At 41.1% G+C, this 144,179-nt stretch overlaps 1 protein-coding gene, 1 non-coding gene and 1 pseudogene across 6 annotated transcripts; 1 reads left to right on the forward strand and 2 right to left on the reverse strand.

Annotated features, from left to right (window-relative positions):
- Nucleotides 1–20,131: 20,131 nt before the first annotated feature.
- Nucleotides 20,132–116,851, forward strand: CCDC93 (coiled-coil domain containing 93). Of its 5 annotated transcripts, none has more exons than XM_045825988.1 (25): nt 20,132–20,311; nt 26,619–26,732; nt 28,231–28,325; nt 35,565–35,676; nt 41,474–41,572; nt 42,344–42,400; nt 52,707–52,807; nt 53,424–53,441; nt 64,057–64,093; nt 66,585–66,677; nt 66,949–66,999; nt 67,892–67,978; nt 79,970–80,086; nt 85,696–85,758; nt 90,286–90,359; nt 94,427–94,508; nt 95,370–95,441; nt 96,734–96,787; nt 98,284–98,346; nt 101,241–101,349; nt 105,145–105,227; nt 108,066–108,103; nt 109,508–109,592; nt 111,435–111,548; nt 116,444–116,851. In XM_045825988.1, the coding sequence occupies exons 1-25, from the start codon at nt 20,270–20,272 to the stop codon at nt 116,495–116,497; spliced, it is 1,914 nt and encodes a 637-aa protein (XP_045681944.1). In that variant the 5' UTR covers nt 20,132–20,269; the 3' UTR covers nt 116,498–116,851. The 5 variants fall into 5 exon arrangements, with proteins under 5 accessions (XP_045681944.1, XP_045681945.1, XP_045681948.1 ...); XM_045825989.1 differs by having other exon boundaries at nt 66,952–66,999; XM_045825992.1 differs by lacking the exon at nt 96,734–96,787.
- Nucleotides 116,852–134,668: 17,817 nt separating this feature from the next.
- On the reverse strand, nt 134,669–141,012 carry LOC123810421 (annotated as a pseudogene).
- A 2,070-nt stretch (nt 141,013–143,082) lies between these two features.
- LOC123810529 lies at nt 143,083–143,189 on the reverse strand. Its single transcript, XR_006784257.1, has one exon. It is a non-coding gene; the product is annotated as a U6 spliceosomal RNA (small nuclear RNA).
- Between the last annotated feature and the right edge of the window lie 990 nt (nt 143,190–144,179).

Consider the following 144,179-nt stretch of genomic DNA (forward strand, 5'->3'; position numbering starts at 1 on the left):
ATTTTTATTGTAAATAATAGCTGTTCCATACAACTGTAAATACTATAGAACACCTCTCCGAAGTCTTAGCCCACTTCATAGTTTCCTGAACTCTATTATGGTAGTGATTAACTCTATTCCCTCACACACTACACCTATTTACTATCCTTTACTCTCACCTTACCTCAGAATCTGACCTCCCACAAACTCACTGCCTTCTAGATCCAACTCACAACACTTCCCTCCCCAACAATAGTCTTATCGTCTTTCCATCCTTTCTAAAAAGTGGCTAGTTGGGTGAAAGATTATGGTTAACATGATACATAACTAAAGGATCTCCTATCTCTTCTCTACTGGCTGCTACTGTAAATATCATAGAATACTCTGTTTCTGTCTTAAACCATTTTGCCTTCTCTCCCCAACTTATCACAAAAAAGAGTAGGTGGAAGCTGTGAACACCAGGATACCCACTGGAAGAGGAAACCCAACAACAAATGAACCACCAACAGAGAACATCAGAAGATGGTGAAGGAGGGAGTGGAAGCCACACTGACCTCAATCCAGGAAACACAAGTAAATAGTGGAGAAATTACCAAGAACAAACAATTGAACAAGAGCATGAGAGACTCTTCAAAACTTGTACACATGGAAGAACCAGCTTCAACACAACCTGCCCTCACCAACAAAACAAAATACAAGAGGTGGTGGACAGAGTGACCCTCAGTTAAGCAGCTGGTGGGAAGGACCCACCAAAGAAAGACCCAACAACAATCAAAACCCAAAGACAAACACACAGCCAACTTAAATGACAACCGAAGACCAGAGAGCTCGGGAGATCAAGGAGATTGCACCACTGAATCTCACAGGTATTCTACCACAGAAGTTCACACCATAAACCCAGGGAGCCAGAACAGATCAATTTAAGAAGCTAAAGCTAAGAAGAAGAGTCTCACAAGCAATGGGAAGACAAAGAAACAATCCCAAAATGAAAGGAGAGGAAGAAGGCTCAGAAAAAATGCTAAATGAAATAGAGGCAACTCAATTATCAGATATAGAGTTCAAAGCAATGGTTATCAGGAAGCTCAATGAGCTCACAATGAGCTACCAGAAACTACAGGGAAACTACAATGAACTCACTGCAAACTATATCAACATGAAAAAGGAAGTAGAAACTATCAACAAGGGCCACAAGGAAATGAAGAATACTATTTCTGAACTGAAGGACACAGTAGAAGGAATCAAAAGCAGGATCGATGAAGCAGAAGATCAGATCAGTGAGCTGGAGGACAAAGTAGAAAAAAACACCCAGAAAGAGCAAGAAAAAGAAAAGAGGCTCAGAAGAAATGAAGAGGGATTAAGAGAAATGCAAGATGATATAAAATGTAATAATATCCATATAATTGGGATACCAGAAACAAATAAGGAGCTTCCCAAACAAAAGAAGTCTAAAAGAATACATTTCCACCAAACCAGCTCTGTTGCAAGATGTTAAAGGGACTGCTTTAAGGAAAGGAAGGAAAAGAGAGAAAGAGAAAGGAACATGGGCATGAAAAGAGCAATGAGTAAGTACTTATCAATAATAACCTTAAATGTAAATGGATTAAATGCTCTGATCAAAAGACATAGAATAGCTGAATGGATAAGAAAGCATGACCCACACATATGCTGCCTACAAAGGCCCACCTCATGACAAAAGACCTACACATTCTGAAAGTGAAGGGCTGGAAACAAATTTTCCAAGCCAAAAAAAAAAAAAGCAGGAAAAAAAAAGCCGAGGTAGCAATACTCATATCAGACAAAATAAACTTCAAAAGAAGGTCCATAAAGAGAGACCCAGAAGGTCACTACATAATACTCAAGGGAAGAATCCACCAAGAACCTAAACATTGCAAATATATATGCACCCAACATAGGAGCACCCAAATACGTAAAGAAAATCTTAGAGGACTTCAAAAAAGATATTGAAGCAACACAATTATAGTAGGGGATTTTAACACCCCACTGTCAAAAATGGACAGATCTTCCAAACAAAATATCAACAAAGATATTGTGGCATTGAACAATGCCCTAGATGAAATGGACTTAACTGATATGTATGGAGCCCTTCATCCCAAAGAAGCTAAATACACATTCTTTTCAAATGCACATGGAACATATTCAAAGATAGACCACATGATAGGACACAAAACAAGCCTCAACAAATTCAAGAACATTGAAAGCGTATCAAGCATGTTTTCTCTGATCACAAGGGACTGAAACTAGAAACGAACCCCAAGGAAAAAACCCCAAAACATTCAAAATCATGGAGATTGAATAGCATGCTATTAAACAATGAATGGATCAAGAATGAAATTAGGGAAGAAATAAAAAAGTTTCTGTAAACAAATGAAAATGAACTCATAATAACCCAAAACTTATGGGACACAGCGAAGGCAGTTCTGAGAGAGAAGTTCATAGCGATACAGGCCTACCTAAAAGAGATAGAAACATTTCAAACAAACAGCCTAACCCTGTGTCTGCAAGAACTCAAGGAACAACAACAAAGACAGCCCAGAGCAAGTAGAAGAAAGGAAATAACCAAGATCACAGCAGAATTAAATGACATAGAGACTGAAAGCACAGTTCTAAGGATCAACGAATCCAGGAGCTGGTTCTTTGAAAAGACAAACAAAATTGACAAGGCTTTAAGCAGGCTCATCAAGAAAAAAAGAGAGAGCACCCAAATAAACACAATCAGAAATGAAAGAGGAGAGATTACAACTGACACCACAGAAATACAAAGGATTGTTAAGAAATTACTACAGAGAACTGTATGCCAAGAAATTTGAAAACCTAGGTGAAATGAACAAATTTCTAGAACAATATAATCTTCCAAAACTCAATGAAGAAGAAGCAGAAAGCCTGAACAGACCAATAACAGCAGATGAAATTGAAGCAGTAATAAAAAAACTCCCAACACACAAAAGTCCTGGACCAGATGGTTCACAGAAGAATTCTACAAAGCATTTAAGGCAGACCTAACCCCTATCCTTCACAGACTATTCCAAAAAATCCCAAATGATGGAAGACTCCCAAACTCTTTTTTTGAAGCCAACATCATCCTAATCCCAAAACCAGATAAAAACACAACAAAGAAAGAAAACTTCAGGCCAATATCAATGATGAACATAGAGCGCTAAAATCCTCAACAAGATATTGGCAAACCACATCCAACAATACATTAAAAAGATCATACACTATGACCAAGTGGGATTCATCCCAGGGATGCAAGGATGGTTCAGTATTTACAAATCAGTAAATGTAATACACCACATAAACAAAAGCAAAGACAAAAATCACATGATCATATCAGTAGATGCGGAAAAAGCGTTTGATAAGGTACAGCACCCATTTATGATAAAAACACTCAGCAAAGTGGGAATAGAGGGAGCATTCCTCAACATAATAAAGGCCATATATGAGAGACCTACAGCCAACATCATACTCAATGGGAAAAAACTAAAATCTTTTCTACTAAGATCAAGAACAAGACAAAGTTGTCCACTTTTACCACTTCTATTCAACATAGCATTGAAAGCCACAGTGATCAGACAAGAAAAAGAAATAAAAGGCACCCAAATTGGAAAGGACAATACAAAACTGTCACTCTTTGCATATGACATGATAGAGTACATAGAAAATCCTATAGACTCCACCAAAAAAACTGCTTAACCTAATAAATGATTTGGCAAAACAGCAGGATACAAAGTCAATATCCAGAAATCAAAGGCATTTTTGTATACCAACAATGAAACAACACAGGCAGAAATCAGGAAAAGGATTCCATTTGTTATAGCAAAAAGAAAAATAGAATACCTAGGAATAAACCTAACCAAGGAGGTAAAAGACCTGTATGCAGAAAACTACACAACACTGAAGAAAGAAATCAAGGAAGACACAAACAAATGAAAACATATACTGTGTTCATGGATTGGAAGAATTAACATCACCAAAATTTCCATACTACCCAAAGCAATTTACAAATTCAATGCAATACCTATTGAAGTAGCAATGGCATATTTCACAGACATAGAACAAACACTTCAAAAATTTATATGGAACTATAAATGATCCTGAATAGCTGCAGCAATTTTGAAAAAGACACGTTGAGAAAGAAGAGCAAAGTAGGAGGGATCAGAATACCTGATGCCAAACTGTATTACAAGGCCATTGTAATTAAAACAGCCTGATACTGGCATCAAAATGGGCACATGGAGCAATGGAACAGAACAGAGAGCCCAGAAATAAACCCAAGTCTCTATGGTCAATTAATATTTGACAAAGGGAGCAGCAATATAAAATGGAATAAAAATTCCTTCTTCAACAAATGGTGTTGGGAGAATTGGACAGCTACATGCAAAAAAATGAAACTCAATCACCAACTTACACCACACAGAAAAATAAATTCAAGGTGGATAAAAGATTTAAATATAAGCCGTGACACCATAAAAGTCCTAAAGGGAAACATTGGCAGAAAAATATCAGATACTCTATACAGCAACATTTTTACTGATATGTCCCCTAGAGCGAGGGACATAAAGGAAAGAATAAACAAATGGGATCTCATCAAAATAAAAAGCTTCTGCACAGCTACAGAAAACAGTATTAAAATAAAAAGAGAACCAACCATATGGGAAAACATATTTGCCAATGATGCCTCAGACAAGGGTTTAATCTCCAGAATATATGAAGAATTTACACAATTCCAATCTAAGAAGACAAGCAACCCAATTGAAAAAATGGGCAAAGGACTTGAACAGACACTTCTCTAAGCAGGACATACAGAGAATCCAGAGACACATGAAAAAAAGCTCAGTATTGCTATCAGAGGGATGCAGATTAAAACCACAATGAGATACTACTTCACACTGGTCAGAATGGACATCATAAAGAAAGCAACAAACAACAAGTGTTAGAGAGGTTGTGGAGAAAAGGGAACCCTAATGCACTGTTGGTGGGATTGCAGACTGGTACAACCACTATGGAAAACAGAATGGAACTTCCTCAGAAAACTAAAAATGGATCTGCATTTTGACCCAGCAATTCCACTGCTGGGTTTATATCCTAAGAACCCTGAAACTCCAATCCAAAAGAACCTATGCACTCCAATGTTCATAGCAGCACAATTTACAATAGCCAAGTGTTGGAAGAAACCTGGGTGCTCATCAGTAAATGAGTGGATCAAAAACTATGGTACATATATACAATGGAATTCTATGCAGCAGAAAGAAAGGAGGAGCTCCTACCCTTTGCAACAGCATGGATGGGACTGGAAAGCATTATGCTAAGCAAAATAAGCCAGGTGGTGAAAGACATATACCATATGATCTCACCTTTAACAGGAACCTAAACAACAAAACAAAGAAACAAGCAAAATAGAATCAAAGACACTGAAATAGAGGACACACGGACAGTGACCAGAGGGGAGAGGGGAGGGAATTTCAGGGGAAAAGGGGAAAGTTTGACAGGAACAAGTAAAAAGGACACATGGACAAAAACTGGGGATGGTGGAAATGGGAGGGAGGTAGGGAGGGCTGGGTGGGTGGGCTGGGATGGGAGTAAAAGACAGAAAACTGTACTTGAACAGTAATAAAATAAAATAATAAAATAAAATAAAATAAAATTGTACTAAATTATAGAATTCTAGGTTTAAAATACTTTTTATTTACAATTTTGAATGCATTGATTCATTTTGTTTTGGCTTCTGGCATGACTCTTAAGAAATGCGATTCTGATTCTCATTTTTTTAATATGTGACGAGGTCTTTTAAATCTTAGCAACTTCTCTTTTTCTCTAGTGTTCTAAAATATTAATATAATATGCTTTAGTGTGGATCATTTTCCCATTCATTATGCATAATATTTGGAGGGTCTTTTCAATTTGGACATGTCTGTATTATTTCTTTGAAAATCCCCTCCCCTGTTGTTTTCTATTGGATGTCTGACCGCCTGGATGTTGGGTTGGCTCTATCTTCCAATTCTTCTGTTGAATTTTTTATTTTAGCTGTTGTTCTTTAATTTTCAAAAACTCCATTTTTTATATTTTAATTATTATTAATTATAATCAGTAATTATCCATAATTATAATTATGTAATTATAGTATGCAAAGCTGTTAATTCAGGTTTTAAAAAATAAATTTGGTGTTTTGGCTGAGGCTCAAAGCCCAGAATGTAATGTAGCTCCATATTCCAAAGGAAGGTGCTAGACCATTCATAGAGGACTCACTATGAGACAGTAAGACAAGTCCTGTGTCCTTAGCCCACCTCCCATCTCTAGCTCATATATAAAAATAAGTAAATATACAAATAAACAAATAAATAAAAAGGCTACAGAGTCTTCAGAGTCTGCATTTTTTTTGAAGAGTTACATATGAAAATATGAACATTTAAAGTGAAGGTTTCTCTCCACCACTTGAGCCAAGCAAGGGGAGGCTTCATGACACACACTGAAGACCCTGGATTCACTGTCATGTGGAGAGAACATCTCAAGGCCCCGTCTTCTTGTGCTGAGCTGCAGAAGCCTATGGGCTTGATCTATGCTACAACCTGGGTAAAGGGTAGAGTGTCAAAGAGATTAGAGCCTTTTAATCACCTTGGGACTGTCTGGAGAGGCCTGTGTAGAACAAAGAAGGGACTACAGCAGAAACGGTCTAAATTTCCATAGTTGTATTGCAGAGATTCATGAGTTTTTTCAAGAACTAAGAGGAAAACTAGTGAAGTAACAAGCTCATTACCAGAATGAGCTTGTGTCAGGAGTAGGTAGAAGGAGAATTAAGGGGACATTATCAGACATCAGCTTCGTGGTGCTCCTTGCAGTTAAGTGTAGGGAACAGTGCAAGTTCAAAGTCCCACAAGACAGTACACACATAAAATCCTTCAAAAGCACCACCACCAAAAGGGTCGGCTTTGGCACATCTGCCACACAGAGGAATCAATGGTAGTTTCAACAGCTCAATCAAATATGATTTCCTTCTCTTCTAATTCCAGTTTCCCTTAGCATGACACTGGGAGTGGGGTAAAACAATCAGTTGGTAAATAGGGGAAGAAGTGGAGTGAGAAAGAAGAAAAACCACCGTAAATCCTCACTTTCATTTTGAAAATTCAAGGTCAGACCTAAGTGAGGAAGAGGAGAAAGTGTGAATTGGATGAGAGATGAAAGACTACATTAGACTGGACCTTTAAACATCTGAAAATGAGATTATTCTAGTCTACAAAAGTGCCCTGAAGAGCCTTAGAATCTACACAAGATACCATCCAGGTGGGGAAGAAAGAAAATCCAACAAAACAACTTTAAAGAAGTTGGATAGGAAGAAAACCAGGTGGCTTCCTGCTTGCACTTTGACAGGTATGACCAATTTAATAAACTGGTTATAATAGCATTGTTGTTTTTCCATTCTCTTTGTTCTTGTAGAGTTACACCTTTTCCATCATTTTATTTGGATTCCAGGATGGGAACAAGTATTCAGTTAATGAAATTGTACTTTTTCTTTTTGTACCAAGAGCTCCTTTTCAGAAAAAAACTAAGTTGACCTAGAGATATTCAAAATGACAAATCAATAGATGACAGAATGGTCACAATTTCCACTTAAGAGAGAAATTCTAACTTGTAACTACCATTTGAACTTCTCTGAAGATAATTATTGACTGTCACATATGCCATCTTGTGGCCACTCTGAGGCACACAAGTAGGAGAATTTTACCATACTACACTTTTCACCCCTTCACTCATCCATCCACCCACCCACCCATCCATCCATCCATCCACCCACCCAACCATCCAAGGCACAGTTGTTCAAGGCAGACTTTGAGCATGCAGGTAAAACACACAGCCCTTATCCTTTCTTGAAAAGCTGACAATCAATGGGGAGAAAACATGTTTTGTTTTGCTTTTTGAGGGGCATTTGTAAGAGCTATGCCTCTAAGGTTCTATTTTATATTTTCAACCTTTTTATTTTTTTCTCCCTTAATTGGCTTCTTCCCTATAATTTAACTAAAAAATTTTAAGTCTTTTCCATCTTAAAAAAAGCCAAAGAAATAAAAGTCTCTATCAATCACAATGCCCCTAACTAAATCACCAAATAATTTTTCTTTCTTTCAATTCATAGTCAAATTTCTCCACAGGGGAGTTTACACCCATGGTTCCTTCTTTCTTGCCTCTAATTCATTTTAGTGGTTGTTTTTCTTTATTTCATTTTCAACATATCTTTATTATAAAATAATTAAAATATGTAGAAAATAACAATATTATAATTACTTATCTACTTGTCACCCAACTTTATCAAATATTGATATTATATCATAATTGCCTTAGATCACCTTTACCCAGGAAATAAAACATTACAGATAGAGTTGACACTCTTTGGTCCTCCTTCCTGCTCCATCCCCAGCAAAAACCAGAATTATGAGCATAATTCTCAGGCATGCTTTCACACTTTTACTACACATATGTATTCACAAGGATTGAATGTAAACTTAGAAAAGTCATTATGAATGTTGCTTTTCTTAAAAACTCTACATTTTTAATATCTATCCATATTCAAACATGTAACTTTAGTTCATTTTCACCACAGCAATATTCTCTGTATAAAGAGATAAAACATTATATATCTATTCTTTTAATGACTATTTAGGTCATACTTAGTATTTTTCTATCTCAAACAATGCTTGCCATGAACAATCTCATGCATACTTCCTTGTCCACACGTGTGTTCTTGAAAAGAGGACTTTCTGTCCTTCTTCCCATCATGCAAAGTGAGGAAGAAACTCCCCAGGAGTGCTTTCCACGGAAAGTCTTGGCTAGCCCATCATATCTTCCACTGGCAGCAAGAAATGTTTCTACACCAAGCACTGGATTCAGTCCTCTGTCCACACAACCTAAAAACAGTGATTCAACTTCCAAGTTGATCCTACCTTGTAACGAGTCCATGTCTGAAGATCCAGAACTGCAACAGGGTAGTATTTTTCTTTCTCTACGATGTAATTATGGTTATCTTCCTCTTACTTTTACTGCTCTTAAGAGATGATATAATAGTTCAAATAAATAGTTTTAGGATTGTGATTTTTAGAATGTTTTATTTTTTATGACTTTAGATTATTTAAATGCCAGTCTTATAAATCAATAACTTCCAGAGTATTCTACTGGGTTGGTCAAAAAAGTTCATTTGGCTTTTTCCATAAGATGGCTCTAGTAGCACTTAGTTGTCTTTAACTTCATTTGAAATAGTTTTGTTAGATTGTATTGTGACATCTGTCATATCAGTGTGCATTTAAAAAAATCTTATCAAAGTTGGTAAATTTGCGTTGCCATTTTAATATGGAAGATGGAAGAAAATAAGCAACACTTTCATTATATTAGGCTTTATTATTTCAAGAAAAGTAAAAACTCAACTGAAACACACGTACACAAAAACAGATTTGTGCAGTGTATGGAGAAGGTGCTGTGACTGATGGAAAGTGTCAAAAGGGTTTGTGAGTTTTGTGCTGGAGATTTCTTGCTAGATGATCCTCCACGGTTGAGTAGACCAGTTGAAGTTGATAGCAATCAAATTGAGACATTAATTGAAAACAATCAATGTTATACCATGTGGGAGTTAGCCAACATACTCAAAATACCCAAATCAATAAAGTTATTGGTGAAAATGAAAAATATGTCTTTTATTTTACAGAAAAAAGCACACAAACTTCTTGGCCAACCTTATATTTGTAGGTAGAGGGATTAGAGTGTTTGTGTTGATGTTAACATGTCTGAAAAAATAATCCATAAACTTGGCAGTAATGTTTGTCTTTACCAAGAACATTTAGGGAAAAAGATTCTACAACATAGGTATGGATCTTATTTGAAAATTATTTCCATCATTTAATTTCAAACTGAAAGTATAATGTGTTATACTTTATTGCTATTTAAGAAGTCTTTCTTGTTGATCAAAAAAACACATAATTTTTAGTTTCTCTTCTAAAATAATTTTGGATTTTCTCTCATTTAGCTTCACATAGACACTTGACAAAACTGTAATTCCTAGGATAACGTTACATGAATTTAGATTATGTCAAAGTACATTCCCTAAGTCACTGTTCCCTTTCCTTCTGTAGCCAGACAGTATAAGGGTTGGATTCCAATTTTTGCTATTTACCAAGTCCCTGTAATATGAATGGCAGTTTCACATGAGCAATCTTGTCACTAGGGACATTTGGAACTCAAAGTTCATTTCAAGACACGAGTGGCTGAATTGACTCCAGTGATAGGACTAACATGTTTACCCAATAATTTTTCTTTAAGCCTTCAGATTGCTCTCGCTGTGCTTAGGTGAAATTCAAGCCCCGTTCTCTGGTGCCTATGGTCCTGCCTGAGCCAGGCCCCTCTGCCTCAGGCTTCCAGTGCTCCAGGCCCGGGGCCAACCCCGCTCTTCCTGCTCTACCCACACAGGTCCTTCAACCTGAAACACTTCCCCCTACTCTGAGTCTCACTCTTACTCGACCCCAGGCCTTAAATATTATTTCCTTGGAGAAACTCTCACTGACTTCCTATTTGAAGTCATTGCTCCTGCTACTCTTTCTCATCCCACCTTTAAACTTGCCATTAAGGACACTTATTTCAACATACAATCATACAATTTTTATTATGATTATTTGTTGACTGTACACATTCATTAGGAAGCTCCACTTTGTTCCTTTTCTGTAGCCAATGTTTTTCAGGCAGAGAATTAAGGCATCTGGAGGGACAATTCTTTCTTGTTTGGTGTATTAGTTAAGTTATGCCGCGATGAGAGAGCTTAGTATAAACACTCCAAGTCTCAATGCTCACAACAAATACTGATATCCTACTCATGGGTCTGGCTTGGCTGGATTTGGCTGGGTTTGGGTCTGTGATCTGCTGCCTTTTCTCTTATCTGGTTCCCATTCAAGGGCTTAGGTGAGGGTATGGTGGCTACCTGGGTATGTTCCTATGATGGATGGAAGGAGCAAAAGAGAATAAAGGAAACACAGAGTAAAAGGTTCTTAATAACTCTGCCCCAAAACTAGCAGTCCCATATCTTCCCACATTCCTCTGGGCAAAACAATTCTTATGACTCAAAGTTAAAGCAGGACACTTGATATCCATAACATCTGGGTGCTAAATGTTGGTAATACCTTCCAGTCACTGAAAACTTTAAGTGCCCCTTGGGTGCTGAGTCACCCACAATGAGAACTCTTCTCAATGCCTGACCACAATGGGCACTCAATGAGTATTTGCTGAAAAATTAATTTTGCCAATTTGTCCTTCAGAACCCTTGTAAAAACTTACTCAATGACTAGGGAGTGCTATGGCATTAGTTTAATATTCTTAAAACATTACTTTTTCCATGCAAAAAAGGTAGCTAATTTTAACTTTTTAATGTAAGGCTGATAATTTTTTATATTTAGTGAGAATTTCTTTAGCAGTTCTTTATTCAAGTCTTTTGCCCATTTTTCTATTAAATTTTCCCCTCATTTGTAATACCTCTTGTCACAAGTAGTGAATATTTTTCCAGTTTGTCTGTTAAATGTTTTAATGATTTTTTAAACAGGCAGACATTGCTAATACTCAGACAGCTTCATGTCTCATCCTTTTCTTTTGTGGACTGCTGCACTCAATGTTTTTAGTATCAACATGATGTTTTATCAAATAGACATATTATAATCTATTTAACCTTTACCTTTTTATGGGCTATTTACATAGTTTCCAGGTTTTTCTCTCATAAATAACGTTGTGATGAAGATATTTGTACATAAATCCTAAAAGTGGAATTATCATATCCAGGGATAGTTTTTTAAGTTCTTGATACATTTTGCCAAATTACTATTGAGAGTCTACTCTCCAGGCACCATAACCTATATCCTCCCCACCTCTCAGAATCCATACCCCAGATCTTCACACCCTAGGTGCCCACACTCCAGGCCCCGTTGAAGGAGCCCTTACTGGCCAGCCTTGTATTGCAGCAAATGAGGCAAGAGGGGTGAGAGTGAACCTGGAGGGGCAGAGGGAAGATGTCCAGATTACCCTAGATGGTCCTTCTGCCTGAAGTGCTTTTCCCTGAAGTGGTCCCATGGCACCTTCTTGGGATTTAGGTCTCCCCTCAAATGTGAGAGCCCTTCATCTAAAAGAGCCTCCATTTATGCCCTATGATACTACACTGGATTGCTTCCCCACACCCCCTGCAGAGCACTTATTTCTACACTATGTTATTTTACTAATTTACATGTTTAATTTCTATCAGCATCTGGTGTGCTGCCTACAGTATCTCCAGTGCCTGGAACTATTCTCTGGCATGGAGAAGAGTGGTTCGCAAATTGGCTGCTCAGTGAAATCAACTGAAGTTTTAGAAATTCACTGATCCCAGTAAGAAGTGTGTTGTAAAATTTTACTGTTTGAGAATTGATTGGCATACAATTAAGAATTTTCAGAAAGACCTCATTTAATTTAAGGACTTTCAGTTTATGAATTTCAAACTTTGTGTGCCACTGTGCTCTATAAAGAAATATTATAATAATGAGGTCACTGTTCACTACTGTGTTACTCAGAGTATAAGAGTTCTGTCCAGAAGGTATCCAGCCATGAAGTATGAAAATCAGAGACATTTATTGAAAAAGATACAAGATATAAGAACTGTACATGAGACAATGCCACCTCAGTCCTCTTCAAAGTAGGTAACTTGGACCTCACACAATTCTCCCAGTTGCTGTCAGCTGTCCTGTCTTATTTTCCTGAACCTAACTGATGGTTTAAAATCTCATGGTTTTAGTTTTTGGAAAAGCCAGAAGTCATAGGGTGCCAAATCTGAGCTGTAGGGAATCTGAGTCACCTGGGTGATTTGATGTTGTGTCAAAAATCTTTGTACAACAGGTTCTGGCCAAGATGGAGCATAGGTAGAAATGCTTTGCTTCCTCACACAACTGAAAGAAGGAAAACAACCAATTAAAAAAAAGGAACAGCCAGAAGTGCCAGAAAATCAAACTCCATAGAATTCCAACAACCAAGGAGTTAAAGAAACATTCACCTAGATAGGTAGGAAGGGCAGAGAGGTAGACAGGCCGCTGAGCAGAAAAGATACTTGACAAGATGGCTGATGGGGTGGGTGAGGTGGGGCTGGCTGAACAGGAAACTAAAGACTCAAAGCTAGCTGTAAAATACTGCATGGGTTGCAACAGCGGGAGACACTCCCAGTCTCACAGGAGAGTTCACTGGAAAGTGGGGTTAGAACAGCGCAAGCAAGTCACATTTTTCCCTCTCTGAACCCTCCCTCACATACAGTGCCACAATGCAGCAAGAAGGGTTGCTCTGAGCTGGTGAATACCTAAGGCTCTGCCCCTTAACATAACAGGTGCACAAATACAAAGAAATATGGCCCAAATGAAAGAACGGGTCTAAACTCCAGAAAAAGAACTAAGTGACGAGAAGATAGACAACCTATCTGACACAGAGTTCAAAACACTGGATGCTCACAGAATTGGTTGAGCTCAGTTGCAAAATAAAGGAAGAAGTGAAGGCTACTCAAAGTGAAATAAAGCAAAATATTCAGGGAACCAACAGTGAAGGGAAGGAAATAGGGACTCAGGTCAATGATTTGGAACAAAAGGAATAAATAAACATCCAACCAGAACAAAATGGAAAAACAAGAATCAAAAAAATGAGGAGAGGCTTAGGAACCTATGGGACAACTTTAAGCACTCTGACATCTAAGTCCTAGGGGTGCCAGAAGGAGAATTGGAAGAGCAAGAAATTGAAAACTTATTTGAACAAATAATGAAGGAAAACTTCCCCAATCTGGCAAAGGAAATAGACTTCCAGGAAGTCCAGGAACCTCAGAGAGTCCCAAAGTAGTTGGACCCTAGGAGGAACAAACCAAGGCACATCACCATTAAATTAACCAAGATTAAAATGAAGGAGAGAATCCTAGAAGAAGCAAGAGATAAGGAGACAGTTACCTACAAAGGAGGTTCCCATCAGACTGTCAGCTGATTTCTCAAAAGAGACTTCACAGGCAAGAAGGGGCTGGAAAGAAGTATTCCAAGTCATGAAAGGCAAGGACCTAGATCCAAGATTACACAACCCAGCAAAGATATCATTTAGAATGGAAGGGCAGATAAAGTGCTTCTCAGATAAGGTCAAGTTAAAGGAGTTCATCATCACTAAGCCCTTATGATATGAAATGTTAAAGGGACTTATCTAAGAAATGGAAGAAAATAAAAACTATGAACAGTAAAATGACAACAAACTCATAACTATCAATAACTAAAAATTAAAACAAAAAACTAAGCAAACAAGTAGAACAGGAACAGAACCAGAGAAATGGACATCATATGGAGAGTTTTTAGTGGGGAGGGGAATAAGAGGGGGGAGGTACAGGGAATAAGAAGCATAACTGGTGGGCATAAAATAGATGGGGAGAGATTAAGAATACTATAGGAAACAGAGAAGCCAAAGAATTTATATGTACAACCCATGGGCATCAGCTAAGAGGGGGGATGCTGGAGGGTGGAGGGTTGCAAGGCAGAGGGGGGATAAAGGGGATTAAAAATTTGGGAAAACTGTAATAGCATACTCAATAAAATATACTTTTAAAAAAAGAAAGAAAAATCTTCACAAGATGTGCTGCATGAGTGGGCACATTGTCATGCTGAAGGTGTCAATTACCAGTTGCCCATTGCTGTGGCCTTCTAAATCATCCAAACAGTTTCCCTGGAGGAATGTTCAAGCTTAATACAAAATTTGATGCACATTCATTTCTCTGCTCACTCACTCATTTTAAATTTGGTGGTCACACAGTACACATGCTTATTCAATGGCATCTACCACCCCCACTGACTAGTACAGTGAAGTCATCATTGTTCACACATGCAAATTCCAGTCCATTCTTCATGGCTGCCAGGTTACATTGATGTCACGCAAATCACTCTTATTATATTAACAATGGTTGGACTGTTTCTGGACAGACCTTGTATGTCCCCTGTATTGGTTTATATATAAACAGTATATATTGTCTTATGTATAAAACAATATATTTCAAAAAAAAATAAATATTTATGTTTCTCCCCAGACCAATTAAATCTGAATCTCTGGGGGTGAAACTCAGTCAGGCATTGGTAGCTTTTAAAGCTCCCCTTGTGATTCTAACATGCAGCCAAGTTTGAGAGCCAATGACATAGAATGAACTCAGAACATTGGTTGGATGGATGGATGAATGGATGATGGATGAATAAAAAGATATTGTAAATAAAAAATTTGGAGCTCTAGTCCCAGCACTGCCACTAACATGATATGTAACCTAAACAGTGTCACACTACTTTCTAAACACCCATAGTTGCACTAGGTGCCTCCTAAGATCTCTTCCTGCTTCAAGACTTCATGATTTCCCTTCTTAGTGACAGCAAGAGCTCAGAAGGAAAGGATCAGGAGAAACATGAGGACAGAATGATTGAGGCTTTATAGAAAACTTTATCCAGGATAAAGGTGATCCTAATGGGAAGCTCAGTATTATGATACTCTTTTACCCAGGGAAGAAAGTATTTGTGAGGGCCTTGAGAATCTTGCACTTAGAAGAACATCACATATCTCTGTATTGGAGGTGGAGAGGAGACAAAATAATCCCTTAATATGTTATATTATTAATATAACTCTCAATATCCCACTAGGAAGACAAAGTATGTGTGTGGATACTCTGAACCAGAGTAGCGGGAGAGAGATACATTCATCTAAGACAGTCCTCACAAAGCTGCCTTGTCTCCAAGGCTGTGCAGCGTTCCTCTCTCAAAAATGGGCTACTCAAACATTCTTAAGCTGTTTTGCTGAGATCTTAAACAAACAAACCCATGCTGTCAACTCAACTCTACTACTGTCACCTTACACAGTTAAAACAGGACAGTTTCTCTTTTTTTAATTATTATTATATTTTTCCATTACCATTTAGTCCCCTTATACCCTCTTCCCCCCAGCTATCATCATACTGTTGTCTATGCCCATGAGTCCTTTTTCCTTTTTGCCCCATTGCTTTACCTTCTAACCTCCCCTTACCCTTAATACTGTCTTCTCTCTATCTATGAATCTGTCCCCATTTTCCTTGTTAGTACAGTTTGTTCATTAGATTCTATATATGAATGAAATCATATGGTATTTGTCTTTCTCTGACTGGCTTATTTCATTTAGCATAATGTTCTCCAGATCCTTCCATACTGCTGCAAAGGGTAAAATTTTCTTCTTTTTTTACAGCATAGTAATATTACATTGTATAAATGTTCCATTGTTATAAACAGGACACTTTCTTACTGGGAAAGATAGACACTCATATTTATTAAAAACATTACAAAGGTTTTTATAAGAGAGGACTTCTGTATAGCCTACCCCAGCAATTTTCAACTGGTGTTCAATAAGGGGCACATTGATGTGCTGCAAGAATTTTTAAAATATGTATTACCTGAATATTTACTCAGGGGCACTAACCTCTTCTTCCTTAGACTCTCAAATTTAAAAAAATGACAATAGCCAACACAGCAAAAGCTCTCCAGTGTGAATGAGTCAAAATTATTCCTGTTTTTGTCATATTGGCAAAAAATATATTTTTTGGCATGCTGCAAAATTTTAGTAGTTTAAGTGTGCCATGAGATGAAAAAAAGTTGAAAATTGCTGGCCTACCTGAGTTCTATTATTCTTCAGGTTCTATTCCCTGGGTTGCTTTAAATACAGCTACTGTGGCTCACCTGCTAAATGAGATTTTGCTTCCTGTCCCAAAGCATCAGTACCTGCCTGGTCACCCAACAGTGGCTACAGATAGCACTCTATTTTCCTTCATTCTATACTATTTCAGAGAAGGACAATTTTAAGATAACAAAAATAACACATTTGGGAAATTATGAGTGTGGGCACCTTAAAAATTGAGTTTCTGATTCCCAGCCAAGATGGAGGCATAGATAGATACACTGTGCCTCCTCACACAACCAAAAGAAGGACAACAAATTAAAAAAAAAAACAACAGTACTGCCAGAAATTTTAATTGTATGGAAATCTGACAGCCAAGGAGTTAAAGAAGAAACACTCATCCACACTGGTAGGAGGGGTGGAGACAGGCAGCCAGGGGTGGAGAGGACTCATGGAAAGGTGGCAGCTAGAGGACTGGGGCAGGCAAGGTGGCAGCTTGCAGAGCATGTGGTCCCACACCTGTGTGTGGGTAAACCAGGAGGAACAACTGGGGAGCGGGACAGACCACTGTGCTGGAGAGCACAGGGAAATAAAACCTTGAAACTTCTGACTAAAAAAATCTGTGGGGGTTCAGGCAGCAGGAGAAATTCCCACCCTCACAGGAGAGTTCATTGGAGAGACCCAGAGGGTCTTAGAATGTACACAAAAACACCCTCCTGAGAATCAGCACCTGAAGGGCCCAATTTGCCTGTGGGTAGTAGAGGAAGTGATTGAAAGCTGGCAGAGAGCTAACAAGCTGCATCATTCCCTCTTGGACTCCTCCCTCACATACAGCGCCACAAGAGAGCAAAGTGGGTTTCCACACCATGGCAAATACTTAAGGCTCTGCCCCTTACTATGTAACAGGCTCACCCAGACCGCCCCCTGCAGAAAAAAAAAAAAGCCCCAAATGAAAGAACAGATCGAAACTCCAAAAAAATACAACTAAGCAACGAAGAGATAGCCAACCTATCATGTGCACAGTTCAAAACACTGGTAATCAGGATGCTGACAGAAATGGTTGAGTATGGTCACAAAATAGAGGAAAAAGTGAAGGCCATGCAAAGTGAAATAAAGGAAAATGTACAGGGAACCAACAATGAAGGGAAGGAAATCAGGACTAAAATCAACAGTTTGGGGAAAGAAGAAATAAACATTCAACTGGCACAGAATGAAGAAACAAGAATTCAAAAACATCAGGAGAGGCTTAGAAAACTCCAGGACAACTTTAAACATTCCAATATCTGAATCACAGAGGTGCCAGAAGAAAAAGAGGAAGAGCAAGAAATTTAAAACTTATTTGAAAACATAATGAAGGAGAACTTCCCCAATCTGGCAAAGGAAATAGACTTCCAGAATGTCCAGGAAGCTCAGAGTCACAAAGAAGCTGGACCCAAGGAAGCACACACCAAGACACATCATAATTACATTACCCAAGACTAAAAAGGAGAGAATCTTAAAAGCAGCAAGAGAAAAGGAGACAGTCACCTACAAAGGAGTTCCCATAAGAAGATCAGCTGATTTCTTAAAAGAAACCTTACAGGCAAGAAGGGGCTGGGAAATAGTATTCAAAGTCATGAATGAGTAGTCATGAATGAGTAGCATAAATGGCAGGTAGAAAATAGATAAGGGGAGGTTAACAATAGTATAGGAGAGGTAGAAACCAAATAACTTATATGTATCACCCATGGACATGAACTAAAGGGGTGGGAATGCAGGTGAGAGGGGATGTGCAGGGCATAGGGGAATAAAGGGGAGAAAAAATGGGACAACTCTAATAGAATAATCAATAAAATATATTAAAAATAAAGATATGCCAGGAAAAAAAAGAAATTGGGTTTCTTTGGCTTCACTATGTGGGCTATTTCTACTTCATATTTTAATACACATAAAACTAACAGTTCCCATCTTAAAACTTTAACTTGCATATTCAAATTTTTTAAATTATTGAGGACTGGAGGGTGGTCCATGCGGTTTTATCAGTACACCTGCATTTAACAAGGAAATGGCAGTGCATAAGGCCTTTCTAATCATATGTGTACTTGGGTTCCAGAGACACCTGACACCTCTTTTGTCAGGATAAACTCCAGAAATGTGGGGTACAAAAGGCGGGAAGAATTTCTTCAAGGACAGACATTTACGGAATACCCATTTTTTACGATTCTAGGGCAGCAGAGAGGAAACACACAAAACCTATTTGATCACAAGGAGCTCATAGCCTCAAACTGCTGTCCCTCCGCCAACACACACAGAGAGGGAAGAATCAAAAGTTTTCACAAGTCATCTCTTCCTTCATCACTTAAATATGTAACCGGAAAAGACACCTGCGTTCGGGCTGCCTGTCACTACCAAATCCAATAAGCAATGACAGTGATTGAATCTTTTATAGGCGCTTTATTCAGATGGCCGGCGATCCAAGAAGATGGCAGGTTCATACCCTAACAAACCATCTTACTCTTTCTTTCCTGGCCAGATCTTTTATAAGGGGGTTAGGGGAGGGCAAACAAGGTGTCAGCGAAAGCCTTTGAAATTCAACAGTTGCCTCCAAGGGGGAAGGGTAGTCGCTTGCTTCTTCCTAGTACAGACGTCTCCAAGAGGTCATCTGCTTATTCTTAGGTGCCAAGATAGGCCTTATCTGTAGTTACTGAAACAAAAACTTAACATACACATTATTTGCTAGATTTATGACTATTTACCTTAAGCTAAATTTTCCCAAGTCTTAAGCCCCTATCAAAAATAAGAAAATGCTGGAAAAGTGATTATGGAGTAGGTACAGTGGCTTGTGGCCAGGAAGACAAGTCTTTTAAGTAACTGCCATCCTCTGGGATAGATAACGGGTGCATCATGTAAGCGATGTGGCAGCTAAAAAAATAACCGCATTCTCTGAGACCTTCCCTAAAGGAAGACCAGAAACTGGGTAGGGGAACATTATCCCAGACGAGTTTTCCTTGGGAACAAGATGTACTGGCTCAGAAATTAGCGAGGCTTGCATGCGCGAAGAATCCTTTTCCAGGGTATCGGTCCCCGGTCCATATAAAAAGTTTCCGAATTAATCAGGGGACACCCGATTCTGAGCTAGCACCAGGCCTGAATTCGGAATCCCCAAGCTCATCAGTGCTGGAACTCTGACCACGGAGCTAGGAGGCTTCTTAAGTCCTGGTGAGGGAGAACCGAACCCACTTGAGTTATGAGACTGAGAAGCAGAGAGGGGAACCGGAATGCAAAATTCCCCAAGACACAGGAGTAGTCCCTTTAACAAAGCACCTTGGAGGAAATGCCCAGCCCCAGTGCAAAGATTCCGCAGAACGACGGCCTCCAAAGCAAGACCCAAGTTCTCAGGTCACCTCGTCCCGCAGCGAGCAGGCCACCCCGGCGCTGACGCAGGCGCGCCTCATTCCGGCCTCAGCACGCATGCTCCGTAGGGCAAAGGCGCTCTCGGCTCCGGCGGGGGCGGAGGAAGTACCAGCTTTGCACTTCACCCCGGTAGCAGCTTCGCGGCGGGGGATAGCTTTCTCTGGGGGCCCCACGGACTTGGGTGCTACCCGCACGTCTGTCCAGCCGGATCATGGGGTTACCTAAGGGGCCAGAGAGCCAAGGTGTCCCAGAGGTGAGGAACCCCCTCTTCTTGACATGTCAGGCTCCTGAGAGAGGGCTGAGTAAGCCAGGTGGCGGGCATGGAGGACCCCGGCTGCGTTTGGGGCACCCCGTCCCCTCCCTCAGGTGTGTTCAGAGGCTGGGTCCGCTGGGCCTGAGCAAGTCCTCCTGTGTGGGCGGGGACTAACTTGAGCAGTCTCGGGTCTGCTAGGACTGAGGTGGCCTTCCCAGCCCAATAACTGCCCCAGCGCAGCCCTAAGTGCCGCGGACCCAGGGTCCCACCACTCTCGTGCTCCGGGGCAGTTTACCCGGACCCTGGGCGCCGCGAGGCTCGGCCCGGAGGGCAAGGGTGTTACACCAGGAGTCACGAGACTTGCTTTGGGATGGTCTGGGCTCGGGTTGTGCAACAGCGGGTGGCCTCGCGCCTGCAGTTGCCTCACTAGACCCGCGGGGTTCTGGCGGCCAGCCCCACCCGCCTTGGTCCCTGGAGGGAACACCCCCCTACAGTAACCCCTATGCTGGGACCCGGTGGCATTAGGACGCTTGGGGACCGTGCTCGGCTGGGTCAGCTTGCCGCGCTTCCTGTGGTGCTGCGTGGCAGAGGGACGCAGCAGTGGGCAGAAACGTTGCTGCTTATCTGGAAGATAACTGGTGCCTTTTCTTCCAGAGGTGTTTATTATTAAGTACTCACTCGGTCCTAAGGAATGGGATAATCAGTTGTTTCCGGTTCTCCAGTTGCCTCGGAATAAAGGGAAAGTGCGTTTCCTTCTGGATGCAAGTATCACTTAACTAGGTGGTTTACAGCCTTCTCTTGTGCATTCACTTGAAAGCTAGTCTAGTTTTTTACATTCTTGCAAGAAATGGAATCCACGCTGCATCTCTTTCTCTGCCTAAGGTTCTGAAGCAGGCCTTGGCAGGGGACTGATTTCTGGACATGATGAGTGGTCCCTTTCCTCTTAGCTGTCTGTGGCCAGTCTTGCTTCTCTGTCCTCCTCCCGCTCAGTTCTTTCATCTCACTAGTACCCACTAATTGAGAGGTCACTGTTTTGTGCATAAAAGCTGGGATGTGGTGATGGAAAGATAGACTTACCTATCAGTCAGTGTGTGTTCTGTCCCTAGAATGCAAGTCCATTTGTTATCTTAGGAATCCTAACAAGGGTAAGGTTGTCAGAGCCTTTGTATTAGGTAAAACCTTACACTCAAGATGCTTTGATGATGCCAGGAATTGTGAATACTGGGATCTGTACTGTGATATTTTATTTAACATTTTTTTTGCCATTTCTTTATTCTAGGCTCTTAGGAAGTTTTTTCCCTAGTCTTTGGCTGTAGACTTCTGTCTTCCTGGTTCTACTTTAGATACATTGGATTCAATGTCCCTCTACCAAAGGAGATCTTTATAAAATAACAAGCAACCTGCTTCTGTGTGTACTTTGTTTAACCCTTCTCTTACTGCTAGGAGGCTAGGTCTTGCTTTTCACTTTTCCAAGAGCCTGGGACAGTTCTTGCCAATCAGGAGGCAGACAAGGTGACTATATAATCAAGTTATATCATTTAGTTAAAAAACCAGTATGTATAGGCTGTGTCATTAAGCTGTTACTAGTCCTGTTAATTTGTTAACTTCAGTTTTTTAAACCCTTAATGGCATGCAAGTGGAGGATAGAAAGATAGCTTAGGACTTGGCCCTGCTCTCCAGCTTACGTGGATATACAGTAGAAGGCAATTGAAAATTTAGTGTGCCTGGTTAAGGAGCTCACAGTCATTCATCTTCACCACAATTTTGTTTTTTTAACAATTGTATGTATTACCCAGCCTGGCTTTTTATGACTTTAAGGAGACATTCTTTCATGCTCTTTTTCATTTTGTTTCAGTGTTAATCTGTGAAACGAATTTGGAGTCTTATTAGCATTATCCATATCTTGTGCCCAAAAGTTATTTCACAGTTTATGTTGCCATGGCATACTTCTCCAGTCTGGGGGTGAATGGTTGAGAAGCATGGGCCATGCATCTTCCATGGGGTGCTCCTTAGGTAGAAGTTGAGGCAGGCATGATCATCCCATGATATGCTCTACTCTTCTTAGAAGTGTTTTTATGATAAATGATGATTAAACAAATGAAAGCTTTCTGTTTTATATTCCAGGAGTTTTAAGAAAGTACTTCTATCATCCCATTTTTCTTTTCTATCTTTGTGAACCATAACTGTTTCATGCCTTCTCTTTCATTTGAATTTCTCTACTTGTAGCTGTTTTTCACCCATCATATGTCTTTTGCCAAGGAAGAGAAGGTGTGAATAATTAATACTACATTATTTTTGCATGTCCAGTAGTAATTAGTGAGTGGTATGCTTTAGAATTTTGATAGGCTGGACCAAGGCCATTTGGGAGTTAAGTTAAATGAGTAAGTGGTGCATGGTTGTCATCTCCACCCCTGCCATTGGATTAACAGTCACTTTAATTCCTTGTTCAACTATATGTTCATATGTATGCTCCCTCTCCTGGCAGTTTGTCCTTCAGAATAAACTTGAATTCCCATTATCAGTGTCATTACTACAAAAACATTTTGCTAATATGTGACTGGTGTAGGTCATGCACTTTATGTAATGACTGATCATGTCATTTCTATAACAAGTGTGTCTTTGAAGCCTAGCTGTTTCAGAACAGAGGGATGAACATGGATGAATAATGTATGGGTCCTCTCCTGAACCAGCTAATATAATAGTCTATTTGGGACAACAGGCATGTTCATTAACACCAGACATGCCACTCAAAGGAGGTTGTTACTTAATTGTGTGAATAACATGAATTATAAATAAAATAGAAATGCAGAGAAATGATCATTTCAGGCTCTATTTGTAGGGTTTGGCTTCAAATAGGAGCTAGAATTTGAAGATAATTTCTGGATGTTCAGAGAATGTTAGAAGGGGACTGGTGTGAACACTGGTTGTCTGTGTTGGCCATAGCCATGTCTGGATTGTTTTGAGGGGAGGTGAAGGATGAAGCTGAAAATATAGGTTGCCACTGAAGATCTGGATGCCAAACTAAGACATTTGGAGTTTATCTTATAGGTATTGTCTATAAGTGATGCAGTAATGATGAAGAAGGCCAGGGGATGAGCTAAAAAGATAATGATGTGAAAGCTGTAATTCAGAAACAAATGAGCAAGACAAATTAACAAAGAAGAAAGATTGAGAGGCAGTTGCAATAGTCCTGGCATGAAGTGTAAATAAAAGGGAAGGGAGGATTAATGTGAGGTGCATAATAAAGGAAGATTTTAAAGTCATTGTTGAGTAAGGGAGTAGTCAGAAGTGGGTACAAGGATTTGAACCAGGATACTTTGGTGGTGGTTTATATAGATAAATTTTCAAAAAAATTTTCTGCAGTGATGCAAGAGAGGAAAGGCACAGCTCATGAACGTGAATGGAAGCAAAAGTACTAGAAAATTTAGATATATTTGACTTGTAAAGAAACACCTGGGAGTAAGTGAAGGTAGAATATTAATTAAAATGGTTAAATCAAATCTCTATATATTACATAAATTTATTGTTTTATTGATTATGCTTTTACAGTTGTCCTGAATTTTTCCCCTTTTACCTCCCTCTACCTAGCACACCCCAGTCTCTCAGGCAATACCCCCACCATTGTTCATGTCCATGGGTTTCATATAAGTTCTTTGGCTACTCTATTTCCTATACTGTACTTTACATCCCCATGGCTATTCTGTAAATACCTATTTTTACTTCTTTTTAAAAATTTTAAACTATTTTTTATTGATTGTGCTATTACAGTTTTCCCAATTTTTCTCCCTTTATACCCCCTCCAACCTGCCCCCTAACCCTCTAGCATTCCCCACCCTTTAGTTCATGCCCATGGGTTGTACGTATAAGTTCATTGAGTCCTCTGTTTCCATTTTTTATCTTTCCCCATCTATTTTATGCTTACTAATTATGCTTCTTCCCTGTACCTTTCCCGCCCATTCCTCCTTTACCCCTTCCCGCTGAACTCCCTCTGTGTGATGTCCATTTCTCTGATTCTGTTCCTGTTCTGGCTGTTTGCTTAGTTTTGGTTTTCGTTGTTTTTCTTTTCTTTTAGTTTCATTTGTTGATACTTATGAGCTTGTTGTCATTTTACTGTTCATGTTTTTTTATCTTTTTTCTTAGATAAGTCCCTTTAACATTTCATATAGTAAGGGCTTGGTGATGATGAACTCCTTTAATTTGACCTGATCTGAGAAGCACTTTATCTGCCCTTCCATTCTAAATGAAAGCTTTGCTGGATAGAGTAATCTTGGATCTAGGTCCTTGCCTTTCATGACTTGGAATACTTCTTTCCAGCCCCTTCTTGCCTGTAAGGTTTCTTTTGAGAAGTCAGCTGATAGCCTTATGTGAACTCCTTTGTAGATAACTGTCTTCTTATCTCTTGCTGCTCTTAGGATTTTCTGTTTGTCTTTAATCTTGGTGAATTTAATGATGATGTGCCTTGGTGTGTTCCTCCTTGGATCCAACTTCTTTGGGACTCTCTGGGCTTCCTGGGCTTCCTAGAAGTCTATTTCCTTTGCCAGATTGGGGAAGTTTTCCTTCATTATTTGTTCAAATAAGTTTTCAATTTCTTGCTCTTGTTCTTCTCCTTCTGGCACCCCTAGGACTTAGATGTCAGAGTGCTTAAAGTTGTCCCAGAGAATATTCAGCCTCTCTTCATTTTTTTTAATTCTTGTTTTTTCATTCTGTTCTGGTTGGATGTTTATTTCTTCCTTTTGTTCCAAATCATTGCTCTGAATCCTGGTTTCCTTCTTGTCACTGTTGGGTCCCTGAATATTTTGCTTTATTTCATTTTGGGTATGTTTCATTTGTTCTTTCATTTTGTGACCAAGCTCAATCAGTTCTGTGAGCATTTTGATTACCAGGGCTTTAAATTCTCCATCAGTTAGGCTGGCAATGTCCTTACCACTTAGTTCTGAGGTTTTGCTCTGTTCTTTCATTAGGGCCATATTTCTTTGTCTTGACACACCGGTCTGGTTGTTCTGGTTGATTTTTTCTTTAATTCCTTGGTTGTCTGAGTTCCATGCAGTTTGATTTTCTGGTGCTTCTGGTTGTTTTTTTGATTTTAGATTGGTTGTCATCCTCCTTTTGGTTGTGAGAGGAAGTGAAGGGTTTCTACCTACACCTCCATCTTGGCTGGAACTCCCCGCTATTTTTACTTCTTAATCTCCTCACCTCGTCACCCATTCTCCCCCACCCCTCTCCCATCTGGCAACCATCAAAACATTCTCCATATCCATGATTCTGTCTCTGTTCTTCTTGTTTGTTTAGTTTGTTTTTCAGATTCAATTGTTGATAGATATGTATTTATTGCCATCTTATTATTTATAGTTTTGATCTTTTTCTAAAATAAGTCCCTTTAACATTTCATATAATAAGGATTTGGTGATGATGAACAACTTTAGTTTTTTCTTATCTTGGAAACGCCTTATCTTCTCTTTGATTATAAATTCTAGCTTTGCTGGGTAGAACAATCTTGGCTGTAGGTCCCTGCTTTTCATGACTTTGGATAACTTTAACCTTTGGCATTTTAATTATGATGTGTCTTGTAGTGGGCCTCTTTGCATCCATCTCATTTGGGACTCTCTGTGCTTCCTGGACTTGCATGTCTATTTCCTTCACCAAGTTAGGGAAGTTTTGTTTCACTACTTTTTCAAGTAGATTTCCAATTTCGTGCTTTCTCTTCTCCTTGTGGCACCCATATACCCATATGATATGAATGTTAGACCTCTTGAAGTTGTCCCAGAGGCTGCTTATACTATCCTCATTTTTTTTTTGGATTATTTTTTCTTTTTATTGTTGTGGTTGGTTGGTTTTTGCTTCCTTATATTCCAAATCATTGATTTGATTCTCAGCTTCATCCATTCTTCTGTTGTTTCCCTGTAAATTGTTCTTTATTTCAATTAGTCTATCCTTACACTTTGGGAAGTCCAAATTTATTATTTTTAAGGGAGTTCTGTTATATGGCAATAAGGCCCTTTAATATCTCTGGGTTAAAAGCCTTCTTTATATTTGCGTTAAAGATCAAAATTAGTAGTGTAGAGAGGCGTACATATTTGAATTAATTTTTCTTGCACCTTTTTAAAACAATTGGGACCAAAATGAGTATGAAGTTAAAAATGAAAAATAAAAACCACCTTGTTCCTGTCTGTAAGGAATTTATAAACTATTTGAGAGCCTGTCAGGTAAACTGTGTGTAAGAGAACAGGGAGGTAATGTGCCTTAATCTCCCTTTCTCTGGTTCCTTTATTCAAGGTAGCATTTATAAGCCCTTTACATTTTGTTTTAGGTAGAAACAAGAGAAGATGAAGAACAAAATGTCAAATTGACTGAAATTCTGGAGCTCTTGGTTGCAGCTGGGTATTTTAGGGCAAGAATTAAAGGCTTGTCACCTTTTGATAAGGTAAGAGGAAATGTTTCTAAACCAGTATGCTTTTTCTTTTTTTTTTTTTTTGGTTAGGATAGCATAGTTAATTAACCATGGAAGGGAGAAGAGATTGTGTTTTTACTTCTCCGTGTCCATGTTTCCCTTTCTACCTTATTCAAGTTCATTATGGAAATGTTCAAATTTCTTATTAAAAGAAAATAATATGTCAATAGATATACTTTGAATTCCTTTTCTATGCACGAAGCTTTGGGGAATGCAAATAAGCAATCGAAATTCCTCATTTTGAGGAACTTACATTTGGGGTGGGAAGATAAAACTTATGTAAAATAAAATAATCTGAGTTAATGAGCTATCCCAAGTCAGTGTGCTCACAGACAATTACCAGATTTTCTTTGGATGAATGGTAAATGCTTCATTGGGAGGAGGGAGAAGTCACTATGGGGTGAAGTTTAATTCAGCAGAACCTGAAACAATTATTATTCACAAGGCTTAGTAATAGGTGTTGAGGGCACAGAGATAAGACAGACACCCTGTAATCAAAGGATCTGACCTCTATAGCATAGGAAAGAGAGACAGAAAAAGCAACATGCATAGAATAAAGAGCATGATGCAGTAAATACTACTGCAGTGAACTATACACAGAAATGAAGCATCCTGGTCAGACAGGGCAGGCTGAGAAAGCTTCCAATGGTGGAAGAAAGTGCTGAGTGCTCCGGTGGGCCACAGCCCTGGCTGCCTGTTACAGAATCATTGTGGATTGTTTTAGAATATAGATGTCTAGGCCTCACCATTGAAATTCTGGTCAATTAGATCTGGACTGGGACCTGGAATGTATATGTTATTAGGTATCTCAGTTCACAGCACAGCTAGAAGTAAGATTCACTGGTTTTTGGGGTTTTTTACGTCAAGTTGTGTTCAAAAAGGGTTTTGTTTCAAAATGGATTTTTAGCTTTCATGTCATTTGCATCTCAGAGAAACCCAGTGAAAAAAATAGAGCAGGGATTCACGTTTCCTTTTGGTAGCTGAAAAAAACATAAGATGTATGGAAATTAAGTAATGAGCCATAAAATCTCAGTTTTGCTACTAATGTGTCTGGTCCATAAAACACATGGAAGCCTGAAACTGGGTGGTTAAGGCTTCTCTCATTTGAACATTAATGTCTGTCTCCTTCAGTATAAAGAAAGTCAAGTGTGATATGTCCATTTAGTAATAAAAATCAGTTTCTTAGTCACACTAGCCACATTTTGGGGGCTCAGTAACTACATGTGGCTAGTAGCTGCTCTGTTGGACAGTGAAGATACAGAACTTTTCTATCACTGCAGAAAGTTTTATTCAACAGTGCTATTTTAGATGAATTGTAGTTGATAAAGTCAGGACATATATATCCTCTCTAACAATAGATAATTTTGTATGTTGAGACTGTAAAAAATATTTATTTATATTTTTAACTACTTTTCACTTCTTCCCCTCTCTCCAAGCTAGAAAGAGAAAACATATTTTCTTTGTCTTGCAGGTGGTAGGAGGAATGACATGGTGCATTACCACTTGCAACTTTGACATAGATGTTGATTTGCTCTTTCAAGAAAACTCTACAATAGGTCAAAAAATGTAAGTTGTTAGGGTTTGCCTAAAGGGAAAAGGAGAGTAGCATTTGAGTGTCTACTATATGCCAGAGGATGTGCTAGACATTTTTACATATTTTATTTTAATTTTCATTATAACAGGTATTATCACAGTTTTATAGATTACAAATCTGAGGCTGAAAGAAGCCATGGTCACACAGGTAGCATATAAGAGTCATTTTAATGTTTAGGCTCTGCCTAACACTTTTTTAAACTTTTTTCCAGTTTTTTTGAGATGTAATTGATATATAATGTCATATTAGTTTAAGGTGTACAACGTAATGATTTGATGTATATACATATAGTGAAATGATTACCACAGTAAGTTTAGTGAACATCTATCCTCTCACACAGGTATACATTTTTTCCCTTATGATGAGAACTTTTAACATATATTCTCTTAGCAACTTTCAGATATATAATGTAGTATTGATAAAAATAGTCAGCATGCTATACATTAAATCCCCAGAACTTATTTACCTTATAATGGAACTTTGTACCTTTTGACCACCTTTGCCCATTTTGCCCACCCCCACCTCTGCCAACCACCAATCTGTTCTCTGTTTCTATGAGTTCGGTTAAGTAAGATCATACATATTGTCTTTCTCTGTCTGACTTATTTCATTTAGCACAGTGCCCTCAAGGTCTATCCATTTTGTTGCAAATAGCAGGATTTCCCTCTTTTTTATAGATTCATAATATTCCATGGTATATACACTAAATTTCTTTCTTCATTCATCTGTTGATGAACACTTAGGTTGTTCCCATGTCTTGGACATTGTAAATAATGCAGTGAATATGGGAATGCAGGTAACTCTTTTAGATAGTGATTTTGGTTCCTTCTAATATATGCCCAGAAATGGAATTTCTGGATCATCTGGTAGATCTACTTTTAATTTTTTGAGAAACCTCCAAACTGGTTTCCACAGCAGCTAGACCAATTTACAGTCCCTCCAACAGTACACAGGAAAAGAAAAAAGGTTTCTTTTCTCTAGCACTTGTTATCTCTTGTCTTCTGGATGACACGTATTCAAACAGGTGTGAGGTGATGTCTCATTGTGGTTTTGATTTACTGTACATTTCCCTGATGAGTAATGCTGGTCAACAACTCTAATACTTTTTCTTGATGAAAGTTTCTATAAACTGCTTAGTGTATCTCTTTCTAATGGCAGCTAATTTCAATGGAAGTTGAATAGGGTGAGAAAAAGAGAATCTTTCCCTCCCTGTTGCCTTTGTGAAAGACAGAGCTTCACTTTAGAGAAGGCATGGGCTCCTTGCTAGAGATTTCACCTGGGGGCCCCCTGGCTGGTCTTCCATAGCTCACCAGGAGCTTGATGATTTAGTTAGACCTTTTGGTATCCCCAGTTCTGCTCCCAGCCTTGGCATTGTGTATGTGTTACCTTAGGCAAGCCTCAGCTCCCTTATCTGTGAGAAGAGAGATTTGTGACCTCAGATCTGAATGATTCTGTGACTCACTTACTATTTTTTTTTGAAGTCTTATTCTCCCTCAGGAAAAAAAAACACTACCCAATGAATTAAAGATGGTTTACAAATATGCATATGAAGCAGTAATCACTGAAAGTTGAGGCAAAGATAAAGAGAAGGGAAAGGGAAAAACAATGGAGACAAAAGGCAGAGTTGGGAATAAGGCTAACACATCTTCGATGGGCCACAAAATGCCTTGTTTTCTTAAGGGTGGGCTACAGATTTAATTCTGAGCTTCTGGCAGACAACAAAAAGAAAAACAATAAATGACCCAGTTCACAGTTTCTATATAGTAAAAGAAAAATCAGTCCCTCAGAATCACCAAAATTCTTAATACTAGGACCATTTCTCCAGATACCTGTTATTTAACACAGTGACACTGTTCTCATCAGTGCCCAGGCCATGAAGAATGGGACTCTGCATCCCTAAAACCTGCTGCTGTGAGACTGTGGGATCATATCCTGCCAGCAGTACTGACAAGTCCTGCACTGGGAGGCAGTGCAGTGGAGTCCAGGTGTCTGGATTTGCTCTCTGCTGGTCAGGCTAAATCAAGAGATAACTTTTTATTACTGTCTTTTTGTTTGTTTTTATTATGTAGGTGTTGTATCCACGAAGTTAAAAAAATTCAGATACTACCAAAGGGAACAAAATATACAGCTGTCTCCCCCACCCTCCCCATTCTATATACCAGTTTAATTTCCTGGAAAGAATCATCTTTGACTATTTAGGTTTTAGATTGTTCGGAGTGGTAACTTCTGCATCTCCCAACTATGTATACACTCTGTTTCATTTGTGTCTGATGAGAAGAGGAAATTAGCTCCCCTATACTGCTCAGTACATCCATCTTCCATCTTCCAGTCTTTTATTACCTGCTTTTCTGTGATCACTTGTATAATTTTAATCTATTTAACCCTCTATTTCTTGGCCTACAAATATAAGATAGTCTCTCCTGGCTCCTACATACATAAGGTAAACATTTTAGTATCTCTGTTTTTCCTTTTACTTTTCAGCCTCCATCTACCATTATAACATTACTTTTATAATCTTTGGGGCATAATATTTAGAGTCTCTTAATAATGGGAATTAAATTGTCCATGCTTTATCTACAGGTAGATTCTAAAAGTAAATCTATAAACAGTGTTTACAATAAGAACTAAGACTTGTGATGGGAGCAGAGAAGAGGAAATATTATCTTTTGGACCATAATGATATTGTTTAAAAGAGAATATTTAAAATAGCATAATCAAAAGGAATCTCTTCACTTATTCATTGACTCATCAATATTTATTGAGCTCCTACTATGGGTCAGGCATGTTCTGGGTAGTTTTGATATATTAAGAATTTCATGACAGATTAGATCTCAGGGTATGAGTTAAGAGGGAAATCAAGGATTATTCTGAGGTGTTTGGCCAGAGCAAGGTGGCCAGTATGAGTCACTGAAAATCCCACACATCGTATGCATTTTCAGTCGAATTTAGGAAGCCACAGATGCAGAGGGTTAACTAGTTATATTTGAATTTTCAACTGTGTGGGGTCAGTGCCCCAAACCCCTATGTTGTTCAAGGGTCAACTGTAAATCACTTTATGGCTTTTTTTTTTAAATTTCTAATTGCCTTTTTTCTTGTTAACAAAGAAGCACATACCTTTACCTGTAGGAAAGATCACCCAGCTTCTTAGTCTATATACTATCATGAATTCACTGTCTTTTTGAGGACACTCTTGATTGAAGCCTTTTTCTGTTAGAGTTTGAGCTGATTGCTTTTTACATTTGTGGCACCATGACATACTGGGATTTCTTTCCGTTGCATTTTTTTCTGGTCTAGTCTCACCATTTCTTACATTCTATGTATCTTTTCTCCATAAATTATTTTGACATTTTACAGTGGTCCTTAGTTTATTTTCACCTTGGTGTTCTTGGGGGTTATGATACATTTCCATCAGTGATAGTACTATTAATAGATATTGGAATATAGTGTTTTTTATACAGGTTCTCAGTCCTTTATCCATATTTCTGAACTCTAAAACACACTGAAAATTTTTTTTTTCTTTTTAAGCGTGGGTTCAAAACTCATGGAAGCAAAATATAGCCTGAACTAACTTAAAGCTATTTGTTGTCCTTACTGATCCCACTTATGTGAATATTCATAAGTTTTGCTGTATAAATATTATTTGATTTTAGGGTGTGCTCTAGATTTTGCTGGGGTCCTACATAATATATAGTATATGCATGCCTCTTAGGTGCACTAAGGTACAAACATCTGAAAAAGTCTGAATTCTAAAACACATTTGGCCCCAAAGAGTTTGGTTAAGGGATTGAAGATGTATTATGTTCTCTGGTACGTACTTGATGTGTAGCCTTTAAGTTTATAGCTAGAATAGTAATTGTGGGCAAAGCTGGGGACAGAGATTTGCACGACTTAAAGTTATCTGTCAGACTCCTAGCAGTTCTTCAGGCAGTTGGGTCTTTATTATCTGTAGGAGAAATGACATAGCCATAGGACACTGAATTATCCAAAAGTCTTCTCTGTTTGGTTTTGGAATATGTTTTGTGTTTGGGGGTTGCTTCTTACAAAATTTCTGGTTAGGTGCAATTTAGCCTAATACTACCTGTTTACAGCACCTCACCATATCCCAGCTGATGTGATGGGTGGCCAGGTAGCACTGTCTGAAGAGTGCATTTATCTACTGAGCATGATTATCTTTCAGGGTCTTCTTTGCGTGCCAACTGGGGCCTTATTCTCCTTGATCCTTCTTTCTTGAGGGTTCCATGAGCTTCTGCCCTCCATCCCAGCCTGTCCTAAAGCCTATTACTATAGGGTCTTATGCTCAGAGATCCATTGATGGGATTTTAGACTTATAACTGTGTTCATTTTAACAACATTACTAGGCATCTATGTGCAGAGCACTTGGGCATGCTTTTTGTTATTTAACCTTCAAAACAGTCTTTGAATAGGCAGGATAGGGGTTATCCTTCATTTTATGATAGGAATATTGGACCAGAGCCATCTGTGTGACTTGGCAAAAATCCCAGAGTAGGTGATGGAACTGGAATCCAGATCCAGATTTAATGCACCCTCTTTTAAACTCTTTGCAGTGGAGGAAGAAACAGTGCACTGAACACTCTTAAAAACTAAAGAATCAAACTAATCACCTATAGTGACATGTGGGCATCATAAAATCTTAGATTAGGAAACCTGCCTGGTGACCTCTGCAGTTGTCATTTTCCCTTAGTTTTAGAAAGTCAGAGGATTCACCCTGAGCTCCAGGGAGAAGCCAGTTGACACTGGTGGGTTTCTCTAAGAAATCCTCGCTTTCGTCCCCTGGAAGTGTTAGTGCCTCAGGTGCTTCTATATGCTGCCAACAAGGAGGTAGGTTTAAGAGGGTTGTAAATCCTGAGCTGACCTGCAGCATCCTCTCTCAGGGCCTTTATGAACTGAGATAACTGTCTGTTAGGACTGGCCAAGGAGAACTTTGTCTAAAGGTAGAGGGTTGTGATGGTTGTTGGGTGTTCCAGCTTCATTTTTAAGCTACTGAATGATTGTAGGTAATCATTACCCTATGCAAACCCATAGACCTATAGCCACTAGAGGGAGCTTTCCTCCTACTGAACTAAAATATAGTGGAGAGGAAAGGTGGCCCCTCCTCTACCATAAATACTTAAGACCTGCCTGGAGCAAGGACACAAACCTTGAAGTTTGGGGAGTAGGGCCAATTAACCACCCACTTCTTCCCCTCAGAAGTTTCAAGGCATAAGTCTGGTAAAGATGAAAATAAAATTCATCAGAGAGAGAGTGCCTTAGATATTGCCAAATGGGTTTGCTAATATATTCCTACCAAATATTCCAGTTTTAGCCCCAGGAAGAGCTGGACAACCACAGGCTTCCCTACTGAGGCAGGGCACACATCTCATGGCAGAAAAGACGTATGGACAGGCTTCTCAGAAAGGAGGGACTACAGGAATGGCTGAGAGCCACATGACAATTTTCTTTCATATCTTGGACCTTTTGGATAAATCACACATCCTGTAGGCTTCCCTCCTGAGAAGTGGATATTCCTATCTTCTGTGAATGTGTACAGTAGGGTATCAGTCTTCCACTCTCCGAGTTTTTTATTTTTAACATATTAGACTGGACACCGATACTACAGATAAGTGAAGCTGGGGGTGTGGCTATTTCCCTCAACAGTTTTAACCTTGGTCCCACCTTGTATAGCTAGCTATTTTCTGTATATAATGTTTTCGTTATGTGTTCTCCAGGGACCATTCCCTGGGTACCCATTTAGCTTTTGTCCCTAGGTTACTTAGTTCCTACCAAGACTGAGGAGATGAAACCTACTAAAGGAACATAGATAAGATAATCTCTCTCATCTAGACGAGTTAGATGTTGGTGTTAAGGGTGTGTCTCCTGGGAAGGATTATGGAACTGCAGAAAGATGAAAAGGTACAAGATTTCTCTGAACAAGGACTACTTCTGGTAGACCCAAAACTTACTGAATTTGAAGCATCTAATAAGACCTGGTAACACCAGGGCCTTCATTTATTAGCAAATTCTCCTCCACTTATAAACAAAGCCACAGTATTTGCTGTAACTGGGTAAGATTTTTTTTTTTTAAATAAGGGTCTTATATGGGGATATAACCTAACCTATCCCTGTAGGCTGAGCCAGAAGTTCCGATTTCTCCATATGGCCCTGTAGGGCCTTACCTTGTAACTTTAATGTTCCTGGTCTGTGTGCCATGGCTTTGGGGTTTAGCAGAACCACTATATAATCTTTATTCACTCCTCTTGAATTGGATTTAGTTCAGACATGAGAAGACTGTTGGAGATCAAATATCAGCTGATTAGAAAAGGAGGCTTAAATCTTTGGTAAAATGGACTTGCACACAAGTCCCTCTATCACTCCTACAATAAAACTGTCCCACCCAGGCCCAGGTTGAGCTGAAAAACTTTAACAGCAGCAGAGAGGGGCTTACCTCCTGAGAAAGAAGAATGCTTTGGGACCTCAGGGAGCCTGATTCCTTACTTTCTACTCCCTGCAATCTAGGAGGAGGACTGAAGTGAGGTGTTGGAGAGAAGTCATTGTCCCTAATGCAAAGCAGAAAATTTCTCTCTGGAAAAAAAGAATGAGGATACATGGTTCCCCAAAATCTAGTATTGATTTTAGCATATCAGAATTTAAAGACTTTTTTTTTTATTTTGAAAATACTTTGTTCCAGAGTAGAGAACTCCTATTTTTTCTTGAGTTTGAGGCCTCATATTTTGTCTTAATATTCTGGGCACCTGGCACAAGTCTGGTAATTATTTTTTGCCTGGCTGATATTTACAACAGTTTTTAAAATGTGTTAACCTAGCGGTTCCCAGGATTATGTGAAAAGTAGGTCAGTAACGTGAAATGTAAACGAATGTGGTGCGCTGATAACTTGTTATTTTACTGTGTAAAGATGTTAAAAAACGATACCTACTACCTCAAACATCACCCTAATTTCATAAAGAAAAAGTATATAAAAAAGTAGGAAGCATATAATCTTAGAATAAAGGATGAAGGCAGTTTTGTGGCCTTACATGCATGTACAAACACATCTAAATTGTGCTTATTTTTTCTAATTTTGCAGTCAGAGAAACTTGGTGATGGTCTGGCATTGAGAAGTGCCAGATTTTTCTGGGATGCTGCCAAGACTTGAGAGATGTCTTATAGGCCACTTAGTGTGTTCTCACTCTTTGCTTGTTGCTTTTTCCAAATAGAGCTCTATCAGAAAAAATTGTCTCAGTTCTTCCAAGGATGAAGTGTCCACACCAGCTGGAGCCTCACCAGATCCAGGGGATGGATTTTATTCACATATTTCCTGTTGTTCAGGTGAGACTTTCTGTGTGGTTTCTTGTCCTCTGAACATCAGATTCCTGTAACATTTCTGACTCTTGAGCTCTGTTCTGAATCTAATGGATGTGGTATGGATTTGGTGGCAGCAGAACATGACGTTTCTGATGTCTTCCTCTGAAGGTCGCAGGTACTCCACCTTCCTTAGTTTCACACCTTCACCTGATCTTTGAATGTTCCCATTAGTTGCTTTTCATTGTCTTTTTGGTAAAGCTAGGACTCTGCAGCCCTCATGCGCTGGTCACCTCTGACCTATCCAGACTCTTTCCTTGCTTTCCTTTGTTCTTTCTGTTTTAGTCCCTCTGATTCAGATTTTCTCATGGTTATTATGCTTCCTCCTGTTATAGGGCCTTTCCGAAAAGGCTCTTTCCTTTTCTTCTTAACTGCTTAATTCATATTTATTCTTCAGGCCTCAGTTCCACCAAGCCTTCTCAAGAAAGCTTCCTCTGACCCTTTAATCTAAAACAGGTTCTTTTGGTATATCCAGTTACATAGCCACATTCCCTTTCTTCATAGGAATGTTCCATACTGTAGTTTCTACCATATATATTCAAGTGTGTGGTTATTTATCTGTCTCCATCAGATTGTAAGCCTCATGATGGCAAGTACCATGACTGTCTTGTTCACTGTTGTGTCTCCAGCACCTCATGGACTGCCTGACACTTTGTGGTTATTTAGTTCTTATTTGATGACTAAATGCCTGATGGGAGACTTATCTCCATCTCAGCTTTTCCCAAAGATTCTGTGATTAAGTGGCTCATGCTGTATAGCTCCCGATATTCTCTGCAGTTCTTGTGTGCCTCTCCTCTAAGCACCTTGAAAAGAGAAGGAGCAAAGAGAGTTGCCTTTGTTGTCTGCGTTGTGAACAATACTTTGCATATACCGAATTTTTGAGATTCTAAGACGCACTGGACCATAAGACGCACCTAGGTTTTACAGGAGGAAAACAGGAAAAAAATTTTGAAGCAAAAAATGTGGTAAAATATTCAATAACATAAATAACATAGGCCGCTGCCCCTCCCCCCACAGCAAGCCAGGTAAGCTACATTTGGACTATAATTCTCACCCCCATTTTCCTCCCAGATTCGGGGCGGGGAGTGCATTTTATAATCTGAAAAATATGGTAATCCTAATAGAGACTCTGAAGCATGTATTATAATCCTCATCTGAACATCTCAGGAAAGTGAGACTCAGAGAGGGTAATTGATCTGCTTAAAGGCAGAGTAGAAAAGCAAATGTTCCAGTCTAAACTCTCTATCTCCAAGCCTTGTACTTTCCCACTCCGCTATTCATGCAGCCACCTACAAGAAAGCTGCACAGCCCTTGCTAGAAAAGTCTTAACTCTCAAGATTATATAGTGTAGGTACATGGACTCTGGAGATTAATTTTTCATCTGTGAAATAGAGGTATTAATAGTACCTACCTGATAGGATGAAAATTAAGTTACTATGTGTAAAGCACGTAGCTGAAAGACTGGCACATTTAGTAAGTGTTTTATAAGTGTTATACAGTTGTTTTGTTGTTATACTCTTCCTGGGAATCTTTGCTACGATAGACTTCAAATCAGATTCCATGAATTTGTAAATTTGAGGCTAAGACTTTTACTCAAAATTTGATTTGTATCTGTTAGACTTTCTGTCTCTGCAATTCAGGGAAATGGTACCTAATCCTTTTTGTGAAAATAGGAAGTAGGGACCCTCTGTTGATTTTTACTGAAACCTCATACACTGTCACTCTGTGAAGTTGTTGCCTTTCCCCCCTGAAAGCCTGGATCTCTAGTGATTAGACCTTGTTCCACCATATGCTAGAATATTACGGGCAAAAAAATCTAGTCCAGATATGAGAAGGGGATGAAAAGGAAATGATCTTTTGTAGTTAGTGTGGGCATTTTGAATGTCTGTGAATGAACAGTTCTGTTTTGAGAGTAGAATTCTGGAGGACTTTCTGTCTGGATGTGAGAGCCTAAGCTAGTGGTTACCAGATCTTAATTTCATGGACCTATAAAATTTAAAAGCAAAAGTGGAGGTTGACTGACAATTGCACCTGTATTTTTCCAGGCAAGGTTGTTTTTATCTTGCTTTCACCATTACTTACTAAAAGAAATGCCATTTAACCTCAATCTCAGTATAAAGGACAGGTCTTCAAATTTAATAACTTTAGCATTATGAAAAACTCACCACATGTCTGTAGCCTTTTCCTGTTTTGCTGGAGACAAATTTAGAGAACATTCATGGACCATAGATTGGAAAATTCTGAACTAATCGTCTGTGTGATTCTAGAGGGTCACCTCCTGTGTTCACTCTGTTTAGTGAAGCTGCAGTTACATTCTGAATGCCAGCTAAGAGAAAAGCAATCCAGCTTCCAATCACTGTTAGTTCTAGGTCACATCTTTTTCTCTCATGCCAGACATGTGAATCCTGTGAGGGCAGTAATTTTTTTTTGAATGCTTGGCACCTGTGACAGAGCTTGGTCATCCAAGGTGTTCGTTCCCTCCATAGCCCTTCACACTGGGATCTCCAAAACAGAACAATCAATTCCCTAAGGGAATCCTATGACTCAACAGGCTTTACTTTCCTTTTCTGATCACACTCTTCAGGATCCAGACAAATAATTATTCAGTGTAGATCTGATTAATGGAAGAAAATCTGAATAGGAAACAAGCCTGAAAGGCCAGAAACTGGATCTCCCCATATGAAGGAAACCAGAGCAAAATTGGGTTGAGCAGGAGTCAGCCTCCTTTGTTGTCCTGGGCTATGCTGTTGCATGAGGGTGCAAGTAAGATGCTAGAGTAATAATTCTTCTTTTTTTTTTTAATTTTAATTGTCATTCAGGTACAGTTGTCTGTCTTTTACTTCCATCCCAGCCCATCCCCCCCCAAGCTTTCCCCACCTCCCTCCCCTTTCCACTCCCCCTTAGTTTTTGTCCAGTGCCTTTTATACTTGTTCCTGTAAACCCTTCCGCTTTTCCCCTGAAATTCCCTCCCCTCTCCCCACTGGTCACTGTCAGCCTGTTCTCTATTTCAGTGTCTTTGGTTCTATTTTGCTTGTTTGTTTTGTTGTTTGGGTTCCTGTTAAAGGTGAGATGATATGGTATTTGTGTTTCACAACCTGGCTTATTTTGATTAGCATAATGCTTTCCAGTTCCATTCATGCTGTTGCAAAGTGTAGGAGCTCCTTCTTTCTTTTGGCTGCATAGAATTCCATTGTGTAAATGTACCATAGTTTTTGATCCATTCATTTACTGATGGGCACCTAGGTGGCTTTCAACACTTGGCTATTGTAAATTGTGCTGCTATGAACATTGGGGTGCATAGGTTCTTTTGGATTGGTGTTTCAGGGTTCTCAGGATATAAACCCAGCAGTGGAATTGCTGGGTCAAAAGGCAGATCCATTTTTAGTTTTCTTAGAAAATTCCATACTGTTTTCCATGGTACTAGCGTAATTCTGAATGCTTTCTGACCTGCCCTGCTTCTGGATTTTAATGCCTGAGGTCATTGGAACTGGGGTAGAGTGAAGTGATGGAAATAAATGGAAGATATTAACAACAAAAGAATATTTCTCATATAGTTACTTGCAGCCACCCTTATCTTGGACAACTTCCTAAATGTGACCTTTACTTGGGCTGGCCCCCTCCACACACAAACATTCTTTCCAACCCTGTGGGAACAGTATGTTGTATGCCATGTGTCTACTTTCCTAGGTGGTTATATTTTGCCAAGTGTGGCTATGCTGTCAGGGAAACACAACTACTGTCTAAAAACTGCTTTTGAGATGTAATAGCTCTCTTTGGAGAGAGAATGACAACCCTGACAGATGGGATCCCATTCTGTAGTGTTCTTTAGTAATAAGGGGAATGAATGAAGAGCCAGGGTAGAGAAGCGAAGGCTGTTTTTTGCTCTTGCATCCTTCCACCCTTTATGGGATGTGGGTGTGTACATGTGTGTGTTTTAACTAACTGGGGTTTAAAATAGGGAAAAATCAATAGTAGTTACTCCTGCATATCAGCCCAATAGAAGTGGGAAACATTGGTACTAAAACCCACATGTCCAGTCTTCTGGTGTGGAAGACCCACCCCTCCAGTTGTGACTTGTGGCTTTGTGGATTGCTAGCTATGGATCAGTGCACAAATTATGTAGCCTATCTGAGCGTCAGGTTCTTTAAAACACAGCAAGCACCAACTACTTCATAACATGTGGATTAAGAAAGAAAATGTGATGACCAAACCAACCCAAAGCCAAGGGCTATGTATTTAGTATACCCTATTGTCAAATCTGACTATTTGGAGTTGTTTTTTTTTTTAAATCTGTCAAATGAGTGGTTATACTTGGTGTTCTCTGGTTCTTCCCTGTTCTCTGGTCCATGGTGCAAGCAGCACAGGAGAGAGATATATTAAGATCTGCCTAGAACCAGATAGTTGTGTTACAGAACAAACAAGGGGGGGCCTGGGACGATATACTATTATTGAAAGAAGGCCCCGGGTCCGTTATGTCCGCCGCCAGAGGAAAGACGTCTCTCAATGCCAGAGATTCGTGAAAAGGAAAGGAAATGTTTATTTAATGCTATACAAACTTAAAGTAGTGACCTAATGTCTTTATCAAAAATCCTAAAGTCCCTAAAAACACCCACAAACAGACACAGTCCTTCCTTCCTTCCCCCTTTGCCCAGTCCAGAATACCGTATCTCAGGAAAGGAAATAGAAGTCCATGGCTCAGGCAGTCCCCTGGTTCTTCCCAGTTAGTACTCCATCTTGACTGGGAGACCTCCCTGGGTTCCCGGCACCCTCCGCTGAGTCACCGGGATCTCTGCTAAAACCAGGTGGTGGTTCCCCTTCTAAAGCTGTGGGAGTCCCCACTCTGTCAAGGCCACGTTGTTCTCTCTCTCAGGGCTGCCGCATCTGGGTTTAAATCCCTGCGCTAGTCTTCCTCTGCAGCCCCATTTCCGACTCCTCCCACACTTGGCCTCACATGCCAGAACTCATATCCTTCCAGCTTTACTGGACTGCCACCATGAGTCTGGCATGTGAGGCTCCATGTCATGGAGCCAATCTTCTCCAAGCTCCCACGCAGGCCCTGTAGCTGTAACTCGGGGGACCTGCCCCCCAGTCTTGGTGGGGTAGTTACTTCCATTCCCCAGGCTCAGAGCATGGCAACAGCTATTTAACATATCTAAGCGACCAGCCTAAGGCTATAGATATGTTAAATGACCACACTAGAGGTTAGCTACAATGCTGTTGCTATGTGAAACAGCTCTCAAAGGCCCTGCTCCACAACTGGGGCGGGGCGGGGGCGGGGGGGGGGAGAAATCTTAAAATCTCCTGGACACCTTAAGTTCTGGACCCCATTTCAAGTGCCCATTTGGGGTCCCCCCTCTTGGCTGCACCCTGTAACAGTTGTGGGAAATAGCTCTGTTTTTGTTACGCTTCATGTATTTGCAAAATATTCCAGTACTTGTGATTTCATTTGCTTCTCACAGCAGCTCTATGAGGTGAAAGGAACTGATATTCTCACCTCTGCATTACACAGAGAGGGAAACTGAGTCCTGAGGATCTAAGGTGAGGCTTTAAAGCTTTCGCACATCTACTCAGCTCTAGGTCTCACTGGATCATAGCATCTCAGATGTCCATTTGGTACCTTTGCCTGTAGGACAATACTTGTTGACAGTTTATCACTCAGCCCATTCAAATATGGTGGTTTGTTTTGCAAGTTGTGCCATTTCTAAGTTGGCCTTCACCATGGTGGTATTTCATCTGTACTCACAGTCCTAACTTTCCTCCCCAGTGGCTGGTGAAGCGAGCTATAGAAACAAAAGAAGAAATGGGTGACTACATCCGTTCCTACTCTATATCCCAGTTCCAAAAAACCTATAGTCTCCCTGAGGTGAGTTTTCTACCTTTCTCTTGTCCAGCTGAGACCATGATTGCACTCTTAGAGATTCCCTGGGAAGGAGCTCAGTAAGCTCAGGCTCCCCTATGTGCTCACCCCCCTGCCATCTGTGATTCTACTGGGTCAGCATTGAAACAGGGCCTCTTGGGTTATTGGAACTGCCTCTTTCTATGAGCACTGAGTATAAAGTCCTACAATTTTGTCCTTTTGTCTCAGTGTTGGTTCTTGGTCCAGAGCTTTTTTTAAATTAAGAGAACGTGAGTATATTTTTGTAGAGTTACATAAAGCTTTTCCAGAGACCATCTGCTGAGGACATTCCTGTATTAATAGTTTAGTAATAATCCCAACAACAATAGCTGACAGATATCAAATTCTTACTTGTTCCAGTCTCAGCTTATCACACGCCTTCTACTCCTTAGTCCTCTCAACTGCTTCCTGAGATAGGTGGTGTCCCATGTTATAGATAGAGAAACTGAGGCTCAGAGGTTAGGTAACTTGCCCGAGGTTTCAGAGCTCATAAGGATTTGAAATGAGAATATTTGTCTGTACCACTACGCTCTATGGTTCCCCTTTTTCTTACCCACTGTAGGGATCTGTTTAGGAGCCATCTGCAGAGGCCCTAGCTTTTCCCATACAAAATATATTTCAATTTGTTAGAAAATTGAGACTTTTTCTGGCAAAGTTATGTGAAGAGATTTCTGAGCAGTCCAGTTGAGTTTCAGTCTTCACACAAGATTTGTTTAATCCCTGTGTTTTGTTTTACAGGATGATGACTTTATAAAGAGAAAAGAAAAGGCCATCAAGACTGTTGTTGACCTCTCAGTAAGTTTCCCTGCCCCTATTCTTCTGGAAAAAGAAGAACAAAGGCTTACAGTCTGCAAATAGCACTTTGATTTAAATCACAAAACCCTGGTGAAACCCCTCTCAGGTTTCTCTCTGCTGGGGTTGCCCAGGAGCTGACCTCTGGTGAGTGAGAGGGAAGCCCTGCCTGTCTTTTGTGCCCCAGATTTGAACACCACCATTCATGGGTAAAACTTGACACAACCACCACCCTATGTTTTCCTTAGTTTCAGCTTTAAGGGAGAAATTGTCCAAACCTGAAGCCCTTCCTCTTTTGTGCCAGCCAGTGACAGGTGTAACTTTGAATAGCTCTAAAGAAAGCAGATAAGCAGATGAGAACTGGAGATGGTAAATTTGGGTCATCACCTCCATGGTGGCTTTGGAGAGGCAGAGCAGAATCTGAGCTTTGCATAAGAAACTCTGGAATGGCCTTTGTCATCATATACAGTGTATCTTAATGATGGGGGACTGCACTCATGTGCCCATTTCCCCAGTGCAAGGGGCAGAGGAAAGCTTTGGGCTTTTTCAAAACACTGTGGGCCAGAGCCCAGCAGAAGCACTGTCAGCCCACCTGCACCTTACTTTCCAACCTTCTTGCCTGAGCTGAAGGGAAGGAAGCTTCAATGCCTGGGTAGAAATTCTCTTCCAAAAATAATATATAGTGCTATTTTGCATGATTTTTACTTTAAGAATAAGTATGTGGTCTCCCAGGATGATTACTCTGAAATGAGTAACAGTCACTTGATGGTGAAAGACATGAAGTGCTTGTTTAAAACAATAACAAAAAAGTCTTTCTCACTTTATAATTATAATTTGTATCTTTTCCTCAGTTCCATTTTGGAAGTGGGAGGAGTGGAAAATTTTTAATATAGTTACACTCTGAAGTCAGATTTGGTGGCCATATTAGAAATAAGAAGAAAAAGAGTGCCTTGAGTGGTGTGGCTGAGTGATGGGCATCATCCCGCAAAGTGAAAGGTCGCTGGTTGATTCCTGTTCAGGGCACATGCCTGGGTTCCAGGCCCGGTCTCCAGTTGGGGCGTGTGCGAGAGGCAACTGATGGATGTTTCTCTCACACATTGATGTTTCTCTTCCTCTCCTTCTGCCCTCCCACTGTCCCCTCTCTCTAAAAATACAGTCATACCTCAGTACTTGTTGGCTTTAGAACTCATCAAACCCTGTACTTGTGGCATTTTGATGAAAAAAAAAAATGTTTCAGCACTTGGCACTTGCTCCGGATTCCGTGCACTTGCTAGAACTTGTATGACTCACGATGCTGCTCTGCAAGAGAAAGTGTTTCATCATTGGGTGCTTGTTGGTTTTGGCACTCATTATGAATTCTGAAACAAATTAACAACAAGTACCGAGGTACCACTGTAAATAAAATCTTTTAAAAAGAGAGCACATGATATGACAGCAGAGTAATTTTTTTTTTCTGGTGTTGATATAGATGTTCAGTTTAGAACTTCTTTAAAGTTATTGTTTTGAAGTTGGTAGATACAGGGGAAGAAAATCAACCTTAATCTCAGAATATAGAAGCATCCACTTTTGATGTTTGTACATACTTCTTTTATGTTATTGTGCATTTTTATGCTGAATTGGAATTATACTTTAAATATAATTTTGTCGGTTTTTTTTCACTTACCAGTACAGTCTTTAAGCTATTAAAGATTCTTCCTAACAGCATTTGTCGTGACAAATAATAACCAATTGGTTGGATGTGCTGTTGCTTTCCCTTATTTTAAATGATGCTTCATCTTTAGAAAGAGAGGAGAACTAAGCATTACCTCTGATACAAGAAGCTAAGGAGCCAGTGGCAGTAGAAAGAGGGAAATTCTCTTTGAATTTTGTACTAAGTTTGTGTATTACTTATTCAAACACAATAAATAAAAGTAAAGTTTTTGTAATGCTTTATTGAATATCTTCACATGTAAATCTCACTATGATCCCTGGGCAGAAAGTAAGAAAACATTATGGTTTTTAGCCACGTTTCCCAGAATAAAAAGCCATTGTAGCTGTCGATAATCCTATCAGTGAAAGAGGGCCTGACATCTCTATACCTATTAAATATCTCAGGCCTCCAGAGAAATTATTTCTTCTTTTCATTTGTAATAGAGTTTTTTAACCTCCTCTTCTTGATAATGTGACTGTATAGAATTTAAGGAGATGATAATAACAAATACATAGTACCCAGATATTATTCTGAACATTAATGTGTAACAGCAGCCCTATGAAATAGTAGTATTTTTTTAAACAGGTGAGGAAAGTGAGGCACAGATAGGTTATATAAGTTGCCCAAGGTCACATTGGTGATGATGGCACCAGGATGCAAACCAACATGCTGTGAGTCTCTAGATAAAAAGATGTGTGTGACTGATCAGAAGATAATATCAAGATAAAGGAAAATGAAAAAAAATTATATAATAGTTTGTATTGTTTAGTTTATTTCCTTTTTTATGTGTAAACCTACTTGTTGACTGTCAATACATTTTTGGCAGGAGTGGTTAAGAATTTCTGTAGATGGCAAGAGCCAGGCTGTGGGATTTATTTTCTTCTCTCCCTGTCTGCTGGAAATAGCTCCCACTTCCAAACTCTTAGGTTTCTTAGCTGCATTCCATTGCCATTTACTTCCATCTCTCCCACCTACCACTTCTGCGATGGCTTCCTTGCAGCCTTGAAATGAGTCCCAGGAACTCATAAGAGACTCCAGGGCTGCAGTGCATGTCCCTGGCTTATTGTGAGTCTGTGTAAGAAATGGAATAGGTTGCTGTTTTTTTGTTGTTGTTGTCACTATTCCCAAGGAGAATCCTTCCTTCAGTAAAGGGAATGAATCTTTCTTAGATGACCAGGGGTTGTGGCTCTTTGGAAGTCTCAGGTTCTAAAGAGGGATTTTTTTCTTCTTCAGTCTTTCCTTAGTTCTCCTTTCAGGTACTTCATCAGTATTTTTTACCTGCTCCTTATTGACAAGCCTGAAGTTCAAAATTTAAACTGTGAATGGTAAATTAAGGATTAAAATCAAGTCTAATATACAGGTCCCTACTTTCAGACCCAACCTTTTATATAAATTGTGTGCAGCAGCCATGTATTGATTGAGTGTCTTCTCTGTGGTCGGCACCTAACTGGGTATTTTATAGGCATTATCTTATTAACTCCTCAGCAACACTCAGGGAGTGACGTGTTATTATTTGTATTTCATAAATTAGGAAGTTGAATCTCAGAAAGGTTAATAATTCCCTACATAGCAGCCAGGAAAAAGCAGCCAGTTTTGATTTTATATCTGACTCCTCCAATGGGACAAGTGTTGGTGCTTTTTTACTTTTCTCTGTCTATCTGCTCTCTAATTTCCCATTTATCCTGGTGCTGATTTTGCAATACTGTTCTTGACTCTAGGACTCTGAGCTGTTATTCATCTGGGTCCCAGAGACTCAGAAACATCAGATTGGTTATGTGCTCCCCTATGACCTCAGCATTCACTTACGGGAGCATTTACTGTGACTTTTCCCATTTGAAGACCCTTTGTTTGTCCAGCTGGAGAATGTTTGCCAAAATGGTGATTGTCCTATTATTTTTTTTTAATGAATTAATATGTACCAGTGTGCTTCAACAGAATGATTTTACTTATTTTTGCTTACAAATAATTTTTTTAAAAATAAATTATAAACATTTTAATATTTTTCAAAACATATAACTTATTCTTGATTTTAGCCAACCTTATAGGATTGTTTCAGTCTTTTACATTTGTCCTTGGTTATATCGCCCATCCATTTTTTTTTTTGGTGCATGATTTTTTGTTCTTAAAAAGCTTATTTTTCTTTTATGCTAATACTAATAATAATAATGAAAAATTGAGAAATGAAGAAATGATGCGGACCCCGGCTCATGGGGTCTGCCACATTGTGGATGAGATACAAGACAAATTCACATGGACTATTGAGTTCTGTGGAAGAAAAGGGATGGCATGGCCACTCTCTCAAGAGGAGAGGGCCCCCGACCCTTGCCTTGACCGACTTTTATTGCTTTTCTGGGCACCTTACATGATGGTCCTCATTTACTATGCACAGGTTCGCTTTAGATGGTTACCTTTTACAGAAAACAAAGGAGAGGAAGCCACTAATTGCTTCAAAGAGAAGGATGTTTGAAAATGCAAAGGGAAAAGTGGTTGAACTGGTTACACTCCATACTGGGGAGGTTTACCACAGACTTTAGGAAGTCACAGTAAGCACTTGCTGCCTCAATTTGGTGTGAGGGAGTTTTAGCAAAAAGCAAGTCTCAGAGCGGCCTAGGTACAATGCAGGCCTGATTTCCCACGGGAGAACCTATCCGTGGGGGTGGGTCCTGTCTGGGCCCACACCATGCCGAACAGTTCCTATAGAGAAAAATTACAAAGACAAATCAGCCATGATACTACCAGCCAGGGATAATCACTGATATCCCAATTAGGAAATACAGAGTTATGGATATCCATATAGAATTAGGAAATGTAAAAACAGATGGCACTATGCTATATATTCTGTTTTGATGCAGGCTTGTTTTGCTCAAGAAAGCTAATATAAGCTAGGCTATCTTTCCATGCCAATAAATCTCCGTAACATTTTTAATGTCTGTAGATTATTCATTGTGTTGTAGTAATGTAACTAGCTTAATTTTGAGGCAGGGCACTATGTAGTACATCCTCATAGCTAAATTTTTTCTTTTATCTTTAGTTATTTTCTTAGGACATATTCCATGAAGTAGAATTGGGTCAAAGGTTATGCCTAAGGCTAATAGTACCTTTTGCCAGATTGCCAGCAGAAAGACTGTTGTGAACTATAACTTGAGCTCCTCACCTTAGATGCTTTCACTCTTTTTTTCCATTATTATTTTTTTATTTTAATTGTTGTTCAAGCACAGTTTTCTGTCTTTTACCCCCATCCCAGCCCACCCCTGCAGCCTTCCCCACCTCCCTCCCATTTCTACCCCTCCTTGTTATTGTCCATATGTCCTTTATACTTGTTCCTGTAAACCCTTCTCCTTTTCCCCTGAAATTCCCTCCCCTCTCCCCTCTGGTTACTATCAGTCTGTTCTCAATTTCAGTGTCTTTGGTTATATTCTGCTTGTTTGTTTATTTTGTTGATTAGGTTCCTATTAAAGGTGAGATCATATGGTATTTGTCTTTCACTGCCTGGTTTATGTCTTTTAGACTAATTTTTGTTCCTTTTGGGATTATTCCCATTACTTCTGCTTTCTTTTTTGAAATGTATTACCTTCTTGACTTTCCATATCATCTTATCATACAGTATCTAGCTGTTTAATGTTATAGAAAGCCTGCTTAGTGGGAGGTGTGGTGGTATTTTTAGAGGACATAAGAAAATGAAATTATTGCCACCCAGGGCAGACCTCTCCTCACCACCTTCCCCTTCCATGTTTTTTAAAAATATATATTTTATTGATTATGCTATTACAGTTGTCCCATTTTTCCTCCTTATCCCCCTCTGCCCTGTACCCACTCATTCATCTTATTTAGTACAGTACACTGTTGCACAGCTTTACCTCCTCTTTTTCTGAGCTGGCAGCCGTTCATGTGCCTGAAGAAACTGTCCTGTGCAGTGAGGTCTGTTGTTCTTAACCTTGAATGAAGAGTACCTGTGAATTTTTACCAAAAGTCCCAAAAGATATTCATTTATTATTTATTGAGCATTTTTGGTAATGCTTAGAATTTTATATGATAATATTAGGAACAGGAAAAAAAAAAAGACTTCTTAGAACTTCCAGGCTAGTTGAAAGGAAATACTTTGCTGAACTTATTAGATCACCTAAGAGACCATGATGTTTAAAATTACTTCTCCATTGTGTTCTTCCAAAGAGAGGGCCTTTCATACAGCACATAAAATGTAAATGTGGCAACATAAATAAAACAATATCAGTATATTTTATTATACATATTTGTATATAAAGATATGTATCTAAGCTCTCACTATGTGTTAGATTCTGTTAAATAATTAATCTTCACAGCAGCTCTGCTTATACCTATTTTATAGATGGAAAGCTATAGATGGAAAGCCACAGAGGTTAAATAACTTCAGACAGGTAGTGATGAGGTAAGGACTAAAACCCTGTCTGACTCCATGTCTTCACTTAGTCAGACTGATGAGGACTCACTGTGAGCTAGACCACATTCTACGAGCTGAGGTGACTCTAGCTGTCAGGAATTCGACAAGTTAGGGGCTCATCAAGGAAAAAGATATGGCCATGAGGTGGCAACAGCTATTGAATGCCTGGCACGCACCTAGCATTCAATAAATGATAGCCATTACTAGTGCTGCTCTTAGTAATGGCAAAGATAAGTCGATGCTGCATATCTTTTTAAGAGTACAGTCATGTCAAGCATGGAGTGTGTTTCTTCTTAATTAATCTCAAAATTTGAATTAATGATGGAATTATGTTACAAAGTCAGTATCTTTATAGAATTAAAAAAAAACATGAAGAATGAGAGACTGGGAGTCTCCTTCAAGACCTATTAATCCAGCTTTCATTTCACAAATAAGGAAACAAGCCTGCTGATGGAGCTGCTTTTCCCAAGGTCATCCAGCTAGTTAGTGGCAGAAATAGTATTAGACATCAGTGTTCCTGACTCCTATTACTTTAAAGGGTGACTCGGTAATAATTCTTTTTAGTGAACCTAGAAACCTCTGACTTTTAGGTCTAAATTACTATTACTATTAGGTCCTTATTAGGTCCACATCATTGTAATAATTCATGTTGCAGCCTCTGATTCTATAGTGACTCTCATGAGAGGGTCAACTGAAATGGCTGGTGGGTAACTAGAATGCCCATCAGAACTGAGTTAGTGTAGTGGTAAAACCTTGGGGCCAGTAGCCAGAGTACCTAGGGCCAGGCATAAAACCTAGCAATCCTGAACAAATTATTTAATTTCTGCTTCTTCAGATACTAGGAGGTACTAGTATCTGCCTTACCTCTATCTCAGGGTAATTATAAATTGCAAAACGTGAGATGTTATTGAGGCACTTTAAAATATAAGGAATAATTACACAAAGGCCAACATTGTCATTGTTTAGCAGAATAAAAGTTCCTTTTAACTGTTGATTTCAGTATGCTATTGTTTTGGAGTCATTCCTTTTTTTAGAAGAATCCAATTTCCTGTTTTGGGTCATTGACTTTGTCAACGGTAACTACTATGGAAGATAGCAATTAAGCTCAATTATATAGTGCTGCTATAACTGTGGAGCTATAATAGCGGAGTTCAGTGGAAATTAAAGCATACACAGTAACTGACATCATATGAGTTCATTATATTTTTTTTCATTACCCCATAAATCTCTTTTATGTTATTTATAGCTTTCTACTCATGTAGACACCAGCAGCAAACTAGGGAATATTTGTGGTAGCAAGCTATAAGAACAACCCTCCAGCATCATCTCAGACCCTGTTGCATTTCTTTTGCACAAAACTTGAAATTATATAGTATATGTTACAGAAAGAATTTTTTCTTTCTGTTCAAAATATTTCATGATAAAAAGTAAAATAGGTTCAGGCCAAGATGGAGGTAGAGGTAGAAACACTCCACTTCCTTGCACAACCAAAAGAAGGAAAACTACCAAGTTAAAAACAATAAACAGCCCTGGCTGGTGTGGCTCAGTAGATTGAGCACCAGCCTACGAACCAAAGGGTTGATGGTTCAGTTCCCCATCAGGGCACATGCCTGGGTTGCAGGCCAAGTCCCCAGTAGGAGGCGCACGAGGGCAACCATACATTGATGTTTCTTTCCTTCTTTCCCCTCCCCTTCCCCTCTCTCTGAAAATAAATAAATAAAGAATTAAAAAAAAAACAACCAATAACCAGAAGGGCCAGACAATCAGACTGCATGGAACTCTGACAACCAAGGAGTTAAAGAAACATTCACACAGACCTGTAGGAGGGGCAGAGACTGACAGCTGATCAGAGAGGATGCACAGCAAGGTGGCAGACTGTGCGAGCAAGGTGGGGCTGGTTGAACAGTAAACTAAAGACTCAGAACTTCCATCTGTAAAATACTGAGGGGGATGCAACAGTGGGAGAAACTCCCAGTCTCACAGGAGAGTTCATTGGAAAGTGGGGCTAGAGCAAAGCGAGGCAGTGGCATTGTTCCCTTTCTGACCCCTCCCCCACAGTGCCACAACACAGCAAAGAGGGTTGCTGGCCCTGGTGAATACCTAAGGCTCCACCCCCTTACAGCATAGCAGGTATGCAGAGACAAAGGAATATGGCCCAAATGAAAGAACAGATCAAAACTCCAGAAAAAGAGCTAAATGAGGAGATAGACAATGTATCTGATGCAGAGTTCAAACACTGTAAATCAGGATGCTCACAGAACTGATTGAGCTCAGTTGCAAACTGAAGGAGGAAATGAAGATTACCCAAAGTGAAATAAAGCAAAATATACAGAGAACCAACAGTGAAGGGAAGGAAACCGGGACTTAAAACAATGATTTGGAAAAAAAGGAAGAAATAATCATCCAGTGGAACAGAATGAAGAAACAAGAGTTCAGAAAAATCAGGAGAGGCTTAGGAACCTATGGGACAACTTTAAGTGCTCTAACATCCAAATTCTAGGTGTGTCAGAAGGAGAACAAGGAGACCAAGAAATAGAAAACTTACTTGAACAAATAATGAAGGAAAACTTCCCCAATCTGGTGAAGGAAATAGATGTGTAGAAAGTCCAGGAAGCTCAGAGAGTCCCAAAGCAATTGGACCCAGGGAGGAACACACTAAGGCACATCATCATTAAGTTACCCAAGATTAAAGATGAAGAGAGAATCTTAAAAGCAGCAAGAGGAGAGAGTTACCTACAAAGGAGTTCCCTTAAGACTATCACCTGATTTCTCAAAAGAAACCTTGCAAGTGAGAAGGGGCTGGAAAGCAGTATTCGAAATCATGAAAGGCAAGTACTTACATCCAAGATGACTCTATCCAGCAAAGCTTCATTTAGAATGGAAGGGCAGATGAAGAGCTTCCCAGGTAAGGTCAAGTTAAAGGAGTTCATCATCATTAAACCCTTATATGAAATGTTAAAGGAACTTATCTAAGAAATAGAAGAAGATAAAAAACTATGAACAGTAAAATGACAAACTCATAACTATCAACAACTGAAGCTATAAAACAAAAACTAAGCAAACAACTAGAACAGGAACAGAACTAGAGAAATGGAGATCACATGGAGTGCTATCAGTGGGGGAGGTGGGAAGTACAGGGAAAAGAAGCATAACTGGTAGGCATAAAATAGATGAAGGCAGGTTAAGAACAGTACAGGAAACAGAAGCCGAAGAACTTACATGTACAACTCATGGATGTGAACTAAGGTCAGGGTGTGGGACATGGTGGAGGGTAGAGGCATTCAGGGCAGAGGGGGGATAAGGGGAAGAAAAAAATTGGAATAACTAATAGAATAATAAAATATACTTAAAAAATAAAATAATAATAAAGTTAACCAGAATTATCAGAGTGGGGGGAACAACTCTAATTAGAATAAAAATGCTACTATCTGGAGAAACCTGATAGTAATGCTTGTCCTGGTGATGTCCAGGTAGAGATAAGATGCGCTGAGCTCTGGTATCAGAGAAGAAAAGTTCCTGGGACACAGAAGTAGAATGCCTTGCTTGTACAAGACAGTTGCCCCTTGGACCCAGAGCCCTCAGCAAATACTACTAAGGGATTATTTGAGTGCCAGCTTGATAGTCAAGGACATTCATTTGGGATAGAATGACTAATGCAGATCACCTGGGGGTGAAAACCTAAATACAGTAATTGAGCACCTCTATGTGTCATATACTTGTTTAGGAGGGGGTGTGTGTATGTGTATTCCAAATCAGGGGAAGAATAAACTTTTGTTGGGATTCTGGATTTTCCGTTCAGAAAACCCATAGCTAGATCCCTACCTTTCATTATACCCAAAAAAAAAACCCCCCAAAAAAAACTGAATGAATGAAAAGGCTAAATATAAAATTAACAGACAAGAACTTTTTTCAAAATTTCTGGAATTGGAAATAAGTTATAAAGTGATAAGTTTGACTACATAAAATATTGAAATGTCATAGGACAAAAAAACACCAAGTTACAACAAAGTTGATAAGCACTTAATTGGATGGAAATATTTGCTACCTAAATGTCAAAGGAGCAGAGACCTCAAAGGCAGACACCCTTAATGCCCACTGTTGTGATGGGGAAATACACATTCCCCTGACTTTGCATTTGGCAACTAGTTCAGGAGGAGAGCTATCTCATGCTCCATAACTCCTTTGTCTCATTTACTTTTCAGGATGTTTACAAGCCCCGTCGAAAATACAAACGCCAACAGGGAGCAGAGGAGCTGCTCGATGAAGAATCTCGAGTCCATGCTACACTTTTGGAATATGGCAGGTATGAATGGGATCCAGTCTACAGTGTCTCCAATCTTATAAAGCAATTGGAAAGAAAAACTATTCTGAATTTCTTCATTGGGATTAACTTGGTTGGCTTTTTACCTGATTGAGTTTACTATTTTGGACCTAAGATTTCCAGCACCTGGAACTTTTCTCTCTGGTATTGAATCACGCAAGTTTCTGAGGTTAGCTTCCTGATGGCAGTAGAGTCCTGATCTTTGGAACTTCTCTCTAAAAATCTGTGTAACTGTGCCTTGGCTCTGTTCTCCTTGGGGGTTGGGAGTTTGGGGCATTTGTGGAGGCTGGGGGTGGTCTGCCCTTCATGTCCCTGCCTTTTGATAAAATCTCCAAGTAAACTAAAGAGTTTTCAACAGTTTAAGTATTAGAATAATAGTTTTGGTTTCCTTTGAACAATTGCCCTAACTAGGAAAATGAAAAATTTAGAAGTAGTTTTGTCACTTCTTAAAAAAATCTCTAAAGTAAAAAAAAAATTCTTACTTTATAACCTCAGTTTTTACTTAAAACACAGCACATAAGGAAGTACTTCCTCTCACTGAAGTTTTTGGTTGACAGTGGATATTAACCTTCATTTATGTCCCGTGTTTTCTACTTAGGGTAACTGATTCCTTGATGTGAGTATGTCTCCTTGGTCTTCTTTCCTTTATATTGGGAGTGGTTGCTGTGTGCTGCTCTGCCTCATAACCCAGCCCTCATTGGGTGTCTGGAACTAACAGCACTGCCACTAACATCTCCCTGAGTGAGCATCTGATGGTTTCCACCTCTATGAATAGGAAGTAAGAGAGAATCAGGATAGTAGCCTTAATTGGCTGAAGTACTCCATTTTTCAAATGGAATTATTACTATTTTTTGTGTGTATTTTTGAGGGGCCTGTGTGGGGTCAGGTCCTTCCTCCCTAAGAATGGAAACTAGTCTGTTTCAAAGGAAGTTGTTAGTCCTGACCCTGAGCCATATTTGATGGCTACCCTCGCAGCTCACCAGTTGTTGCTGTGAATTGAACTCATCTGAGTAAGGCATCGTCAGACCAACTACATAATTTGTATGACCTAGTATAAAATGTAAATGCAGGGCCCTTTGTTAAGAATTATTAAAATGATTAATTATTAAGAATTTCAAGACAGCAAAACAGCCAAATGTGGGGCACTTCTGAGTGTGGAGCCTTTTGCACCTGGATAGGTCACGTGCCCTGGGCACTGTGGTGGGGTCTTTCCAGCTAAACCCCAGCTGCAGCTGGGCAGGTGAAACTGCACTCCTCTGGGAGAGCCAGTGCTGGGGAGAAAGCTTATTTGTGTCGGCATGTTCCAGGGCCAAAGTGTACTTAAGGGACATTGTGGCTTTTGTTAGTTTGTATTGTTCATACTTCCAGTTTTGCCATTATCATGCAAACTCCCAATGTTCCTGGTGCTGAAAAGGAATCAGAGATTCAGTAAATTGTCTACCTCATGAATACCATGCTACGAATTTCAATATTTTGTTTTGTTTTGAAATAATCAGTTTCACATTGGATCTTTTGCATGTGTCATGAATGATAGTTGTCACCATATGAAGTCTGGGTAAATTCAGGACATTCCTGCCCATCTTCAGGAGTGATTGGAGCACTCTGAGGTCAGAGTCTGGCTTGAGTTTCTTTAGGGAAACGAGCAAGACACTGGTTTTGTTTTAGACTCCTCGTAAATTTGGAGGGTAAGAAAGAGCAACATGTCTCAATTCCAGTCTTAGTTCCTGTTGGTGGAGTCATGCTGACTTCTAAGCCTAGGTAGGTAGGATGAAGGATTTGTTTTCTTTTTTAGGAGAGAGATTATTTTGCTTTCTTTTCAGCTTTGCTGTTAAGGAATGGTGAGGTTTTGAGAAGTGGAGAGATAAATACATATTAATTCTTATATTTTATTTAGTTCATTTCCCTTTTTGAGAATACTAAAGACTGCATTCAAAAAAGGGTAAGAATTAACCTTTTTTTGGTGCCTGAGGTCAACTATTAACTATTAAGAACTATTAAGAGCCTCAGACTAGGACTTGAAGTCAGGTTTCTTAGACTCCAAAAGTATGGCATGATCATTATCTATAAACATTGTTTGAGCCTCCAGTGAGAGTTTGGTTCTTGGTTTTAGAAAGACAGGCCCAGTCTTTGTTTGGTCTGAGACTGAATAAGAAGAGAGTTGTTATTAAACTTATAGAACAAACTGGATGAAACATAAAGCCCCGACAAGTGTGCATTTTATTCCCTGTTCTGGGGAAGGCCCCTTGCCTCCTTTCTATTAGACTCTTTCCTCACAGTTTATTCAGTACTCTCCGCCTCATGGAGATCCTTACCATTAATTAAATGAAGATCACATAACCATGTGAAGGACTTGAAACAGTTTGTCCTTTTGTAGAAAACATTAAATGTTAACTATTAGGTCCTAAGGTCACAGCAGCAGCAACAGCAGTTTTCAGTTCTAAAATACCTTAAATATGACCTTTACTTTCAAATAAGGATCCTTTCCTAAACCTCCCTTTCAGTCATGTTTGTCCCTATATACTCATTACTTCTAGGACTAGCCCTCTCTCTAACCCTGTTACGGGAAGTTTTACCCACTCTTCCTTCCCTGTCAGGCAGGCTGGCCCTTTGCTGGCACTGGGACTCACTGCTCCATCCTGCCTTTCCCCTTATTGTTGTGCACACCTTAGTTGCTCATCCCCACCTAGGAATACAAATCCCCATCATTCATCAGTGTTCCTTTTGTCAGCCTAGGCCCACAATGTACCTGGCTTTGAGGTCAGCATTACAGCTTCTTCTTCCTGTTCTGACTTTTCCTTGCTCAAATAAGGCTAGACTGTGAGCCTGGTCAACCATGCTGAAGGCTTTAAGGATTATGTGTCTATTAAAAACATGTTCGACTATATTTGTTTAAATGTTATGGTGTCAGAAAAACAAGACTAATAGTTTTTATTTTAGACTTAAACAAAATTGCAGCTGTATAATATTTTAATTTTATTATGGCCCCAATCAACTTTTAGTAGCTAAAAACCTAACTACAAAATAAAATGGCCATTATGGGGGAATGCATTTTATGACGTGGATCCCAGCTCCTGGGGTCTGTGACATTATGGATGAGACAAAACAAATTCACACGGACTACCGAGTCCTGTGGAGGAAGAGGGATGGCGAGGCTTCTCTCTCAAGAGGAGAAAAAGCCTCGTAGCACCTTGGCCACCCTCTCAAGAGGAAAACACCTCGACCCTTGCCTTTACAAGCTTTTATTGGGTTCTGAATATTAACTTTGTGTCCTGCTACTTTGCCAAATTTACTTATTAGGTCAAGTAGTTTTTTCATGGAGACTACAGTTTTCTGTGTACACTATCATGTGATCTGCAAATAATGACAGTTTTACTTCCTCCTTCCCAATTTAGATGCCTTTTATTTCCTTTTCTTGTCTGATTGCTGTGGCTAGAACTACTAGTACTATGTTGAGTAAGAGTAGTGAAAGCTGATACCCTTGTCTTGTTCCTGATCATATGGGAAAAGTTATTAATTTTTGTCCATTGGCAGTAGATTTCTCATATGTGGTCTTTATTATGTTGAGGTATGCTCCTGCTAGTCCCACTTTGCTGAGTGTTTTTATCTAAATGGGTGCTGGGTTTTATCAAATGTTTTTTCAGCATCTATTGATATGATCATTTGGTTTTTGTCCTTCATTTTATGTGGTGCATCACAATTAATTGATTTGTGAATATTGTACCATCCTTGCATCCCTCAGATAAATCCCACTTGATCATGGTGTATGATCTTTTTAATGTATTGCTGGATCAGATTACCAGTATTTTGTTGAGGATTTTAGCATCTATGTTCATCAGAGATATTGGCCTATAATTTTCTTTCTTTGTTGTGTCTTTACCTGGTTTTAGAATTGGAATAATACTGGCCTCATAAAAAAAGTTTGGGAGTTTTCCCTCTTCTTGAATTTTTTTGGAGTAGTTTAAGAATAGGAATTAGTTTTTCTTTGAATGTTTGGTAAAATTTGCCCATGAAGCCATATGGTCCAAGCTTGTGTGTGCTGGTAGTTTTTTGATTACTACTTCAATTTCAGTAGTTACTAGTATATTCAGGATTTCTGCTTCTTGATTCAGTTTTGGAGGATTGTGTTTCCAGAAATTTGTCCATTTTTCCTGGGTTGTCCAATTTCTTGGCATATAATTGTTCATAGTCATTTCTTACAAGCCTTTGTATTTCCGTAGTATTGGTTGTTACTTCTCCTTTTTAGTTTCTGATTTTATTCGAGTCCTCTATCTTTCTTTCTTGATGAGTCTGGTTAAAGGTTCATCACTTTTCTTTATCTTTTCAAAGAACCAGCTTCTGGATTTATTGATCCTTTGAATTGTTCTTTTAGTCTCTATGTCATTTAAATCTGCTCTGATCTTGATTATTTCTTTCCTTTTCCTCTCTCTGGGATTTGTTTGTTGTTCCTCTAGTTCTTTTAGAGGTAGGGGTGGGTTGTTTGAGACTTTTCTGTCTTCTGTAGGTAGGCCTATATTGCTATGCATTTCCCTCTCAGGACTACCTTCACTGTATCATGTAAGTTTTGGGTTGTTGTTTGTTCATTTTCATTTGTTTCCAGTACTTTTTGATCTTTTCCTTGATCTCATTGTTACCCATTCATTATTTAATAACATGTTATTCAGTCTCCATGTATTTGAATGTTTTTGAGTTTTTTCCATGAGGTTGGTTTTTAGCTTTAAGCCATTGTGATCTGAGAAAGTGCTTGATGTGATTTCAATTTTCTTGACTTCGTTGAGGCTTGTTTTGTGCCCTACCACGTGGTCTATGAAAATATCCCTTGTGCATTTGAAAAGAATGTATATTTTGCTGCTTTGGGGAGAAATGCTCTTTAAATATCTATTAAGTGCATTTGTTCTAGAGTGTTGTTCAATGCCACACTATCCTTGTTGATTTTTGTTTGGGTGGTCTATCCATTGTTGACAGTGAAATGTTAAAATCCCCAATGATGACTGTATTGCTGTCGATCTCCTTTTTAAAGTCCTCCAGGATTTTCCTTATGTATTTATGTGCTTCTATATACATATAGAGGGTACATATAAGTTTACAAGGATTATGTCCCCTTGTTGGACAACTCTCTTACGTATTATGTAGTGACCTTCTTTGTCTCTTGTTATGGCCTTTGTTTTGAAGTCTATTTTGTCTAAGTATTGCTACCCCATCTTTTTTTTTTATGTCCATTTGCTTGAAAAATTTTTTTCCATCCCATACCTTTCAACCTGTGTAGATCTTTTGTTCTGAAGTGGGTCTTTTGTAGGCAGCATATATGCAGATTGTGTTTTCTTATCCACTCAGCTATCCTGTGTCTTTTGATTAGTGCATTTTATCCATTCACACTTAAGGTGGTTATTGATGGGTATTTATTTATTGCTTTTTAAAAAAGATTTTGTTTATTTGTTTTTAGACAGAGGAAGAGAAGAGAGAGAAACATCAGTGTGTGGCTGCCTCTCACACACCCCTCACTGGGGACCTGGTCTGAAACCCAGGCATGTGCCCTGACTGGGAATCGAACCAGTGACTCTTTCGTTTGCAGGCCAGCGCTCAATCCACTAAGCCACGTCAGCCAGAGCTATTTATTACCATTTTTTTCCCTTTGTACCCGTGTTCCTTGTACCTCTCTCTCTTTCTTTTTCTTCATCTTCTTAAAGCAGTCCCTTTAGCATCTCTTGCAATGCTGGTTTGATGGGGGTGTACTCTTTTAACCTTTTTATTTTTTTGTCTGAGAAACTCCTTATTTCACCTTCCATGTTAAATGAGAGCCTTGCTAGGTAGAGTAGTCTTGGTTGTAGATCTTTGCTTTTCATTACATGGAATATTTTGTGCCACTCCCTTCTGGCTTGTAGTGTTTCTATTCGGAAATCAGCTGATAGCCGTAGCAGAGCTCCCTTGTATGTCACTACCTGTTTCTCCTTTGTTGCCTTTAAAACTCTCTTTAAATTTTGTCAAATTAATTATGGTGTTTTTTGCAGTAGGCCTCTTTGGGTTCTTCTCAATTGGCGTCCTCTGTGCTTCCTGAACTTGCATGACTTTTCCCCTTTATCAAGTTAGGGAAGTATTGTCTCATTATTTTTTCAAACATGTTTTCTATCCCTTGCTCCTTTTCTTCTTCTAGAATCCCTATATGCAAATATTGTTATGTTTCATATTGTCCTATAGCCCCTTTAAACTATCTGCATTCCTTTTTAGTCCTTTTATGTTTTGTTGCTCTGACTGGGTGTTTTTTCGTGTACCTTCAATTTGCTGACTTGATCCTCTGCTTCATCTAGCCTGCGTTTATTTCCTTCTAGTGTATACTTCACTTAAGATATTGTATTCTTCATTTCCTCCTGGTTATTTTTCATAGTTTCTATGTCCTTTTTCATGCTGATGTAGTTTCTTGTCATTCTCATTGAGTTCCTTTAGCATCCTTATAACCATTACTTTGAACTCTTATATCTGAGAAATTGCTTGCCTCAGTTTCATTTAGCACTTTTTCTGAGGATTCCTCCTTTCCTTTCAATTGGTGATTGTTTCTTTGTCTCTGCATTTTAGGTGGCTCTTTTTGTTTGTTTCTGTGTGTTAGATTGATCAGCTTTGACTCCCTGTCTTTATTGAGTGGCTTTCTGTGGTAGGAATCCTGTGGGACTCAGTGGTGCAGTCTCCTTGTATTCCTGATGTGGATACTCTAGAGATGCCTTTTATGCAGTTTATGTGGGCTCTGTTGTTGTAATTGGGTTTTGGTTGTTGGCGGCTCACTCACTGGTGGGTTCTCACCTCTAGCTGGCTTAGGGTCATAGCCCCTACCATGTCTTGTATGCTGTTGTACAGGAGCTGCCAGAACAAAATATCCCAGCAGTCAAGACCTACACCAGCAAAAATACCCTTCAACCACTACCACAATACCAACAACAAATGAGCTAAGATGTATAAAGGTGGGAAGAGAGTAAGAATATTATATGAAAGGAAAAAAGAATATTAGGTGACTAATGGAAAGAAAAATGATTTTGAGAGGGTAGGGGAAGGAGAAATAAGAGTAGGCAATACAGACAAGGTAAGGAAAAGGAAAAAATAAAATTTACAATGTAAATAAAATAGGAAGGGAATGGGTAAACTGGAATAAGACATAGGAAGAGTACAATATGAGGTTTGTAGAAAAAAATAATGGAAAAATAGGAACCAAATTGAAGAAAAACAACCACCACAGCAATATCTATGCCAAAGGAGCCAAGCTTCATAAAGATGGAAAGAGAATGATAGTATTATAAGAAAGAAAAAAGATTATGAGGGGTCTAAAGGAAAGAAAAATGGTTTTGAGAGGATACAGGGAGGAGAAACAATAAGTGTATGTATTAGAAATGAGGCTAAGAAAGAGAGAAAATAAAAGTTAAAATGAAGGTAAGGCAGAGGAGGAAGGCAAAATGGGCTAGGACAGGGGAACAGTGAAAAATGAGATTTAAAAATTAAAAAAATAGTAAACAACTAGAGATAAAATTGAATAAATGCAATAATTTATAACCTTAATATCAATGACAACTGAGGAACTATTAATAAAGGTGGAACTACAATAAGGATATTATAAGAAAGGGAAAAGAATGTAAGATGACTAGTGGAAAGAAAGATGGTTTTGAGGGTATGGAGGGAGGAGTAATAGTAAGAGTAAGGAATAGAAACAAGGTGTAGAAAAGGAAAAAATAAAATTTAAAACAGTAAGAAAGAGAAGGATGAAGACAAAATGGAGTAAGAGGAGGGAAGAGTAAAATATGAGATTGGAGTTAAAACTTAAAAAAAGGATAAAAGTAAAAAATACCTATATATAAATAAAAATAGCGAAATAGGAACTAATTGAAGACAAAGAAGCAATGTTAAAAATCTATGCAGGAGAAAAAAATAGCACAAATAATGAAAAAGAATGAGGTGGAATTCATCTCAGCAGAGTCTGGTGTTTGTTGGCCTACTGTCTTTTCCTTCAGGATCCTTTCCTCATGTCAGCTGGTGTCATAGTCTAGCTTTAGGCAGCCTGTTCAAGGCTATAAGCAATCTACAGTCTGTGGCCGTCTCCTTCAGGTTTGCCTGAGGGTCATAGGTTTGGCTGAGGGTCATAGCCCCTACCATGGGGCTATGGTAGCCCCATAGTAGGGGCTTTCTGTTCTGCCCTAATGGCTTTTTATCAACACAAGGCCCAGGGGTGGTTCATTTAATATCTGACAGCACATCCGACAGCACATTTACCACCTCCACCTGCTTCCAGAGGGAGCCTCTGGTGCTATCAGGAGGGTGGGATCCCAGGATCACCCCCCAGGAGGCACTGTTCAGTCTCTAGGTAAAATGATGGGTGTGTTCCCCTGCCCCTATGCCAAATGTCTTGGTTTGTCCCAGATTATTTCCAATAATGTATAGTTTCTAATTAATTAGCTGCCTGTTTCATGTGAGGAGGACAATCTGTGTAAAAGGGTCAGCTCTTTCCTGCTTGGTGCTGATGGCAGCTCTGTGAGAGCTGAGGCTGGGCATAGTCCTGAATACTTCTTGCTGCACCAATTTCTGATCTTTCTGCTCTTCTCTTTTCAGTGGAATAGGGCCTAAGGAGGAGCCAGCATAACATCTAATAAAAGTTCATGAAGGGCTTCTTTGGAGATTCTCTTTCTTTCCTCTCTGGATATGTGCTCAGCAGTGGGTTTTTGAGCCTGGCCTTGCTGTGTAGAGTTTGCTGCCCCTGCAGGTGGGGGTTGGGATGTTTTCCCCTTCCCAGAAATTTGTACTCCACAGTTTGAATGGCCCTGCCTAGCTACAAAGAATCTCAGGTGCTCAGCTCCTTTCCATCCAGTTCCCAGCTCACTGCTCTTGCAGGGACTTCAGACTCAAACCCTCTGTTCTGTGTGCATCCCTCCCCAACCCCAATTGCCAGCTATGCTGGATAGAGCCCTGCAGTGTGCAGTCTTCCACTCTTCCTGGCCAGCTGGGTTCAGCAGGCATGAACTGCATTTTGAATCTAGCCCCTTTGCTGGCAGAGCAGCTGTGCAAATGCATGGGTTCCCTACTCAGCCGTGCCTCTGCTCCTCTCTTTAAAAAAAGTTGCTATGTGTCACCCACACTGCAACCCTGAGCTGCTGCCTGGCTCTCTGTACACTCTACTTCCCCCAAAGGCAAATCTTTCTCAGTCAGGTCTGACCTCAGCCTGCCAGTGCCTCAATTAGTCTTAGGAGCTAGAATTTCTCTCTTGAACTCTCCCAGTTGGTGCTGCAGCTGTAGACATTCTGCTTGCTCTGTGTATGCAGCCTGAGTCTCCCAGACTCCCTATATCCTCCCAAGTGTCTCCTGATTAGGGTTGGGCATCCCCTGTGTGGGACTGGGGCCCCTACCCCACTCCAAGAGGGGTGAGAGCTACTAAGCTGCTTTTTCTGTCCTCTGCTCTTTCCTCTATTGCAGGGACCTCATGCAGGGTACCCCCGCTTCAACTTATAAAATCTCTTACTGGATGGAGCAAAGCCTCCTCTTTACTCCTTGGCTTCAAAATTCATATCAGCTAAGATTCTGTTGATTGTTGAAAGATCAGCTAAATATCCGCACTGGGGGCAAGAGCAAGTGGGCTCGGCTTCCACCTACTTGGCTGCCATCTTATCCCTGTGTACTTTGGGTCTGTAGATTTATGCCTAATGGTTGAGTGTGTTGTGCCCAGCAGTTAACTTAGTGGTTTCTCTGATTATATGACAATCCGTTGCATGGTCAGGTGGTATTTTTGGCTCCTTGATTTCTTTGTTTTCATTCACTTGTTTTAGTTTATTTATTTCAACACACATTGGAAATAGCAAATGTAAAAATAGCATCAGTGCCCTCCAGGAGAAGGATGCAGACATGCAAATAGGTAGTAGAACATGATTGCCATGTAGGAAGTGGGGGAACATGCATAGACATAGGGATGGATCATCTAGGGCAGGGTGTCTGTGCATGAGGATGCTTTGGAGAAAAGGTGGCTTTAGAGCTGAAGTGTGAGGAGTGAATAGGAAAATAGAAAGGGAGAAGACATCCCAGTGTGTGCAAAGCTGTCTCTTCAGGCTGGGTGCACTGGAGCATGTAAGGTGAGCTGCAGGAAGTGAAATGGTTGTTAGGCAGGGCCATAGAAGGGAAGCCCTCATGAGAGTGCCCAGGAGGTCGTTTTGTCTTGAGGGAAGAGGCCTGCTGTTGATTGGTGCAGATCAGGCCAATGGAAAGTTGGATAAGTATGGGGAAGAAACCCTGGCTGGTGTGGCTCAGTGGACTGAACACCAGCCTGTGAACCAAAGGGTCACTGGCTCAATTCCCAGTCAGGGCACATGCCTGGGTTATGGGTCAGGTCCCCAGTACCGGGCTCAAGAGAGGCAACCACACATTGGTGTTTTTCTCCCTCTCTTTCTCCCTCCCATCCCCTCTGTCTAAAACTAAATAAAATATTTTTAAAAAGAAGAATGGGGAAGAAGAGTGGGAGTAGAGTGAGGTTGGAGTTTAGCTAAGAGGGCAGCACACTGAGACATCTCACTGTGAGGCCTGACACAGTGAGAGCAGAGCCAAAGCCCTTAATCTGTTTTTCTTAACTGGCTGCATGTTGTAACTTTTATTTCCTTGTAAACTATTTAAAAGTGAGTGAAGTTGGGTATTTTTCCTCATGCTTTTTGTTTTAGGTCAAATGGTTTTTGCATTGTTATACTTACTTTAAACAAGTAGATATTAATTAGAGCCAGAAAATAAACTAATTTAAACTAAAGTGCATTTATGAATATTTTTTAAAGTGAGTGACATGAACACATTATTGGCAAAATGCTTCAGTTATGCTTGAGAATAAAAAATGGGCTGGACTGAAAGTGTGAAAGTTGGCATTAGAGAACATGCTTAGCTTCAGCAAATACATTCACATTTGTTTATACAGGTATTTTTAAGGCTCTTAGCTTAAACTGTGGATCAGAAATGCAGTTCCTCTCTAGAGTAACGATTACACTTAAAGAGAATATTGCACTCTACATTGTCTGAGAGTTCTCCCTTAAATATTCATTCATATGGCAAATAGGGTGGCTGGCCCTTTATTCAAAAACAGTGGAATATGTTTGTGGTGTAGATATTTAAAGAACTTTCTCCAGTCACCAAATAGCCTAAATTCATTTTTCATATAAAAATCCAACTAAAATGCATTTTACTAACTTTATGTGATTTTTGAATAGTAATCGGACTCTCTTTTTTGTGGCCTGCAGGAGATATGGATTTAGCCGCCAGAGCAAAATAGAGAAGGTAAGAAAAGCATATATAATGGGAGAGTATATTTGAGAGATGGAAATGATCCTCCCTTTTGTCTCTGTCTTACACTAACAGGCTGCCCAGCAGGGGTGGGAAGGCAGGGCTACTGCCAACCAGGCTCTGGTCCTTGGGCCACCCAGCGCCATGAAGATGTCCTTCGCCAGGCTGGGGGAGCTGAAGCAGCAACCTCATCTGGGACTGGAAGTGAAGGGTGATTAGATGTCATGGCTCCTGGCTCAATCCTGTGAGCTCTAATAATTCTAAAAGTGTGAAGGTGAAGTCCACTGCCAAGACCCTGTGCATTCCTCATTGAGTGAGAGAGACCACGGACAGGTGCAAACAGGATACTGGCAGTGAAATAAAACACAACCATAAATTACAGGCCTGCCCCTGTACTAGGATAGCTAGTGTGGAAAAAATCAAATAAGTCAAGGTAGATTTTTCTAACTTCACAAATTAGTCTTGAAGATTTTTCTTCATTTATGTGTTTATTAATGATCCTTAATGTCAGAAGCAGGGCATGCATATAATCTTACAGTGCCAGACCTTTACTGTGCTCCAGGCCCTTTGTTCAGAGTTCCACATGTATTTTTTCACTTACTCCTCTGAACAGCTTTATGAGGGACATGCTTATTCCTGTATTTCAGGTTAGAAAGGTGAGGCCCAGAGAAGCTCAGTGATTTGTCCAAGATCACGCAGCTTCTTAAGTGCCATATTAAGAATCTGAATCCAGGTCCGTGTGACATCAAGTATGCACTCTTAACCTCTGCCTTTAAAATAATAAAGTGCTAACTAAAATAGTCAATGAACTCTTAAACAATAGAGTTCTGCAGAGTGAGGTCTATTAATCTTTTTTCTCATTCCTCACCTGACCCCCAGATTTTCTATAATGGAACACCACTCCTCCTCTTGTTCTCTTGCCACCCTTCCCTCTATCTAGGTTCCACATCCTTCACATTTTCTTTCTGGAGACCTTCCCTGATTCTAGCCTCCTTCTGCTTCCTGGGGTAGTTGTCTCAGTCATCGGAGGGCCCTGACAGTGATTAAAGTGTGTGTTCTAAAGCTGGACTTGCTGGTTTCAAATCCTAACCTTATCCCTTCTCTGTATGACTTTGGATAATATGCTTAATTGTTGTGCCTTCACAACATCTATAAAATGGGGGCAATAATTGTACTACCTTGCAACATTGTTGTGAAGATTAAAATACAAAGCACACAGAATGGTCCATACATTTTAAACATGTAGTTATTATTATTTCATTAGCAATTAGTCATGTGCTAATTATATCTTTTTTTGGTTTTCTTGTTATTTATTTTTTTCCACATTTGTGTTTCCACTCAACTAAACTGGCATTTCCTTCAAAACAAGGCATATTTTGGATTTCAGTATGTCATGTGACATCTGATATGTAAGAATTTGATGCATACATTTAATTTGATGTCTAAGTTCAGTCTGACAGGAATGTTTATGCATATGACTATATCCTGGAATAAGGCAGGTTGATTATGATGGGAAAATCATGAAATGCCCATGAAAGAGTATTCACATCAGGCTCATCTTCTCATTCTTATGTCAGATGGCACATTTACACTGGAAGTCTTGTTCCCTATAGATACACGCAGCAGTTGGGAGCTAGGGTATTCCCCAGGGACAGTTGTAGACTTGTTATAGAAAAGCATTCCAGAATTAGGATTGTCTGAGAAGGGTATTTGAGACCAGGCCTCCCTTTCAACCCTAGAAGACCCTAATATCCAGAGAAGTTAAGCCTGAGGTCACTTAGCTGATTGATGGCAGAGGTAGAATTAAAACCAAGAACTGAAGACTCCCAGCCCACATTTGAGTAACCATACTTAATTCATATATCTTAAGTGTGGTGTGGTACATTTAGAGCCTGAGACTGGATACAGAATATGGAGCTTGATCACCAGGTGAAGCAGTTTAGATTTTTATCCTTTAGGCCAGTGTCTTTCAAACTTTATTGACTTGAAGTTTCATAAAGCAGTACTTAACCCTTAACTGCCTGCAAAGCACTCTGATATGTGCCTTCTTTATTATTTTTATTTAATCTGTTTAGATGCTCGTTCTACCTAAATTATTTTCATGTCCCACTAATAGGTCTCAACTGGCAGTTTTGAAAAGCACTCCTTTGGACATTGATCTATTCTTGAAAGCATTAAAGTAAGGGAAAGACCCTATCAAAATTTAAGGATAAGTCTGGCAAATGTGAATGATTTCATAGGGATTTAATCGGCAAGCAGTTTAGTAATGGAGACAGGCAGTGGCTGGGGTCTGAAGCTCAATATGCTTGCTCTGCTGTTGGAATGGAAACTCAGGTCTCTGGATTCTCCATTCTTTTGCAGGGATTGATTCTGCCCTCCAGATCTGTGTGTTTTTTCTCACAGACTCATGCCTCTTTGCAATATTGTCCTTTCTCTACTGAGTCTCCAACTCGATGCTCAGCTGATTTTGCATCTTGCCTTCTAGGCTGAAGACAAGAAAACAGCACTTCCCGCAGGGCTCTTGGCTGCAGAAAAAGCTGATGCTCATGAGGAAGATGAGCTTCAAGCTGCTGAAGAGGTGTGTGGCCCACGGAGGTCCTCTGAAGGTTCTGCTTAACCATTTGGGGAGAAATTTCACTTTCATCCCCAGCTTTCCAGAATGGCCAGGTGCTTCCCTCAGCCAGCTGCTGTTAGTTGACCTTTCACACCCTTTCCAGTTTCCTTTTATCACCTCTCACAAGACTCACCATAAAATGAAATCAAGTAAAACAATGTCCTATTTAGGCATACTGTGTTAGTCTTAGGTGGTCAGATCCACTCACTGCTACTTCTCTGTATTCCTCTCTTAGCAGCGTATTCAGTCACTGATGACCAAGATGACTGCCATGGCAAATGAAGAGGTGAGATGGGAGTGGTTGTGGGGGAGGGTGTGGTGTGGAGATGGGGACTTGGAACCAGCCTGCTTGGCTCTGTGGGACCTCTTCCCAGAGGGAGGGACCACCTTCTTCAGAGCCCTGTCTTTTCAGCACTCAGTGTTTCCTGCTTCCTAGGGCTCTTTCTTTTGGGAAGCTTTTCATAGTGTTGCCATCCATGTTAACCTCTAGGAGGAAGACTTGAGGAACCCTTGTGCAGGCAGGATGTCCCTGCTGGGATAGCACCATATGGGCCTCAGTGGAAGAGCCATGGTTCAGTTCTCCTCCTTCACGACCATGAGTTACATCCCATGCCAAAGGAACCGTTGTCTTCTGCTTCCTTCCTACCATCTAAGTAGAAAATAGAATACCAAATTTAGAGTTGGTCTTCTCAGAAGTCAAGGGCTTTCCAGGAGGTTTTACCAAGGACTTTGAAAGGATCATTTCTTTGGAGGGCAGGAAGGGCCTGTGGTAGAGATATTTTAGGAGTTCTGAGATTCTTCTTTATCTCCCATTTGACCTTCCTTTTTCCCTGGGTCCTAAGGCTGCAAAGTTCCCAACAGGCTCTGTGTAGTGACCTTTTAGGAAGAGAGACCTTGGGATGGAGTATAAAGGATGAAGAATGATTTTCCAGTGGTACCTGGGATCCCAAGAGAATCTGGCAGTGAGCCGAGTGCCTCAGGAAGTGGAGAAGGTGGCTTCAGATTTGTCCTGAAGCTTGTTTTCTCCCTTTCTTGTTGATGAATACATAAACAAAAGCCAAATTATTTTCTCCCCTGGGAATATTATCTATTTTGTTGTAGTATTCAGAGTGTTAGGTTTTCCAGTTCTGTCAAAGACAAGGCATGGCCTTGAGAACACACCCTCCCTGTGATTGCAGAGCCGTCTCACCGCAAGCTCCATGGGCCAGATTGTGGGACTCTGCTCCGCTGAGATCAAGCAGATTGTGTCTGAGTATGCCGAGAAGGTACGTGGGGGCTCAGCTGGAGTCTTTGCCTCAGGTAACACCCCAAAGATTTGTCCTTTTTCTCTACATCCTCCTCTAGCAGAGGCAGGTTGTAATTCATCAGCTACACTTATCAAAAATCATATGTCTCACAAAGCCATCAGCATTTGCCCATTAACTAAATTAATTTTCTTTTCAGTGCCTATTTTTCTATAAACATAAAGAGAGAACCTGTCTCTCAGAACAATTATCGCATCTGATAAATCGATGTCTGAGATACAGCACAGGCATTTTTCCTTCTCTACTAGGCTTCTTATGACTTGGGCCTGGTTTGGTGATTGGGCTGAGGAATGAAGCTTTGCCACTTAGGAGATAAACCACATAACTCAGCCAAGGCCAAGGCAAATTTTTTTGTTCCACTTTATTTAAAGGGTATAGAATGAACACAAGCCTGAAAGTCATATTTCAGTGTTATATATTTTTTATGCTGAGAATAGGCAGCAGGACCTTGAATATCTCATGGAGACAGTGATTAATCATTTTGCACATAACTAATTCTGGTGTGGCTGAGATGTAGTATCAGTAAAATCAAATTTACAAGGCATTGTTTCACATCCTTTCTTCACCATACTCATTCTGCCCCCCTTAAAATGTTCATGTCTTTTGAAGCATCCAGCTTTGCTTTCCCTGCCTCAGAAGCCTTGTCAAAAAATGAGCTCTGCTTTGACCCCTGTGCAACAGTCTTCTGAAATGATTATGCAATGATGTAATTGGGAGGGGATGTCACAGCAGGTGGTCATCTCCCAAATAAAAACCTCAAAAGATGTGAAGATGTAGTCGTGTACTTTTAGGATAACTTAAACCCTTTTCTGGGCAAACCTCAGAAGGCATTCTGACCACTGTTACCTTCCCTTTGTCGTAAATTGAAATAGAGGACACTTTGGATTCTATGAAAGTTGGATTAGAAAACCCATGTTAAGAAACATTGACTTGGGGAATGGGGACAACAGAACCTCTCCCTCAGACAGTCAAAAGCAGGTTACTCACTGTCTTGCTTAGAAGGCCAGAAAAAAGTAAAATTACAAGTAGTTTTGGACAGCTCTTTTTCCAAAGACATACCCTGCCTGGCAGGGTAATTTAATTTCTCAGAGAGAATTGGAGGTCAAGAGTTCATTGCTCGATTATCTGTGTTGTTTGCATTGAGTAGATCATATAGCATGAAAGATGATGATTTTTAAAATTAAATTGCCTTTAATCGTAATCCCATATCACAGTTATTTCACATTTGCATATTATCTTCTAGTGTTTGTGATACCATAGTTATACCTAGTTGCAATCGTCATATATTTCTAAAAGAGGTAGAACAGTGTAGTTAAAAACATAGCATTTGGGGTCATATTTCATTTCATATTTGTCTCCTCTACTCCCAACTATGTGATGAGGGCCAATTTATTTGACCTCTCCTTGCCCTTAGTATCTTCTTCTGAAAAACAAATAATATTACTTTCCTGGCAGGGTATTATGAAGATTAAATGAACTGATCAAAATGCCTAAAATAGTGCCTGACACATTATAGCTGTTCAGCTAATGAGTAACCTTTATTTGCATTTTTATAGTCTGCAGGTTTTTTTTGTCAAATCAGACCCTAAACATTTTCTGGTTTAGCCTTCATGATTATGTGAATACTAGGTAAGCCACGTGTTGATGCAACACAATTCATTAAACATTTTCCTATTGTTAGACTTTTAGGTTGTTTCTGTTTGCCATTGTAGATAATACTGTTGTAAAGCCTGAGCAGGTATTTTCTGCTAAAACGTTTCCTAGGAGTTGATGTTTGGGTAATGACTCCTCTGTGTTGCCTTATAAATAAGTTGTAACAGTATAAAATACTATCAGTAATGAAGGGCCAAAGACCACTAGGGACACACCTCTAGTTGAACAAGTTGAGTTTATCGCTGGTTCTATGGGAAGATCACACAGCAGTGGGGAACCATGCAGCATCTCAATAAGGAAGCAGTAGAAAAGACTTGTTATAGGATTTAGGCTTGTTTTAGGTCATTGGGTGAAAGTTCAAGAGTGTAACACTTTACTCTGTGTTGGATGCTTTAAAGAAGGGCAATTCAACGAATGGACATCTAAGTAAATCTCATATATATACACAATGGGGAGTGAATCAAGGTTAAAGCTGTGTACTTATATTAGCCAATATAGGGGGATGTTTGGTCATTTGAGGGATTTGATCAATGTTCAGGTTTTTGTTCATGTTCAGACATGATTACAGAATGGCCATAATTTTTGCTTCTGTCTTTATGACCTTGTCTGGTGTTGATATTTTTTGGAATTGTTTGTGGTTAACACCAAGGCCTAGTATAAGTACAGAACAGCTCAATCAACATCAAGGCCTTGCTAAAGTTAGTTCTCAGATATCAGAGGCTGCTTTTCTCTTTCTTGCATGTTTTTTTTTTTGTCGGATTAATTATCTATTGCTACATAGCAATATTATCACAAATGTGACTTAAAACAACACACATTTATTATCATGTAGTTTGTGTGGGTCAGCAACTGGGTACAGCTTAGCAGAGTTCTTTGTTTTAGACTCTTACCAGTTTGCAATAGAGGTGCTACCTAGGGCTGCCATCTCATCTGAGGCTCAATGAGGGAAGAATTCACTTCTGAGCTCTTATGTTTGTTGGCAGCATTCAGTTCTTGCTGGCTGTCAGCTAGAGGCTGCCTTCATTTCCTTGCCATGTGGGCCTCCCCACCATTGTCTTTTGTTTCATCAGGGCAATCAAGGGAGAGTGCTTTCTCACAAGACACATTACAGTTTTATCTAACATAGTTATATACATGCAATCACATACATCTCATATCCTTTGCTGTATTCCATTGGTAAAGGCAAGTCACAGGTCCCACCCACATTCAGTGGGAGGTATTACACAAAGGCCTGAACTCTAGGAGGAAGAGATTATGGGACCATTTTAGGATTATCTGCCACAATGTGTTTTTTTCTGTCTTTAATTTTACTGCCATAAATTGAGCTTAAACCAGACACTGCCAGTTTATCTAAAACCCATGTCCCTACCTTCAGGGTCTCAGTAGCGAAACTGTTGGAAGTAGAGATGGGATTGAGGAATACCCAGGAGGGAAATCATCAGTGGTACTTTGAGAGAAATCCAAATTATGCTGAGATCAGGACAGATTTTCACTTAATGAAAAAAAGGGACAAAATAGTTTTGGGAGGTGAAAGTGTGAAAATGACTTTGTAACCAAGGAATGAATCAAACAGCCTGCCTGGTCCAGATGTTTAGAAAATTAACAGGCAGTGGGATATAAAAATAAGGTTAAAATATATGTATATGCAGGCTTCTCTTTCATTTGTTAGTTCAAAAGTTCTTATAACAACGTAACATGATAAATAATCCACACATTTCAAAGCAAGTCTCTGAGATATGTAACTCAGTATGGTTCCTGTAAAGCATAAGGGAAGAGGAACATGAAGAAGCTTCATATAATGCATGGGTGTCAGTAGACTCTAGGCCAAGGAGCACCATCTCCCTTTGTTTCCCAAGGGTAACACTCTTCTTAAAATGGGCTAGATGAGACTCAGAACCATCAGCAATTTAGTTGAATGGAGGTCTGACAAATACGGAATTAAAGAAACCACATCCATCCAGTCTGGTCCGAGGGGTGCAGACGTGGAACAGGCTGGTCCTACATCCTCCACATGTGGTGGATAAAAATTCAGGAGGGATATCTGAGGAGTGAGGAGTCCCAGCCCCGCATTAGGCTTCCCAGGCCAGCGTTCCTGTTCCAGGAATGTAAGTCCTCATAACTTCTAGCTGTAAAAACCAGCAGGGATTGAGTCAGTGGAAGAGACTTCTGGAGTCTCAAGCAGTTCCCCTTAAAGAACCCACACATGAACTTACGGAGACTCCCTCCCTCTGAGCTCCAGCACCAGGGTAGCAGCTTGAAAGGCACCAGTGGCATACAGGGAGGAACTGAAGTGTCTGGCATCAAGGCAGGAGCTGGGGGACAGCTTTCTCTCAGACAGAAAGGCAGGCAGAAGCCATTATCTCTTCTTTGAGCCCTCCGCCAACAGAGCCACAGAGCCAGCAGGCAGATGCCATGTCTGAGACTATCAAGCTGGCTAAAACCCTATTTGTCCAGCCCTGGAGATCCCTGGAGACTCTGTCCCATCCAAGCTATTAACCCTGACTTAAAAGAATAATTTAAGAGGGCTTTGGGCTGAATAAAGATAACTACACCCCAGGAACCTTGTCTGAATCAGAAGGTGATGGGAAGCTTAGCAACTGGCAGGCTCTGGCTACTTTATTAGAGAATCAGGCCTGAACTAGAATCAGGGTGATTGCTAATAAGCTTAGATGTGAGTATTTCTAATTCCATCATCTGGGTACACCCCAAAAATCGTTTTTACCATTTTTCTAGCAGCACTGGCATATGGAGTAGAGGAAGAATGTGGGGCAAAGGAGGAGTTGACTTCTTGGGAACTTCTTGCTGTGGCCACAGATATTAAAACCCAGGTTGGGATCAGGAGGGTGAGAGCAGGGGTGGATTTTTTTTTTTTTTAAGATTTTATTTACTTTTAGAGCGGAAGGGAAGGAGAAAGAGAGGGAGAGAAACATCAGTGTGTGGTTGCCTCTTGCACACTGCTTACTGGAGACCTGGCCTGCAACCCAGGCATGTGTCCTGACTGGGAATCAAACCGGCGACCCTTTGGTTCAGAGGCCAGCGCTCAATCCACTGAGCCACACCAGCTAGGGCAAGGGTAGATTTTTATAACCTTTCCTTCTAGACTTGTTTCTTCACATAGGGTCACAGGTGTTAGACAAGTCATATCTGAAATCTGTATATTCTGGAGGGCCAGGATTTCATCTTTTGTCTATGTTGCCAAATATTACTCAGTAGAGGCTGACAGATGACTGGAAGACTGTGGAGACTCACCAGATAGCCATGACAGGTGACTTCCCTTCTTAAGATAGGTCTCTCTGTGATGTTGTGTGGATCATCTCCTTATTGTCTCTTTCACAGCATTGCTAACAAAGCACCATTTTATTTGTCTCTGCCTGTCTCCCAGGACTACACTGTTTGCTGTCAATGAGGGCTGGGATCACTGTATATTGCCAGTGCCTAACATAATGGGGTTTTCATAAACATTTGTTAAAGGAAGGAAGAAAGGTAGTAAGGGAGAAGAAGGAACAAGAAGAGCTTTTTGAAAACTCTCTGTGGCACAATTTAGGCTTGGGGAGAAGGTGGAGGATATAGTCCCTTTATTTATGAATGAATCAGGTTTTCTCAACTAGAATGTGATGGTCCAGTGGTAACACCTGTGTCTTTTTCCACATCTGCAATGTCTTCCACTCTGCCCCACACAAAATAGAGTCTGATCAAAGGTTAGTTGAACCAAACCAAGGAAGGTAGGAAGAGAGATTTACAGCTGTAATCAGAATTTAGAGAAAGGAACCCAGTATATCTGGAGAGAATCATGCTAAATATGTTTGTGTTTCCAAACTATGTTTGTGTTTCGAAACTGCTTCAAGATTTCCTAATGAGATACACAGTAACTTACTACCAGCAGGGAGAATGGTATTGCTAATGAATTGTCAACATGGTAGAATTGTCTCGAGTCTCACAGGACAGCCTATACCTTCCAGGGTCTTTATCAATTTGGATAAAGTCATAAGAATTATTTTTGTCAAATTTGAACATCATTTAAAGCTAGAAAAGAAGAGGTGGCTAGTACACCGGAGAATAGAATCAATATTCAAAAATATCTTAGATTGAAATTATGAGCCCAAACCAATAAATTCATTTCTTAAAGAAGGTAAATGTGAACTATTTTATTTAGTTTCAGAAAAATCAGTTGTACCAATTCAGGATTTGCTGAGGACGCCATCTAACCTGACAGTAGTTCATGGGGATAAAGTGAGAGGTTTGGATTTTTTTACATACATCCTGAATGTTAAGTGCATTCTTACCTTGGGACCCAGAGCTGTGCCTTAGATTCAGCAAAGTTACATGAATGTGTGTGATGCGTGGGTCCCAGGCCAGCAGTGATCACGGAATGCTGCGGATAGCTCGTCGAAACGCGAGAAAAACATACACAGACAACCAGGTCCTGTGGGGGAATAGGAACAGCAGGGCCACTCCTCACGTGGGGAGTGCCTTGGCCACCCTCTCTCCTGGAGGGCGCCATGGCCACCCTCCCTGGTGGGGAGAGCTCGCTGTTCCTTCTCTGGAGAGGCTTTTTATTGGTTTCCTTTGCATAAGAATTCAAGTAAAAGCTCATTACTCATTGCTAGGAAGTAAGGATCAAACAATAGATAACAAGGAAGTCTGAAGACCTATTTTGAGTCAGGGTCAAAGAGCTGTAAGACTTTTAAGGAACAAACTAACTTCCTTCTTGAACCCTTCTCATTCAACTGAGAGCATTCTAAACAAAGCAGGTTTCACAGAAATTTACATATTCTTTCTTAGGCCTGATCACCCAGGGAACCCGCCCTTTTCAGCACAGAGCTGCACCACCCTGTCATTGTTTCAGGCTTAGGTGGAGCAAGGGAACTAAAGCAACCAAGAGATAAGGAGATTTTCCCCCAGACGATGAGAACTCTGGCAATGTCAAAGCCGAGGAGCAAGGGCCCATCACCCCCTTTTGCTGTAGCCCCCAAAATCCTTCTTTTGGGGCCTTCCACGTGATCGTGCCTGTCTTAGATGGTTCCCCCTTGGGGAATCTTACCCGTCTTTGGCTAACTGACAAGCTTTGGGGTTTAGTTTTGAATGAAGCAGCAGAAGCAGCACTCCTGCCAGGGAGATAAGCTTTTGTCTCCTTGCTGGCTTACAGTTCCAAGGGCGTTCCCTTAGCCTTAGCCTAGGCGGGGGTTACAGCTTCTGATACCAGGCAGGGCGGTTCCCAACATGTGTGTCTTTGAAATTCGTGGAATCAAGAATATTGAAAAGAACGTTTATGTATACAGCTTCAGTAATAGAAGCAGAGTGTAGATCAGGGAAAGTAGATGGATGGTCCCATCCTGTCTGCTGTTCTCAGACTATACCTGGAGTACTTGAAAATTTCACTTAACCAACTAGGGTATGTTCAGAGGAGAAACAGCCAAGGTGGAGAAAGTTACTGACATCTTGTTATAAAAAGGAAGGAGGAAAGATATGTGATGCTTCTAGATAAGATAAAGTAAACTGTGAAAGGGTGATTACACTTAATCTCCGTTGCTTCAGGGAGAAATGGGCAGGTACTTGTTTGCATCTTGGCAGACCTGATCTTGCTGTCTGTTTCTGCTAGCTTTTGCCTGTCATACTTGAACTTTGTGTGTGCTTTTCATTTTTTACTGTGAGTTCATACTTCTTGGAAATTTATCTGTAGAATTTCTTTGAGTCCTAGAGTTGAAGTTGTGTTCTTCCGGAAAAGATTTGCTTTTGCTTCTGGCAAGCACCTGGGGACACCCCAGCCCAGGTCTGTTGTACTCATAGTCTTGACTTGTGGGTTTTGGGACTATCCAAGTAGTGTGTAAATTTAGATTGCAAAACGACATGTGCCATCAAGGAACATGTATAAAGGACACATGGACAAAGCCAAAGGTGGGTAGGTTCGAGGGTGGGATATGGGGATGGGTGGGGCTGGGGAGCTTGATGGGGTGGAAATGGAGACAACTGAACTTGAACAGCAATTAAAAAAACAAAACAACAGAATCACCTGTGGGCCAATCTGTTGTTATAAAATATTATTGCAGATGTTTTTCCTCTTATACCTGTGTCAAGGTTTATGAACATCAGGTGCAGAATTGAAAAATCAGATTGAGATCACCTGGTTTTGGCAAATATGCACAAGAAAAATGCCAACTTCAGTGGATTCACACACCTTCCTGGATTTCCACTTTTCACTAGCCTTTTGGAACTCCAAGATTTCTTACATTTTTGCTAGCTTATAGATTTTTTAAAAGATTACATTAATAAATATTTTATATTTTATATTTGTTTTTAATAGGAAGGTTAGTCAAGGTGCCAGTAACTGAAGTTCATCTATTCAGTAGAGAACTTCTGGCACCCCTGTGAGATAGAGATCTTTACTATTGACGCTTAGTGACCATATTTGGGGAGGGGGGTAATATAGGAGAGATTCCTGTATTAAAAAGAAGGTTTTTATGTAGATAACCTTTTGGGTCTCTTTCATTATGAAAATATATAGTTTTAGCTAAAGTAATCATTTTTTTTGTTTGTTTCTCTGAGGAATTTACTATTTTAAACTGAGCTAATATTATTGAAAAACATTTAAATCTGATTTCCCTCAGAATGGGAGTTGTGAATACATGTCAGTTATTAGAAAACATTGAATCTGAATGAGAAGTCATCTAATCCATGTTGTGGTTTTGAAAGCATGTTCTTAATCTGAAATTGTTGAACAAAATTAGATTGGTACTATAATCTTCACTCCAGTGTAAACACAAGTGGAATATTTGTATATGGTTGGTAATTTTTTGAGAGATGTTACACTTTTCAAGTTGAAATCAATTAATATGCCCCAGGATTTACATTTTTTTCAAATGTCAAGAATTTACTGAAAAGCCCTCTTTCCTACTCTCTAGCTGGACAATTTTGTCTTCATTCTTCAAGATCCAAGTTGGTCACCTTCAGTGTTCTTCCACTTTGACTCTCAATGAAAAGAATGTCAGATGAGACATACTGCTGTAAAGACCTGTTTCTGACTTCATCAGTCTCGTGCTTCAGGCTTTTTAGAGGGTATTTGAAAGAAATGAAACATGTAGATTGCTTAATTAAAAGTATGTTTGAAAAATAAAGCAATCAGCTTTCCATTGATTAGGCTAAGAAGTCTTTGCTGTTCAGCTCTAGAATGAATAAATGATTTTTAACTTCCCATTAAAGAAAGCAGTTTGCATAGTACCATCTCTAGACTCAAAAGCAAGTGGAGGAACTCACAAATTCATATATACTATGGGCCTGCTCATGTGCATATTATTCATTTTAATTTGGAGAAGTGTCAAATATGGAAATGGTACTTACTGTCCCAATATTGGTGTACATTAATGCTTTGCAGATACAAATTTAAGGGACTCCTCAGAGCAATGAGAATTGCTACCTAGCAGTAAGGGAAAGGATTTTGAAAGCCCGTGTTTGCTGAGAATACATACTGTTAGTGCAGAGATATAACAGTACATTTGTACAGAGACTTCAGGAGTCTTTCTGTGCACTGCTAATATTTTCTCTCTGTTTTTATGGTTCTCTGAATCACCTGTCTATTAAAAGAGTGGAATCAGAAAAGGATTTCCTCCTTTATGTGTTATATAAATGATAGGTGGACCCACTCGATGATTGGAGCTCAGTGCTATGAAGCTCTCTCAATCAATGATTGGGGCCAATAAAGAATTTCTGAGTGAGTCAGTCCCCTTAGAATAAAGTAGTAGTTCTCAAAATTTTTAGTTTCAGGACCCTTTAGAACTCTTTAAATTACTGAGATCCCAATGGCTTATATATTAATTCATTTACAAATAACCATAATAAATATATTACATATTAACATCAAAGCAATGATGTTATCACATATCATGTAAAATCTGGGAAATTTTCACTATAAAGTTATGACAATGAAAAAATATCTTAGTATTATTATGAAAAGGATTTTGACCTTGAAGTTCCCCTGAAAGGGTCCTATGAGACTGTGAGACAACTGTGGCTAAAATTTTAAATCTAGATAGATTGGATTAGATAGATAGATGGATGGATAGACAGATAGATAGATAGATACTAGAGAGAGAAAGATAGCCAGATATAGAGAGAAAAAGAAAGATATAGACTATCCTGGAAATCTTTACAAATATCAAAATAGCTACTAGTTTCCCTTGATGAAGAGTTCTTGGAAGTAAAGTCAAAGGTCATAGTTTTGAAACAAAGCTGTGTGTGTACTGTGTACGCTGATAGAGGGTATGAAATTTGGTGGGAAATGCATTTTCATTCTTTTGGAACTTTGGTCATAAAATCAGTTAATCAGTCAGAAAACCTACTAAGAGTTAGAGACATCCAACCCATGCCCAAGGTTCAGGATAGCACTGAATGAGTGTGTGCCCACCCCTGCAGACTGGAGGAGGTCTGGGACATGAGTGAGACACTGACCCCCCATGGCCTGCCTGCCCACAACTTGGTCTGGTCCAAATCCAGACAAGCAGCTGGAGGAGATCAGGGTACTCAAGATAATCTGAACATCAAACATAGGGATATACCATGTGGGGTAGTGCTTGTGGATGGAGAATTAATTCTAATTTAAATGTCAGTAAATTGTGAGGTAGAAGGCTTATGTCATTCTGTTAGTAAGGTAAAATGCTTTGAGGATATTCCAGTGACACTTTAGAAATCAGGGTCAAGTTGGATGTTAAAACCCAAATCTAAATTATCTATAAGAAAAATGCTACTAAATATATAGCGGACGAAAGTGACCAAATTAGTAACATAGTTCAGGGTGATGTAGTCAAAGTAGAGCAGACATAATTAGTTAATTATAATTCTGTTTCTGACAGGTGATTTGGAAATTGAGAGGGGTTGGTCTTTCCTCTTCTTCCCCTTTTTTTGTACTCAAATAATTTTCAAAAAGAATTCTCCTTCCCCAGACTACAGGTTGTGGATGTCTTGATATGTCCAATTATATCTTTAAAAGGTAACTCCACTTCCCAGAAGTCTGGATAAGCTGAAATATGTTAGTTGACATTTTCCAAAATCCTAGGTTTCGAGACTAGATATGTTGCAAGGACAAATGCTTTGTTTTTCTATTTCCTTTATGGCCTACCAGCCCACAAGATAGAAAATGACATTCCTTACTGTTTTATGCAGCCACACTCTGCTGGTTGTTTCCTACCTCCAGAGTTGTTAAGGAGCTAAAAGTCATCTGTTAAAAATGCTGCTGAGTTATTCAGGGAAATCCTTGCCCAAATTAAATGATGACTGTACCATTTACTTTCTCCTCCTTCTCACTTTCCCATCTCTCTTTGCCATGGGTAAATCTTCCGGACTTTCAAGTCCACAGTGGCTGTTAAAACATACTAGGAAAATCAAATACCCAATTGTTTTATTGTACTTGAGCTTAAAATCAGTAATTTGCTTGGAATTGGGATGCTCCCAATAAAAAGGAAATGTGGTTATAATGGGTATTAAACTATTCATGTTCAGTAAAGCTATCTGTGATCTTCTAAATGAGTATTCTAAGTATACCTATTGCAACAGGGTCAGCCTTTTTGTTTCTTTTTCCTGGGGCTTCTCCTTGGTGTCCTGAGGCATGTGTTTGTATTCAGCATCTACATCAGGCTGCTTCCTTCTTTGTGTGATTTCTCAGTAATGTTACTACATTCACCTCATCCAGAAATCTCTCCCTTACTTCCATTCCTGACAGTCTCTATATCCTGTCCAGCCATTCTTCTCCATCCCCTCCTAATGTATATAATTTCAGGAATTTCCTACTGGCCTCTGTCAGCAACTTTGATGCCTCTTAAATCTATGTTCTGTGAACACCAAAAAAAGAGAAATAAATGGTTAAAAGAGCCCATGGGTGGGGAGAAGTAAGTTGAGAGACTAATGTTTTTCATTGTAAGTGCTTCTGAATGGTTAAACTTTTTAACCATTGATGAAAGTGAATCAATTCATCATTCTTGATGATAACTCCACAGTGGTAATATGAAGCTGTGAATGTGACTGTGTTATTCCTCTGTTTAAGACCTTTGATGATGCCCTTTGTCAGATGGTAGCAATATAACCACAGTTATGTCGATATTATATTCCTGTGCTCCGGCACATGCCATTCCCTGTGTCAGGAATGTAGTTACATGGACAGGGAGTGATCATTGTGCTGAGTCTCTTCTCTGGACCTACATTGTACACAGGAGCCAGTGGTGCTCTGCCCAGATTGAGCAGGAATGGACCTCTCTTACATGAACCAAAATGGACTGATTAATCCTTTGGATTTGCCTTCCCTGTTTTCCACAGCAGTCTGAGCTATCAGCTGAAGAAAGTCCAGAAAAATTAGGAACCTCCCAACTTCACTGTCGGAAAGTCATTTCCTTGAACAAACAGATTCTGCAGAAGACCAAACATCTGGAAGAGGTTGGTGTTTTCATAATTTTATTCAAGTAAAATGGAACCATTGTTTAAGAAGTGAAGAATTAGGGGAGGAGTTAAGGTCTTTGTGATAAAATGGTCAAAGGAGGTTCCAGAACAGGGGTCAGTAAACTATGGCCCTTGTGCCGACCCAGTCCCCACTTGTTTTTGTAAACGAAGCTTTTTTGGAATAAATATATACCCATGTTTACATATTTTCTATGTCTGTTGTCAAGCTCCTGTGGCATGGTTGAGTAGGTGCAGCAGAGACCACATGGCCTAGAAAGCCTAAAATATTTACTCTCTGGTTCTTTACAGGAAAAGTTTGCCAACCTCTATTCTAGAAGAAGATCACAGGGCTAGAGTAGCATTTATTAATTCACAAATATTTACTCAGCACTTCTACATGGTAGGAACTAAACTAGACCATGAGGATGAATGAAGAAAGAGATATTCCCGCTTTCAAGGATCTTAAGATAGTAATGGGAGACATACACTAAACAAAGCACATGCATCATTTAGAGCTGTGACGTGGTAAGTGCTTGAAAGAGAAGTCTAGAGAGCTGATAGGGAGACCTGATCTAATCTTCGTCACAAAGGACTGTAGCTGGAAAGATGAGCAGGTGCTGGCTGGGCAGGAAGTCTGCATGGGAACTGTGTGGGGCTTGGGTGAAGATTTAGGCTACAGCATGAACTAAGACCTGGAAGAGGAAGGGTCTTGACTAGTCTCTGTTTTTTGGCTGGAGAGTCATGCGTGAGGCAGCTGGTCAGCAGAGCCATCTGAGGTCATGTTAAGGAAAGTGGAAGCCATTTTAGGGTTTAAGTAGAAAAGTAGCATGATCAGCTTTGCATATTTCAAAGAACATTCTGTTTGCTTTGGGAGCATGAATTAATTGGATTTGGGTGAGAAGGGATTCCAGTAGAACCATTTGGAGGTTGATCCAGTAGTCCAGACATGAGCTCTTGGTGGCTTTGACTAGTGATCCTAGGGAAAATGGAGGAAACCAGATCATTTTTAAATAATAAAGAGAGCTCTAAAGCTGTGGGATGGCATCTGTAATGTATGATGATGGATAGTACTGTTTTAGAAAGACCTTTATATATTCACCTTGAAAAGTACACATAAAAGGAAGCTGGGGGGGTTCACTCAGGAACAGTCATTAGAAGATAAAGCATTGTTATATGCATTGGTAATAAGATTTAATTAATTAGAAAAATACATTTAGCAGGAGAAAATGGGAATGAATATTGCTTTCTGAAGTTCACCAGTAATTTCAATTGTTGAAAAAATAATTTTAAAAAATGGGTGCCAGTTGGCATTTTGAACTTACACGTTTTTGATCTTTTCAAATCCCACATTTTCAAAAGATAGTACTATATCAGATGGTCTAGCCAGTCATTTCTTTGATTGAATTTGTTCTGTTAGAATTTGTTCTACCACAGGTGAACAAACAATAGGTTTTCTTTACCAAACACCCTGAATTATAAGCAAACAAGGATACCAAGGTGGACTGTGATTGGTTTTCATTTAATGATTTGTTTAGGTATCTTAATTCATAGTAGAGAATATAATCTTTACTCCTGATCCTTGCCAGAGAAAAGAACCTGAAAGTGATTGGTTCAAAAAGAACTGATTGGTTCAAAAAGAACTGATTGATTCAAAAAGATGGGCATGAATCAAGGATGAGGCTCTATCCATCAGAATGTTTTTCTCCTCTGAGGGAGAATAGTTGTGAGGATACTGTAGACCCTGTGGACCAGAGTATCTCAGCATGAGTAGATGTTTTCTTTTAACTCTAAACTTGGAGAGAAAGGATGCTCTGCCTTATTCCAGGAGCAGTCCTGGCACGTTCTTCGTCCAGCTAAAAACGGCAAGCCTCTCTGAACCTGTGTTTACCAAAAACCTACTATATTTTAGGCATACTGCCTAATACGTAGCAGTCTGTTAGTAAAGGACAGTAATCATTATTGCAGTGGCACCAGCATGTGCAATAACCCCTGCCTATGTAGCTAGGCCAACTGGACGAGGAAAATGAGGTAGGGATTTGCCTAGGGTCACATATCATGTATGAATTAGGGAGTCTCAGATGATGATAAAAATATGCCTGGAGAGACTGCTTCAAGAATGAAATGAAAATATAAACAGGAATGGACTTTAATGAACCAAAACTTTATGCAAATATAAGGAACCAAAGAAGAAAATGTTTCCAAATAAGCCTAGATATGAATGTTTTATAAAGATGTAAAACCAACATCAACATTTTCATAAACACTTTCTTGGGCTGTAAGAATGTGCATTTTTTTCTAGGTAACTTGCTATACCCATTTTAATTTGCAGTATTCTGTCAAAAAAGAAAATATGAAGCCTCTGCCGGGGTGTCCAACCTTTTGTCATCTCTGGGCCACGCTGGAAGAGTTGTCTTGGACCACCATTAAATACACAAACACCAACAAAAACTGATAACCAAAAAAAAACTAGGTTTTAGGTAAATTTACAATTTTGTGTTGGGCCACATTCATAGCCATCCTGGGCAGCATGTGGCCTGTGGGACACAGGTTGGACATCCCTTTGTTACTGTCCCTAAATTTGTCCTGCTGCTCACCTCTCAGCTAGCTGATCTATGGAATTTTTTCATCTTGTAATAGTCTCTAATTCTGTCAGAAGTGACAGGGGTCACAAACAACAATCCTAACAAGCCTTTTGTATAAGAATCCAGGTCTCTAGAGCTTTAACTCTAGCTCCTCCTGTTCTCTCAGTTGTCTCCCTGGCCATTTCATCTGGCCCTGTGAGACCACCTTACACTTTCTTCTTAGTGCACACTGAATAGTGAGTCACACTGAGAGAGCATATGCTGTGTGTGTCTATACTAAATACATTTTTTTCTATATCAATGTTTACACTCTTCAGCCAGGTTTTTACATCTTTTAAATTATAGGAATCATATAAGCTAAATAAACCAAATAGTATAGAACCATATAAAAAAAATGTTCTGCTTCTTAGAGCCAGCCTTTATTTTCTAGACCTTTGCAAGTACTTATATATGCCCATTCACCTGGAGATGGTGGATTGTCTGGTTACAAAATTGAGTTTGTTTTTCTCTTACTCTATCACAGATATCTCTCTTTCAGTAATAATAATGGCTAATAAGGACTTTTTTTTTACTGACTAACTATAAGGTGTTTTGTGTTTTTTTTTAATTAACTTATTCAGTTCACACAACACCCTTGCAAAGAAGGTACTATTACTGTACTCTCTCATCCAAGTATTTACTAGATCTGACCCTGCTTCTGAGATCAGATAAGATCCGGTGGATTCCGGGTGGTCTGGCTGTAGACTGTCTTTATTTTACAAATAAGGAAACTGAGACACATAGAAAGGAAGTAATTTTGCCCATGGTCACATGGCTTATTAACAGTGGAACCAAGATTTGAACATATAGATCTACCTTATACTTTGTAATGACTACATGGTGTGACATAGTATATGTGTACTGTAATTTATTTAACCTGACCCCTATTCATGCATATGTAGGCTTCTCCAAGATTGTTTTTCCCAATTGCAAGTTTTACTACCGTGAATATCCTCATGCTGTCATCTTGGCGCAAATATGTAAATATGTCTTTAAGATATATTTTAGGAAGTAGAATTGTTGGATCAAAAAATACATGCATTGTCAGTTTTCTGAAAAACTGCCAAATTATTTATCAATTATTTTACCAATTTACATTTCTATCAAGAGTATAACAGAGAATTGAAACTTTAAGAACCTCTCCTACAAGTAATGCAGGGGGAAAGCAACCAAGATGGCACCTGTGGCCTTAATGCTAGGAGCCCTGGAGAAGTTTTTAGTCCAACAGAGAAATGGGGGAGGGGTAGAAGCAAGAGAAGGAGTAGAGGACGTCCCATGATCCAAGCAAACATGTTGCAGTGGCACAGAACTGCAGTGCAGCTGGTAGATAGCTGAGAAGACACCGAAGATTGAGGGAAGAAAGAGGAATCAAGTAAGAAAGTGTTAACCAGCTGCTGAAGTTTTGGGGTGATGAAGGTTAAGGAAAAAGAAAGTGTAGGCAGGAGAAACCTGGAGGACTACAGCAAAATGAAGACTAAGCCTAGCTACTGGGACAGTCCTGTTTAAGAAAATATGGTCAGATGAGGAGAAGAGTAAAACACTTACTAGTTAAATTAGTTAACAGAAGAAATGAGTCTTCCACTCTTAGCACTCATGTACTTCCCTGCCAAGATCCAGCTGTTGAGTGTAAATCTGTTGGTGAAGACTTCCTTGAACTTCCTAATGAATAAGGTGACTGTTTCCTTGGGCACCTCATGGGCTGGTCTTAGCTGCTGCTCTTCCCCACTTTAAAATACTCATTTGAGCGCAGAGTATTGGGTAAATACCAGATGGGTGGGTGGGTACAGGAGTAAGAAGAGGGCAGGCAGGTGGATGAAGCCCATGGGAAAATGCCAGGACCCCTTCCTGTAGCTTCAAAGAGTTTTCAAGAGTTAAAACACTAGGATTTCAAGAGGAAAAAAAATGCTTCCTCCAGAAATACTGTCATCTACCAGTTAAATAAATAGGTTAATAAAAGCTGTCCCTGAACAGGTGCTTCCCTGTGAAAAGGAAGAAACCAGAGCCTTCCTGCTTCCCTCCTTTGTCACTTTTGCTGTCTCTTTGAGTTGGCTTCCTGATACGCCTTGTTGAAGTATAACTACTCATCAATCTGAAGACTGATATAAGAAGTATGATTGAGGAATAATGATTTCTGATGATGATACAATTCTCAATAAGTTGCTTACAAGTTCAAGGATGGAGCAAAGTCATTTTGACATAATTTTTGAGATAATAGGATAAAATTTCTCAGTGTTAATTTGTACACAGGTAACAAGTAATTTGATGATGGTTTCTGCCATTTCCCCTTTCAAAGTAGAAATGTGCAAACCCTTTGAACTTTTAATGGAATGTTTTCAGATTTCTGAAAGTTCATAGACAACACAAGGCTATCTATATAAACCTTTTTAGTGAGGAAAAGGGGAAAGACATTTTTGAGATGTAAGTTTACAATTTATGCAACTTTCAAAATAAAGGTAATCATTTTTCTTCCTGTTAGTGTTGAAATCCTGAATCCTTTCTTCTTTCTTGCAGTGTTTGCCAATCAGTCATGTTCTGTGCTGGAATCCTGAGTACTGAAGTGCAGTTTGTATTCTGTGAATGAGCAAGTTGTTTAACTGAAGCAATTGTAGCCATATAGAAAAGTTAGACCTGAATTTAAGTCCAGGCTTTATCAGCTATCAGCTGTGAAGCTTTAGTCAAGTCAAGTAACTTAATCTTTCTGAGTCTATATTTCATCTTTAAAATAAAGATATTGTCTTCTTCCATTGAACATAAGTTTCAGTGATAGGATTTATGCAGAATATCTGGTATCTCTCCTGACATGTAGTTGATACTATATTATATATGAGTTTTTCCTTCATTTGTTGTTGTCAGCCTTTCTAAAATTCCCACATTTGTTCAGTTTGAATCTTTCTGCACTTCTATTTTCTCACCTGTGAAATGGGAGTATCACCCATATGTATGATGTAAGAATAAGAGCAGCTGTCTTCTTTGTTTCCTTTACAGCTACAGGCAAATCATACCAATCTACAAGCCAGGTATGATGAAATGAAGAAAACACTGACAGAGGTGAGCAGATTTTCCTTTCTCCATGGGCCTTTTTAAAATTCATTTTTGACTTGCACTGTTATGAATGCCATGTGCCATCAGTCTGTGTGGAGGAGTCATGAATCCCTTCTCAGGGCTCAGGTCCATTTGGGGGCATAGGGCAATCACATGATAGTGCCTGACCCATGCCATCAGTTTATCCATGCTTCTGTGTTCTATCTAACGCATCAGTGATTAGGTGGGAGGCATCACAGAGCGGGTGCACAGGTCAGGATAGGCTTCCTGAGGAAGGTAGGCCTGATGAGGGGGTGGGGCAGGCCACAACGAAGAACATGGAGGGTCATTCACAGTCAATGGCCCCTGCTCCTCAAGCCACAGGATGTGAATAGCTCCAAAATACTGAATTTTGTGAGAGTGAGATGCTTTCTCTTTATAATATGAGAGAACCACAGTGATGTAATTTGCTGTTCAAAATTACTGACTAAGCCTAGGTGGGATGGGGCAGGAGGTTTCAAAAGAAAAGGGGATTTACTGGTATATCTTGGAGCATGTGGTTCATTTTCTAACCCAGATTATGAGTGTACCATCTCACATTTTCATTTGAGTGTTGCTTACCTCCCACATCAGATTGCCTGGGAACCAGACGAGCAAAACAAACACTTCTTGATGCCAGCTCTGTCATGAGGAGAGTGAGATAGTTCTTTAGAGATAGTCCTTTGCATTCCCATAATACTACTCACCTTGACCAGGAGAGCTTTCATTGTCATTTTGGAGCTCAGGCTATGGCTATACTCTATAAGGGCCTCTCTGTGAGTGCCCCGTCTGGTACTTTGTGGACCTCATGGAAACTGGACTAATCTTCAGACATTTCTGAAACCAAACCAGTCCCTGTTTTTTAAAATTTCACATGAAATCTGCCTGTTTAAAATTCTTATGTTTACAGCAGTATGCAGCACTTACACACCTGAAAACCTGACTAGGGTTTTTAATTCTGACCTGGACTAGATCACTTTGATTATTGTTAGAATGTTTAAATCAGGCAGTTAGAGTAAATTCTTATAAAATTCTTTCTAAAGATGCATTTGTTGTGTTAGGGCAGATGAGCTTTCTTTCTACTCTTCTGTGATTACATTCCTTATGGATTAGATGACCAATTCTTGGGGTGGAATTTCTGCTGCTGTCTTACTTTTAATGCTGAAGAGTCTCTAACATGAAGTGTGCCAAGTCATGGTTCAGTCTGTGTGTAACAATCTGGAAAACCAGTTTCCTAAACCATGTATATGCCTTAGGATATAAATCCTAAGTGGCTTTTTGTGCTGAACACTAAATCAAGTATTTGTTAAGCCACTTTCAGGTGCTGGAAAGGTAGAGGTGTGATTTAAATTAGTAATAAGTAATCTGCTTATCCTCAAATAATAATAGCTGTCAGCATTACTATGTGCTAGGTGTGCTCTGGGCCCATCACTTGTATATAAGTCCACTTAGTCCTCACAACAGCACAAACAACACAGTTATCATCCCTGTTCTGCAGATAGGGAAATAAGGCAGAAAGGTCATGCAGAGGTCCAAGCTGGTAGTGTGGCACCAAAGACCTCTAAGAGAGCTTACTAGTAGGACAGTCAAACCAATTCCCATCTACAAAAATGGGAAGCTCTACAAAACCTAGTTCTAAATAACTTAGAAAGAAGCCTGATTTTGTCAGAACACTGAAGACCAAGCTCATGAATAAATAATGAGCTTTGTGTTTGGGCCTCAGTCTCCGTACCAATGCGAGGCAAAGACTGGGCAAAATGAGTACAGTGAACCCTTTTACATCATTATTCACGGGTTTTACCATTTCAGCAAAATCTGCTCTTCCAGGATACCCTAGTGGCACTGAAAACCGGGGGAGACCTATCTTTCCAGTAAGTTTAGGAAAAGTAAAGCCAGGCATGGAAAGTAGAAGACAGATGTCTACATGCCATCTACGAGGGCAGGCTGCACATCGCTGTAAGAAGGCCAGCAGATTGGCTGGCCCCTGCATTGGCCACCAGGTTTTAGCCTGTCCACTTTTTAAATTCAGCAATCACAATTTTAATTTCCTATGTGCATGATTAATCCTTTTTAATATACGCTGTATCCTGTCCTGTCTCTCTAAGGGCATAAATTGTGTCAAGTTTTTCTTGAGCTATAAACTATTTCTTCAGATCAAAATTCATGTTAAGTTTATACACTTTGTCGAGACCTGCGCAGGGAGGGGAGGTCCTTGAGGGGGCAGCAATGGGAGATTGAGAAAGACACAGACAGTTTAAGGAAAAGTGGCCACCAGGTGGGATATTGTCCTCTGATGGAGAGACAATGACCCTGAACATGGTCTCCATGTTTATTTTATAAGATAAAACTCAAGGATGTTTCACAGGCTCAGGGAAAAACTACAGGCATAATTGCTCCATTCCCAGGCTATGTAAATGATAAATATTTTTTCTGCAAAAGTTAGTCGCATTCTGCTGAAGCTTGTGGTTAACTATCTCTTCCTTAACCCCTGTGGGCTCCGGCTGTATGACGCCAGCCTTCACTGTCCTCCACACACTCTTTTTTATGGTTGTATCTTTCTTTCTTCAGGTGTTTGATAATTCTTGATGGGATCCCTGTCTTTGACTCTCAGATTTCCTGTTACCAACTATGTGGACTGTGTATCCATTTTATGCAGTCTGCTTCATGTGATTATTCTGAGAGGGTGGGCCCTACTCTTCGGTATGATCAGCCAATGGTACCTAATATTTGGTGTTGACCAACTCTCCAGTTCTCCTGGACATTGTTGACTCTCTGGGGCCTTGCTCTGCCTCTGTGATTCGAGCACCAGCTCTTGAATTAGCTCATGGGTTGAGGGAGCCTGGCCATGTGGTTTAGCTCCGCTGGCTGACCCTGATGCATATCCCAGCCCTACAGCCCAGTCCTTCTGCGTCCGCTAATTCCACACAGTAGGCCTCCTCAGTCCATTCCTGTCTACTGTCCATCTTTCTTGTCCCTTGTTTCAACATAATAGTCTGGATTTTTAGGACCTGAGGCAAGAAGGGATTTCTGCAACTTGTGCTTGGTCTTTTTTCAGCTAGAGCCCTTGGTACTTTTTTTAATGTGTTTTTTTTTTTGAATGGGTAATGCATTCACATGGCTCAAAATTCAAAAAGTACATGAGGTATACTACTGTAACTCAGCCACACAATTTCCCTCTCCAGAGATAACTAGTGTAACCAGTTTCTTATGGATCTTTCCAGAAGTAGTTTATGCATATAAAGTAACATGTATATTCTTTCATACATGTACAAAGGAGGACCCAAAAAACAGAATTTATTTATTAAAAAATGTGTATTTATTCTTACATGTTTAAACTTCAGTCACCTTCAAAGTACTTTCCATTTGATGCAGTACACTTGTCAAAATGGTTTTTCCACTACTCAGAACAGTTTTTTGAACTCATTGATTTTGATGCCTTTCAGTGTTTCTGCTGTTTTTGTTTCACTTCTTCTACATCAGCAGAATGTTTCCCTTTGAGGAATTTTTTCATTGGGGTAACCAACAAAGGTCACTCTAGGCAAGATCCAGTGAATAGGGAGGGTGGGGCATGGGGGTCATGCCATTTTTGGTCAAAAACTGCTGAACACTCACCAGGGTGTGGGCAGATGCAGTCATAAGTCGTCCATTATTGAAATGGACAAACGCGTTAAGAGGCTTCAAAAAAAATTCACTGAAGCCAAACACAATCTCTCATGACAATGGCAGCTGGTACACTGATACAGATGGGTTCCGAGAATACTCACCTAGCAGGGAAAGCCTGTACTACAAGGGACCCACCCTCCAGAAAATAATGCCTGTTTTTTTTCGGAGGGGTCCCCCTTCATATACATTTAATATATGCATTTCTTTGTAATAATTGTAAGCATATTATATTTGTGGTGTTGTACCTTGTTTTCTTCATGTAACAGTAGATATTAGAAATCATCATTACGAATTACATTTTTAACAGTGGCTTCGTATTCTATTATGTAATATAATTGTACACTCTATAATTTATATTTCTTTTTAAGTTTCTTTAAAATTTCTTTTTTGAAAACCTTACTCTGACTCAGAAAATGGAAGTGAAATTATTCAAGAAGATAGGAGATTTAGTCCTGCCCTGTTAATAAACCTGATACTGGCATTCTGCCATTTAAACCCAGGTCTCTCTCTCACAGCCACTCCTTCTAGTTCCCCTTCCTAGTAAAAGGTACCTGCTGTCAACATTACTTTTGACTTTTTACCCATTTGCTGCTGTGATTGAAAGTTGTTGCCAAGGTTTTATTAACTATCAGTATGCATCAAGAAGGGTCTGGTTTTGACCTTTCCATGTTGTCCCTCCAACCCATCCTATTTTTCATGTCCACCTATTTTCTCAGTGTATAGCTAAATCTTGTGGGTTCACCCACCTGTCAGAAGTGGAGTACAGGTGGAACCAAGGGGAAGGAGAGTGGAAGCGCTTGCTCTTCTGTTCTGCCAAAGCTCTAGCAACAATGCCTCCATTCTCTCTTGCAGTTGAAGAGTTATAGTGAGAAACTGGACAAGGAACAGGCATCCCTTGAGAAGATAGAATCCAAAGCTGATCCAAGGTAAGAGGCTTCAGCACATGTTTATTTTTTTATTTAAAGAAAGTTACTTTTCCAGTATCTGGTGGCTTAATTGGTTGGAACACAGGACTAAGGAGCCAGAGGTCATTTTGTCCTCATACAGGTCAGTTAATTTCACATGGTATCCAGAATGTGCCCATTGCTCAGTCATGTGCTGAGATGTGCTTGGGCTGCCTGTTCCTCCCAGTTGCTCTGAAGATCAGAAGCAATATGTTTTGGGGTTTTTAACTATTTTTCCATTTTTAAAAACTAAGTAATTTATTCATGATACAAAAAGGTACATGGTGAAAAGTCTCCCTCCCACCTCATCCCCCAGATACTCAGTTCTTCCTGGAGTCAACCATTGTTACCAGTTTTCTTTTAATTAATTATTTTTTTATTTTGAGAGGACATTTATTAAAGCCGGAGGCAGTGAAACAAGAAGGGCTTAGGATAAAAGGAGCAACAAGAGAAAGCCTAGGTGAGGCTGCTTCGGTGCTCTAGAAACATTATGGGAAAGAAGTGAGCCAAGATGGGGCTGCTGTCAGCTCTCTGGAAAGTGAGAGAAAAGGGAGCCATGGAGACAGGTTCAAGGGGTTAGCCTGGGATGAGCTGCCCCTGCCTATTGCTTCCCTGGTTGCAAGTCTCATGGGGACTCTTAGAGTTTAAGAGAAAGAAAATTCACTTGAAAAAATGAGATGTAAGTGGGCATGCCCCAAGGAGAACACATGCTGGCTTCTTTGTTTTGAAGGGTGTTACCCAATTTCCAGACTTTAGGGGAAGTCTCAGGGGACCATCTCAATAGAACATTCATCAGCTTTTCCAGATGTGTCCTTTCAGGGTCATGGTCTCTACTGATTGGTTGGTGCCAGGGCAGGGGGTCATTAGTCATTGCAGCCGATCTTGGCATCCTGGCATTGCCTGCCTAGTTTTGATGCTTTTCTGGGCCTGGAGCTGAAACTTGAGGTCTCTCCAAAAAAAGTCCAGCCATTGTTAATATAACAAGAACAGCATGACATCAGTGTAACATCAGTGGCAGCCAAGGAGAGTAGACTGGAATGTGCATGTGTGAACAAGGATGATTTCACTATATTAGTCAGTGGTGGCGTTAGACGTGAGCACAAGTATATTGGGTGGCCATTGCATTCCAAATGAATGTGTGAATAGAGCAACACATCTGCATCAGATTTTGCTTTAAGCTTGAACATTCCTCTATGGAAACTATTCAGATGATTCAGAAGACCTCAGTTAGGGCACCTGGTGATTGGCAGCTTTATCACAACAACATGCCTGCTCATGCATCATGTCTTGTGCAGAGTTTTTTGGCCAAACATCAAATCATCCATTTGACTCAGCCCCCTTACAGCCCAGATTTGACGCCATTTAACTTACGCCTTTTTCCAAAAGTAAAATCACCTTTGAAAGGGAAGGGATTTCAGACCACTGATGAGATTCAGGAAGGTACGACAGGGCAGTTGATGGCAATGGAGAGAACTGTGTGAGGTCCCTACTTTGAAGGGGACTGAGGTGTCATTGTCCTGTGTACAATGTTTCTTGTATCTTGTTCAATAAATGTCTCTGTTTTTCATATTACATGGCTGGGTACCTTCTGGACAGACCTCATACAACTGAGGCATAGTTGTTATTCCCCAGGGAGGAAAGGTCAGGGGAGGGTTTGAACTGCACGACCAGTGATGTGAAAGGTCAGGGGATTCTAAACCACATGACCATCAATATGCCAGGGGAAGAGAGGCTACCTTGGGGGTAAGGTCTGGCTCCAGTTCTGCTGGTTGCTAGGCACCCAGGGCTTTCTACTGTGATGAGTTTCTATATCTGGCTGTAAATTACTGAGCAGTTTGTTCAACTATGTGTCTCAGTTTTCCTATTCCACTTGCCAAGGAATTTTCCTAGCTTCTTACTATCCTGCCTCATACCCCTGTCAGAGACTTCCATCCCTAAAATCTAGGGGTGATGAAGGAAGATAGTGTATTTTCAGTAACTGCTTCCTGTGGACAAGGGTCATGGTTCCTGCCTGCATAAAGTATGGTCTCTCGCTGCCTGATATAAGGGAGACAAGGGAATGTGATCTGAGACTGGAACAATGAAGTAGAGATGGGTCGGAATCCCTGAACCGTCGTCATCTTGGTATAGAATTGTTGTATCCTAGAGATGATAAATTTGGCAAGAAGGTTAAAAAGACATGGTCCAAAGATGAAAAACAGAATTATAGTAACTAAAGGTCTGAGTAGAGATAAGAACCAGGTGATAGAGGAAGGGACCTACAATACTTCACAGTATCTCAGATTAGGTTGGTTGAGGGACCTCCCTCATAAAGGTATGTCAGCTGCCTGAAGCCTTCTTGTTTAGCATACTTAATTCAGGTTAGGCTAAGAGGAACATCCTAAAATCTTCTTACTGAAGTAGGTTTTCTTCTGTCTCAACCTCTTGGGCAGGAAAGGAAAAATAGTTGCAAGGTAGCAGAACTTTGGTGCCTTCAGTCTCACCCTTTTAAATAAGAAAGTTTTACATTCCTGAAGTGAAGTCGTAGATTGCTTCTTTTTTCATTGACTCAATTACTTAGTCCTGAAAATAAGTCAGTTCAGTTAAATGGTTGAGACTCATTTCAAGAGGCAGTGCTGCAAAGGGGCCTCCAAAGTGGGACCTGTATTGTGTAAACAAGCAATCAGGTATTTAATAAGAGGTATGCCTGTGAAAACAGAAGGAAAAACGAAGGTTAATGATCAGAGCAAATCATAAACCAGTTTCTGAGTCTGTATGTCTTCAGAAGATTTTTAGATGTTAGGCTGAAAGTTTCTTTTGCTGAAATGAAAGCAAGCAGTGCCAATTTAATAGGTTCTCCTTATGTGCAGTTTGAGTATCTGGTATTGTCATCAGATGCTCAGGTAAATTCTGTATGGCTTACACTGCAGCAGTAGTTCTCAATAATTCCAAGTCAGAGGATGGGAGAAAACTGTAACATTAAGTTTGGGGAATTGTAGCCAAATATTTAAGAAAACTGGAAAGATTCAGGATTTCAGGATTTAGTTCAGTTGTGTTTCATCTGGAATTGGGAATCTGTAAAACACAGTTGTAGATATTAAATGTTACCAGTTTTTAACAGCACTTGCTTTAAGTCTTGTCTCCTTGGGAGTAAAGGTGCAGTCTTTTCTGTGAAAATCAGCCTCTGGTTTTTTTTTTCCCACATTTTAAATTGCCTGTTTTTAGACAATTTAAATTATGTAGAAGAAGCACTTACATTTGATATTTCTGTCACTAAACAGTTTGGGTGGTAATATCTTCTAAGTGTCACTCACTCAAATGAGATTTTGAAATCATAAAAAGCTTCAGGCACAGATTGAGCATTTCTGGGTTTGATAGACATTTTTAGCAAACAAGTGCCCAAAATTTACTTGGCTTTATAATTAGAAAACCTTCTGTCATGATATGGAGCAAAGTACTATTAGATATTTGACATTTTTATTTTCAAATTAGTGTGTTAATGACCTTAGGCAACATGTTTTCTTTTCAGAATGGATAATTAGAAATAGTTTTCCCTACTATGTTTTGAGTACTGCTGGGTAATTCGTATCATTAATTATATCTAGCACTCTTGAAACTCATTGATGTTTCTGCAGTTAACATTTTCATTCTGGATTCTGTAATGTTTGTTTGAATGTAGCTTGATGAACTCTGACTCAATTAAATAATGGTAGTCTTTTTTTTTAAGATTTTATTTTTATTTATTTTTAGAGAGGGAAGGGAGGGGGAGAGAGAGAGAGAGGGAGAGAGGAAGAGAGAGAGAGAGAGACATCAATGTGCGGTTGCTGAGGGCCGTGGACTGCAACCCAGGCATGTGCCCTGACTGGAAATCGAACCTGCAACACGTTGGTTTGCAGCCTGCGCTCAAAATAATGGCACTCTTAATCATTTGTGGAGAGCTCATTAGACACTTGGGAGAGACAAAGGAAATTAAAAAGGAATTCCTTTTTTAGCTTGAGACTTGGTTTTAGCTGTGCCATATGTTATTTGTTGGTCTTGCCATATGTTATTTGTTGGTCTTTTCTTTTCAGTATCCTGCAGAACTTGAGAGCACTTGTAGCCATGAATGAAAATCTAAAAAGCCAGGAACGGGAGTTTAAAGCCCATTGTCGAGTAAGTGTTGCTTGATGTCTGCAGACATTAAACCAGGACTCTTGTAAAATCTCTTGCTTTGCTTCCCCTTGTCCTGTTGTGGCATCCTATCCAGGTGCAGTTAGAAAAGTAATAGATTCATCAAGCACTTATGGGTCAGTTGCTTAAGATGAGTAGAGCGCTGTGGTAGGTCCCTCGCTGAAGTGAGGTAGTTTAGTAACTGTGTGTCAAATCCCAAAAATTGAGAGCACAGTTCTTTACAATGTTTTCTAACTTACACATGTATTGAAAATAAAAGTCTTATTAAATATAAAGGAATAACATTACATAAAACCGGGGATGTCCTGAAAATCTGGGATGTATGTTTGTCATGTGTAAGCCTTCGTTTCTACCATCTGGGAACTCACTGTTTAGTAGTGGGAGTGATGGGTGTGCAGGTGCCCATGACCTTAGCAGGAGGCAAGAGGTGAGGCCAGGTGAGCCCTGTGTATATTCCAGGGGAGGAGGGGCTTGGTTAGGTAGGTCTCCAGGCTAGAGGGTACCCAGAAAGGTGGACAGTCTTGTGGAGAAGTGGAAACAGAGAAGGTCAATTGGAAGTGGGCTCCGAGCCACCCAATTATTTCATGCCCCAGTGATTCCTGCATGTCTCACCTGCCCTTTACAAAGAAAGGGCTCTTCTGACTGAAGAACAGCTGCCTGTAGCCTCTTGGAAAGAACTTCCCCAGGCTGAAAATTGGAGATCAGGGCAGTTAGTTCTTAGAAGACTTTTTTGTTTTAGCATAAACTCATAAAATGTGAAAATAAGACTCTGGATCAAGATGAATAATTGTACCCAATTTGTAGCTTGTCCAGGTTTTGTAAATATTTATATCACTTTTAAAGGAGGAGATGACACGTCTACAACAGGAAATTGAAAACCTGAAAGCTGACAGAGCACCAGGTGGAGAAGAAAAGGTAAAGGCCTTGAAGGAGTCCTCAAACCCTGAGGTGTTGACCATGAAAAGATTTCTAGAGAATTAACCAGCAGAAGGACTGGCTGAAAAGGACAAATTCCCTTAACTGGGTTTTGTGCACACACATTTGTCAACTGGTTTCAACATGATTTTGTTAGATTTTTCATCCTTCTCCCTTATCTTCCTTCTGGTGGGTAAAAGGCAGCAGTGGGTATGGATGAGAGCCACTCCAGACAAGAATTACCAGATTACAAGTCTTCCTCCTTTAGGAAAGGGGTGTTTCCAGGAACCACCTGAGAGCTGTTTTCCACTCAATCTTTTCTTCTCTAAATTTAGTACCAGTTTACTCATTTCACCCTCCACTCCTGCCTAGGGTCCTTGTGCCCAATCTTTAAAAGGCAGCAATAAGCAGGAAATGGGAGCAGTGCTGGATTAATATTAGAGCCCCAACAGTGCAGAAGCTCCATGGACTAAAGGGGCACATCTGGCTCTCTAAACAAAGACTGGGTCTCCATCAGGCATTAAATTATAACACAAGGACAGGAAAAAAAAAAAGTCCGCTTCTCTTACCAAGTAAGATTTTAAGGATTGCTATGTTTTGTTTTTCCTTCTCACACTTGATTCAAAGCTTATTTCCTGAGCACCCTTATACTTGGGACATGAGAGTTAGACATGGCCTCAGAACTCATCAATTGCACCATCTCCCTGGTAGATATGGAGCACTTGAGGCTCAGGGACGGGAAGAGACTTGGGCAGGCCAGTCAGTAGGAGTGCCCTCCCTCGCCCCCTTCACTGAGGGACTGAGAGGGACACTGTCACACTCAGCGGGGACATGCTGCCTCCCTAGCATGGTGGGGTTGTGTCAGCCAGGCCACACTACTCTTCCTACCTGTGAGAACAAGGAGTGGCAGAGTTAGGCTATGCAGTGTAGTGGTGTCCTGGGACATCATTGCATGGCTTGCCTTGCTAGCTATTTCTAAAATTTTGAATCTTTGAGGCTCAAATTGTCAGCCCAGTCAGCTTTTGAGTTTACACACATCACAGACTTAGAATCCCAATTCTCTTCTCAGCAATTCATTAGAAGGATTATAACTAGCATTCAAAGACAAGTTTAGCTTACTTGTGTGTAACTGATAGACATTTAAGAGCAATTTAAAATCTGGGGCTCATATATAACTGTTTCCTTTCTGTTCCCTGACCAGACATGGTCAGTGAACTGTCCTCCATCCTACCCCTTCCTGCATCCAGACTTTCAGCTTCTGTCCCATTCATTCACCTTACTTATCATTTCAGACCCTCTCCAGTGGAGAGCCACATGATGCCCTTACCCCTGTGATATCTCATAATGTGAGTACCTGCCCATTGTCAGGGCTGCCAGTGTTCCCTGCAGGTGTGGTGGCCAGCTTTATACTCTGTGACACTTTCTCATGCCTACTTTAATTTTCTCTATGGCCACTCCTCATCTGTAGTCTATCAGGAACATTGCCCCATTTTATATAGCTGGCCCCTCAGATGGAGGCAGGACCTCACCAGGGATGGCCCTGAAGGCCACCGTTCTGGGAGGACGGGGGTTCTTGTGCAGGTGTTCTGTCTTTACTCTGGTGTCTCTTCTGAGAAGGGGAGAGCATGCACTGACTGTGCATGCCGGTCAGAACCCACAGGCTCTGAGTGGTGGGGGTGGTGTAGAGGGAAAGAACTCATTTTTTGGTATTATATTCCAGGGTCAGCAAACTGTAAAGGGCCAGATAGTAAATATTTTTAGCTCTGTATGCCAATTTCACCCTTGCAATTGTAGTCAATATGTAAATCAAAGCACATGCCAGTATTCCAATAAAACTTTACCCACAAAAACAGGCAGAGTCAGATTTGGCCCAATGGCGGTAGGATTTGGCTCTTCAACTGTAGTTTGGTGACCCCTGTCCTGAGTTAAACTAGTGCTTCCAGGGCTCCGGCACTCCAGCAGAGCTTCAGGAGGAAGAGAGAAGCAGGAAAGCCTTTAAACATATGCCTTCTCTCGGGTTTCTCTTCCCTTTGTGCCCTTAGAAATTCCCAGAGAATGAACTTCAGAACTCATGTGGTGAAGTTTAGGGGGTTGCCTGCAGCTGAACCCTGTGGAGGAGACTGTGTCTGTCTGTCTGTCTGCCTGCCTGCCTGCCTCTCCTGTGTTGTGCACTTGCGTGTGCATGCTGTGGGTCAGGGAGCTTTCCCTAACTCAGCAAACCATCTAGCCATCCATGTCTCTTAACTTACTGTGTTCAGTGAGCTGACTAATTTTTCTCTTTAATTCAGCTCTGTCCAAAAGTACTTTCTGCAGTTGTCAGAATGTTCTGTATCTACACTGTTCAATATGGTAGCCAGCCACTAGCTACACTGAAATGTGGCTAAAGCACCTCAGAAACTGAATTTTTTTTTTATTTAGGTGATGTAAATTTAAGTAGCCATGTGTACTATCATAGTGGCTATCATATTAGACAGTGCAGCTCCAAATAGAAACATAGAAAGCGAATCAGTATCACCTTCAACACAGAAACAAGGGCAATGGGTTCTTTAAGTTACAATTGTTTTTGGTGGGGGTGGTAAATGAATTTGGGGGACACTTCACTTAAGAACATTGGATTCAGCATGGATCCTAGAAGAAGGAAGAGTTGTTATAAGGGATGTGAAAGGGAGTGAAAGGTCTCGCATGACACAGGGCCCAGACCCTAAAACTTGGTCATTGGAGAAAAGAAATTCGGGGCTTTTGGAAGGGGGAGAAAAGGTAAAAAGCATTCAACTTCAAAAGACCTTGTCAAAGAATGCAAGTTTTCTATTCCCAGATAATTGTGTCCTCCTCCAATTTTTAGGAAGACCTAGACAGACGATATAATATGGAGAAAGAGAAGCTTTATAAGATCCGTTTACTACAGGTGAGTAAAAACAACAGCACGCAAATATATAAATGTATCTAGCTAGATATGAATGTCCTATAGCAGGACTGGAAAGTTTCAGTCTCTGAGAACTAGAGAGACATGGTACTAAGGCTGCTGTTTGCTGCCCTTCTCTCTAGAGGGTAACTCAGTGGTTTAAGATGTTCATAACGCTTCACATTGGTATGTTACTTTCACTATCGTCTTACTTAATTAGATCCTCACCCTGGTCAAGAGTAGGTATTAGCCTTGTTTTCTATATGAAGAAATTGATTCAAATCTATTAAGTACCTGACCAAGATCAAGCAGCTAGTAAGTGCCAGAGCCAGCATTCAGGTTCCAGTGTTCTTGTCTAATACTTTCCCTTTAAAATTAAGTGCCCATTTTAGCTGTCTTAGTTGATTACCCTGGAGGTTTGTGAGGATATCAAGTATGGGGGAGGTAGGTTTTAAAGTTGGCTCCAAAGCTACATTCACATAAAGTCAAAATAGCATTGTAAAATCCCTTACATTGCCCATAGTAGCTCAAGGCCAATAGTTAACTTGTGTTATACTCCAGCCCAGTCCTTCTTTCTGTTATCTGGGAAGGGAAGGCAGGTTCTGGCAAAGGGCTGTGGGGATGTGGGCAGTGGGCAGTGTTGTTTTTTTTATCTCTGGCTCCTGCTTATTTTGTTGCACTGTTTAAATTTGGGTGAGACACAGAACAGTATAGCTGTGTATTTGGAATCTTTTTAACTGCATGATTATATTTAGTGTTACATTAGATCTCAGGAATAATAAATGGAATGGCCCATTTTCTGGGAGCTGGCTTGCTCTTGAGGACCAAGATACATCCATATGCATCAAAGTACAAGGGAGCTTATATGCAAATTCCAAACTGTGAATAGCTTCAGAATGGCTAGAGGGAAGCCACAGTAAAATCATAAGGGCCTGAGCCAGAACAGGATGGATGGAGATGGACAGAAATGAACAGCAGGGGAGAGACTGAGAAGCTATATCTGATGGAACTGACTGATGGGTGAGAGAAAAAGAGGAGTCAAGGATGGTGCTTTGATTTCTGACTTGCGAAGTAGGGTGGATGCCTGTGTTATTCGTTGAGAAAAAAAAAACATTAAAGGAAAAGGAATAGGACTAAAGGGTTTTGTAGTGTGACTAAGAGTATTAGCAAGATCCGTTTGGGGCTTTTGAAAGTTAGGGTACTCAACTATGTAGAAATGTCCAAGAAGTGGACATTTCTGTCCAAGGGTCTAATGCTCATCGTAGTCTGAGCTGGAGCTTAGGTGACACCTGTGTAGGTGATAATCGAAGCTGTGAAAATGCAGGCCGTGAAGGGGTCCTGGGCTAAACCCTCTAAGAAGAAGCCAAGGGAAAGTAGGAAGCATGAATCAGGCTTGATGCCAAGTGGGCAGCTGAAGGCAAGGAAAACATGGGTATGGGGTCTCTTGGCAGCTGAACAAAAGCTCAGTAGAGTGGTAAATGTTGCTAGAGGTTAAGAAAGCTAGAATCTGAGAATTGCCCATTAGACATATCCCAGAAAAGATGTGCAGTGACATTGCCAAGAATAGTTTCAGTGGGGTGTTGAAGAAGCCACTTGTAGTGTTGGGTAAAGGATGTCTGGAGGGGAATGAGGAGTTAGAGGAACAGAGAGTATGTGGCTCTCAGGCAGTTTGGCTGTTCAAAGGAGGAGAAAGGATGGTAGCTGAAACATGATCAGGGTTTAAGGAAGGGTTTTTTTTCAAGGAGTGCAGGATTTGAACTTATTTAAGTGCTGATGAGAAGGAGGCAGTAGAAAGGGAAAGCTTAGAGATTCAGTAAAAATAATGAATAATTGGCCCTGGCTGGTGTGGCTCAGTGGATTGAGAGCTGGCCTGTGAACCGAAAAGGTCACCCATTTGATTCCCAGTCAGGGCACATGCCTGGGTTGCAGGTTGGTCCCCACTAGCGGGGTGTGAGAGGCAACCGATCAATGTATCTCTCACACATTGACCTTTTATTCCCTCTCTCCTTCCCTTCCCCTCTCTCTAGAAATTAATAAATAAAATCTTAAATTTAAAACAAAAGAGTATGAATAATTATATTTTAGATTCCAAAAATAAAAACGGAGTCAGAGCCTGAACACCCATGGGGGGTGCTTGTACTAGAGTGGATGGTGGGTTTGTCATTTGGAGGCTCATATTTCCCCAGTGATTTAGAGAGCCACATCTGCCATTGTGAGTAAAGCCAGCTTGGGGAGCCAGAGGACAAGGAGGCACAGAGGAAAGGCAGCACCGAGAGCCCACTTATTCCTGAGACTGGACATGTTGATGGGAGCTGAGCAGCTTTTTTCAGGCATCCGCCCTGCTGGGGAAAATGGTGCACGGAGCTGCCTGCCTCAGGGGCTGCGCTCTCCCCTGCACCACACCACACTGCTGCTCCTCCCTGGATGCAGTCAGTGAGCCACTCTGGCCCGTGTACTCAGAGTCTGTGGTGAAGAGAAAATACTAGAGAGGTATTTTAGGTGTCAGCTGTGGGAGCTTTTTAGCCAGATGAAGGGACTTGGAATATATAAGGAGGCAAGGTGGCACCAGTTCCTTGTCACCTGGCACTGATGGAACTGGCTACTGTAGAGTCCTTTGGGGCCTTGTGGGCTGGCTGGGCTCTCTGGCCACATAGCCAATCCCATTCAGAATCCTCCTTTTTTGTCCATTAATTTGGTGCCCTCTGTGGTTCTAGTTTGCAGCCACACCTTCTCCATATATTGTAAAGTCAGAATCTGAGATGGAGCCCTGAAGCCAACAGCAGAATTTTGGGCCTGTATTCCAGGGCAGGTGGGTGGCAGGAAATGTTTTGGTTCCCCAGAAAACATGTAAGGCCTTTTACCAAATAGTGTTTTCTCTTCCTCCCTTTTGCATTTAGGCTCGAAGAAATCGAGAAATAGCGATTTTGCATCGCAAGATTGATGAAGTGCCCAGCCGAGCTGAGCTAATACAGTATCAGAAGAGATTTATTGAACTCTACCGCCAGAGTAGGTGTATTGACCACTAATGAGCTCTCGAAGTTGGTCCTGGGAGGGACAGGAGCTTAAGGGCTTTGTGCCATTTTAGTGTAGTGGAGTGTGCATCATAGCACAGTCGTGAAAGTAACCCCTGTAAAGGACTCCTTTATATTGTCAGGCCCATTCAGCACTCATTCCATGTAGCCCTGATGAGCAACTCATAACCCTGGGAGCAGCACTGATGTGCTCTTGCTGTCCTCTTTATGAACAGTTTACTCTAGTTCTTACAGAGCAATATTTTGAACTAGTGCTCATCCCAATCAGCCATTTGCATCCACTGAGCTTCCCGTCCACTTTCCAGAATTACATAGAACATTATGACCCTGTTATCTCTAGATTAGATCTCACTCATTGTCCTTCTCTACATACTTTTGGGCTTATGTGGTCTTTGCCTTTAATAGCATCATATTCACTCAGTAATCCAGGACTCTATCTCCCTCAGTCTGAATCAGTGACCACATCTTGTCAGGCATAGAGTGGTCCTCAAAGCTGTCATTGCCTTCTGTTCCCACTGCTACTGCCATACCTGTTCTTACGTGCATCTGAACTCAGCTGAGTGACCATTAGCTGGTCTTCAGCCTTTGCTGTGAGTCTCTCATCTATGCATCTGTCTGCTGGGAAATCTTCAGGGGCCTCCAGGGCCTCCTAAATCAATCCTCTCCCCTTATTCTTTCCTGTCTAAATGGCTGCCCTGGGGGCCCCCACTCCAAGTTCATACTCTGGCCTCACCAGTCCTCGCACTGCCTCTGCCACCTGAGGCCTCGACCTGTGTCTGGGACCCTTTCTCCTCTGTCTGACAAAATCCTTCAAGATCAGCTCAGATATCCTTTGTAAACAAGTCCTGGACCATCACCCCTTCCTATGGGCTCCCACTCTTATGTCCCCTGGACATCTCAGACTTCACAGGCACAAAACTGAATTCAGCCTCCCTGTCCCGTTTTTCTTCATGGTCACTGGCATCACTGTCTAGCCAAGCTGGGCCCCCTTGGTCCACTCTTGAGTCACACTACTCTGCATGCTCCATTTCTGAGTAATGGCCAAGTCCATTTATTTAGGATTTCTGCTGTAGCTACATTCTCATCATTGCCCAGAGTCTGACCCCTTCTCTGTACTCTTGCCTGGCAGATCTTTCTCAAATTTGATGATTTACCTTCTTTCTTTAAGAGCTCTATTTAGTAACTCCCCCTACCTTATCAGATAATCTTCAAAATCCTAAGTGCACTAATGAAGTCCTGCATCATTGAGCCAGAGTCACCACTTGACCTTGCCTTCTCAGGAAGGTGTGAGTCGTGGCCTGTGAGCCAGTCTGTGAGTCCAACTGCCACTGCCCTGCAGTCCCCACTCAGCAAACCTTGACTATCTTTTAAAATCCAACTCAGACTTTGCCTTGAGATCCTGGCCTCTCAGGCATCGTTCTAGTTCAGTCTAGAGCATTGTCCTTATTTGAGTCCAGAATCATGCTTTCTTTCACTTCTTTCCCCACCATCTGAGCATTATAGTGGGTTTTTTTGTTTGCTTTGTTTTGTTTTTAGAAAGGGGAAGATGTGAAGAAAAGGAGAGAAACATTGATATTCGAGAGAAACATCGATTGGCTGCTTTGTATACCCCCAACTGGGGACCTGGCCCAGGCATGTGCCCTAACTGGGAACCCAGCCCATTGAGCTACAGCAGTCAGAGCCTGAATATTAGTCTTCACGTTTGATTCAGATGCTCTGGGGCATGTATCAACAATAGCAGTTTCTCAGCAGAAAATAGTTTCAACCTTTAAGTTAAATTTTTTCTCTGAATTTTCTACCCTGCCTACTTTAAAGCTTTTAACAATAAGTAATACCTTGTATTTGTATATTTCACAGGGTAAATTTCACATGTTAAAGTCATTTTGATAGGACATTTTTACACCAGAAGCATTTTAATCTGTTGTACCAGAATATCTACATCATTTTCTCTTTTAAATTATCAGGCCCTGAGTAGTATGGCTCAGTGGGTTGGGCATTGTCCCACGAAACACAAGGGTGCCAGTTGGATTCCTGGTCCCCTGGTAAGGAGTGGGTGAGAGGCAACTAATGGATGTTTCTCTCACACATTGATGCTTTTCTCCCTCTCTCTCTTCTTCCCTTCCCCTCTCTCTAAAAATAAAAAAGTAAAATCTTTAAAAAAAATATTGTCATCAAATACCTGCACCCGCCACCCAGTCCTTGAGCTGGATGGAGTATGGGTGACAGCTACACTCCTGAGCAGTTAAGCTGAAAGTTGGTTGGTTGGTTTACAGAGTGATTTTCAACTTTGGCCACCCATTGTAGTCACCTGGGGCCCGTTCCCTAAGAATCCTATATAATTGATCATGGACTTTAAAAGGTCCCCAAGTGATTCTCTTTTTCAGACAGGATTGAGTACCACTGTTATAAAGCTTTTAGCAATAATAATAATAATACTTTATATTGATTAGTCATAATGTGATTTTCTATAAATTAGACATTTTGACTTGGGAACATTTGTTACTATTGAATCAAAGTACTTGTATCCGATTTTTAACTTCTGTTACCAAATATGTTCAGCATATTTCCCTGACTTCCACCTATCTTTGAGTTGCACTGCAGCAGAGAGACACAGCTGTTACTAGATATAAAAATCAAAAGTGACTTGTTTAAAGAATCATATTTAAGTGTTTATAGCAATTGCCCAAGAAACCAGAATTGCCCAGGCCTGCTCTGCCTCCCCATTGCCCTGCTCCACCCTGCTAGTCCTGCTGCTCCAGAGGGAACCTGCTTTTCAGGGAGCCAGAGTCCATAGCAGGAAACCAGACCTCATCATAGTCTCAGCTGTGCCATGCCTGATAACCTTTAGGTATCAGGGTCTTGAGCTACAGCTACAGTGAAGTGCTTAGCTTACAAAGCCTGACTGTGAACCCCTGTCTGGGGATTTCACCTCTTTCTGGGCAGCTTTGTATTATGGGAATTTAGAGCAGCTCAGAGGTCACAGGCTCAGAGCTATGTGACAGGGGCTGCCCAGCCACCCAGCCAGAATGGAAGGGGTAAGTTTGGGTAGGAAGCTTTCACCTCAGTGACCTCATTCTCTGGTGAACACAGCACATTCACAGTTCTGGAATTTGACCATTTCCTTGTGAATCATTTTTCTATAGGGAAAAGTGAGGAAGGGGAGTTAGGCAGAGATATAGAGTAATTTGATAGGTAAAGATATTGGGAGCCTTGGTAAATAAGTGTCTCCTTAGTCACATGCACAGGGATGGGAAGAGAATTCATACTCATTTGATGTCTATTCTGCCCCTGGTTAGGCAGGTCATTTGTCTAGGGGGTATTTTAGAGGGTCTCCTGAAGGGATTTGTGCTCACCGTGGGAGTTACAAAAGTGAACAGGCTACAGCTCCTACTCTTGGGGGTGCGGGAAGGGAGGAAGCCATACAAACAGGAAGACATTGAGTGGTGGCTTCATCATCCTTGCCACCTTCTTCCCAGGACTCCTCACCTGAAGGACTTCTGAGAAACCCACATCTGACAGGGAGATTCCTCTAGCCACCCCTCTTGGTTGGGCCACTTACAACTGGCTTTGTGCCATCAGCCTGCTGCAGCTCTGCGCATGCTTTTTTTTTTTTTTGGTACCTGTGGGGCTTCTTCCCAGAGTGCAGGTCAATAGTGTCAGCCTGACAGGTCCAACCCTTGGTGGTAGAGGGTGTCTTATGGGGGAGTGTGTGCTTAGAGTTATTTTGATACATTTTTTAATCCATGTGCTGATTTCTTTGCATTTATAGTTTCAGCAGTGCACAAGGAAACCAAGCAGTTCTTCACTTTGTATAATACACTGGATGATAAAAAGGTTTATTTGGAAAAAGAGGTAAGAACCTTTATAAAAAGAAAATATTTAATCAGATTAGCAGCTGCCAGTGCTGCTGACCCCTGAGGTTCAAATGAACTTAGTGTCTGGGATGCATTCATTTTCAGCAGAAAAAGTGCCTGTTGTATGACCAGGGCTGAAATACTCAGAAAGTGCACAAGATTCCATGGGAGCTCATGTCTGGGGTGAGGTGAGGCAGGTGGACAGCTGTCTCATAGTGCATGCAAGACATGCCATCATTAAGAGAAACAGTGGGAGGTCAGGAGATGCATATGGAGGGGGGCCTGGAGTGGATGAAACTTCAGTTTGAGTTTTAAAGGAAGGAACCAGCTAAATGAAATGGGGATGGGGCACTTGTCATAGTTTTCATGGGGAAATGTCTGTTTAATTATCGTGGCAGACAGAGGCGTGAACTGAAAGGATGATAAAAAGCATGAGTGAAAAGGGCACTGACATGGCACTGACAGTCCCTCCATATTCCTCTGACTTTCAGGTTAAATCCATTAGTGAGTCAGGTCTCCCTGAGGTTGGATGACGAATGATGGGGGCTTAGTATATAACTACATTTAAAAACGGGACAGTACTGATCTTCATAGTAGCAGCACAGTGTGGTGTTGAGAGCAGGGGCTTCGGAGTCAGACGGATTTGGGTTGTAGCCTGGCCTTATTTTCCCCACAAGGAAAATGGGGACACACCTTCTTCAAATGATTATGGGGACAGAATGAGAAAAATGTGGAGTTCCTTGCACATAATAGTTTTCAATTCATGTTAGTTCCAGCTTACTCCCTCACTTTACGGTTGACAGAATTTGTTTTTATTTTATCACCTTGTAACCTGCACTGATTGCCACTTTAATAAGAACAATGTTACAGACGTATCTCTTACCTGAACCCACATGGAGGCATCTGTAATTATTGTCACCCTTATTGCCTGATGTTAATCAAATGAGAGAAATCTCCTCCTACAGCAGGGGTGTCAAACTAATTTTCACCAGGGGCCACATCAGCCTCACAGTTGCCTTGAAAGGGTCAGAATAATTTTAGGACTGTATAAATGTAACTACTCTTTAACTGTTAAGGAGTTGAAATTACATTCCGCCCTTTGAAGGCAACCTCGAGGCTGATACGGCCCCCAGCAAAAATGAGTTTGACACCCCTGTCCTGTAGAGACATTCCTTAAGGAAGGCTGAGCTCTCATTTTTTTCTGTATCCAGGGCCTTACATAGCGATGGGCACATAACGGGCATTTGTTAAATGTTTGGGTAGATGATTTGATTGCCTTTGCTGGGATAGCTCTGCTACATGTCCTGGCCTTGGGAGTCTTCCTCCCTGGCATGCGAAAGACTTGCCTACCCTAATTTAGGGATGGGCCAGCCCCTTCTGAAAAAGACTTGAACCCATTGAACTTCCTTCATTGGCAATGTCTGAAGTTGCATTCTTTTATTTCTTTTTCTTTTTTTATTATATTTTATTGTTTATGCTATTATAGTTATCCTGATTTTTCCCCTCTTGCCCCCCTCCACCCAGCACCCCTCACTCCCTCAGGCAATCCCCCCACCATTGTTCATGCATATAAGTTCTTTGGCTACTCCATTCCTTATGCATACTTTACATCCCTATGGCTATTCTGTAACTACCTATTTGTACTTCTTAATCATCTCAGCTTTTCACCCATTCTCCCCTTCTCCCCTCCCATCTGGCAACCTTCCAGTAATTAACTTCTTTTCTCTTGCTGCCGTTAAGATTCTCTCTTTATCTTTAACCTTTGGCCTTTTAATAATGATGTGTCTTGGAGTGGGCTTCTTTGCATCCATCATAATTGGGATTCTCTACGCTTCTTGGATTTACATGTCTACTTCCTTTACCAAATTAGGGAGGTTTTTTTCTTTTTTCTTTTTATTGTTGTTCAAGTACAGTTGTTTCCATTTTCCCCCCACCACTCCCCACCTCCCACCTTTGATCCTACCCTCCTTTGGCTTTGTCCATGTGAAGTTGCATTCTTTTAAAAACTAGGAGTATGCAGGGGAGTGGGGGCATTTTAATTCTAAGCCATATTAACACATAACTTTTCATTCACATGAATTGTGCATTTTATTCCAAACCTGTTCATGCCTGTGATATTGTAGCTTTCAGACATCCCAGTGGAGTCATAGGACAAGGATATCATTTCCACATTACAGACTGTGAACCTCAGGTCCAAGTGTAGTAAACTCTTAGTCCTGACTGAGCTCACAAGTTAGTGACACAGACAGAAGGAGGAACTAGGTTTCTAGTTTCTCTGGACTCAGAGCTCTGCCCTTGACTATATCATTGGGGCAGATAGAGGGGCATACTGTGCAGAGGAAATTCCCATTTCCATGGGAATGGAGGCCCTCAGAGCCACTCAGTTGACCACACTGGCAAAAATATTTTGTGGGAAGGAATAGGATGGAAACAGTGTTCTCACTCCCCATCCTGACTAACCCTGTGCTCAGCTAATAACCCTCAAAATAAAGGGCAGTGTTTGCAAAATAGAAAGGACAGTGATGGCAGCTTGCCTAAAGAGCCCAAATATTAGCTTAGTGTTTTCCCTTTGGGGATTTAGGTCCTTTTAATGAGCCCTCTTCCTATATTCCTGTGGTCATGGGGTGTCCAAGTAGATTCTCTGGGGGAAAACTGTGGTGCTAAGAACATGTTGCTGTTTTGTTTTGGTTTTTTCATGTTAGTTTCATCTCCATAAACAAAGTGTGCTCTTTCAGAAGCACTATCCAGAGCAGGGCAGGCTTTCAGTAGTTGGGGCAGCACAGGGATCTTTCAATCTTTTGTGTATAGTTTTTTCCTTTTTTTCTTTCTTTCTCAGATCAGCCTGCTGAACTCAATTCATGAGAACTTCTCACAGTAAGTGCTGTCAGACTGTCAGTCCTCCTCCTTGTCAGTACCATGGTGTGCCCTGCACTTTGTGTTGGCTCCCCTTGGTGTTCCAGTGGTGTGACAGAGCAAGACTCCATGCTGTGTTATGTGATTCTGACACTTTCACCCCTCTACTAAGCGCAGATGTTTCTTGGTTCACATGATTCTTGAGTTTTTACAAAAAACACTATATTAGAGTTAATTTTAAAAAACACCAAGAAATATCTTAAGGAAAAATTAACTTTCAAATAACTTGAATATGCAAAATTACTGTAACCTCTTTGTGTATTATTTTTGTCTTGCTAAGATTAGATTGATACCATTTATTCTTGAGGACATAGAGATGTTTTAAATCTAGATAATGAAATAATCTATATAATTTTTAAAAGATTATTTAAAATATTGTGGTAGATACTGTTTTTAAATTAATGTGTATCTTCTAAACATCTTCATTCAGATATGAATTTTTTCCTCCAAAAATTGGATGACAAGGTCCACCTATACTGAGATCCTACCAGCCCTCAGGCATGCATGCCCATTGGCCTTCCCACCATCCAGACAGCTCCAGGGCCTGCTCTCTGTACAATAGACTTTATTTTCTTCCAGCACAAATCTCTACTGTCCTCCCCCAGGTGACCAGTGACTTAAGATCTTAATAGATTACAAGCTCTAGATTTTAAGCTTCATTTCTAATTAAAAACACCTATAACTCCCTGATAAGATTTCGTTAGTAACTTAGAACCTTATAACATCTCTAAAAATGGTGCCTTCATTTTTCTTTCTTGACAGTTGAGAGAGTCTGCAGTTTGAGTGTTTTTGTGATGCATGCTGTTGCCATTCTTTGAAAGAATTCTCAGTCCTTGTATACATGCTCTCTGACCCTCTGGTGTCTCTTCCTCTGTAGAACTGGAGGTGAAGGGAACGTTTTAGGACATCAGGGAACCTACTCATTTAGCTTCAACTTCGAGAAACAGATTTCCCAGCTTGGTTTTAGGAAAATCTCAGGATATAGCTACTAATCTTGAGCAATGTCTCCAAATCCTCAAAATTTTAAAAGCTAAATGAAATTTATTTCTTAAGCAGTACCTACTATCATTCAAAGTAAAAAATGTTTTTGTTAATTTTAGTGATATTTCATTTTGATTTAACAAAATACATGTTACTGAAGAAAATTGTAGGAAAAGTAAAGATTAATATTCAGTTATAAAACCAGGCTAATTTTTATGCCTTCTTTAGAGTTTAGAATTCTTAACTGTCTGGGATCCCTGGGTTCCTCACGGGTGCATCTGAAAAGGCCTCTTGGAGCATCATGTGGCTATGGGGCTGACTCCCGGCGCCTTTCTCATGCTCACTCCTGGGTATTGATCACACTTCCACTGGTTTTTCTTTCAGAGCCATGGCTTCCCCTGCTGCCCGAGACCAGTTTTTACGTCAGATGGAACAGATCGTAGAAGGAATTAAGCAAAGTAGAATGAAGGTTAGATGGCATCTTTTGTGTAACACGGGTTTTATACTGGTGATGGAGAAGGCCCTGGGAAATATCAGCTTCTTCTCGTTGTTCTCAGGCCTGAGCTAATATGTTCAGTGTCTCTGCAATGGTCAGGGCCAGCTCCCAGGGCTTTGTGCCCTGGTGATTCAAAGGCAGCTCTTAGCAGAACCTTCCACTGAACCTACTTTGTGCCAAGCACCGTACTAAGCCTCCTTAAGCCCTCTTAAGTAAGTGGTGTTATACCCATTTTACAGATGAAACCAGCTTTCACCAGCAGCCTTCCACTTTTGCTCAGAAACACTTCCTCACTGGATCTTTGGTTCCTGACATTCTGCCATTAGAGATTGATTTTGCCATTAGATTCCTTAGAATCTCAAGAGCATTGTAATTTTCAGGAATCTCCTATAAAAAATGCAAATAATTGCTGAACTGAATTGTACTGATGTGACAGGATATTGAATGTCTCAGAAGACAGGATTGAATATTGAGGAACTGAAAAGGGGTATGGGTGCTCCAGAGGTCTCTTTGCAGAGAATCATCCAGTCTGGGGACAGCATGGGATTTTCCTTGAATTGTGGCTTTGAATGTGGGCCCTTTTGTCAGTAGTGAAACAGACTTGCTGTCTATAAACCAGACCAGCTGTATTTTCCTACTACTTGTAACCAGGTGAATCCTCACTAGTACAGTACTTGCAAATGGCTCTTGCTTTCAGTCCTGTTTTAAAAATGTATCACAAGAAAACAATCCTCAGGCAAAGCATTAAAACCTTCTGGGGACTTAGGGTATTTCTTCTTATGATCTTGGAGCAGAGTGGTCGATGCCAGAATGCAAACAAAGAGTTGCCTATGGGACACATCATCATAAAAACCCATCCACAAAAGGCAAACTTTCAAGCTGCCTATAATCTCATCTCATGTGATGAACTGAGGGAAAATCCTCTCCATATCCCTTTCTCTGTAGAAAAATATTAACCTCCCCATTAATAACTTTAGTAAAAATGATGTCAAAGGAGAAAAAAATGTGTCACTAGTGATGAGACTTTTCATCCACAAAGAGCTAATGAGAGCTAATATGAGGCAGCATTTACCTTGCGCATAGACAATTACCCAAGGTGGGATAGGCTGTCTTGCTGAGAATGCATGGAGTCCTTTCTTGATGATCTGGGGTATGAGGTGGGTGGAGGACAGAGAACCTGGCTCACCATGAGCCAATCACAACCCAAATCTCAGTGTGGTGACCCTTCCACCCTGCCATGCTCCTCCTCTGAGAGCTGCTCTTGCTAATAGTAAGAACAACAGGAACTTACTGGACTTTTTCCCTTGGCTTCTCCTTCCTGTTTACTAGGAGATGCCTTCCTGGGGAAGGTACTGTGCTGTTGGAACCTCAGTGCTGGATAATTTCTTGTTTTATTGGGACTGTCCTATACATTGTAGGATGTTTAGCAGCATCCCTGGCTTCTAACAGTAAATACCAGTAGCACCCCTTCCTCACAGTTGTAGCCATCTAAGCTGTCACCAGACATTGTCAGATGTCCTCTGGGGGGCAAAATAGCCTTTGGTTGAGGACCACCAACTTACTGATTGTAAATTGTTTTTAGTCACAAAAAAAAATTTAAAAGGGAACAGTTAATGCCCAGTGGCAGAAGTGCTGAATAAATAGAGCCTCTGTGCAGTATCATGCAAATAAATAAACCAACCTCAGAAATTATATAAAGAGGGAAGATACTGGAGGAAATCTATGAAATATTCGTAAGAGTTGCCTTCTGGATGTTGCTAACAGCTATTGGTCAGAATATACTTTTCATTACCATTTCCCAAAATGTTTCAACAGATGGAAAAGAAGAAGCAAGAGAACAAAATGAGAAGAGACCAGTTGAATGACCAGTACTTGGAATTGTTGGAAAAACAGAGGCTATACTTTAAGACTGTGAAAGAGTTCAAGGAGGTAAGGGGGAGGTTGGGCCGGTTATATAAAGCTACAGGGAGATTTATGTTCATTTCCAGATAAGCCTTTAAAAACCAGAGCACTTAGTTAGTTGGTTTTCCATTGGCAGTATAATCTGACAGTGAAGTGTGTGTGGCATCTGGGTAAGTCAACATTGTATTGTTCTGAGACCGTCTTGAGGCTCTAATTGAATGCTCCAGAGACATTACATCTTTATTTTCACTTTTCTAACACTTAATAAGCACATTAAATTCATGAAATGACCAGTACTTGGAGGTGGACATCAGTCCACCTCAAAGAGCACCTAGAAATGACATTTGTTATAGATGCAGATCTGGAGCTTTTCCTCCCCTCAATCTTCACATGGAGAGGGACCTTGAAATGCCATGTAGGGAGAGTAAACTTTGAGTGTGCAGGCTTGGGTTGAAATCCTACCTTTACCACTTTGCATCTGTGCACTTGGGCAGTGATGTAGCCCCTCCCATTGTTGGTGGGTTCTATTGGGTCAGATGAGAAACGAACGTATCTAGCACTGCATCTGGCACCTGTACCTCCCAATAGTCACTGAATTTCATTTGTCTCTGTCTTTTCTCCCCTGCATTTGGTCAGGGCTACTCTCACTTGTTCCAGAAAGACAAATACTTGCTCTCCACTTAAGAGATATTCCAGAAGGGAGGTTATTTTGTCACTTCCCAGGATCTCAGCAACTTTTTTTTCCAGGAGTTTCCTCCCTATTCTAACTTAAATCCATATGGTTTTAGTGAGTTTAGAGATTGCTGAAAATACAGAGGTTCTAAAGGTAGGTTGTAGTCTTGTGTTTGGTTTATAGAGTAAAAAATAACCTTTCCATACCAATAATTTTGTTTTTAGGTATTTTTAGGGCCTTTCTTCCTTCCTTTTTCCCTCCCTTCCTCCCTGCCTCTCTCTTTCCTTTCCTTCCCTCCCTCCCTACCTCCCTTTCCTCCTCCCTTCCTTCCCCATCTTTTCCTTCTTTATTTTTCCATCCCTGTTCTGCAATTTAACTTTTTGAAGTCACAACCCATGGGCATTTCAAAATTCTTTATCTTTTTAATAAATGTTCTTCTAGCTCCTCCTATGCCTCTGGGAATATATCAGGTTGTAAAATAGACTCAGTCTGTCCCTATGTCAAGAAGTTTATATTGTGATGGGGGATGCAGATAAGTGAGGAAACAGAAACAAACAGAAACCCTAATAAATTAGTAATAAGAAATAAGTAATTTCAGCCTTGGAAGGACTTGGCCATGGGCAGAACAAGAGTCCTTCAGCAAGGGAGCAGTCGGGTTGAAGGCCTGCAGTTGGGCAGCGTGGGAGAGTGGCCAGGCGAGGTGTTCGAGATCTAGGGGCTGGAGCTGAAGTTTCAGAAGGGACGATGAGTGAGCAGGCAAGGAACAAAGAGGCTCTTTTTTTCTCTTAAAATCAAATAACTCACAAAGAGTGAAGGCCCAGAGGAGAAGAATTATATTTCAAATATTGCTTGGAAATGCCAACACTACCCTTTTGATAGCAGAAACAAAAAGCAAATCAGGTGGGGGGATAAGTATATGTTGTCAAAATCAAAGCAAATTAAAACAGAATTCATACTTGCACCACAGGCTCTCAGGGCTAAGGGCTTAGGATGACATCCAGAGGAAATGGTTCCTTCAGATACATTAAGCATCACAATGTTCTGTGTTCCTGCCTTCTCAAACTCAGTTACTGTCACAGCAGAGACCCAGGATGGGCCCTTCAGAGCCAGGGAAGACCCGCTAGACCAGGTGCTTGCCCATGCCTTAGTGTTCTGAGGAATAGAAGGGAGGAGAAATGTAGTATGTTCTTCAGATAGCTAAGTATTTTTTTATCGAAAGGCCTCACCTTTTTAAAAAATATCATGTCCTCCTGTTTTTTTGATGTTAAAATTGCTTTTCTCTTATAAAATGATGGTGATAGTGCATAGTTATTGTTCAATAGCATTTTACTTGGCAAAAATTTTAAATTAGCAAGTACCTGTCAGTTTTTTAAAACCTTAAACTTTCTTCCACAAGCTCCTCTGAGGTAATTTGGGGCCACCCCAGTTGCAATGGTACCTTGCTTGCTCCTCCCCAATCGCCTCTCCATACTTTCAACCAGAGTAATTCTGATATTTTATATATTGCAGTTCCAAGTAAGAGCTCACTTGTAGTAGCAAACCAGTTTGAAAATTTGGACTTTCATCCCAGGATGGAGCCTTCTCCCAGAACCCTCTCTGTCCTGCCTGCTTTGCCTGCCTCTCCCCCAGATGCTTAGTCTCCGGCTCCCAACTTCTGAATTCCTGCCACATCCTGGCCCCTAGTACTTGTGCTGGGCAATAATTACTCTTTATGCAGAGCACAATAATATTGTCCAGAGGATCATCTTCAGCAGCCTTAGTTGTTCCCTTTATTGTGTGTGGCTTGTTCCACATTAATTGAGCACTAGTGAAGCCCCATGGGCTCCATATAGGCACCTCGTGATTTCCAGCCTCCTCTGGTGTCAAGACTTTTTGGTTTGAGACATGGGGTTGTCTCTAGAATTCCACTGGTTGGATCACACTGGAGAGTTTGTTAATAATAAGTCTGCCAAGAAACAAAACATATTCTGAAATCACAGATTGCCTTAATTTCAATAGTACATTAAGTAGTTGTGTCTCTAAACTAAAATCACTCACAGGGTCACCAAAGCAAGAATTTAAATTCTAGCCTAGCACTGATGAATGAAGCTGGCTTGGCATTCTTAATCTTGGGTGAGCTGAAGTGCTATGTCTGTCACATAGCAGGCCCCCATGGTTTTAAGCAGGAAAGAAACAGAGGCAAGGAGATAGTTTCCCTTTTCTTCTAGAAAGAACTATCTAAAGGATTCTTTCTGTATTTGCTTTGAACAAACAGAGTGTATTATTCTGTAGCCTCCCAAAGGTGTCTAGTAGATTACATGGAGTTTATTCAATGCTCACACCCACCAGCTGACAGCCTAGATATCTTTACTGAAAAATCAGGCATTGTCTCAGTGTGGTGTGATATACAGAATTATCCCTGCTGGGAACTCTGTACCTTGGGAGTGTTTTGATGCTCACAGTTGTTTTTATTTTTATTTTCTTAAACATTTGCTGTTTTTTTTTTAACAGTGCCATTCTTTTTTTTTAAGGTTTAATTAATTTATTTTTAGAGAGGGGGAAAGGAGAGAGAAAGAAAGGGAGAGAAACATTGATGTGCGAGAGATACATGGATTGGTTTCCTCTTGCACGCCCCGCACTGGGGACCCAGCCCACAACCCAGGCATGTGCCCTGACTGGGAATCAAACTGGTGACCTTTCAGCTCTCAGGCCAACACTCAGTCTACTAAGTCGCACCAGCCAGGGCCTGAGTTGTTTTTGCCTTGTTTAAAAGTTGAGGTGGGTAACAATTAAAGCTAGTTTATTCATTATTGTATCATTTTGTCTTTTGTGGGAAATTTCAAAAAAACACAGAAGTCAAGAAAGTACTATAACAGTGTGACTATCTACCTGTTTTTGTTCCAGCTCTACCCACCCTACTTTGGGAGGTAGAGGTGTAGAAGTTTTTTTCTCCTAGTAACTGATTTTTAAAAGGAAAACTTTCTTATTTACTTTTCTAATAGAACAAATGTTATTCAACTTCACCTTTTTCTTTTCCTAACCCTATAAAAAAATTAACTGCCTCCCCCTCCAAAAACATGTGCTCAAAAAATGTCAGAGCACCTTGCTTCTGACAGAAGAATTCAGCCTTACCCCCAGCCCAAGAGCCTGGCTATTCTCCAGCTCTGAGTGAAAGATAAGCGTAAACTCTATAGGTAAACTGGCATTTGTTTTAGTAAAACCAGGGTCATTGCAGCCATGAGCTGTGGTTCTGCCAGAAAGAACAAAGGGCCACCAGAAAACTGGAAGCATGTAGGCCCAGGGAGATGGAAACATTGACTCTGGTGGTCTTGGTTGAAGAGGGTTCAAGCGTGAATTGAACTTTTTTCTTCCACACTAAATGAATCTCCAGGGAAGAACCATGGCTACTGGAGTCCTGGGCTCTCAAGCTCAATCTCTCCAGGCTCTTCCCACTACCATGTTCACCTCTCAGTCTAAAGCAGGGCTCCTATGCCATGACCCAGGGAAGGGGTGGAGATTTTTGCTAGCAGATGGAGGTATCCTGAGCTATCAAGTCCAGTCAGAACAAGGGGGCAGAAAGACACACAATGAGAAGCCTCTGAAGATATCTGAAGGAAATATAAAATAATGCAGAGGTGACCTTGTACCACTGGACGTCAGTTCCACAGAGACGAAGGGGCCACTGACCTCCCTCAGTGATAATCCTCAGCATATACAGTAATAGATCTCATACAACTAATTCTTAAGGGGGAGCAGGTGTCCCTTGATGCCTATTTCTCCTCATGTCAAATGTGAGTTTGTCTTTCTTAAAGTTAAGGATATTCTTAACCTTCACTGTTGCCAAAATAAGAGCTTTTCTACTGCGTTGCCTGCTGTGCTCCTTAGTCTGTCTCCAAGGACCTCCCCCACTTTCTTCCCTCTCTGTGGTAATCCAAGATTGGTACACAAGTGTCTGCTTTCAGCTCTTGTCCCCTTGAAGGGTTTAGAGGTTTCATGAAATCGTTTGGAGTGACAGTGCCTAATCCTGTCATCCTATTCTCAGTCTGACAGTGCAGACAGCCAATGTCATTATACACTGTTCTGGTATGAAAATCAGTATGTCACCAGGAGGTTTCACCACACTGGTGGCAACATGCTAGGAGTCTGGTTTCATTGGTCAAAAGTTGTCTACCATGGGACTCACGGCAGGACAGTAAGACCACCTGAGCCTCACATGGGTGCTAATGTAGCCACCACCTCTCTGTACACACTCTCTCTGCTTTCCCCCCAGGAGGGCCGCAAGAATGAGGTGCTGCTGTCCAAGGTGAAAGCCAAGGCCTCCTGAAAGTTCCCAGCCATCTTCGTATGTCATTGATTTTTTTTTAAACACCATATATCTGATACAAGATTATAAAATGGTTCTGAACGCTGCAGTGGAGAGATGCTGGTGTAATGATTTCCATACCCTGGATGTTTTCTTTCTCCTGTTGGCTTCCATTCTGTCTCTGTATTGGTTATTGTTGATGCAATCAGTCAGTGTAAATACTGTGGCTTAGATTACACCCATCGTCCTCTGCAGAAATGTGAGCAGTATTTGTTCTCTATGTCGACTCAACTTTTATTTCTCCAATAACACTGCACATATGACCTGATACCTGTATTTGTATGGACTCTGAATAAAGAGGAATTCATTTGCTTAGCAAGTATTAATTGAACAACCATTGACACATAAGCATTGTGGAGACAGATGTGTCAAACACAGTCCCTGCGGTCGGACACCCGGCAAGTGGGCCAGAGAATAGGTATGGTCCACCTGACCACAGAGCTTGGCCACCTGGGATTATTTTTTTAGTAAACAAAGGGTTTTATAGCTAAGTGATCATCCCATGTGAGTGTTGGTCATTTGAGCCCTACACTTGCCTTTGGTGCCTTTTGTTCCTGGCCGCTCATGGTGCCAGCCAGCAGGCTTCATGGTATATTACTTAGAAAGAAAACTCAGTGTCTGCTGTTTTCTTATGTACTGCTCAAGCTCGTTTCACTGAAAGTTGAAAACAAGGGCCTCATATTGAGGACTTAAATATGAATGGCACATTATCATTCTTTAGTTTTCATTTCAGTCATAGCCATCACGTGGATGGCCTTGTGCATCCCCCTCATTTCACGTGCCTTACACTCTGGACAGGTGGTGGTGTAAGCACTGAGATGAGACACACCATTCGCTACAGTCCAGGACAGTATGTGATAAATCTCAGAGTGACAGATGATGAGCAGTTGTCAAGAAGTCAGGAGGTGTCAGAGGAGAAAGAGCAGTAAGTTGTGTAGAGATCCAGGAGACCTCATGGAGGAGGGAGGATTTGGGCTATATCTGAAGGGGTCCTAGCATTTTAGTAGGTACAGGTAGGTGGGAAGGTCATTTTGGATAAAGATTAGACTATGACTAAAGATTCAAAAGTGTGAGGGATGGGCCAATCTCTGTGCATTTTCTCTTCTAAGAATCATCTCAGTTTTTAAAAATGACATGGCTGAGAGAGACATTTAGCTGGACATTTCCAGACAGAGTTGAATTTAAATCATCCACCAAATACTACTTTCTGTCCTTTTTTTAAATTGTAATATTTTATCTGAAGGCTTTAGAGACCAGTCCAGAAAGGTGGGCTGGGACCAGCTTTTGGAGGGCCTTGAAGGGAGGTCTGAAGAATTGACTTTTTCCTCTGGAAATGATCCAAACAATCCAAACCCAACACAGGACTCCTGTCCTGGTCCCCAGGGATCTGGCAACTCAGTCAAGTTCCAGAAGGCCCAGTGTGAAGTTTGCCCTTCATTCTACATAAATCTTGTACACATACTAGTCAGTAGGTTTGGACTATAAAACATAAAAGCTTAAACATGTTAGGCAAATGGGTCATTCATTGCCATCACAGGAAGGTCACATTCATTTTTAGTTCTCTCAGGTACATGATTAAGCATGGCTGACATATAAGAAAATCTCATGCTGGATTAACAGCAGCTATTGGTTTCTGTGCCAGGGCCAACGAGGCCTACATGACGGATGGCTGCTTGTGGAGCTGAACCATGGACATCTCCACCTAGGCTGGGCCCTGGGCCATGGCCTTTGTGGATTTTGAAAGGTGAAGTTAAAGTAAGAACTCACTGCCAAAGTATGGGTAGCACTTGGAGGGCAGAGAAAGAAAACAGCAGTTTAACTGTAAATTATTTCAGGTTCCAGGAAACATCTCTGTCATCTTGAGAAGTTCATGGATCTACTTCCTAATTAACTTTTTGAGGAGTTAGGAGATTGTTCAGATATTTGTCCAAAAGTGGTGGGGATGAGTAGTGGGTGACATTCTACAGTTACTCTAGGCTACCTCTCTATGTTGTTGGGAAAAATATGGCATGACTAATCCAAAGCAACCCATATTTTTTTTCAAAGTGGGGGGATTTATGTTGGATTATGTTTCCAAAGAGTTTTATTTGGCTTGGTTTTGGTGCAGAGAGGTCTCAGTTGATATCTTTTCCCTTTGTGTCATCTACAAGGCCTAATACTGTTAATAAATTAGTTTCCACTCCTTGAACACATTTTGAATTAGCAGAAGCCAGTCTGGAGAATTCCATGTTTGCTATAGATAACCTACACAGTAGTGGTGCCTTTTTGAATAACAGGACATTAAGTGTGCTTTGCAGGCTGAGGGGATGCCCAGGCCCAGTCACTTCAGAAGCCAGCAGGGGTTCCTCCCAGGAACACATTAGGCAGAATATGGTTGGGTGTTCTGCCGAGCCCATACCCTTTCCCAGAGCTAAGAAAGAAGCGGGGGAACATAAGCATCTGGAGGAATGAGGTTTCCCTGGCAAGCATGCAGCTGTCTAGCAGTGTGCTTGCTAATAGGGCAGGCTTCCAATGGTTGGCCACCAATGCCCTAGGATTCTCTGCCAGCCTTTGGGTTGGGAGTTCCCCTCCTCCCACATACGTCTCATGGAATACATGAAGCTGCTTCGGTTTAAACCCAAATCAGAGCTGCTGTGAGTGGACAAACTAGAAGAGGCATCTGGAAAGACACTTGGACATATTTTGTTATCCTTGGCCTGGGTTCAGTCTCTCATGGATCACTGGAATCAGCTAATAGCACTCGAAGGAGATGCCAAGAACAGTTACCACAGTTAGACGTGAGAAGTCAGCTTTGTTTTTTTACAGAGAGCACAGTTTCCAAGTTTGTCAGGACTAAGCCCTTGTTAGAGTCTGGAATGTGTGGTTTTAACTGGGTTCTACTTTGCAGCCTGTGTTCTGTGGATAGACAGGTCCTACCCGCATCTACTGAGTCTCAACAGCAGAACCAGAAGACAGAGGTGCAAGTCCATACAGGAGGACTTTCCCAGGCTCTTGGGACCTCCTGAAATCAGAGCAGCCATTGGAGAAGGCCTCAGGCAGCCCTCTTACTACCTCATAAAGTGACCTCAGATTGTAACATCAGTGGCCCCATCACCTCTATAGTGACCAAAGCAAACCTGCCTAAAAGGACAATTTGAACAGGAGTGGCCTGCTCTCGCCTCAGCCAGCCTAGTCTTGCTCTCTCTGCAGGGTGACTGATCATCAGTGTAAGAGGGAAGTGACATTCTAGCAATAATTTTTAAAACTTTATTTTTTAATTATAGTTTACATTCAGTATTATTTTATAATAGTCCAGGTGTACAGCATAGTGGTTACACAATCATATACTTTAAAACTCCCCCAGTATTACCAGTACCCACCTGACACCATACATAAATATTAAAATATTAACTGCATTCCCTGCCCTCTACTTTACATCCTGATGATTATTTTGTAACTACCAATTTTTACTTCTCAATCCCTTCACTATTTCTTTCACCTAGTTCCTCAACACCTGTCAGTGTCTTCTCTGTATCTATGAGTCTGTTTCGATTTTGTTTGCTTATTTTGTTGTTTAGATTCCACATATAAGTGAAATCATTTGGTGTTTGTCTTACTCCAACACACTTATTTTACTTAGCATAATACCCTCTAGGTCCATCCATGCTGTTGCAAATGGTAAGATTTCAGTTTTTTGTATGGCTGAGTAATATTCCATTATATGTATATATACCACAACTTTTTTATTCAGTCATCTGCTGATGGTCACTTGGGTTGCTTCCATATGTTGGCTATTGTAAATAGCACTGCAGTGACCATATGGGTGCATATATTTAAAATAGTGTTTTGGATTTGTTCAGATATATACCCAGAAGTGGACATAAGGCAGTTCCATTTTTAATTTTTTGATGAAACTATACTGCTTTCCACAGTGGCTACACCAGTCTGCATTCGCACCAACAGTGCATAAGCATTCCCTTTTTTTTTCACATCCTTGTTTATGAATTCTTTATGAATTCTAGATAGTAACTTTTATCAGATGTATCATTGGCGAATGCCTATTCATTCTGTTGATGGTTTTCTTTGCTATGCAAAAACTTTTTAGTTTGATGTCATCTCATTTATTTTTGCTTGTTCCCCTTGCCCAAGAAGATAAACAGTGGAAATTCCGTTCTTAAGTGTAATTCATCCTGGAAACTGTTTGAGAAGCGATTTGTTTGAAAACAAATCTGCTTTGTCACCTGAGAGACAAATGATTAATCATACAGGTATCAGCATGAAAGAGAACCGATTTCTGAATATTTCTTATGTATTCTGCTACTTTACTGAATTAATTTATTAGTTATAGTAGTTATCTGGTGTCATTGTAACCGAACTAGTGGGGTCTCCCTGCCTATTACCCATAGGCAGTAACTCTGGAAACAGAGTCCATTGGAAAGGAAAATGAAATTTTTACTTACTTACAGACAGTAGATTTCTTGATGTGCACCCCCCACCCACCATCACCACTGGAAGAGCAAGCAGGCTGCTGGCAGGTGACTTGGGAGGTAACCACCACAGTGGTTTCTCTAGGGCTTTGTGCGTGGGAGAGAGGCACGGGGCTTGTTACCTGGCAATGCCACTGCTGGGGACCTGTCAGCCCAAATCTCTCCACCACCCCCATCACCCTGTTCTTACTGGCCTTACTCCCAGCACCAGCAGTGCTCCTTGTGAGGCCTGAAGCTCTCAGGGAGGGGTGCAGGACCTGACCCTCCCCAGCTGCCCTGGGGCTGAAACCAACTGGCCTACAGGGACATGGTCCATGGCAAGCAGCAGCCATAGCTTCCTGCCTGGGAAGGGGTGCAGGACTTGTCCACCCAAGCCTCCCAGAGCGCCACAGCCTGCGTCTCCCCCGCTGCCCTCTCAAGCCTCCCCCAGCTCCCATACCTGAAACCTGCTGAGCTCCTAGACAGGCAGGTCCTAGAGCACCATGGCAGGGAGCACTCGGAACCCCTCCAGCTAGGTGTCCAGCTCAAGAAACTCAGCCCCCAGCCTCAGACCCACCAAGCAGGGAACAGGGGAGCAAAAGTGCAGCATTTTCAGGCGCTCCACCTTTTAAAGAAACCCCCCAACACACATATACACACACAGCAGAAGTAGATGGGAGAGTATGACCCTCCCATCCAATCACCTTCCTAGCTTTTGAATCCTCTTTTTTCTGTCATGCACAGTAGTCCTGGTTGCTAAGGCGATGCATGTGCCATCTTGGGTTCTTTTCCACCCTTTCCCATTTCCAGCGTGAGTTTCTTTCCCGCCCCATACAGGATCTTTAGGGTTCTCTGTATACAGTATTATGTCATTTACAAACAATGACAATTTTACTTCTTCCTTTCCAGTTTGGATGCCTTTTATTTCTTGTTCTTGTCTGTTGGGAATAGAACTTCTAATACTATGGTGAATAAGAGTGTTGAAAGTGGACATCCCTGTCTTGTGGGTTTGTCATAATATGCCTTTATTACACTGAGGTATGTTCCTTCTATTCCCACTTTGCTGAGAGAGTTTTTAACATAAATGGGTGCTGGATTTTGTCAGGCTTTTTCTGCATCTATTGGTATGATCGTGTTTTTCATCCTTCACTTTGTTTATATTGTTGTATCACATTAATTGATTGGCAGATATTGTACCAACCTGCATCCCAGGAATACATCACACTTGACCATGTTCTATGATCTTTTTAATGTTTGCCAAATTAAGTTTGCTAATATTTTGTTGAGGATTTTTATATCTATTTTGGCCTATAATTTTTTTCTTTGTAGTGTCTTTATCTGCTATTGGAATTAAGGTAATGCTGGACTGGTAAAATAATTTTGGGAGCCTTCCTTCCTTCCTCTTGAATTCTTTTAAATAGTTTGAGAAGGATACATGTTAGTTCTTCTCTGAATGTTTGGTAAAAATTCACTTGTAATCTGTGTAGCCATCTGGTCTAGGACTTGTTTGTTGGGAGTTTTTTCAGTATCACTTCTATTACATTAGTTGTACTTGGTCTGTTCAGATTTTCTATTTGTATCTTGATTCAATTTTGAGAGGAAAGTTTTGGGAGGACATTTCTTGGAATTTATCCATTTCTTCTAGATTGTCCAATTTGTTGATGTATACTTCTTCATAATATTTTGTATAATCCTTTGTATTTCTGTGATATCAGTTGTTACTTCTTCTCTTTCATTTCTGATTGTATTTATTAGGGTCCTCTCTTTTTTTCCTGATGAATACGGATAAGGTTATCCAGCTTGTTTATCTTTTCAAAGAACTAGCTCTTGGTTCATTGACTTTGTATTTTGTAAGACTCCATTTTATTTATTTCTGTTCTAATCTATCTACACACTTTGGGCTTTGTTTTTCTTTTTCTAGTTCTTTTAGGTATAAGGTTAGATAGTTTATTTGATATTTTTCTTGTTTCTTGTGGTAGACCTCTATTGCTATGAACTTCCTTCTTAGGACTGCTTTCACTGTGTCCTATAGATGTTTAAGCTGTTGTGTTCTCACTTCATTTGTGTCAAGGTATCTTCTGATTTCCTTCTTGATCTCATTGTTAACCCATTCATTGTTTAGTAACATGTTATTTAGCCTTTATGTGTTTGTATTTTTCAGTTTTTTTCTTTTAGTTGATTTCTAGTTTCATACCATTGTCAGATTTAAATCTTCTGAAATTTATTGATACTTGTTTTGTGTCCTAACATGAAGTGTCCTAAAATGTTCCATGTGCACTTGAAAAGAAAGTATATCCTGCTTTTTGGGGGTGAAATGCCCTGCGTATATCAGTTAAGCCCATCTCATCTAATGTGCCATTTAGGCCACTGTTTCCTTGTTACTTTTCTGTCTGGAATATCTGTATATTGATGTCAATAGGGTGTTTAGAATCCCCTACTATGACTGTATTTCTACCAGTCTCTCCCTTTATTTCCATCAAAATTTGCTTTTATGGCTCAGTGGATTGAGTGCGGGCTGTGAACTGAAGGATAGCTGGTTCGATTCCCAGTTGGGGCACATGCCTGGGTTGTGGGCCAGGTCCCCGGTAGGGGACGCATAAGAGGCAGCCACACATTGATGTTTCTCTCCCTCTCTTTCTCCTTCCCTTCTCCTCTCTCTAAAAAAAAAAATAAAATCTTTAAAAAAAATATTTGCTTTTATGTATTTTAGGTGCTCCTGTGTTGGGTCCAAGTGCTTCCAAGGGTTATATATCATCTGGTTGAACTGACTCCTTTATCATTATGTAATGTTTTTCTTTGTTTCTTATGATAGTTTCTATTTTAAAATCTGTTTTGTTGATATAAGTATTGTTACCCCAGCTTATTTTAAATTTCATTTGCATGAAATACCTTTTTCCATCCCTTTACTTTCAGTTTTTGTATCTTTCGTTCTGAGGTAGGTCTCTTTTAGACAACATTTACATAAGTTTTCTTAACCATTCAGCTACCCTATGTCTTTTGATTAGAGCATTTAATGTATTTACAGTTAAAGTGATTTTTGATAGGTATTTATTTATTGCCATTTTACTTTTTGTAATTGTGTTTCCCTTTTGTTTTTCTTTTTTTTTTCCTTGTAATACTGGTTTGGTGGTAATGAACTCCCTCAGCTGTGATAGCTTTAGTTGGTAGAGTAATCTTTGTTGTCTTTATTTTCTTTTTTTAAATATATTTTATTGATTATGCTATTACAGTTGTCCCATTACCCCCCTTCATTCCCCTCCACCCTGCACACCCTCTCCCACCCACATTCCCCCACTTTAGTTCATGTCCATGGGTCATAAGTTCTTTACCTTCTACATTTCCCACACTATTCTTGTCTTCCCCCTGTCTATTTTCTGCCTACCATCTATGCTACTTATTCTCCATTCCTTTTCCCCCCTCTCCTCCTCCCACTACTCTGTTGCTATCCTTCCATGTAATCTCCATTTCTGTGGTTCTGTTCCTGTTCTAGTTGTTTGCTTAGTTTGTTTTTGTTTTTGTTTTTGTTTTTGTTTTAGGTGTGGTTGTTAATAATTGTGAGTTTGCTGTCATTTTACTGTACATTTTTATCTTCTTTTTCTTAGTTAAGTCCCTTTAACATTTCATAAAATAAGGGCTTGGTGATGATGAACTTTAACTTGACCTTATCTGAGAAGCACTTTATCTGCCCTTCCATTCATTCTAAATGAAAGCTTTGCTGGATAGAGCAATCTTGGATGTAGGTCCTTGCCTTTCATGACTTGGAATACTTCTTTCCAGCCCCTTCTTGTCTGCAAGGTTTCTTTTGAGAAATCAGCTGACAGTCTGATGGGAACTCTTTTGTAGGTTACTGTCTCCTTATTTCTTGCTGCTTCTAGGATTCTCTCCTTCATGTTTGCCTTGGCTAATGTAATTATGATTTACCTTGGTGTGTTCCTCCTTGGGATTCTCTGAGCTTCCTGGACTTCCTGGAAGTCTATTTCCTTTGCCAGATTGGGGAAATTCTCCTTTATTATTTGTTCAAATAACTTTTCCACTTGTTGCTCTTTCTCTTCTCCTTCTGGTACCCTTATAATTCAGATGTTGGAACGTTTAAAGATGTCCTGGAGGTTCCTAAGCCTCTCCTCATTTTTTGAATTCTTATTTCTTCATTCTTTTCTGTTTGGTTGTTTCTTTCTTCCTTCTAGTCTACTCTATTGATTTAAGTCCCAGTTTTCTTCCTATCGCTATTGGTTCCCTGTACATTTTCCTTCATTTCACTTAGCATAGCCTTCACTTGTACGTCTAATTTGCAACCAAAATCAACCAGTTCTGTGAGCATCCTGATCACCGGTGCTTTGAACTGTGCATCTGATAGGCTGTCTATCTCTTGGTCACTTAGTTATATTTTTTCTGGAGCTTTGATGTGTTCTTTTGTTTTGGCCTTTTTTTTTTTTTGTCTTGTCACACCTGTTATGTATGAGGGTCAGAGCCTTAGGTGTTCACCAGGGCGGGGCAACCCAGTCCCTGGGTTGTGACGTTGCATGTGGGGGCAGTGTCTGAGAGGGAATAATGGCACTTGCTCTGCTCTTCATCAGACTTCAGTCCCTTCTGCTGCTTCCCCCAAGCAAACTGGGCCTTTCTAGTGCTGATTCCCATGTGGGTGGGCTTGTGCACGTTCTAGGACCCTGTGGGTCTCTTCAGTGAACACTCCTGTGAGGCTGGGCGTCTCTCCCTGTGCCTCAACCTCCACAGATGTTTTCAATCAGTGCCCCAAGGCTCTATTTCCCAGCATAGGGACCCTGGGTTACGCGCAGTGCCTTGCTTCACAATTGTCCCCTTGTTGGTTCTGCCAGTTGCCACCCCGCGCTGGGGTCTGCCAGCCACCTCCTGCATGCCCAGGGTCTGCCTGCTGCCCAGGTCTTGCACGCCCGGGATGCCTTACATGCCCAGTCCCACCACTCTTTGTGCTGCGACCCCTCTCCACCCCACTGCTTCACTCCACCCCTCCTACCAGTCTGGATGAATGTGTCTGTTTTAACTCTTTGGTTGTCTGACTTCCATACAGTTCAGTTTTCTGTCAGTTCTCATTGTTACTGTTTCTAACTTGTTGTTGTCCCTATCTTGGTTGTGTGAGGAGGTACAGTGTGTCTATCTATACCTCCATCTTGGCCAGGAGTCCTGAAGTCTTTATTTTCTGTCACTCTCCATATTTCATGCCAGTCTCTTCTGGCATGAAATGTTTCTGTTAAAAATCAGCTGACAGTCTTATGGGAGTTCCCTTGTGGATAACTAACTGTCTTTCTCTTGCTGCTTTTAAGATTCTCTCTCTGTCTTTAACCTTTGGCATTTTAATTGTGATGTGTCTTAGCATGGGCCTCTTTGGTGTTCTTGGGTACTCTGTGCTTCCTGGACTTGTGTGTCTTTTTCCTTTACCATGTTAACCCTGTGGAGGTTATAGGCAAAAAAATTACAGTGTAGGTTGTATTATACTTACATAACAAAATACATGATTTTTTAATTTCTGTTACAATCCAGAAATTATCAAAGAATAGGAACACATGAAGACTAAAAATGTTTCTTTTCAAATAATGGAAATATGGCTATTGCTTAAAAATACAACCAAAAAATGTCTTTAACATTAATGAATCAGAATCTTCAATAGTTGGCTTTAAAGCAAAATGTATATAACAGTCATCACAAACAATATTGCTATGCTCAAGGCATAAATACTTTTCACAACACTTTCAAAAATACTGATAAGCAACAAATTTTGGATGCACAGCACCTAATATATCCTTTTGTTTTTCTGCTTGTTGAAGGAGCCGTATCTATTTCATCATTAGAATTTCCTTCCATTGGTATTTGAAAGTGGTGAGGTTTCACTTTTAAAAGCTTAGGCATACCAGTAGAGATTTCTGAATGCCTTTTTATTATTCTGATACTAATTATATTACAAGATTTCTAATAAATATTCTGTACCTTATTTTCACATTGCTTTTTAGCATATGAATAGTCTGAGCATTTATTCCTACAGTATTCAAAATTGTGTAGAATATAACCATAGGCCATCATCTGGTGTTCCTGGCCACATTATATGTACCTATCATTTGGTCCACAGTGTCAACTACTGACTTCGTTTGGTCATAATAGTCTATCGTGTTAGGCTTTTGCAAATCTAAATGTATGACATCATTGAAATGCATAATGAAACTAAAATTATGGTTTTTTCCCTTTTGGGTATATGAGATAAAAGTGCAATATGCACCAAAAGCAAGTAAGTTGGATTATTTGGGCCCTGTTTTTGTTGTTGTTGTTGTTGTTGTTGTTGTTGTTGTTGTTTTCCTTTTAAGGGAGGGAGAGAAACATTAATTTGGGAGAGATAAAAAGATCAGTTTCTTCTTGCATGCCCCCAACTAGGAACCTGGTCAACCTGGTCAGGCCTGAGTTTAAAAGACACAGATTCAAGGGGTAGTTGGGGTTTGTCCTTACGAATAGTACCCACATATGAAAGTTACTTCTTTTCAAGTCGGAGGTAAGATTTATATCAGTGAACCAGTTATCTGATTGAGCTGTAGTATTACATTCTGATAAATAAATGGGTTCTACAAGTGTCTTGATTACGTCTACTGGTTTATTACTAATCAAGTAAGGACCTTCTGGCTGCTTACTGGCTTATATTTCAAGATTTTCTCTGTAAAATGCTTTTGACTTGACCATAGCAAAACTTTTTAGACTGTATTTACTGGGCTTGGATGAAATATATTGTTTAAACCCACATTTGCTTCTTATCAAGCAACATTTTGTCTGTTGTTACATTCTATCCCATAGTGTAACATAATTTACAATTATCTACAAATGCTGAGAAAATGTCTGTCACGGCCACTAATTTGTCCACTTTTAGGCATTGTAAGCAGGTAGGTTTTTCATCAAACCCAATACAATTGTGAATAAATCTAAATCTCCATAAAGATATCGTAACTCTAAAAAGTTCAGTCCTACTACCATCTGTAGCCCATAAATCCTGCAAATTGAGCCAATTGTTATCATGTAAACCAGATATAAGAGGTCTAAAAATGCTTTCCATTCAGTTTTGTCTGTTCATTTAGCATCTCTTTCTCATGAAAATTGGCTCAAGATAGAATTAGTGTCTTGGCATTTTTTGCATTTGGCCAAACAGAAGTTGACACAAAATATTCTGAGGCTGTCTTCTAATTCGTCTTCTTAATGGATTTTTCCTCCATTTTGATTCTTTATCCTTTCCAAAAAACACTCTTCTGTCATGTCTAATTCATCTTCACTTTCTTCACTACAAATATCTACCCTAGTATCCAAATCTTCTGAATGAACTTCTACATAATCTTCATCTTCTAAATCACTTTTATTTTCACATTCAGTTTTATCATTATCATCATCGACTCAAGTAGCATTTGCTGAAGTTCTTCAACATTTCTTGGATTATCAAATCAATACATTTTTCCAGCCATTTTCAATGGTTTAAAAAAAAAAAACAAACCACTTACAACACTGACTTGAAATTCATGGGGGGGAAAAAAAAACCAAACCAACTACACCACCATGACTTCAGAGTTTACGGTATCTCTCAGATACAATTTACTCTTGTTTATCACACACCCTTACAAAACACGTTATAACCAAACTGACAGCTTAAACGTTATGGCTTAACAGTAGTCACTTACAAATGTTCAGCTAGTCATGACATAACATTTACCACGTGCATAAACCTATGCACCTGATGTATGTAACAATATTTAAGAAAAGAGTTTGAACCTCTCAGATCAGCCACAGCCTCCACAGGTTTAGGGAAGTTTTAAGTCATTATTTCTTTAAATAGGTTCTCAGTTACCTTGACCAGCATGGGGAAGGGGTCCCTGAGGGGGGACAACAGGAGATTAATAAAGACACAGACAATTTAAGGAAAAGTGGGGACCAGGTGGGACATCGTCCTCTGATGGAGAGACAATGACCCTGAACATGGTCTCCATGTTTATTTTATAAGAGTTAGTCGGAAAAGGCTCAAGAACGTTTTACAGACTCGGGAAAATACTGCGGGTATAATTTCTCTGTTCCCAGGCTATGTAAATGATAAATATTCCTTCTGCAGAAGTTACAGTCGCATTCAGCTGAAGCTTGTGGTTAACTATCTCCTTCTTAACCCCTGCGGGTTCCGGCTGTATGACACCAGCCTTCACTGTCCTCCTCGCCCAGTCCTTTGCTGTCTTTTCTTCTCCTGGTACGTCTGTGAAGCAGATGTCGTTACACTTGATGTTGTCCCAGAGGTCCTTTAGCTATCCTCATTTTTAATTTTTTTTTCTTTTTGCTGCTCTGTTTATGTTCCTGCTACCTTCCAAATGACTGACTCATTCCTCTACCTCATCTAATCTAATGTTGAATCTGTAACTGAACAACTAGGGGTCCTACCACTTGCTGCCCATAGGCAATAACTCCAGAGACAGAGTCCAGTGGAAAGAAAAAGGGAATTTTTTAAATATGAAATATACACAACAGGTTTCTTGATGGGGTCCCCCTGCCAAAGGACCACACAGGCAGCTAGTAGGTGGCTGCCACTGTGGCTTCCCATGGTATCCCACATGGGAGTGGGGCACAGGGCTTGCCACCCAGCTGCAGCACATCCAGGACCCACCAGCCAAAGCCTTCTCTCCCCTCCCCCTTTCCTCCTTCTTACCAGCATAGTGCCCATAGTGCTCCCAGTCTGGCCCAGAATGCTCAGGGAGAGATTCGGGGCCTCTCCCCTGGCTTCTCTGGGTCTGTACCTGACAGGCCCACGCTGGCGTGGGCTGTGGGCAGCCAGCAGGCACCACGGCTTTCCGTCTGGGTAAGAGATGCAGGGCTTGCTGGCCAGCCATGCTCCCTGAGCGTACTGTCCCAAGCCTTCCCCCCAGCCCTCTTCCTGGAACCTGCTGCACTCCTGGCCAGTCAGGTCCTAGAGTACCAGGGCAGGGGCATGGGGAATCTCACCAGCTCAGGAATCTCAGCCCTCAGCCACAGACCCACCAGCCAGGGCATGGGGGAACAAAAACACATGGCGTTTGTGTGCATTCTGCTTTTAAAGAACCCCTTCTGTAATCACCCCAGCAGTGGAAGTAGATGAGAAGATGTGTACCTCCCATCCAATCACCTCCCTAGCTTTTGGCTCCAGCCCTACATTTTTGCTTGTCCTGCACTTGTCCTGGTTCCCAGAGCAACACACACATGAACTATCTTTCATGCTTCTCCACCACTCCCCATTTCAGTGGGGGGCCCCCCATTACAGTTCCTTCTAGTGTATTCTTTATTTCAGATATTGTAGTCTTCATTTCTGCCTGGTTTTTATGGTTTCTGCCCTTTTTTATGCTTACTTTCTCTTTAAGTTCATACTGAGTTCATCCATTGTTCTCCTATTTCTTGAGCATCCTTTTAACTGTTGTTTTGAACTCAGTCTGCTAGATTGTTTATCTCCATTTCATTTTGTTCTTTTAATGGAGATTTATCCTGTTCTTTCATGTAGGGCTTGCTTCTTTGTCTTCAAGTGAGGATATTTTTCAGGAGAATCAATGTAGGGAACTGGAATTGTCTACATTTCTTGAATCCTCTAGCCATCCTTCAGCCACCTTAAAGGTTCTTGATCCACTCATGCAAGAAAGTATATAAAACGCTTCTTCTCCTTGTCCAGTTAGTATATTTTTTCTCTTTTATCGGCAGCTTTAGATAAATGATTAACATACTTCTGTGGAAGAGTTGCAGAGTTGTTGTCAGAACCCATAATGATTCTATAACTTCCACTAATCCTAATGCTGACTTTTTATTACTTCTTTTTTTTAGTGTACATGCTCCATTAACATAAGTTAAAATGTCATTATTGGTTTGCCCCTGGGGAGCACTTTCAACCATATCAGTACCATGTACCTGTTTTCCAATTGCTGGCTGTGTTGCTTTTTCCTTTGTAAGACCAGTGACTGCTAAAACAAGAAAGAAGCTTTCAGAAGAGGTTCAGGTGATGGAAGGGCAGAATGAGAAAAGCCCTGGACTTTTATTATTTGTTGGGAAAGTTTTGAACTGCATCTTCTTTTTCACTGTGAAAACTATTTACCTCTTATAAGGTCCTAGTATTTGGTCTCACAATGTCATATTTTGCTTCTATGTTTTTCTTGTAATGCTGAATAGCAGTCAGCTTTGCTAGGCTTGGTTTCACGATATTCTTGGTATCAAAATTGGAATTTTCATTTTCTGATGCAGGCCACTAATCATTATTGCCATGTTTGCTGGAAAACCTTCTTAACGTGTCTGCTTCAGAACTCTCATCTACAAGATTGCTACTCTCAGAAGTCTTTTTAGGTCTCTTTTTTCTTTATATTCACAAGTTAGTTGGTTATTGCTCCGAGGCTAAAATGAGGGACCAAAATGAAGCCTCATGTAACACTAGGATATTATGTAAAAGTTGGTAAAAAGTCCTCTGAGTCTCTCAAGTTACCACAGCCTCCGCCATTTGTTCAGGCCCAGCAGCCTGGACATCCGCCAGCCCCATTCGTTGGTCCATTCACGAGTATCCCGTGCCCTGCCCCCTGCCCACCTGCCTTCTTGTGCTACCAGTAAGTTCTGACAGTTGCTTTGGCCAAGTGTGAAGTGTAAGTAATTGGCTTAAAACATGCTCTGAGGAAGAACACTTTAAGGGCATGCTTTATAATTTACTGATGGCCAGTGTTGGCCTCAAAGTAAAAGCACATCTCTCTACAGAAGCAGTACTGTGAAAGCCCATTAGAATGAGGCACCTGTTGTCTGTACATGTGGCTGGGCACTCACTAAGTGATGTGCCTTGTGCGAGGTATCTTCAGTATCCCCCAGTTTTGAGCATTCCTTCATATAGCACATGGTGACAGGCTAAAAATGCTACATAAAAAAATGTTTCCATGGACTGACCTCACAAATAAATATGTAAAACATTAGGAGGGGTTTACTAGCTGTTCTGCAGCCCTTTGGACAACGTGGGGTTACTATAGGTTTTCTGTGCCAGCCCACATCAGTTTCTCAAACAAGCCAAGCTCATGCCTGTCTGTGGCCAATGCCCTTGCTGTTGCCACACCTGGCCCGCTCTTCCTCCAAGGTTGTGGGCAGTAGGTCTCCCTGACCACCTGGTACTCATAAAAATCCATTCAGTGTCAGCATATGCATGTAATCACATTCTATCGTTTCCCTGTGGTCTAGATGGCTCCTGCTGGAACTGTTTGGGTCCTAGTCCTTTGTGAGGGCTGTTGCCTGTTCTGCCCTCCGGAGTGTAAGAGTAACATAAGCAGGGACCTTGCCTGAGTTATGCACTGCAGTCTCCCCAGCATCTGGCACACCTGGAGAATCAGGAAATTCTGGTTGGATAAAATAGCTTCTTTGAATTGCAACTTTGCATCCCTATATTAGCAAAGTTTCCACCTAATTTATGCTTAGTTTCAGAACAGGTAGACAATTTATTGAGCAGCTTTAGAGAATCTCTGAGTGTATTTGTTATACTCTACCCTTGAAGGTTGGAATGAAAAAGGTGTCAGAGTTCAAATTTACCTTTTAATGATGTTTTCTCCCTGTGTAGGTTGGGGGAGAGAAAGGGGGAGCACACTGATGTCAGAGATTAGATCATAAGTGTGTTCTGGCTCAAAGTATGTCATGATCTGAATGTAACTTAACTGGTTGAAATGACTCAGCCACATGAAACCAAGAAGTGGAAAGGAGTACTCATGGCAGAAGTACGAATTTTACGGTCTCTGGAGGGCAAGCAGTTGGACAATATCTCTCAAAAGTGCAAGTGCACAAACCTTTTGAGCCAGCAATCCTACTTCAGAAATTGTTCCTGTGTATGAGGATTTCACTACAGCATTGTAATAGCAAAAAATTGGTGCCCTGACTGGTGTGGTTCAGTGGATTGAGTGCTGACCTGCAAACTAAAGGGTCACTGGTTCCATTCCCAGTCTAAGGCACATATCTGGGTTGCAGGCCAGGTCCCCAGTAGGGGGCACGTGAGAGGCAGCCACACATTGATGTTTCTCTCCCTCTTTCTCACTCCCTTCCCCCTTCTACAAAAAATAAAGAAATAAAATAATTTTTTTTAAAGTTGGAATCTACCAGCATCATAGGGCAAATGGCTAAATAAATTATGGTGAATCCATACAATGGAATATGAAAAGAACAGAGCCACTCTGTATGTCCCACCATGGGATGGTCCACAGGCTGCATGGATAATGTGGGGGGAAAGAGGTTCATAGTACACTAATGTTTGTTTATAAAAAGAGAAAGGAGATGGGGAAAAATGCCTATGGGTATATCTGTGGGTATGTATCTTATCCACACACACAAATGTGTCTCAGACACATCTCTGTGCATGTGCCTCAGATATTTCTGGGAGGATACACAGGAACCTGATGGCCTTGGTTGCCTCTGGGCAGAGGGGTAGAAATTACTTCTCACTGTACGTATACCTTTTGTACCTTTTAAATTGTGTACCGTGTACATGTATTATCTGTTCAAAAAATAAAAATGTTTACATTTTAATTTGGCTTACTTTTTAAAAAATAGAAGACAGAAGATTCTCATTTAGTAAATCTGCTTTCCTTAAGAGTTTAAAGCCCTTGAGCCAAAAGTAGTTAAACTCTCCTTTTCTTGAGTCTTGAAGGTGAGACTAGGGAAGTGAAAAGACAGCTGTCCTCTTCGGGTAGAGCAGCATTGGGAGGCAAAGCAGTGAAGATGGTTCTGCTCTGATGGTGTGAGTATGTTGGGGTGATGAGCCAGAGAAGGGAGGGAACAGATTGTGAAGCAGCTATGCACTGGAACAGACTGAGGCTGCTGCAGGGTTGCCTCTGTCTCACAAGGATCCTAGGACAGCCTGCATTCTTCTGGCTTTTGGGGCTCAAAATGTAGAGGTGGTACCTCTGAGCCATGGTCCAAGGGGAGCTGTTAACATTCTCCACAAGCTATGCCTGTCCTTCGTGGAAACCAGCTGTGGGTACTCCAGCAGAACTCTGACTTTGTCCTGCCCAGGCAGCCACATCCAGCACTAGGAGAGGATCACAACAGTTGTTCTAAGACAGAGAAATCCTATTTCTCCGCCAGGAATTGGTTTACACATGGGTGTCTAACCCACTTATGGCCAGCACTTGATACAACAGCTACACATGGTGGTCAATAAGCAGTCATCTTAAAATTTATTCCTGATTGCGTATTTTAGGAAAGGAGGTATAGAGGGGAAGATCATTAACACCATGTGGTATCTTTCAACCAAGATGGGAAAATTCCCAAGAGCCCCAAGCTTGAGCTATAGCCCTTAAAACACAATAATGATGGATGGCCGAGAAGGTCGTTTGATTGAGAATCACGTATCTACCTGCCCCATTTCCTTCAGGTTGTCAGTCAGCTCAAAGAATGTCTTCATACCTCAGCCATCAGGTGAGCCAGTGGTGGAAAGGACTTGTGTAAATTAAATGGCCTAATTAGTAGGTATCCGGCCCACCTGCAAGATCAGGTGGACTGTGGTCAAGGTGATTTAGTCCAGGTGTCTCTCTTGCCGTCCCAATCTGTCATTGTGTGTGCACGTGTGTGTGTTGAATAGCAAGGTAGGTAGGTAGATATAGATGGATAATTTGCATGTATGTACACACACATATGACTAACTCTGAGCCTAGAAATGAATACGTAGAGTATTTTTATTACACATACAAGTCAGTATGGGGAAGTAATGGGAAATTTTCTCGCAGCTGTTCTCCCTTGTGGTACAGAAGCAGAGAAGGCACCTCACCAGGGGCTCGTGGTGCTGGCGGCACACTGGAGTCACCTGGGGAGCTTTCAAAAGCAGTGCCACCTGGCTCTCACCCGCTGCCCAGGAACACCAATTTATCTGGTCCAAAGAGCAACCTGAACATTCAGCAATCTCTCACTTTCCAAAAATGTCTCTGGAGAACTGATACAAATCACTAGACCTCTTTTTTGAAAGTCTGATTCAATAGATAGGGGTTTCACTGAACACTTTATAAATACCAAAACTTTGGATGACCTTTGGATGATCCTCAGGTCGAATATAGGACATACTGCCTTGAAATTGGAAGATGAATTGGATTGGGTGGATAAAGGCTTGGGGGAGGGCTGTTATAAATGAGACAGTTTTCTGAGTGGGCCACAAAACAAGCCCTGTGCTGAGAGAACCCCTGATGAATATAGTATTAGACAAAGGAAAGGCAAATCAGCTCTTGTCAGTTCCAACCAATTAGCAATAACTGCCTAAAGTACTGTTGGGGAAGGATTCTGAAGCAGAGTTCCTGTTCAGTGGGGACATGTGCCATGACCGATCAGCAGTGTCTGTCGCCACGGGCAGAGGGTGAGCTGCACACATGCCACATACTTGTTGTCTGGAGAGCCTTTGTAGGGCTGCCCCTGCAGCCCAGGCCCCGTGTGCTACTCTCAGTGCCTTTAATACCCAGCTGTGGGGGAAGGCTCCAGGCGGCCTGGGGAAGGGGAGAAATGCAAGTTTCCACCCCACAACTCTGTGCATGTCTCGCCAGGCATGAGTTTATCTCTGCTTGAAGAGGCTTTTGAAGGCATTGTTGTCATTCTTGTTAAATGCTGTGTAAATTAGGGGATTGAAGGAAGCATTGGAGTAGCCAAGCCACAGGAATGTGCTTCTCTGGTGGGCAGACTGCAAGCACAGAGGGGGCTGCTGAGCTCGTCAGGAAGAAGGGGTCCCAACACAGTACAAACACACCAATGAGGATGGCCGCTCTCAGGTTGGCCCTCTTCTCCTGCTGCCACCACAAGTCCCTGCTTGTCTGAAGGGCCACCATTGGGTGGCACACCATGAATACCATCTCAACCTCTTGAGGTGCCGCCTTCACCTGGAACAAAGGAAACATGGAATTAAAAAGAAAATACACTGGGTGAGTACAATGACATGAGGCTACTCCAGTCTTGGCTACCACCTCCCCTTGCAGCCTCATCCAAGCTGCATTTGACCATAATCCATCAAAAAATGTTAGGTGAAAGGTTTCTAAAACTGTAGGTTAAAATAGGGTCCAAAGGTTCTTCAGGGTGTGAGAGTGGCAGTCCTCACAAAGTCAAATAATATGATTAAAAAGGGAGGAAGGCAGTTAGTAGGGGCACCTTGGTGTCAGTCCCAGCTCTGCAGACTGTTTCTCCACCTCTGAAGTGAGGTGACCAGAGTCGTCACCTCTTGCTGTAAGGCTGTCATGGAGATGAACTGGGAATGTGTGTTGGGTGCACAGCACAACCCCTGGCCCATGCACTCATGCACTCAACACTGATGGAGTGGGCCTGGGGCTGAGATTAGGACCCCAAATGCAACAGACCCAGGCCTGCCCCTCACAAAGTTCACAGCTCAAGATGTAGCATGTAAACATTAATATTGAAAAAAAAAGTATAATTACTGTGCTGAATGAATTCAGTGTAAATTATGGGTCAATTCTGTATTGCCTAGCTTTCAAAAAACAAATTGTAAATGCTTTTGTGCTAATAACTAGCTTGCACTTAAGGAGCTTCTGGCCCATGCTCTGCCCCTCACTGCCATCCTCTGATTTAACTCTTACTTATCTCTCAGCTTAACAGCTACCACCCCTCTCAGAGTAGCCTTCCTGACCCTCTTAACTGAATCACATCTCCCTGTTTGTTTCTGCATTCTCCTCTTTTGAAGCAATTTGTGTGATTATGGGTGTGACACCTGGTTCAAGCCAAAGGAGGGCAGTGACTGTATCTCCCTCTTCCGATCCTGTTTGCTGTCTGGCAGCAGCACCTGGCACCTGGTAGGGACCCCAGGAAATAGCTGCTGAATTAATGATTGGTCATTACAAAAGAATGGTCCATGCCTACATTTCTCCTTCTTTCCTAAATGCTGCCAGACATGGCCACAACTGCTGCCAAACACACACGGACAAGAGGTTTCCAGGCAAGTTGTTAGTCACAACTAGAAGCAACTTTCAGGACAGCCACATGACTGTGAAGCACTTTGCAGTGTCCACGCATATTCCTGTGTCTTCTCACGTGGGTCACAGTGGCCAAAGCTAAGGGAGTTGGCGGGGGTGATGGTGGGGGGTCCAGGATGCCTGACTTATGCAAACCCAGGACTCCTCCTTTAAATTCGGTGCCTTCCTCTGCTTCTCCTACCCCCCTGGCTCTGTTTATTTGTAAAATCACTAAGTCGGCCTGCAAAGAGGTCATGAAGATGTGGGCAAAGAAGAGTCCTTTCCTTTGTGAGTGTTCCCCCAGTATTTTGAGACCCTGCCCCCCCCCCCCCCGACTGCTTCACTCCTATGAAGGTCAGATCCTGTGAGCACGGGGACAGTGCTCTGGAGTTATGTTGCCAGAGACAGCGAGGATTAATGAAAAGTGAATGAAAAGAGCAGTGACTTTAGGTTTGGTACAAGCTTCAGCTTCTCTACCCAACAACTGTGTGTGGTCTTGGATAAACTGTCTGTGGTGCTTTGGTTTTCTCTAATGTAAAATGAGTGCTGTGTGGCAGAGACAGTTAGTGATCCCCTAGATTTCATGTGGGGAGCCAAGTGAAGTGACTGGCCATGGGTTGTGAACAGAAGTGACACGGATCCACTTGAGGGACAAGGCAGGTGAAAGCTGCTCTACAGTAGCCCCTCTTCTGTTATCAGAAGGGGATATGTTCCAAGAACCCCAGTGGCTGCCTGAGACCTGGGATAGGACCAAACTTTATGCTACATACTATGTTTTTTCCTATACAGCAGGTCCTTGAATAACATTGTTTCTTTCAATGCTGTTTCATCATAACACTGATGAGAAGCTGTAGGAACTTAACTCTTTTTTGTATAAATTAGCTTGTGGTTAATTGATTTCCTTATATGTCATTTCACTTAAAGTCACAGAACCTACTGGTGTTGTCAAGTAGGGACTTACTGCACTCACCTTCTCACTTAAAGGAAGAACTTCACAGCTTCTGCTTGTCAGAGCTGCATTGTCAGCATCACTGCTTTTGCATTTTGGGATCACTATTAAGTAAAATAAGGGGGACTTACCACGAGCACTGCTATGCTACAACAGTCGGTCTGGTAACTGAGAGGCAGCTACCAAGTGGCTAGTGGGCGGGCAGCATCTGCAGGGTGGAGACGCTGGACGGAGGGATGAGCTGCACTCCGAAGACTTCATCATGCTACTAAGAACAGCACACAATTTAAAACTTCTGAATTGTTTATATGTGGAATTTTCCACTTAATATTGTCAGACTTCGGTTGACCTCAGATAACTGAAACCACAAAGGTAAGGAAAACTGTGGATAAGAGGGAACTACTGTATCACCACAGCAATCTTGGAAGCCACATGTTCCAAGTGTCAGAGCTGAAAAAATGACAAGTGGCCCAGATCCATGAGCCTAGAGGAGAGCTATGCAGGAGGGCACCAGACCCACACTGCATCCCAAGTGAGAATGAAATAAACTCAGCAACATTACCCAGGAGTTTGAGTGACAACTTGCTGGCACCTAAAGAAGCAGGATGCTCTCAAACACCATCTCACCTACAATCTTAGCATCAAATGATTGACTCTCAGCCATGACTTAGACCAATACTGTGTATTAGAGAGGAGAAATTGCAACCCAAAGCGGGGAAGCAGCGTGCGCCAGGTCCACTGCCAGTGAAATACCGTGCTGAGGAACAACAGTGTCCCTGCCTACCAGAGCACTTTCTCCCCTACCAGTGGCCACCCCGGTGATTGGCTAGGCTCTTGTGTAGTTATATCTTTGTGTCACCTGTCTGAATGGGTTCTGTCAAAAGTGAACACTAAACTCAGGATTGTCAAGCCTTTCTGACATCCATTTCACCATGATTTTTCTGGGTGCACATTGGATTGATGCCGCTATTAAAAGTCAGTCCTACCTCAGCAATCAGACAGAAATGTTATAATCACTCCATGCATTTCCAAGGGACCTTTCAAAGAACATCATTAATTCTGAATAAAGCTCTCCCCTAACACTTTCTAATTATAATCTTGATATTCCTATTTTGTGCTACAAAATCCCTTTGCCATTTAGAAAGGTGGGGAAAGCTTGCCTTTCAAAACACGTATATTTGAGTAGCCAAAGTAGCTGAGTTAATGTACTGAAAACAAAACAACAAAACCTTTCCCTCTTTCTTCTCTCATAACCCCTTTCCCTGGTCCATATATTGTATTTGGAAAGGGACAGTAAGTCTTGTTATTATCAAAGACAGTGAGCCTGAGACATACACCCCCCCCCCACCATTCCCACCTCCCACCTCCAAAAGGAAAATTTGGGTTTTCTAGGCTGAGGAGTTAATTAATATGCATTAGGGCCTGGCCAAAAGACAGAAAGCCTCGATTTTAAATACAGTCCAGAGTTCTGCCAAATGCCGGATTCTTCATCTCATTCACCCCCAGGGTAATGCTCAGGCCCACAGCAGACTACCAGGCCACACTGGGTTACTTCCTTACTCCATCCACCTCCGCCCACCCCCGTGTACCAGGCACTGTGCTAGGAGCTTCACAGTCTATATCATGCAATCCTCACCAACAGCCCTATGAAGCAGGAGCTCACTTGTTTAAAGATGAGGAAACGAGATGCATAGAGAGGAAACAACTGCCCCAGTGTCCCCAGCTGGGATTTAATGTCAGGGTACTTTTTCTGCCAAAGTCACTGCAGGACAGCACTGAGGTTGGGATGGTGAAAGTGACGCTTGGATTATTTTTTATCCTCACTTCCCCCCTTGGCAAGGAACTGGCCAATAGTGTTAAGGGATACAGTCTCTGGACCGGAGAGGATGGATGGAAAATAAGGGGTGAAGGGTCACAGGAATTCACTCAAGTACGGGGCGAATTCCCAGCCCCCACAGTGCCACTTGGTCTAGCGGGGACCAGGAGGTTGGCGGCAGCCGGGGTCACGCGAACCCAATCGCCGGCTCCAGGGGAAAAGCAACAGAGGGCACAGCTGAGCAGACAAGCTCTCATCACTCCCTGGAAGCTCCGCCCTGCTTCTGATGCGTGGTTCGGCGGAACCAGCTACAGCCCTGGTGTGCAGGTGCTGAAACACCTTGCCGCAGAGCACCAAAAACGCAGTGGCGAACCATTCGCGTACCCGCCGGGTGCAGGTGTGAGCCCCATTCGTGTACTCTTTAGGCAAACAGATGGCAAATTCCGCGTGCGCTCCAGGTGCACAGTGGCCGACCTTGGTGTGCGCGCTCCAAGTGAGCAAGCTTCCGCCTTCACCCCTCCCTTTTGCGCAGCGTTCTCTTCAGCCAGTGTCCTCTTCCCCCAACCCCGCACCACGCAGCCCCCCCCCCTCACCTGCACGGTGGCGGGCAAAGGTAGCACGGCCCTGCGGCGACGGCTGTAGCTAAACTTGGCCGCCTAGTAGAACTCCCAGTAAACAAACAGCACCACTCCAAGCGACAGAGAGAAGGCACTGCAAGTTAAAAAGACGGCGTAGGGGTATTCCTGGCTCCAAGCAGCGCCTCCAGGGCGATCAGTGCAGAGAGCTCCCAGGTGAGCTCGATCACAAGCTTAGAAGTTCGGCGTCGGGTGCTCGGCATGTACTGCAGGTGGTACGTGATGGTCCAGTAGCGTCCAGGGCTATGGCCGCCACATTCCAGATGCTGGCGGTGCAGCATAGCACGGCGAAGGAGATCCAGTCCACACGTGGCACAGGTTCCTGCCCAGACACCAAGGTCGCCCGGCCGACAGCTCCGTCACCGGGCTCAGAGGCATCACCAGCGCTGCCACTAGCACGTCAGACATGGTCGTCGAAGCTACCAAGTTATGTAGCACACGGTGAAAGGCACGGACGCACAGGATGGTGACCAGAAACAACAGGTTCCACGGAAAAGTGGGCGCAATCAGCAGCACCAGCAGCGTCACCACCAGCACAGTGAAGATGGAGGAGGGCGGCTCTCGGGTGGGCTGGGTGGCGCCACCCGAAATCAACCGGAAGACTCCATCAGGGCTTGGGCTGCTGCTGCAGGCCTTGGGTCCCAGGGAAAGGGCGACACCCGCAGCTGCGGCCGAGAGGTTAGTGGTCGCCATGGCGCCCTGCGCACCGATCTCCGCACCCCTAAAGCAGACACACACGCAGCCTGCGTCTCTGTACGGACTGGGTGGGCGGTGACGTGGAAGGGGCCTCTGAGTGCAGTAAGAGATCCAGGTGTGACAACCCTGGTACCTCTTCATGCCGCAGCCCCGGTTCAGCGCCTCTGCCTGGAGCTCCGTTTTTCAGTGGAGGAAAATGAGAGTGGGGCCCTCGGGAGTCCAGCTCCTCTCAGCGTGCCTGTCCTCCTGCCTCTCTGTGGCAACCCGCTGTGCTGCGGCTGGGAACCCCGGAAAACAGCCGACTGTCTGAGGGCAGGGCGGCCTTGGTGCGATGCCCTCACCCCAGCCTTGCGGGAGGCTGGAGCAGGGCTGCACTGAAGTGGCAGGGGTGCGGGTGGTCTGCAGAACCTACCAACAGAAGCCGGGTCTTGACACTGTCCCACGGATCTTCCTACCTCCGCCATACATAGGACACCCTAACTGCGGTAGTCTCTGGAGGATGTTTACAAAGGACCCCTACACGGGCCTGGTGGCACGATTGTAACTCAGGAAACAGAGGGGCTGGCCGCTCTCTGGATTCTGCTTTGCAGGACTCTGGGTCCTATGTAAACCTGGAATAGGAGACTCAGGTATCAGGATATATAAAACGGGAAACTCCTGAACCTGGCTCCATCTTGCCGCTTCACTCGTAGTACGTTTGCCTGGCGAGGGCTTTCTGGTGCCTTGAGTAGCTGGTCCATGCAGAAAGAATGGGGCTTCTGAGCAGTTTGGCAGAGGCCTGGAAGAGGCAGCTGTTACCAGCTCTTCGCCATTTCTCACCATGCTCCACTTGCCTCATCATATCCCTGCCTGGCACTTCCCACCCTGCCCGGCTTCCCACCCTGCCCTGCCTGAATAACATCCTTGACTGTATGTCTTCCAGTTCTTCATCTCCTGTTTCAGGCTGGAGTAATTTTTTGTTGACCCTTAGGCGAAGGTAGAAATCAATGAGAACTTCTTAAAAAACAGTTCAGTCATAATTGAATCAACCTAAAGCTTTATTACTTCTGTACCTGGGGGATGGAACAGAAACATGAAGAACACTGAGCCCAAGCTGGCCCTTCTCTTGTTAGGGCAGCAAACAGGCAGTCATCCCCTGGCTTCTTATTAACATTCTAGGAACAGCTGAAGGCTAAGCAGGGCACTCAGGAGAGTTAGCTCCCAGAGAGGGAGACTTCCTGGAGAGGCCCCAAGGCTGCAGCAGGTGGAGGGGTTTTCTTCACTTGAGCAGCCCCACCGCTGGCACTTGGGATGATCCTTGGAGACCTGGGCCCTGCAGGAAGGACACTCAAAGAAGAATGTCCTTCTCCTTTACTCTCCCTTCCTTATCCATTCGGGTACTTTCTGCTTTTTGCATAGTGTGTGTGGCAGTTCTTACACAGACTGGATAACACACTCACAGGGCATAAAAAGCAACATACAAATAAGTCAAAATAAAAATACAGTCATAAGTGTCAAGTGATGGATAAAAACATCTGAAGTAATGAGCTACTCAGGGACCACAGAGATGGGGTAAGTTGTGGTCGGGGAAGCCTTTATACTCACTGAGGTGAAGAAGGGATGCAGATTCTGGACAAGATGAATGGAGGGCTGGATCTGGCAGGAAGGTGAATGGCTGGGGTCAAGATGGCTGGAGACCACCATGCAGGCTGCAAATGCCAAGGATCAGGGTTTGGAGAAAGCTGTATTTTGGATGATTTTGAACAAACTGACATGACCCAGTTGATGCCAGTAGCAACCTCCCAGTTGTGATAACTCAACATGTCTCCAGACATTGCCAAATGTCACCTGGGGATCAGAATCACCACAGTTGGGAATGGCTGACCCTGGTAATTCAGATCTCTCTCTCTCTCTCTCTCTCTGGCATCTCCCCTCTCCAATGTCCTGCTTAACTATGGTAAGTCAATCCAGTTGGGTTCCCCTCCTGCGGTGTCCCAGAGAAAGTTCCTCAGCATTGGCATGGTGCCAGCTTTAGATCCCCACATGGTAACATATAACTGATATTGTTGATACATGATATAATTATATAGCAATATGGAATGCTTCACAAATTTGCGTGTCATCCTTGCTCAGGGGCTATACTAATCTTATCTGTAGCGTTCCAACTTCAGTATATGTGCTGCGGAAGCGAGCACTGATAACTGACATTCTTTATAAGGACTCACACACAGAGACCAGTGAGCGCCGGAGATGGCTGTCCCAAATCACCACATTGCGAGGGTTAACCTCCTCCCACCACATGAGGGCGCTTGAGGACTTCTCACCTCCCCGGCGCTCCAGCTTTAGTCCTTCAGTCCTCACATCCCAAGCTTTCTGGGGCCTCTAGCCCTCACAGTATCTGTTCCTACCAGATAACCTCCTAAAGGCTTACCTCAACCCCACCCCTCACCTAAACAACACCGAAACTCTAAAAGATGTAGGTAGAGTCCCTGAGGCCAGAGTCTTTGAATCTAAATCTGCATGAGGGCTGATGTGAGCTTTAGGAAGGAAGTGTGAACTGAACAGGTCCTGGCAGGCTTCCTGCCACCAGCCAGCTCCGTTTGCTTCCACCCACAGAGAGCTCCGTTCCTGCACAAGAACACTCACGCGTGCACACCAGCCCACTCAGGCACATCTCCAAGGAACAAATAAAGAAAATTAAAGACAATATAACCTAAGTGTATATTCAGAGGAATTTTTCCCCTATAGGAACACGATCAGCAGGGAACCATTCCACAGTAACAGTGACGGTACTCATGGGATCTGGGGGACCAGTTTCCCTCCTGGTGGTCCCCGAGCCTCTCTGTTCCAGTAAGGACTGCTGCTTTACTTTGTCATAACCAAAATGCTCAAAAGAAACGCCTGCCAGCAAAGGCGAAATTCAAGCCTCCACCTCCAGAAAAAAACAAAAATCTGCCTGCAGCTTTAAAATAGTTCCTCCTCCTCCCACCCACTGCTTGTCTCTGTCAAGGTTTTAAAAAGTACATGGGCTAGTCTCAGCCAGGTACCCCATTATATCTGTAGTTGGAAGTAAATCTATATATTATCTCTATACATTAACATGTGCCATAGTGTCATCTGCTCTTATAAAAAAACTATTTAACCATGTTTCTTTAGTTATGTTTCACACTGAAGTTTAACAATTA

This window comes from Phyllostomus hastatus, unplaced genomic scaffold (assembly GCF_019186645.2).
Source record: "Phyllostomus hastatus isolate PE091 unplaced genomic scaffold, TTU_PhHast_1.1 phas_scaffold_60, whole genome shotgun sequence".
Lineage (NCBI taxonomy): Eukaryota > Metazoa > Chordata > Mammalia > Chiroptera > Phyllostomidae > Phyllostomus > Phyllostomus hastatus.

Bases quoted from the DNA above. Each gene is read 5' to 3' on its own strand.
- CCDC93 (XM_045825988.1), top strand. From the start codon at position 20,270: ATGGGGTTACCTAAGGGGCCAGAGAGCCAAGGTGTCCCAGAG. The intron at 80,087-85,695 runs GTTGGTGTTTTC...TTTCCTTTACAG, and splicing joins AGACCAAACATCTGGAAGAG to CTACAGGCAAATCATACCAA. The intron at 85,759-90,285 runs GTGAGCAGATTT...TCTCTCTTGCAG, and splicing joins TGAAGAAAACACTGACAGAG to TTGAAGAGTTATAGTGAGAA.